Below are 121,896 nucleotides of genomic sequence, written 5' to 3' on the forward strand. Positions count from 1 at the left end.
CTCCGTAAACTGGACGAGTCTGCCCCAGATACCTATGACTTTAAAGATCTCCGCAGCGCTACTGATCTAGCCCTGCGTGCGACAAAGACCACAGCACAAGCGATCGGCCGAAGCATGGCAAGCCTCGCTGTTTTAGAGCGACACCTCTGGCTCACGCTCACGGAGATGAAGGACGCCGACAAATCCGCCTTTCTTGACTCTCCTATCTCGCCTTCCGGCCTCTTTGGCCAGTCGGTTAAGGGTTTCGCTGACCGCTTCACTGAGGCTCAGAAAACGTCACAGGCAATGAGACACTTCCTGCCGAAACGCTCTAGCTCTGCTGCGGGACGCCGTAGAAATGCGCCGCCCCCTCAGACCTCGAAGCCATCGCAGCCAGACTTACAGTCTCGCCCAGCGACCAAAACCCAGCACTGCTCTCGCTCTACGAGCCGCAAACCGCCAGAGAGACGGGGACCTCGGCCCAGGATTGTGCTGAACCCCGAGCCTCCGAAGCCCTCCTGAACTTCGGGCTGAAAAGACCGTGGTTAAGTCCCGCTGCGGCCGGACCACCACACAAGAAACCTCACATGCTTCCTCCAATCCCCTCACTAAAGGCGGTTGGAGATGTCTATACTGCAGTAAACGAGCCTGTTACAATGCACGCACGCCTGCACACAAACGCCGTTTTCACGGCGACCTCAATAAAGCACAAAAATAGCTTTTTCTATGTAGGCAGTGTGCCCACTACACAGTACGCACCCCTACATGTATACACACTCCCCCAAGTGTCACAAAGACTCACTCGGGTCTCCTTTCATGCCCACCTTCCCGCTCGCGCCGGAGGTGCTCTAAATGTAGCGCGCGTGCCCACTTCTCAGTGCACAACCCTACAAATAAGCGCTGTCACCACAGTGTCACAAGCACAGCATACTCGAGCTACTGGTCCCCTCATAACAGGCGGCCAGTGCCCGAAGCACATTCAACCCATAGCCGCACGAGCCGCTGCATGGCAGGCCATCCCCGGCATATCAAATTGGGTTTTGAATATAATAAAACGAGGTTACTCGCTCCAGTTCGCTCGCAGACCGCCGCGCTTTCGCGCCGTGGTCGAAACGAAAGTGAAAAGCGAAATGACACACGTCCTTCGCGCCAAACTGATAAACCTTCTTGCAAAAGGGGCGATAGAAACTGTCCCCTCTGCGCAGCGCGAGTCAGGCTTTTACAGCCGCTACTTCCTCGTACCAAAAAAGGATGGCGGTCTCAGACCCATCCTAGATCTCAGACGTTTGAACAAAGCGCTTATGACGCGATCGTTCAAAATGTTAACTACCAAACAAATACTCGCGCAAATTCGCCCGAGGGATTGGTTTTTCTCAGTGGATCTGAAAGACGCTTACTTTCACATTCAAATAGCACCCCATCACAGGCCATTCTTGAGATTCGCCTTCGAGGGGCAGACTTATCAGTACATGGTTCTTCCATTCGGCCTCTCCGTAGCGCCCCTTACGTTTACACGGTGCATGGATGCCGCTCTCGCACCCCTGAGAATGCGGGGAGTGCGAGTATTGAACTACCTCGACGACTGGCTAGTTTTAGCCCATTCTGAGGAACTACTGACGACACACAGATCCTGGATCCTCAGCCATTTAGAATGCCTGGGTCTCACGATCAACACTGTCAAGAGCGCTCTGTCTCCCAGCCAGAGGATTTCCTTTTTGGGGATAGACATAGACTCTGTGACATGTACAGCGCGTCTGACGTCACAGCGCGCTCTCACTATTCAGCATCTAGCCGTGTCGTTCAAAGCCGGGTCTCTTTACCCGCTCAAACGATTTCAGGAAATGCTAGGTCTGATGGCATCAGCCTCTGCAGTTCTCAAACTGGGCCTGCTGTGCATGCGCCCACTACAGCGCTGGCTGAGAGACCGTGTTCCAGCGCGCGCCTGGATTTCCGGCCGCGCGCGCATCAGGGTGACCCACGGCTGCATCACAGCTCTGGCCCCTTGGAAAATAGCCAACTGGTATCAGTTAGGCGTAAGCACGGGCGCTGTCTCGAAATGGAAAGTAGTCTCGACAGATGCATCCAACCTCGGTTGGGGCGCCCTGTACGAGGGCAGGTCTGCCTCCGGCCTCTGGTCGAGCCCGGAGCGACTGTTACACATAAACTGTCTGAGGATGATAGCGGTCGAACTATCCCTGAAAGCTTTCCTCCCATTTTTAAAGGGCCACCACGTTCTGGTCAGATCAGACAGCATGTCAGTGGTGGCCTACATAAATCGCCAGGGTGGTGTCAGGTCAGAAACCTTGCACACCCTGACCGAACGTCTTCTGACATGGGCACATTACAATCTGCGCTCGCTAAAAGCAGCGCATGTACCTGGCATCCTGAACCGGGGCCCGGACATGCTTTCCAGGGCGAATGTTCCCCCTGGGGAGTGGTCTCTTCACCCACAAACGGTTCAGTTGATGTGGAGCATCTTCGGCAGGGCAGAGGTCGACCTCTTCGCCTCAGAAGACAACGCTCATTGCCCAATATATTTTTCAAAGAGCAGGGACGCGCTGGCCCTCGATTGGCCCAGACGCCTGCTTTATGCCTTCCCACCGGTCGCGATGCTACCGCAGGTCATCGATCGGGACAGGAAGAGCAGATGTGTTATGCTGCTAGTAGCCCCACTCTGGACGACCCAACCTTGGTTCTCCGAGCTGATGCAGCTGTCCAGTACAGCCCCATGGCCAATACCGCTGCGGAAAGATCTCCTCACGCAGCTGAAGGGCGCGCTCTGGCATCCCCACCCCGAACTTTGGGCCCTTCATGTATGGCCCCTCAACGGGTACCCGGGAACCTCCCTGAGGGAGTGTTAAGGACCATTACGGAAGCCAGAGCGCCCTCAACCAGGCGCCTGTACGCGCAGAAATGGTCAGTGTTCTCCACCTGGTGCGGGACACGGAACCTAGACCCTCACTTATGTGACGTGACGGAGATACTCTCCTTCCTACAGGAGCGTTTAGATGCGGGCAGATCCCCGTCTACGCTCAAAGTGTATGTGGCAGCCATTGCAGCTTCTCATGCTCCGGTGGCCGGCCTATCACTGGGAAAAAACGAACTGGTCATTCGTTTCCTTAAGGGAGCTCGTCGGATGAACCCTCCCCGACCCCCTTCAATCCCTTCCTGGGACCTGTCTACGGTCCTAGAGGCCTTAAAAGGCCCCCCTTTTGAACCGCTTCAGTCTGTCGATATGAAGCTTCTTTCGTTCAAAACCGCTTTTCTACTGGCTCTGGCCTCAGTCAAGCGAGTGGGGGATTTACATGCGCTATCTGTAAGCGCTGACTGTCTCGAGTTTGGGCCTAATGACTCCAGAGTCATTCTCAGACCAAGACACGGCTATGTCCCCAAGGTGCTCTCAACACCGTTCAGAGCGCAGGTCATCTCGCTGTCAGCCCTTTCCTCGCAAAGCGACGAAAGCAACGCGAGCTTCATCTGCCCCGTCAGGGCTCTCAAAACCTATATTGCGCGCTCCGCCTTATTCAGGAGGTCGGACCAGCTCTTCATATGCTTTGGTGGGCGCACCCGAGGTCTCGCCACCACGAAGCAAAGCCTATCGCGATGGATAGTAGACACTATCTCGCTGGCTTACAAATCTAAAGGCCTGCACTGCCCATTCGGCATCAGAGCCCATTCCACCCGAGGTATGGCCTCATCATGGGCGTGGTCCTGCGGGATACCACTGGATGATATCTGTGCGGCGGCAGGCTGGGCCTCTCCGTCCACATTTATTAGATTCTATAATCTGCAAGTCCCTGCCCTGCAGGCCAGGGTACTTTCTATATAGACGTGCTAAGCCTTATCACGTCCCCCTTTTTTTGTTCCCTATATAAAGCTCACTAAGGTTAGCTGTTGGGACTGGGATTTCTCCTGCTATAAAGCCCCGGGCTCTCGCCTTGGGCTGTGACAGGTCGAAGTTCCCGAGCACGCACGGCGTTTTACATTGTGTTCCCATAGCGTAAGCTAGCTTACGCAGTACGAGAGTACTCTCGAAAGGGAACGTACTCGGTTACTAGCGTAACCTCGGTTCCCTGAGATGAGGGAACGAGTACTGCGTAACCTGCCGTGCTATGTGCTCGGACCGGGTGATCGCTTCAGTCGATTTAAAACCTGATCCCTATGGTGAAGCGGTGGCTTATATAGTTCCAGCCACGCCTATTTTGGCGCGCTCTGACGTCCAATGGGCGCAAAGCGCCCCCATTGGTTCGTTCCTCTCCGCCGCCTCACCATAGGTTGCTGCAGTTGCCGCAGCACAGCCAATAAGCGCGCGAGCCGCTTCGCTTGGGTCTGCTGTGCTGCAGCACTGCGTTTTACATTATTTAAAAATTAAGGATAATTTTTGGCTTCATATTCTCGAGAAAAGGGGACCTTTTCCCATAGCGTAAGCTAGCTTACGCAGTACTCGTTCCCTCATCTCAGGGAACCGAGGTTACGCTAGTAACCGAGTACGTTTTGTCAGTAGCAACAAAAGAAAAAGTACAACATGCAACTGTTGTTTTGACTTGTTGAGTGGTAGTGCATTTATGTGTATGTTATATTTTAATAAAACAAGGTTACACTTTCTTTTCAGAGTTCACTAGGCGTTCTAATAATACATTTGCAACAGCGTCAACTAACTCTCGTTAGAGTATTTGTAGACTGTTGTGGTTTTTGGTTATTATTAAGTGAATAAGTGGACATGCACTTGCAAGGCTGACCTCAGTAAAATTTCTGATAGGGGACTATCAAAATAAAGTGTGAGCAGATATTAAGCAGATAGTCTACTAATACTCTAATTACTGCTATTTGACATTTAGTTGCAAAAGCCTCTTTCATAAATAGATCATGTGTGAACAGGACCTTTTCTAAAATACCAGTAAATTCATTCTGGCAATTTACCAGGTTGAGAAGTTGTGACATTACCAGTAAATTACCTGAAATGTGCTCTGTGTGAATGAGATTACAGGCATGAGCACGTACAAATTCAGAATGTGCTGATGTAAGATAAACAGCACATTGTTGTTCCGCTAATTTTACAGCAAATTTACTGGTATTACTGTATGAAAGGGGCTAAAGTTCCCGGAAAATGGCCGGAACATTGCCGGGGTGTCATCTGTGTGAATACAAACACGTCCCAGGATTGATTCTGGGATCGATCCTGGGTTGGGGACCTAGAAACATTGCCAGGTTCAGTCCCGGAACGAACTCTAGTATAGTATAGTACAGTAGTAAAGCTACTTTTTGCTAATAGCTTGTATTGTTACTAAGCCCTTAGGATAGGTGGGGAACTTGCGGTAGTTTGACTATTATTCCTTGCATTTGTTGCAGGCCCCGCCTCCGGAGACCTAGCAGACAAATTACTGAAAATACAGGAAAGAAAGAAGAGAGTCGGGAATCGCGTCTGTTCTCTGCCAGCTCCTCTGTATCGTGTCTTTATTGACAACAAATCAATCTTCAACATCCACCAGTTTCTTAAACCACAAAAATAAACTCATATAATCTCTTTTCATTGTTTGTCTTTTTCTCATTTAACCTGTTTGAACATATAACAATACTCTTTCCATACTTTCTCATGGGTCAACAGTCAAATCTAGCAAATTATTACTTTGATTATTCACCTAAGTGCATATTTTAAGTCTGTTTCAACTCTTAAAACATTTGTGACATTTGTTTCACCGTTAGTTTGTCAAAAATCAACATTTCAAAGCATTAACAGCTATTTAGGCTGCCGTTACACACTTCTGCATGAGCTGGTCACGTGACCATCAAGCGCGCCAAGCGCGAGTTCAGAGTGAGCTTTGCACATAACATATAACATAAACAATTAACTTTTACACATAACTCAATGGAACATTTAGATCTGAGACACTGAATAAACATGTTAGACTCAAATATTGCATTACACAGGAGTATTTACAGTAGTTTTACCTCAGTATGAACACTATTAGAAATCACAGATGTAAGTTATCAAACTCTCACAACCAGCCCTCACTGTACATTGTAATTAAATGGATGTTACCCTATTTAGTCAAGTTTTCCCCGAACATTTGTACTATATACCTGAAAATACAGGAAAGAAAGAAGAGAGTCGGGAATCGCGTCTGTTCTCTGCCAGCTCCTCTGTATCGTGTGAGCGGAAGCTGCAGAGATAGCCCGAAAGCGCGATCCCGTGTCAAAATAAAAGTCTCTGTTTCAAGTGTCCGTGCAAAGTAAAAAAAAATAAAGTACTTCATGAATGTCCATATGAAAGGCATAGAAGGAAGATATTATTATTCACACAACCATATTGTGTACTCATTTTTCATGGGTACCACACTCTCCCTGACAAAAGGAAATGCAAAATCCCATAACCAACCACTCTTAATAAACAGCAGTAGCAACCCCATAAGGTGTGTGTACTGGAGGTAAGTATAAGTGAGGGTAAGTGATAGGTGTGGTGTAAGTAGGTGAACCCCAAACAGGCATGTGTGGAATGGGGTAGGCAGTAACTGAGTTCAGTGTGGGATAGGGGTGGATTGCAGGTTGACCCAACATGTCATATGTATAAATCTGCTTTGGCCTCTGCTCCCTGGCTGACTTTCTCACACTGGTTTCCCCTTCCATCCTCAGATCCACAGCCCCATCTATGTCCTCAGACTCACTTTCGGGGTTCGCACAGTTTCCTTCATCAGCATTGTCTGGACATGTAGCGTCATCAAGGTAGGTATCTGTAGCTACTAACTGAATGTTTTCCCTTACAGGTGCTCGTTCTGGGAGTTGGTTGTTCCCCACTATTGGCCAGCTGACTGGAGCTCTCAACCAGTATCCTCCTACTCCACTCTCGGCATCAGTCTCGGAGTCAGTCAGATCACCATCTCCGACGTTCTCTTGGTTGACTGTTCGTCTAACTGTCTTTCTCTGTCTTTCAGGCCGCATGGATCTAGGTGTCATTGCTGGAGCTTCCACCGGTAAGTCATTCACCAGTAACAACAGGTTTCGATGCAGCGTCCTGGTTTTTCTGCTATCACCATTCTCAGGGTATATCACGTATATGGGGTTGTCAGTCAATTGTTCCTTTACCACATATACTGCTTTCTCCCAGTAGGACCGCAACTTTCCTGGGCCTCCACGCTCCCTGAGGTTCCTGACCAGTACTCGATCCCCTGCCTTCAGCACAACTCCTCTCACTTTCCGGTCATACTGCTCTTTCCCTCTGGTGCTTGCCTGACGGCTGTGACTTTCTGCGATTTTGTATGCTTCAGTCATTCTGTGTGCCCACTGCTCCGCATACCCGTTTGGTGTTGTTTCTTCCCCTTGCTCCACCAGGCCAAAGATCAGATCCACTGGAAGGTGAGGATGCCGTCCATACAACAGATAAAAGGGAGAATACCCTGTGGACTCGTGTCGTGTGCAGTTGTAAGCGTGCACCACTTGAGGTAAGTGGTCCTTCCATCTCTCCTTTTCCCTGTCTGTTAGTGTCCTCAGCATCTGCAAAAGGGTCCGGTTGAGCCTTTCCACTGGGTTCCCTTGGGGGTGGTACGGAGTAGTGCGGGAGTGACCGATGCCAGCAAGTTGTCTGAGGTTCCGGAACAGTTCATTTTCGAACTCACGGCCTTGACCGTGATGTAATTTGGCCGGGTATCCAAACCGTGGGATGTAGTCCTGGAACAAGCGTTCTGCTGCAGTCTGCCCTGACTTGTTTTTTGTTGGATAGGCTTGGGCGAACCTGGTGAAATGGTCCATGACCACTAAGATATACTCATATCCTCCTCGGCTCGGCTCCAAGTGGAGGTAGTCTATACACACCAGCTCCAGAGGTGAGTGCGTTGTGATACTGCCCATAGGTGCTCGGACGTGTGCGGTGGGTTTCTTCTGCTTTATGCATGGGCACCTCCTAGTCACGTACCCCTCTATCTCCTTCTTCATGTACGGCCAGTAGAATCGATCCCTTGCCAAATTGAGTACTCTCTCCGTACCCACATGTCCCATCCGGTCGTGGAGGTGCTCGAGAGCCAACTTCTTATACATGTTTGGTAGGACTAGTTGTGTTCTTTCCCTTGCCCTTCGGTAGAGGAGTCCCCTTCCCAGATACAGATTTTTCCATTCGTACATGAGCTTTCTGCTGGTCCCTGTCATGCTTCGTCTCATTTCCTCCGTTGGTATGACCCCATCGACTTTCCACTGTCTTACTTGTGAAATCACTGGGTCCTCTTTTTGGGCGGTAACCAGCTCTTCCAGTCCAATTGTCGGCAACCAAGTGGTAAATGGCTGTAGTTCGCCTCCCCCCGTAGACAGGTACAATGCTGCGATCCAGGCCACATCTTTATCTTCTGATACGCGACTACCCTCCCAGGCTGCTTGTATTACACTGGTAGGCAACTGTTTTGTGCACTCTGACTCAAATGCTTCAATATCCAGGGGGAGACGGGACAGAGTGTCTGCATCGATGTTAACCCTGCCTGGCCGGTATTTGATGTCAAACCGGAAGTCGGATAGCTCCCCGACCCAGCAATAGCCCACTGCATTTAGCTTCGCTGTGCCCATCACGTATGTCAGTGGGTTGTTGTCGGTATACACTGTGAAGTGTGAGGCGTAGAATAGGTAGTCCCGGAATTTCTCACATACCGCCCACTTCAACGCCAGGAACTCGAGTTTTCCGCTGTGTAATCGATAGTTTTTCTCAGCTATCGTCAGTGTCCTGGACCCATACCCGATGACCCTCAACTTTCCCTCCTGTCGCTGGTAAAGGATAGCCCCCAAACCCTCTTCCGATGCGTCGGTATGGAGTGTAAAGGGTTGATTGAAGTCTGGATATGCCAGAACTGGTGGTTTCTCAAGCTTATTAATTAGTCTCTCTAGAGTCTGCTGGTGGTCTCGGTTCCATTCCACTGGAGTCTTTGAAGGAACTTGTGGCCCTTTAGTTTTTCTTCGGCTGTGTACATCCTGCTCAGTCCCTGGCTTCCTCTGCAGCAATTCATACAGGGGTCTTGCGACTCTGGAGAAGTCCTGGATGAATGTTCGATAGTAGCTGAGAAACCCCAATAACCTTCGTATATCCCCCACCGTCTGAGGAATCCTGCGTGTGAGAGACCGGACAGCTTCCAGGTCCTTTGGATCTACCCGCACCCCTTCAGCCGACACCAGACGCCCCACGTACCTGACCTCTTGACGGAACAGCTCACATTTTCCAGGTTTTAACTTAACTCCGTGGTGCTGAAGGGCTTTTAATACTCTCCTTAGGCTCTCTACATGTTCATCAAAGGACTCTGCGTAACATAGGACATCATCTAGGTATGGTATGCAGCACTCATCCCTTAATGAGTCAAGCATCTCCTCCATGCTACGTTGGAAGGCAGCAGGTGCGTTTGACAGGCCGAAAGGTATACGGACCCACTCATACAGCCCCCATGGTGTAGTGAATGCTGTCATATGTCTGCAACCCTCAGCGATAAAGCCCTGGTGGTATGCCTTACCCTGGTCTAAGATGCTGAACCAGGAATATCCCCCCAGTGTGTCAATTAGCTCCTGTATCCTGGGCAACGGGTGTCGATCAGGTATAGTCTTCTTATTTAGGAGACGATAGTCCACGCAAAGCCGGAGGTTGCCCTCCTTTTCCCTAACACAAACCACTGGAGCGGCGTATGGCGACTTGGACTTGACAATCCATCCTTTTGCCAGGAGATCTTGTATATAGCTCTTTACTTCACTGAACAGGGGTTTTGGAACTGCCGAATACGCCCTCTGAACAGGAATGTCATCCTGAAGGATTATTGACATCTGCAGACTGGGGATACTTCCGATGTCGTCGTCGCCCTTACTGAAGGCGCCAGACTCCTCATATAACATCTTCTGTACGACTTCACGTTGGCTCTCACTCAGATGTTCTAAGTCAACAGGAGGATACCACCCGGCTGTGTTCATTCCTCCCTCTTGTGTCGCTGCAGTCTGGACCCTTGCCATCTGCCTTGCTCCACTTGTTCGTCCAGAATCAACTATTTCCTCTACCCGCTGCAGTGTTCCGAGGAGCGTACCCTGCTCTAGAGCTACGTCACATCCTGTGTTATTCCCAATGGGTATGGAGATGCATGGATTACGTTGTTTTGGTATCTCCAAGAGTCCCTCCCCAATATCCAAATGTCTTAAGCGGGCATTATCCTCTTGTGGTTCAAACAAGACTACAGCGTCCATCTGTGCTAACTTTGGTGAAACTCGACATTGAACCCAGGCGACCTGTCCTGCTGGAATGATGACTCCTCTTTGGCCGACCTTTAAACTGCCACCTTCCTCATCTTCATCTGCTGTCCGTATCACCTCGACTAGGGTCTGTGCCTTCTCGTTAGGAACATTAATGGCTCCAGCTAGTAGCATGGTAAGTGTTGGCATGAGTCGTTCAGGCTGTCCCTGAATCAGTTCCTCTACTACATTGAAGCCCAGAAGTGGTCTCTCAATCGGCATCTTGCTCACTAAGAATGGGACATTAATGGACAGGTTGGGATCCTCATTTCCTAGCAAGTTAACTGTAATGATTGTCCATCCGTCAAATGGAATTGGATTCCCATTCACAGCATAGACCTCCAGGTCATTTTCACATCCCAGTAAGTCTCGCAGTGGCCTCACCTCAATATTGGGTAGGTATTTATCCTTCCACATTCGATCCACTATGCTGACCTGTGCACCTGTATCAAGTAGTGCTCTCACAGTGAGTCCATTTAAGTTGCACTGGGTTAAAGCTTTGCTTCCAATTAGCTTAATTATTGTGTCATTCTTTTTCTGCCAGGGATCCAGATCATTGGCTCCTGGGCTCCTATGCACCACTTTTGTGTCTGTTGATTTGTTTTTTTGTCTCTGATTGTTGTGTCCGGGCCTGCCCAGCTCTGAGCAGGTTGCATAAGTGTGGGACATTCGCTCTGCGGTCACTGGTTGCCCCTCTACAGTGGCCGGTTCTCGTTTCCCTGCCGCTGAGGTCGTCTCAAACACCCAGCTGCCCGGTGCCCTTCCTCACCACAAATGAAGCAATGGGGACAGTCCTGTCGCCCTTCTCTTGTACACTGTGAACAGCAACGTGACCGGTTTATTCTGTGGGAGACTGGATGACTGGTGCAGCAGTGACAGCCCCGCTCGACCTGTGCTGCCATCGAGTGTTGTAGTGTATCGACCATGTTGGTTAGAGCGTCGATCCTTGCAGTCAGTTGTTTGATTGGGTCGTCCTGGCTTTTCTTTACAGCAGCCTCTGTCCTTCCTCCCACATCACTGCCCGGTTCACTATGGACTTGGGCACTACTCGCTGTGGGCTGTTTTGTTCTGGTTGGTGGCCCTAACCGTCGCAGCCTCTCATTTTCGTCGCTTGTGACTTTCATTACATGTCGGAGGATGGCATCATCAGTCACATTACTGTCCGCAAGCAGCGGCTTCAGTTCGCTGCGAATGTCTTTACATCGGTGACTCAAGCCCTGGTACACTGTATGTAAAAACACGTCCTGCACGGTGACTGCATTATACTTTCTCTCTGAATCAGCTTGTCTTGCTGCGAAAAGTATCTTCTGTTTCAGCCCCATTACTCTGTACAGGAATTGCTGAGGGGTTTCATGCTCACTCTGTTTGGTGCACATTAGTTCTTGGAACAGCTCAGTGCTATTTCGGTCCCCCAAGTGCGATTGTAAGAAACCTTTTAACTCAGCTACAGTCATATCATCCTTGTTCATTAGCATATCTTTAAAAATGCCCGGCTTGATAATTCGCAGCACCCCTCTGACAATGTCGGCATTGCTGAAGTTCTCTTTCAGACCACTGTCTATTTGCCTGCATACGTTGTTATACGTGATGTCTGACGAGTGGTCCCCAATCTGACCTCCGTGTATCTTAAACTCACAGGGCTGAATATACTGTAACCCCGTAGGAAAAGCAAAATCATGAGCTACATGTTTAGATCGCTCAGTGTGATTTACGTGTGCTGTAGTGGTGTTTCCCTGCGCTACAGTGTGAGTCGAGTCCGTGTGCTGGGTAAGTGTCATGTACTGGTGGATTTTTCTACTTATCTCTTCATATTCTGCAAGCATTTTCTGTATGTTTGTGTTTGTTTCAGATTCAGTCCCCTTAACACCCCCTGAGTCAGATGCCACATGAGGTGGAGTCATGTAAGTGTCACCAGTGGTGGATGGGTGTAACACATGTGCAAAGTGCGTGTTTATATCAACATCAGGTGTAGATACAGCAGCGCCACTCTGTTTTGCTGATTTTACAGTATCTTGTAATGTCAACAGTTCGCCCATCCCTTGGTCCTCAGCCTCAAGCAAATGTTCACTGGACATGTAATCGTCAATGTACTTGAAACAAACCTCACTATCCTCCAGATCCAGTTCACTTGTGTGGTGTCCAGGTACTGGCCCGATGCCCTTGGCAATGCGGAACAGTTCGTCAGCAGGTAAATTGATTAAAGCTCTCTTTACGTCCCACACCAGCTGTTTCCTTGCACGACCCGCCATTATGTCGCTTTTTCAGTACTCCGGTTGTAGCCTCAACCTCAGGATGAAAAGACAGCCACCAGCAGATCACCTGGTACACGCCTTGTTGCCTCGTTGTCCGTGGATGTAGCAGCCGCCGGCCTCTAGCCCCAACGCTGCCTGGTCCCACGTCCTGGAAATCTTTGGATCCGCCTCCTAGCGTTACATGGAGTGGATCCCGGACGAGCCCCCAAGAATCTGTTGCAGGCCCCGCCTCCGGAGACCTAGCAGACAAATTACTGAAAATACAGGAAAGAAAGAAGAGAGTCGGGAATCGCGTCTGTTCTCTGCCAGCTCCTCTGTATCGTGTGAGCGGAAGCTGCAGAGATAGCCCGAAAGCGCGATCCCATGTCAAAATAAAAGTCTCTGTTTCAAGTGTCCGTGCAAAGTAAAAAAAAATAAAGTACTTCATGAATGTCCATATGAAAGGCATAGAAGGAAGATATTATTATTCACACAACCATATTGTGTACTCATTTTTCATGGGTACCACACATTGCACATTTTTTCCAGGTCTGTTTGTTTCCTCATCTGAACAGAAACTGATCTGGGCCAACAGGAAAGTGCAGGTTACAGTTGTTGCCTTCTGGTGTTATTGTTTTGTTCTTTCAAAATTCTTTCCATTTGTAATGTTTCCAAGAAACTAAGACTGCAGAATGCATTAAAATGAGTATATATATATATATATATATATATATATATATATGCATATTGTTAAATGTAAGCAATTTTTATGTGTTTTAAGTCAATTGGAGAATCACATTGTTAGCATACCAACATGCTAACGTCAAACTCTATTGATATGTCTATTAAGCTGAGTCTTGCAATTTGCGTAAGGAGTGCTTTTTGTGTTACTCTTTGCATAACGTCACGGATCAGTCACTTATTTGTTTAATTTCCTGTTAAGATGTTGCCTGTGAAGGCTGTAGCCTTTGTAGGCAGTAGACAACAAATTGGCTCACTTAATTTCAATTTGAGATGTCACTCAAAATAAGGTAGGTCATTAATTAAGGGGAGGAGCTAATAAGAACGTTCTGAAATATAATGCCTGTGTTTCAAAGAGGAAAAGAGATTTGAGAAGATCTGAGCTCGCAACTCGCTTACATCCATTAACGGTGACAGATGTTCATTATGAAGGTTCAATCAGTAACCAGGCTCTTTGTAAGGTAGTTGACAGGTGTGTGTGTGTGTGTGTGTGTGTGTGTGTGTGTGTGTGTGTGTGTGTGTGTGTGTGTGTGTGTGTGTTTGTAAATGTGTATACCAGGAAAGGAGAACAGACAGAGAAAGAGACAAAGGGAAAAAAGGAGAAGTAAATCAAAAAACAGACAAAGCAGGAATCCAAAAATAAATGTCTCATCTAACACCCGCACACAGGAACTCAGAAACTGCACCCAATAACCCACTTAACATGGACCCGCTTTTCAGTTTTCTCTTCCTATTGGCCTTGCTACCCTATGAGACGAGAGATTCATCAATCATGCCGAGACAAAACGGTGTGTTTACCGCCACTAGCAGACCCTGTGTATCAGACCTGTTGAATGGGAAGGTTGTTGATACTTTGCATCCGCTGGAAATCAAAAACAGAGACTGATGAGGGGATCAGATGAGTGTTGTTGTAGTTTTCTCACACACGTAGTCTGTCTGTGCCGCCCGGCGGACTTTTGTTCCCGTCATTCCTGTCTCCATATCTGTGCCACCTGCTGGGCTCGTCGGCACCTCTCTGCTGCTGGTGCCCGCATCTCGTGCCACGCTGGCCACGGCCATCTGGTGAATGTCAGCATGACTCCTACAGCCCTGGCACAGAGTGGATGGCCAGGTGGTGCATGTGCCGCCCCTCCCCCAACATCCTCTCTTTCTGATTATGAGAATGCAGATATGGTTAAGGACTTCTCACAAAAGTCACCTTAAACTTGTTTATATGCCTACTTCTTTTAAGCATCTATAACTAAAGTAGGTTAAAGTCATCACAAAATCAAAATTTACCCTTTTAACTTTCTCAATGCATATTCCTGGTCTTATTCCAACACAATATTTGCCACTGCAAACTTTCATCAATATGTAATAACTTTCTCAACCTCTGAAATGACTTTTCTTTTCAGATGACATCACCAAGGGCACTTAAGTTCCAGCCAATGGGTGCTGCTGATGTTTCAGGAAGAGAGTAGTCTGTGAATGTACATTAAGTACTGGCAACAATACCACAATCCAATCATTTCCTAATGGATAAATGCAGAGATCTCGCTCTACATTTGTCTGGTTGAATATTCTGTTTCACATGGAAATGAGACACATTATGGATGTAAAATGGGTTGTAAACACCTGACTTGAATTTAAAATAGCATTGCTTGAATCTAGATGAGTTTGAATGTAGAAGCTAAAAACTCTGTCCTCCAGAGTTTAGCTCCAATCCTAATTAATTGGACCTGAACCAGCTAATCAAGGTCTTCAGAGTCACTAAAAGCTGTGTTTTAGCTGGTTGGAACGAAACTCTGCTGCTCAGTGGCCCTTCAGGAGCAGGGCTGGACACACATGGGTTAGGGTTTATCATATATGCTCACTATTATGACCAGTCTGGTTTATTTGTTTGATTAGCTGTACGGTTAGCTAGAAATCATGGTGGTGGCTGGTAGACTACATTGGACAAAACAAAAAAATAGCAACCATGATCCAAAACCAGCTTCACCTCCTTAAATGTTTGGTTTACCAAATATGTGTTCCACAAAAGAAAGAAACTATAGTACGGGTTTGGAACAAAAGTAATAAATGACCACATTTTCATTAATTTGGTTAACCAGTTCTTTAAAATGTGTTTTCCAATGGGGTACGGTGTATGAACATCAGATATGTTGATGAAGCAAAACTTCCCCCAACCTCTCAATTTTTAAATGGCCACCTGTCATTTAGGTCAGGATGCAGCAGGGGCCTGCAACCCAGCTTGTCACTCTTACCCATTTCCCCGTCTCTCTCTCTCTCTCTCTCTCTATTTATCTTCTCCTGTGAAGGTCTAACATCACCAGTACTTTCAGGCCATGAGGAGCCAGTCATCTGGAATGCCCCTGACACTGAACTGGAAAATTGGCCAGGTTGGCTAGATCTTTGACTGAACTGAAGAAGGCCCTTATGTGGAAACCCTCTTAGTGCATTTACTTGAACTGGTCTCAGCAGGCAGGCAGGAAGTGCACTAGCACTAGCTTTCAAATCCTAACCTCCTCAAGAAGGACAGATAAAAGCTAACTCCTGAGGGCGGTGTTGAATGTCAGGCTTGTTGTGATACGATTGAAGAGGGAAGCGGTCATATTGAGAGAGAGAGAGAGAGGTTGGGAAGGGGGAGGTAGGTGGATGGAGAGAGTGCTGGCCATCTGTGCTGCTTTTGTCCTGCTGTGTTCAGGTAGGGGTGAGAGAAGGATTGTATGTTCTGGGTTTGGCAGGTCAGGATGGAAGCCCCATGGGGACAGACAACCCAATTTTCAGTCTTGGGCGTCCAGACATGAAGCTGTGGAGGAGAGACAAGCGCTGCCAGATCAAATATGGATTTTGAAACACTCACACACAACCACATGACTTCCAAAATAACCATGTAAATTTTTCTTTTTTGGAAGCTTTCTTGCAGGCAGGTTGAAGCTTTCTTGAAGACGGTTGTAAGCCCAAGTATTTTAGCGCCAATTCGGACCCGACTCCTCCACACACAATTGAGCCTACAGGCTGATAGAGTCAACCGTGGTGGACAGTCGAGGTGCCATTCTTTTTTTTACATCATGGTTGGCTCATACATGTACAAATGAAAACTCTATCTTAAAGATTTTTTTTAAGTAAAAACCTCCACATAGCTCCTTTAACGTTCTCTCTGTAAACGGTTTATAAAGGTGTTCATAAATTACTAAAATCATTAACAAATGCATTATGAATCGTTGATTAACAGATATAACTGCATTAATAAAAAGGGTGATTTTAAAACTATTTTTAACTCCATTTTTAACTCATGTTATAAATGCTTAATAAACATATTTATCTATACTTATTTCACTCCAAACCAGATTCCTGATTTATTTAATGATGCAGCAAAAATAGACTATTATAGCAAGCCTAAAGGGTGTTTTATTTGTGGTTTTATCTTTTAAATATCATGAATGATTTCACTTTCTGACTATGTTGCTTAAAAGCTACTCTGCATCTTATCTATCATACTATGCAAAAATTTATGATCCCTATACACAACTTGATGAGATATTAATAATGAACATTTTAATTTCAATATTAGTTACCTGCAAACCTTAATGTAATGTGGACACCTGTGAACCATGCATTTGTGAGTTATAAACATTACTAACCTGTGAACCCAAACCTTATAGGCAGTTAAAACTGCTTATATTTGATAATGCAGTTCTAAATGAATTATTGGCCATTTATTAACACCTTTATAAATCCCAAAGGGAACCTTAATGTAAAGTGTTACCAGATCATATGCATTACGTCATACAAAAAAAGAGCAAGTAAACAAGGTCATTGTTGTACAGGGGAGTTAGTACAGTTATTAGTACCTTTCAGTTCTAATTTTAGAATGTTTTATTTATGTTTTTATGCTCTTAAGCATATTTATTTTGTTGAATGGCAAATTATTTTGCTCGGCAAAGTCCTGGGAATATTCCTTATTATCATTTTATCATTCCAATTTTGTGGACGCATAGTAGTAGCTATAATTTGGGTTCTCGTTGTCTCCATTTTATCACATACATTATGATGTTGAGATTAGAAACAGTTTTGGCACTGCAGAGGGAGGATTTAGTGTAATCAAATTATAATATTGCAGGTTGAAGCTCACTAATTTATGCGTTTATGCAAAAACATGCTTATTGGATTATGTCACCTCTTATATAGATGACTGGGGGCATTATGCTGTTCTAGAGGGGAGAGGGTTATTAGGGGTTCAAGCACGCAGTGCTGAAGTCTTATTGTAATATTATGTTTATTTTAATGTTATATTTGATGAAATCCCTCTGTGTTTGTCTGTACGTACATTTAGAGAAGTGTTTGTCTTTATAGGACAATATTCTTTTTTGTTCTTGTGCGTAAGCAGAGACTCTTAGTATCACACAAACACACCCTCTAAATGAACAGGAATTTAAACAGTGTAACCTGTGCGCATGTGTGTGTAGAGACGGTGTCATTGGTATGTTGCTCTTCAGGAGAGACCAGCCTAATGTGTTCACCCTTGCTTTGAAACAGCCAAAGAGATATTTTTTTTTTTTTTTGGAAAGACTCCTACTGGAGATACTGGAACTCTGAGAACCGGACTACTCTGCATTCTTTCTGGCCTTCTATACTAGAACAACCACAGTACTGATTTATTCTCAATGCACTCATACCTGATTTCATACCCTTGACTGGATTATGCAGTTGAACTCCGGATGGAACGGATTCATACGCTTGCCTGCTATTTGACAAGATGTGCTACATGGTCCACAATGCAACTAAAAGAACAGTGAATCTGAGACTTCTTGTCCAGGCCGAGCAGGCTGCATGAAGATGAAAGTGTCTTAGCATTAAATTATACAATTTTATAACATTATACATTTTTGTTTTTAAAGTTCAGTCATTTCATACATTGTGAATTGTGTGTATTCTATCTAGAGTCATATTGTATTCTATCTATCTATCTATCTATCTATCTATCTATCTATCTATCTATCTATCTATCTATCTATCTATCTATCTATCTATCTATCTATCTATCTATCTATCTATCTATCTATCTATCTATCTGTTTACGTATGCATTCATTGAGTACACAACCTCTATTATATCTATAATGTTCTAATAGTCACATATTTCGATAATTTCCAGAGCGTAAAGCATGGATAAACTTTGCCTTAAGGCATGCTAAGTCGAAAGATAGCAATTTAAGACATAGATGTTACACCAGGTGAAACACTGTAACACTGTATCAGTTGTTGCAGAGCAGCAGCCCTCCAATTAGAGCACGCGCATTTCATGACGTGAACGCGCCCGTGGTCCAAATACTTGAGACAGTTGGAAAGCAGATAGAGAGACAAGCGGAGAGAGAAACACTTGACTGGAGGTATATCGGTCCAGCGAGGGAGTGCGGCCATCCAAACCACGGTAATTCATCCCGTTCGGGACACTTTAAGATCCTGCGGTGCTGAAAGCGCCACACAGATGGGTTTGAAGCGAATCGCGTTGTTGTGATGACTGTTTCATGTGCATCTGTGTCAATCCGCATATGTGCTGCTGTTATTGGGTGATGTAGCCTACAGTATCTGCGGATCCGAGCACATCTATCAGCTACATCGATTCATAGTTTAGCGTAGCTTTCTTTGATGCTTTCAGGCAATGCAATGCAGTCGCTCCTCGGACGATGGGTTTTGTATCGGCTTTTAAATGGAGGAATTACATGCACGCGCATGCATTTAACTTCACCTCGCGCTTTCAGATGCTGCATTTGGGTATACTGGGGTTGTGCTGGTGCATCTGCTGTAGTTGAATAATTTATTAGGCTGTGTCTGGGGCTGAAGGAGAGAAACAAACACCGAACTGTTACGTGAGACTGTTTTAGAGGCGAAGGAACGCTTAGCCATGCAGCATAAACTTTGGCCGTGTTCATTTGTGTAATTTTGTTGTGATATACCAAGAGTGCCATTTGTTTGCATTAGCCCTCCCTATTGTCCTGTAGCATCTGCACCCACATGTGATCCTTGGGGCAAAGTTGACCTATAGCCTATTGAGGAGTTATTAAAATTCCTGATTCAAGATTAATCTACGTCTAGTCTAAAAACCCTTTTTGTGTTTTTATATTAATCTTAATTTTAATGGATCTTAATTAATTTAAAGGAGCAGGCTAACACAAGTTGAGTAGGCTACTTTGGGACAAAACTAAAAGTGTCAAGTTTTCTATTTAATTCAGTTATGTTTGGCAATAAAGCAAATCTCACATTTTTATAACATCTGCATTATTCTGTTTTCACGTAATGAACACGGTACATCATGCTGCATTTGTGTATTTCACAAATAAATCTGACAGGAATAATCAATATGGAAACAACATCCAGTTCCAACTTAGAAATGTGAATAGATGTGTTTAGGGAAAATATATAGTGGTTTTTATAATGTAATATTTTAAATATACGCCAGGGACATTTCGTTCTATTTAAAAGAACAGTAGGCCTATGTGTGAAGCTGTAGAATAGCTATTATTAATTTATAAGACATTTAGACATTAACAGTGTTCATTTTTTAATAATAGCAATAATAGCAAGTCAGTCTCTACTAAAATGATCCCGTAAATATTGCACATAAAACAGGCACTGAGGTGAAACCACAGAAGATCGATGTTGGGAAACTTGGGTAGGACAGTCCACTGTCCTCCGTGTGAATAATGAATTGAGCTCGTGCACGCCTCTGCGCGCTCCTCATTCATCTCAGTGCGCGTGATTGAGAGGCAGCAGGCGGCGTGTGAGTCCGGCTGACACCACAACACTGGTCTGAACTTCGACTCGTACACATTGGGGATACGTTTGGATTATTAAGCATTTCTTCTTTCACCAGTAAGTAGCGCTTTTGAGTCTTTCAGAGCTCGTGTTTGCGGCTCTTTCCTGCGCTAGCCCGGAAGATTCGCGCACAAACGCGCTCGAGACTCGTTTGGCTCAGCGCGTGCGATACATTCCATTTAAAAAGTTAGTTTCTCTTTCTCCCGCGCTAAAAAGTAGCTTCTCTCACCCCTCATTTAGACGTGTTGCACGTGGCTTTATCAACTGCATGTTTACTAACGGTTCTTCTTGTTTTGAAAAGTTAGAAAGAGAACCACATTGTTGTTTTATTGACCACATTGTTTATCGTCTCAGTGTGTCAGTGGCGAATGTGTGTGTGTTAATTATAGTTCGTGCTGTGGGTTTGTTTCGTTATCTTTTTCTAACATACACAGATATGTAGAGTCAGTTAGTCGGGGTTGATGATCATCTTGCAGCAGGTGTCTTGTGGAGAGACTTCCGCAGTTTCACACCCCGTCTGCACTGTACTGGCGATGAGAACCAATTGTGGTTGTGAGTCGGATCTTGCCAGTGAATCCTAACCGTTTGGAAGAACGACACTCCCGCGAATCGAACTGAATCGGAGACTGGAGACTGGTTCTGGAGACTCATTTTTACAAATATAAAATGTATATAGCTTAATATATACATAATATACATTTAATTAATTACAGCTGTAAATATTGGTGACAACATGCCTCTAAGATTCTTCTTCTTTATTATTGTATTACATATTGTTAAATTATATATAAATTAATATATAATAGTAATATAAAATAAATAATAATAAAAAATAAGTAAATAAATAATATAATGATAAAAAAATAATTAATTATTATATTAATATTCTTTATAGCACAAATACATCATGGAGATGTCTATTTGACATTAATTTACATTTGAAGGGCATATTGTTTGTTCATCTGCAATGGATATGATAGGACGTTTCATTTCAATTACATTGCATCAAAGCAACTGAACAACATTCATTAGGAAAACAGTGGGTCAATAATGCAAAATGATAGTTAAAGGCAGTTCATCATTGAATTCAGTGATGTCATCTCTGTACAGCGGCAAGGAACCGAAACTCCATCGGTGACAGAATGGAGAAAAAAACCTTGGGAGAAACCAGGCTCAGTTGGGGGGCCAGTTCTCCTCTGACCAGACGAAACCAGTAGTTCAATTCCAGACTGCAGCAAAGTCAGATTGTGCAGAAGAATCATCTGTTTCCTGTGGTCTTGTCCTGGTGCTCCTCTGAGACAAGGTCTTTACAGGGGATCTGTATCTGGGGCTCTAGTTGTCCTGGTCTCCGCTGTCTTTCAGGGATGTAGAGGTCCTTTCTAGGTGCTGATCCACCATCTGGTCTGGATACGTACTGGATCCGGGTGACTGCAGTGACCCTCTGATCTGGACACAGACTGGATCTGGTGGCCACGGTGACCTCGGAACAAGAGAGAAACAGACAAATATTAGCGTAGATGCCATTCTTCTAATGATGTAGCAAGTACATAGGTTGTTATGGGAAGTGTTTCCGGTACCGGTTTACCTAATTAATGCAGCCTAAAAATCCTTTAACGGATTTGGATATTAGAAGCATATTAGTATGTTATGTGTATGCCAGGTTAAAGAGATGGGTCTTTAATCTAGATTTAAACTGCAAGAGTGTGTCTGCCTCCCGAACAATGTTAGGTAGGTTATTCCAGAGTTTAGGCGCCAAATAGGAAAAGGATCTGCCGCCCGCAGTTGATTTTGATATTCTAGGTATTATTATTGAGAACGTAGCGGACGTAGAGGATTATAATGTAAAAGGAGCTCATTCAAATACTGAGGTGCTAAACCATTCAGGGCTTTATAAGTAATAAGCAATATTTAAAATATGGTCATACGTCCTGCTTCCTGGCATTTTGTACTAGCTGTAGTTTGTTTACTAAGCGTGCAGAACAACCACCCAATAAAGCATTACAATAATCTAACCTTGAGGTCATAAATGCATGGATTAACATTTCATTAAAGATGTCAATCAGATGTTCTATGATCTCTAACAGACATCTTGCAGATATTTATCTGGGCTATTATATATAATATATTATAAATAGACATTCCTAGCAAACTCCCTAACCAGACAAAATACTATTACTACTGTAAAACCGTAATAAACTAATTCTATCGTCTATCACTATATCATAACATGGAGTAACTAATATTTTAGCGGAATTTATGATTGCATGGTTAATTTTTGTAAAGGTATTCATACATAAGTTTTTGCCTCCTTCTAAAGTTAACTTGTTACACAGGTGTGATGAAGTGAGGTTATGTTTTTGACTTCCATACTCACGTTCATGTGATCTGTGTGATTACAAGAACAAAGAGCATAACTGTATTGCATGTTTCCTCATGCGATCAGCTCATGTGTCGCTTCCGTCTCTCAAACACACACACACACGTTTGTTTTGTGAAAAGTGGGGACATCCCATAGGCGTAATGGTTTTTATACTGTACAAACTGTATATTCTATGGCCCTACACCAACCCTACACCTAACCCTAACCCTCACAGGAAACTTTGTGCATTTTTACTTTCTCAAAAAAAAACCTCATTCTGTATGATTTATAAGCGTTTTGAAAAATGGGGACATGGGTTATGTCCTCATAAGTCACCCTCTCCTTGTAATACATGTGTCATACCCATGTTATTATACAGAGTTGTGTCCTGATATGTCACAAAAACACGCCCACACACACACACACACACACACACGCTGTTCATATCAGAGACAAACACGCTGCTGTGAGTCCAGCATCTGAAACGCTTTAGAAATTGCTTGGCACGTTGGCTGAAAATAGCTTGTGGCTATCACATATTGCCTCAGGTTGAAATGCGAAAGATTGCACTTGTTTGTAAGGACCGAATTCCCTTGAGAGAGAGAGACAAGTTGAAACTTATTTATTTCTTATTTCTGTGCTGGTCCAAGCTGTTTGTGCCAAAACTCAAATATGAAAACACAGATATAAACTGCAATGTGTGTTACCTAGTGATGTTCATTGTATTGATCGTACAGTGTTGGTTATAGAGTCTAAAGATGTTTATTGTACAGTGTGACATGCAAGACCGATGTTGCTTAGTCTGCCTTTGCCTTTCCCTTCAAGAAGAGTGTGTGAAACTGAGCTTTGATCGTTCTGAAGGTATGTTCAGCTCAGAGGAGAGAGGACAGATGCTCTGGGGGTCAAAGGGTGGATGTGTCTTGTCTCTGGTCACTCTTTGTCTTTGTTTCACCCAGGCTTCGTCTCTCTATATGTCCCATAGAGCTCCCAGAAGGCCTAAATTTGACACTCACAGGCTGTTGCAGGGGTTTAGTTCTTGAATAACCAGTAAAGTTATGCTTCGTGTCCTGAGGCCAGAGGGAGTCGACAGTGGCAGATGAAGCTGACTTTTCAGCATCGTTAGGTCACACTGGGCGTCTGCGGGGATTTAGAGAGGCAAAATAAACATGATTACGAATTGGAAGATTGGAATCTTCTTTTGATGATTTACTAACATTCCTCCTCATTCAATCTTGGGTTAATCTTAAAATCAACATCAAATCAAAACTGACCTTGTTTAACTTTTTAACTTCATTGTGCACACAAGTCATTGGTGCATGTTAAGGCAAATAAAAATAAATTGTTTGTCTTTGCAGTCTTAAATCGCTCTGCCTTGTCCTTCCTTTTTGGCTGATATTACAGAATCAAGGTGCATTCAAACACACTTTCTCTGATTTAATAATAAATCTAATTTGATGTGGGTACATTAATTTATTAGTGTTTACTTCACTTTACCAGCTGGAGGTTTAGTGATTATTTCTTGATGTTTAGATTGTATGTTTGGGAGTATGTCATTTTTTTTATTTTATTTTTTTTCTCCAGTTTAGTGCATGTCTATGTTTTTTAGTGCAGTTTTTTTTTCATTCACAAAGTCTGTGGTCAGATTAATATAATTAAAGAAGTCTCTTATGCTCAGCAAGGTGCTTATTATTTGAGCAAAAGTACAGTCAAATTGTGAAATATTATTATATTTCAAAATGACTGTTTTCTGTGTGACTATATTTTATTTTTGTAATGCAAAGCTGTATTTTCAGCATCATTACTCCGGTCATCAGTCACATTATCCTTCAGAAATCATTCTAATATGCGGATTTGCTTCTCAAAAACATTTCTGATTATTATCAATGTTGGAAACAGTTATGCTGCTTCATATTTTTGTGTAAAGTATGAGACACTTTTTTTCAGAATTCTTTGATGAATTGAAAGTTCAAAAGAACAGCATTTATTTGAAATAGAAAATTTTTTGAAAAATTATACTGTAAATGTCTTTACTGTCACTTTGGATAAAAAAATAACACAAAAAAAACCCTGACCCTGAACCTTTGAACATAATGGATGTTTTTCTTCTCTCTCTCTGCTAGAATAGCTGAGCATATGAAATGACTTAAATTCACATTTAGAAAATCAGGGGTGTGATTCTTCCGGAAAAATCCGGAAATCCGGCTTTTCCGACCTGAAATAATGATGCTCTCGTAAATCCTGAAAAAAAAAAGTACGGGGGGGGGGGGGCTCACCGCTGTCAACGTTTTTTGTGCCTTTGAATCATGTCGTCATGTCACTCCGCAAGTAGTCCATTCATTTGTCACGATTGAAGTTCAAAGTGTACGCGCACCGTTCTGAATGCCACACATCCAACCATCTACTCACGTGAACTGCTTCAGTTGACTGACGAAGACCGTGAACACGGGTGATTCATGTAAGCAAATCCAATATATTGTCTTTCATTTTTATATGCAGGTCTAGTAAAATTTAACCAATCAATTGATCACTTTTGTCATGATTCCATAACATTAATGTTAAACGATTCTGGGCTAACTTAGCAAAGTAACACCATGTTGGTTATTGCTTACTTCTAGCTAGAAAGTTTAGCAGCTTCTACAAGGCTCGAAATTGCCAACATTTTTGTCGCATATGCTCCTGCAATTTAATCCGTGCGACCTAAAAATATATTTGGGAGTAACGTTATATGCGCGGAGCATATGAGCATATCTGTCCACTAATGACTCGTCCGATTTGTGAACTAAAAACTCCTTTGAACCGATTCACTTTAATGAATGCTTAAATCTGATCTGGGTTGAGTTTCCCGATAACGATGTATCTTAGCTCTGAAGAGCGCGCTCAACGTGCAAGGTTATAAATGCTCTCCGCAATTCCACGCGCTTTTCCCGAAAACTTTACTTGACATGAACGCGTTCTACGTGCTACTTAAGAGTCGCTGTCCATTCGCGAAATTCGTGCTGAAATATAACCTATGGAATCGTATTCTGAACGTTCAACCTAATAATCGTCTTCTGTTGTGAATTAGCAATCCTAGAAGTCTATAAATAAATAATAAAGAACTGACAAAATGGCTGAACAAATAAAAAATATAGAGGCAAATAAAGATGTTATTTTTAATAGATGTAAAGGACACCATAGAAATAAGGAAAAACAAAACATCTGGGAGGACAAGAAATGCCCAATAAATGGCTAGTTTTCGTGCACGTCAGCAGCAAGTTATTGACAGATTTTTTGGATTTCATCCCTATTTTGCCCAGTCTTTGAAGCAAAGTTCCCACATTACTCCTCTTATGATTTTTTTTGTTTAAATTAGATGTGTATTAACATTTTTCTTCCCTTTTTTAATTATTTAAGTTATAAATTCATTTAAACAAAAAACAAGTACAATATTTTTTATTAATTTATTATTATTTTACTATATAAATTATGTCACTGTGTGCGTGTGGTGGTGGGGGGGTAAGTGCACTGTATAGTTTCCTGCTTTTTTGTCCTTTTGTCGATCACACCTATGAAAATGTTGGGAACTCTGGGAAATTGAAAAGTGTGGGAACTCTATAACCTGCCAAAATACTGCAGTTATGGCCACAGAACCATAATAAATGAATATGTGTTCCTTTTAGCTGTGAAAAGAGTTGTCAGAATCTGAAAGAAATTGTTTGTTATTTATAAAACTAATTATTTCCAGTGTTAAACATAGCTTATTAAATTTATTAAACAGTTTTTACTTGTCAAATTATAGAGAACATTTAATTATATTAGTTTTTTCCCCCCAGATCAGTATTGCATGTATATCACGCAGAATGCAAATAGTGCACAATATAGATTTGCAGGATATTGACAGAATGGTATCCACCTGATGAAGTGTTTCTTCATCTGTCTCTTTTGTTCTCTCACTCTTCCACCTTTTTGTCTCTCCATGGCTCTCTTACCATTTGGAGCAACTCTTGGCCCGTTCTCGGAGCTGATGGGAAAAGCTGACATTGCTAACAGAGGGGGAATTTTAGCTCGACTCAAGCCAAAGCCCACTTCCTCCTCCTGAGCCCTTGCATCACACCATCCTCCCTTCTGCCGTCTGCCATCTGATTTACTGTCTGCTGTTTGCATGACAAAGAAAGCCTTTCTGGTGAGAGTGTTTAAGAAAGGGAGAACCGAACAGAAAGGAAGAAACTCATCTCTTTTTTTCCAAAATGAGAAGCATTTTAAGCAAGGTTCCCTCTACTTATGGTCTTCTGTGAGTACGTTGTACATTGTTTGTCACAGGTTTGGCAATAACTGAACAACAACCAGGTATGGGCATTGCGTCCCACTGTGCCAACTGAATTTGGCACATGACTTGGTTGCATCTTGGCTGCTGAATTTAACTCCGTCTGACTAATGAGGAAGGGTGAACAATCCCATAAAAGAACTGGCATGTAGCACAAATTTAAAATCTAGCAAAGAGCAAAGTAACTACAAAGAAACCTCCAGATTTATTATTTTATTTATTTACTGGATTTTGTGCAGTTTATTGGACAGCATATTGGAGAATTGACAGAAAAGTATAGAGAAAGGAAATTGGGTGGCAAAAAAAAAACAAGAACAAGATCCAGGCTGAGCTTGAACCCAGTTCCCCATGAACACAACAGACCTTTTTATATTTGTGCAACGGATTCAGTTTAAACCTCATACTAAACAATTCTAAACAAAATGATTTAGCTAAACATAAATTACTAATGCTAATAATGCTTTACTATTCATGTAACATTTCAAAGAGGTCATATGATACAATCAAAAATTTTCCTTTCTTAGGGCCCTATGAAATCCGTTTTATTTTTTTCCAAATTCCGTTTTTTCCGTTTTAATTTTTCTGGATTCTGTTTTTTCTGTTTAAATTTTTGCTCAAATCATTTTTAATGGTTAAATTAAATTTTATAAATCAAAAAGCATGTCCAATTAATTAAAATCATAAAACTTATACATTTTATACAAGTTTAACAAAAATTACATGTTCAGGGACCTATTAAAATTATTTTTTTCTTCACCATATGTTTTAATGTTACCTAATTCTTTGTTTTAGCATGTGTGATTATTTAAATGCATAAAAACAACTTAATTTGTTAATTTTATTTTTCTTAAAATAGCCTTATGAAATGTTTTTTTCCCCTCGAAAAATTCTGTTTACATCAAATTAAGGAATAAAACATTCATTTAATTTATCTTTTAATTTTTGAAAATTAAGCAAACTTTATTTTTTGGTAAACAAAGGGGATTTACTATTAAAAATAAAACATGGAAGAAATCCATTTTGATTATTCCTTAAAAAATGGTTTGTTTCATTTTAGCACTGTAGTAGTAGGCTATGTACATTCTGCTGAACAATAGTAATAGTACAAATAGCAAATACTTGTCATTAAATTAAACCGGACCTTTATTTTGATGGGTTACCGTACCTTTACAGTTCTGTGTATGTGATACTGCAGTCTATGATGTGATATGATGCTATTTTACTGAAATCAAATGGTCCGATGCTCACGAAGTGACTTTCACGTCCGCGTTTTCTGCATCGTGGAAATCATAGGGCCGTACTTTCTCTTTGGAGTGTTACAAGCTCTTGGTGCATAAAAAAGATCTGTAAATTTGCAAAGACTAAAGTCTCAAATCCAAAGAGATGTTCTTTATCAAAGTTAAGACTAAAATGGCTCATTCAAACACCCACATGTCTACATCACTATGTGAAAATATTTGCGTAATGAAAGAAGGAGTGGCTTCAGTGACCACAGTTAGTGTTTAAGCAGTCATGTCAGGGAGATGTGTGTGTATCTAGACGAAAGCAAAAGTACTTTATTTGTCCTTCTGAAAGTAGATGCATTTAGGAATCTTTAAAGGGTTAGTTCACACAAAAATGAAAATTATGTCATTAATAACTCACCCTCATGTCGTTCCAAACCAGTAAGACCTCAGTTCATCTTCAAGACACAGTTTAAGATATTTTAGATTTAGTCCGAGAGCTCTCAGTCCCTCCATTGAAGCTGTGTGTACGGTATACTGTCCATGTCCAGAAAGGTAAGAAACACATCATCAAAGTAGTCCATGTGACATCAGAGGGTCAGTTAGAATTTTTTGAAGCATCGAAAATACATTTTGGTCCAAAAATAGCAAAAACAACGACTTTATTCAGCATTTACTTCTCTTCTGGGTCTGTTATGAGCGTGTTCACGACGCTGCTGACGTATGACGCTGCTGATGTGGTTCTCTTTGTTATTGCGCACACCAGAAAACATGTCAGCAGCGTCATACATCAACAGTCACAGCAGTCGGACTCACAACAGACCCAGAAGAGAAGACAATGCTGAATAAAGTCGTAGTTTTTGTTATTTTTGGACTAAAATGTATTTTCGATGCTTCAAAATATTCTAACTGACCCTCTGATGTCACATGGACTACTTTGAAGATGTTTTTCTTACCTTTCTGGACATGGACAGTATACCGTACACACAGCTTCAATGGAGGGACTAAGAGCTCTCGGACTAAATCTAAAATATCTTAAACTGTGTCTCGAAGATAAATGGAGGTCTTACGGGTTTGGAATGACATGAGGGTGAGATATAAATGACATCATTTTCATTTTTGGGTGAACTAACCCTTATTAAATTACATTCAAACTGCAAGCTTGCAAATTACAATAATTGAATGTAAATAGGGGTTGGAAACACTGTTCCAAGCTAAACTTGCTAGGTACCTATAATTGATAGTTTCCAATCTGCTAAGCTGCACTGCTGGTTAAATGATTGTCTGTTTTGGGATCAAAGAGAGCAAGTGGAGAGCAGGGTACATGTGTACACTTGGTCATGAGTGCATACTAAAGAAGGGCACAATGGGACTGGAGCTCCTTGAGGAGGTGTGCAATGGAAAAGTGCCTTGCACTGTGTCAACAGGCAGTCTGTGTATTCCTGCATGCGTGTGTGGTTCTAAGGCAGCTGATGTGCCGACAGGAGCAACGGAAATGGATCCAGGGATGAGCAGAAACCAGATCTAACACAGGCATAGGGAAGGAATGGCCTTGTAAGGCATCTGAGAGTCAGAGAGCGAGAGAGACACAGTGGGTCGCCATTCCCTGAAGACAGACACACACACATGCATTCAATGAAACGGCAGCACTTCGAAACACTCTGAGATAAACAAATCATTATCTGCACCACACAGGCTATAAAACAATAAAAGTTGCATTATAAAGCTATTAAGGTATTTAAAACCATAGATGATTGGTGTTTATAGGAAGCCATGTGCTGTTGCTTTTGATTTATTTAATTTGGCAAACACCGTAAATAAACTTTGACCTGGGAGCAGTGTTTCCTGTATTTGATTGTACCAAAACTAATCTTTTATGGAAAATATTGTCTCACATTAAATCTCTCTTATATGGTTAGAAATCTCTTTTATGCTCTTGTTATTATTTGAATCTTGGAAGTGTACTGTGCAGATCATACATTTATTTGGAACAAAAGACTGTGAATAATATATATATATATATATTTGGGAGCTATTTTTAAGAGATTTAAACAAGATTTTGCTTGCTCATTCTAAACTTGCTGCCTATGTAAAACTTTTTGTGGTTTTATCACACATAATTTGAAAAGTTTCATAGCTGTACAGGAAAGCGGTGGAATTTAAGATATCATTCATGCCCATAGCAGGATGGATTGCCGCAAAGCATAACACGTAGGATTACACATTTGTTTAAATTACAGTAGCAATAATGAGGTACTGTAAATGAATTGAAATGTGAAGTGATGAATGCGGCTGAACTTGGATTCAAAGACAATGTCTGTCTCTGCAGGACTGTCACAAATACACACAAATTCTTTGTGGATTTAGTCTAAAAGTATTCAGCGAAAGCAGAGCATTTCAGGATGCACATTTGTTTCTAGCAGTAAGACAAACTAACTGCTGCTCTCGAAACACCTGTGTTTTTATTGACCCAAGAAGATTTTGCTGATTGTAAGATTCGGATGGTGTGATGGTATCTCTTCCAAAACCCATCCTCTCTAATATCTATGTGCTTGTGTTAGAAATGACTACAGAGCACAATGCACTGCATTCAAAAAGCTTCTAATGTACACAGAATCCTGTAATGTACTCAACTATTTTAAACTTTGCAATAGAGTTTGATTTTTAGCATGTTGCAGTTCTTTCTGGGGTTGCATTATGATAAAGGATACATACTACGCTCACTCTGCCTTTTTTTCAGGTTTTATTTTTTATTTTTAACAAAGCTCTGGTCAATTAATTATTGCATGTAGCAATTAAAACTCATTTGAACTTGTTAAAAAATCAGTCATGGCTGATACAGATATTCAATTAAAGGCTGGAAGGCAGAGTGCTTCCCCATCTGATAGTGTGCGTAATTTAATAATGGAGGTTTCCAGCACGGTGGCATCACTAGGCCAATTTTTATGAGCGATAGAGAGATAGAAAGAGAAGGGTAGATGAAGAGGAAGAAGGGGGGGGGGATACTTTGATTTGTTCTGCCTCGATGGTCGTGAACCCTTTGCCTCCTTGGAGAATTAACCAATTATACTGCGCCTGGTGCGTTTGCCGGCCACGCTATTAGACAGATGAAAGGAGCCCTCTGTTTAGCCTATAAACGAGTGAGCAGAATATTGATAAAGACAAGTTATTGCGTTCGCCCCGCCACGTTTGTTCCTTTGTGCCGTTATGCAGTTCTGCCTAGTTCTTTTTACCCCACAGTGCCGTGTGTGAGTTATTGTTGTGAGAATTAAGCTGCCAGACTTAATTGTAGGAAGTGATTCACTCTGAATTGTACTTTTGTGACAGAACTGCACTTATCTGACAGTGATCTTATTCACTGTTCTCAGAACAGCCATGGCTGTTGAAACCCTATTATGACTGTCGGTCTGTTCATTAAGGGTAATTGGTAATGTTGCTCGGTTCTGGATTTGTGTGGCATGTGGGTGTGTTGAAGTCATAAGTGGATGAGTTATAAAAAGACCAGGCTTTTAGTGGTGTATTTGTGATATAAATACCCATTACAAAAATTCCAGTATAAAACAAATGTGTGTGTGTGTACTGTAAGGTGACCGAATTAAATAATACTGTATTAGTAATATCTTAATGTCTTGCAGTGTTTTCAATAAACCAGTTAATCATTTGGTAGTCTGGTGCAGTTTTACCAAAAATCTATCAGTTTTTTAATTTATTTTTTTGTTTCAGGATTCTGTCGGTTTTGTAGCGTATCACTATCCAAAGAAACAAGTTACAGTACTGTAGCATGATCAGTTTTTAATGTAAATTAGATTTGTATAATTTACATTTAAAGCAAAAACAGAATGGTCTGACTCCATCTTTGTGAAATTATGCCATATAAAGCATTTGCATGAAACAAAACCAGCTATGGGATGAATGAGAATGTAAATTCATTCTCTGACAGCAGGAGGCGCTTATGGAATAGATACAGTGTTTCAGATGCAGAGGAAAGTTGAAAAGAAAATCCCATTTAAACTTTAATGAAGACAGTCAGTTCCCCTCAGAGATTTCAGATGTTCATATAAACCCTCAATTCAGAATTTAGGATTTTCATACATTATTTTGTGCGTCGTGAACAGTGAGCTTGCTCTGTCTGCTACAGTATTTTCTCCTCTTTGCGTTGCGACCTCTGCCAGGAATGAAACATAATCTACATTATTTTTGTTTTTATTAAGCCATTATTCTGGAATTACATGGCTTACCCATTCACATCGCTTTGATTCCAGTATACAGTCGTGGCCAAAAGTTTTGAGAATTACATGAATATTGGAAATTGGAAAAGTTGCTGCTTAAGTTTTTATAATAGCAATTTGCATATACAGTACTCCAGAATGTTATGAAGAGTGATCAGATGAATTGCATAGCCCTTCTTTGCCATGAAAATTAACTTAAGGCCATCCTTAAAAATATTTTGGTTTGCAGTAACAGTAATAAAAAAAAAAAAAAAGGGTCGGTAGGTCGGTCTATATTTTTTTTTTCAAGTTTCAATGTAAAAAAAAAAAGTTAATTTTTGTGATGGTGATGACGTCTGTATGAATTTAAACAAATTAGCATATCGTGACGTCACTGACTGGGTCTTCAACCCGTGCCTTCGGGCGCATCATTGCAAACCTCATTTTGATGCAGGCTATATAGACCACAAACAAATTAAAATCTTTGTCAAAAACATGTTTATTGCATGAATTTCAGGTGAGAAAAAAAATGAGGTACTGTTATACTTGCATCCACCGCTACGTATCAATGCAACCTACAAATGAGAGACCGTTTACTTCTCTTTCTTGGGTTGTCACTTTTGTGAAAAAAATCCTGTTTGATTTGAGTGACGAGTGTTCATTGAATCGATTGTAAAATCGATTTTGCATGTCTAAAGTTTTATACGGCAAATAACACCAAATATAGGTAAATCCACGGACAACAGGCAGGACGAATGTAAAGATTCAATATATTGGTAAAGACCCATATTTCTGATGATTTATTGGCGTGAAGTTACGTGCAAAATGACAAACAGGAGTGCAACATTTTCGAAAAACAATAAGCAGAGTGGACTGCCATAATGCAAAACATTTACTGCAGGCTTCAACATGGCTGTGTTTACGATTAAATTTCAACAACAACAAAAAAATCGCATAGGCGATTTTCTTAGGCTATCAAAAAAAATATTTTTTCGAATATTCGTCGAATTTAAAATAAAAATCCACATTCGAATGCGCATATGAATTTTAGGTGTTTAGGTGAAGCTGCCTTATGAGCCCCGGTACGTGTTCCATTCCATCTCGCCGCGCGCGCAGCTGTGTCTACACAACTTTCAAAGGCGGACGAGCTCGACACACAGTATCTGCTTTCTCATCTTTCACCTCGTGTACACGGACCAGATGCGATGACAATATATGTGTCATTGCATTATAAGGTTATGTTAACCTATCCAGTTGAAGCCACTTAAAAAAAAAAAAAATCAATGTGGAGAAGATGTTGTTTACAATTAAAACTGAAACCAAGCCGTTCACACAGAACGCATATTTCGCGCATCTCATGTTTTTAAATGAAAAAAATTAGGGCTGGGATAAACGATTTTTTTCTGTGCATCGATTAATCTAACGATTAATTTTTCCAGGCCGATTCGATTACGATTATCTCCCCATTAATTGACTACTAACAATTTATACATGTTGATTTACATATCTGAATGAAAAAAACATGAATTCCTTAACATTGCAATATATGTTTATTGCTCTTAAAATTACAAAATAAAAGACTGACTGAGAATGCATTACTTTGCACTTGTATAGAGACAGCATTCAATAAAACCTTGAAGCCTTGAAAACACATAGCTTACTGAAACAAGCTTACTGAACACATAGGGCCTAGCTTACTGAAAAAAGTTCTTCTTTCAGATGAAAATAACAACAACTTGATGTCTAGCATTCAATAAAAAAGGTCACCCAAAATACTTGTTTAGAGCTATTGAAAGAATACAGTAACCAATGTAAACTTGAGGGCTTTAAGCTAATACAGAGAGTGCTTTTCCAAAAAAAAAAATTAACAGTGGGAGCCAGCAGCCTGTCATGGAGAAAAAAAATCTCTGAATGCTCCACGTGAAACTTTGGCTCTCCGCCCTTTTTCTATCGTGTCTAATGATTTTAGTTAATATGCACGAGGGAGAGAGAGGGAGAGAGAGAGAGAGAGGGAGAGAGCAAGACAGCGCTCGTGTAGTTTTGAAGACTGTGAGTGCGCGAGCGCTCGTGAAACTTTGGTGTTTTTCTATCGTGTTTAATGATTTTGATTAATATGCACGAGGGAGAGAGAGAGCAAGAAGCGCTCGTGTTGTTTGAAGACTGCGCGCGCGCAGCCGGGGCTCTCTCTCGTACGCGCCCTGTCACTATCACTCACCGATCAAATAAGGCTTTGACAGCCACCAAAAAAAAAGATCAATGCAGAAAAACCCCTGGTTTGTTATACAACGTTGGACAGAATGTTGATCCGGCCATCGCGTATATTCAGTGCACATAAGGTAAACGTTTTGCAAACGTTTTTTAGAGAAATAAAAACAGGTCGACGAATCGATGTGCATATTTTGCATCAACGTATTTTTTGCGTCAACGTCATCGATGACCTCGACGCGTTGTCCCAGCCCTAGAAAAAATTTATCCTGTGTGACTGGTTTTCCGCCCTTTTTATTTATTTAACAGTGCATGCATACATGATGCTGTTTTGTTTATAGTTCTTTAAGCAACTTAATTAATAATAATTGGTTCATAAACATTATTTTAAATATTATGTTTTTTTCACAGTCATGTATTCTAATGCTTTGAATAAACATGCAGTAATATTTTGCTCGATCTTGAGCCTCAGAAGAGAAGCAAAAGCTTTTCTTCACCCTAACTGAAATTATGCATTTAAAATTCGAATACAATTCGAATTTTGATCATATTTAAGTAAAAAATTTGAATTTAGTTTTTTCAGCTATTTTGACAGCCCTAGGCGATTCAAGCCCGAAACTGTATGAGACTGAATACCGGCTGAATTCACATTTCTGTTGTAAAAAGAGAAACATTGTGCAGAAGTATTATTTGCTGGTATGCGTGTGTGTCCGAAGCTGCAGTTGCTGTGTGACGCCTGTTCACAAAAAAAAAAAAAAAAAAAAACCTGGACGCGCTCCGAGAAAAGGTCGTTAAAAGAATTTTCTTATTTTCGTTTTCGAAACTTGTGTTGGTTGATACGTGCTTGATTCGTGCAATAGATTTTCGAACATAAAGTGACAGTCGACATGGTCACGGTTTTAGACTAGAGAGGAGAAGGGATGGGAAAAGATCTGGGCACAGTTTTTCCAGAACTTTGTGCCAAGTTAAAGCGGTGTCGAGCTGTTTTAATTATTTTTTTTAGATGTATTATGGTGCCCGAACCCGTATGACTTTGAACAGTGACCGCGAACATTTAGTTTACTGCAGCCGCAGCCATCATTACCAAGCGCGAACCGTTGACTCTGACAGTGAATGAGAGTCTGAGACGAAGCGAACGCACAGGCCACAGTGTAAACACAGATGACGTCAAGGGTTTTTTTTTAATTAAAGAAGATAGCCTTCATTTGTATGTAGGCCAAGGCAATTTATATATTTACAATATGTACTTAAATATAATTAATAGTATTTTATTGCGTTTGTATTAGTTGTTTGAAGAGTAAAAAAATAATTGGTCGGTCTTAACGCAAATTTACAATTGGCAAGTCGGTCGGACTAAACCCAAAAAAAAAAAAAATTTGAGTCGGTGCTAAATTGACAGGGTTGGTCGGGTTATGGCAAACAAGATTATTTTTAAGGATGGCCTAATCCCAAAAAAACCTTTCCACTGCATTTCATTGCTGTCATTAAAGGACCTGCTGAGATCATTTCAGTAATCGTCTTGTTAACTCAGGTGAGAATGTTGACGAGCACAAGGCTGGAGATCATTATGTCAGGCTGATTGGGTTAGAAGACTTGACATGTTAAAAGGAGGGTGATGCTTGAAATCATTGTTCTTCCATTGTTAACCATGGTGACCTGCAAAGAAACGCATGCAGCCATCATTGCATTACATAAAAATGGCTTCACAGGCAAGGATATTGTGGCTACTAAGATTGCACCTAAATCAACAATTTATAGGATCATCAAGAACTTCAAGGAAAGAGGTTCAATTCTTGTAAAGAAGGCTCCAGGGCATCCAAGAAAGTCCAGCAAGCGCCAGGATCGTCTCCTAAAGAGGATTCAGCTGCGGGATCGGAGTGCCACCGGTGCAGAGCTTGCTCAGGAATGGCAGCAGGCAGGTGTGAGCGCATCTGCACACACAGTGAGGCGAAGACTTTTGGAAGATGGCCTGGTGTCAAGAAGGGCAGCAAAGAAGCCACTTCTCTCCAAAAAAAACATCAGGGACAGATTGATCTTCTGCAGAAAGTATAGTGAATGGACTGCTGAGGACTGGGGCAAAGTCATATTCTCTGATGAAGCCCCTTTCCGATTGTTTGGGGCATCTGGAAAAAGGCTTGTCCGGAGAAGAAAAGGTGAGCGCTACCATCAGTCCTGTGTCATGCCAACAGTAAAGCATCCTGACACCATTCATGTGTGGGGTTGCTTCTCTTCCAAGGGAGTGGGCTCACTCACAATTCTGCCCAAAAACACAGCCATGAATAAAGAATGGTACCAAAACACCCTCCAACAGCAACTTCTTCCAACAATCCAACAACAGTTTGGTGAAGAACAATGCATTTTCCAGCACGATGGAGCACCGTGCCATAAGGCAAAAGTGATAACTAAGTGGGTCGGGGACCAGAATGTTGAAATTTTGGGTCCATGGCCTGGAAACTCCCCAGATCTTAATCCCATTGAGAACTTGTGGTCAATCCTCAAGAGGCGGGTGGACAAAAACCCACTAATTCTGACAAACTCCAAGAAGTGATTATGAAAGAATGGGTTGCTATCAGTCAGGATTTGGCCCAGAAGTTGATTGAGAGCATGCCCAGTCGAATTGCAGAGGTCCTGAAAAAGAAGGGCCAACACTGCAAATACTGACTCTTTGCATAAATGTCATGTAATTGTCGATAAAAGCCTTTGAAACGTATGAAGTGCTTGTAATTATATTTCAGTACATCACAGAAACAACTGAAACAAAGATCTAAAAGCAGTTTAGCAGCAAACTTTTTGAAAACTAATATTTATGTAATTCTCAAAACTTTTGGCCACGACTGTACATTTACACACCTAGTGGTAATTTGTCATTGGAGGAGACAGGGCGAGTTATGAACGTGTAATATGAGTGACAAATAAACACCAAATGAGCTTCCTCTGAGTCAGAACTGCGACTGCAGAGGAGCAAACATGCTGAGACATCACTTGAAGCAGCTAATGCTCATTATATCATCTAAATCAGTGGAAAAAGAATAGAAATGATGATTCTGGAGATATGAAGTAAACTTCTTAGTGAGGCCAGGTTGGATTTGTTTGGTTTTGTCAACTCTAAACCTACTCTGAAACTCAAGTTTGTTCAGCCAGCTTCATGCAACGGGCCACTGACCGAGTTTTATAATAATGGTGGTCAAAAATCAAGGCTGGAGTCTTAAATGAATTTAATGAGACTGTCTGTCAAGATCAAGTAAGCATGTGATGTTTTTACATGCTGTGAATGTTGTACAACAGTAATCTGGACCAAGTTAATCACTGTAAAAAAAAATAATCATACTTCTCCATCTCAAATTTTTCTATTGACTGATCACATCTAAATGTTTAAATTGGCCAAGTTGAATTAGTGTGAATTTAATTGTACAAATTCAGCTAGGCCGATTGAAACATTTAGATGTAACCAGTCACTAAAAATGTTTGAGTTGGAGAGGTTTTTATTTTATACTGTATAGTATGGTTTTTTCTCAATTCATGACAAAATTCATACCTCGTGTGCGATCGAAACAGGTTTGCCTCGGTTGCCTTTCACTACAGTACTCCTGTGATTGTCATCTTCCTGTATCCCTGCAAAACCAAACCACCACTTTTTGCTTCTCATCACTTCAAACACTACACCAAAACATCTTTGCTTACTTTTCAATGTATGTTAACCTCTCACTTGAAATCATTTTTTTCTATTGATTCTGGTGGTGGAAGATGAACAGAAAGTTACTGGACTCACAGGTCAAAACCATTTGGAGAAAGGTGAAGGCAAATAGTGAAGTCATTTTAGATTAGTCATAAAGCTATTATTTTCTAACTGCTTTCTTGAAACCACAGCATTTAGATGTGTCCATGAAAGATAAAGTGACAAAAGGGTCAGTTTTACTGAGAATGCATAAAATGATTCTTCTTTAATGACATCCCGAACCTTTCCACAGTGCTCATAAACACAAGCCTGTGTGTCCACCGAACACCGATTCACCTGCTGCTCTACATTATGATAATGATTTCTACCTTTCATCTCTCAGCTGGACTACTTTTTTGGCTCTTGAATATACAATTTTCCAAAAAGAGCATTTTCTGTCCTTAAGAATGTCATTCTTAGGTACTGAATTTCTTAACTTTTCTCATGGCTCTTCATAGCTGTGGCCACCTGCTAAGCTCTCAGGAGCAGTGAGTAATTGGAAATCTCCCTTGTGCCAAGGGACACCCTGTGCTGCATATATTTCCTTCATTGCTTGGGTTTGACAAATCCCAGGGTTTTCTCACTGGCTTCCTCTCACACATATGTAGGCGTACACCGGTTTTCGGCTAAGAGACTGGATCCTCTGTGCAGGGATGTTTTCAGGCCAAGGTGAACTGTCATTTTGGAGGACAGTGCAAGAGCCAAAAGCTGCCTAAGGGTCTTGAGTGATGGAAATTGATGGCACTGCTAGAGATATGCAATGTCAAGGTGACCACAAGTCATTTATTTTCAATGGGAGTTGGCGATTTTACTACCGCATGAGTGACAACAGTGACTGTTTTTAGGATAAGCCTCAAAAGACTATTTAAATCTAAATCCTGCATGTTCTGCGTGTCTCTGTGTGAATGAATGGGACAGATGTGTCTCGTTTACTACACACATACTGAAGCACATGTGACGCAGTGTTTTCAGCCTCTGCCGCCTCAATATACGAGAACAAGAACACATAAACAATCTCCAGAACTTCTCTGAGAGCCATTCATGAGCATTTTACCATTTCATTTGAGAAATATCATCATATATACAAAATTAAAGGTCTTCACCGAAACCCATTGAAAATAAAAGTTTGGTTTAACTTGAAATAGTGAAAGAAATATATTACTCAATATAATAATAGCACTACTGATAACCAAATTATTATTAAAACAAGGAATAATCGTTTTTTTTTCTTTTCATGTTTTAATGTTGTGCAGCACTTTGTTGCATATTCAACCATTTTGGTTGCAGTCTAGAGCCCTAGAACTCTCTCTAGTGCCCTTCTTTCTATGTCCTATGTATTGATACAGCTGTGTCTCTTCCTCAGCAGTACTGCAGTTGTTACACTGTAAATAGGCTGAATTGGCAAGTCTCGCCCTTCCTCTCTCTCAGGAGACCAGAATGTCTCTCTCCCATAAGACTCTGGGGTGCTCCCTAACAGCAGTGATCTAATGGTTGTATCTGAGGTAGATTACTTCTATACACAGAGAAACACCATTTGCTGGTTTTCTTTTTTCCATAAGTCCTATTTGCACACTCCTATATGCATAGGACACTCTGCACCTGACTGACCCCAGAGGGATCATTTAATCTTTGCGATGGATGTATTATATCCTGGCTGGATTAATTTTAAGTCTCTTCTGATTAGTATTCACTGATCAGGCTTTACGTGGGTGGCAGTAGCCGGGTTAGCTTTGTTAGCATGTTAAATCATCTAGGCCTAGTGTCTTACTGTATGTAGAGCAGTAAACCTGGTAGCTGCCCCTGATTGCGTCACAGTGGAGAGCTTTGTCAGCTGCTGCTAATTTTGATCCGCTCCTAGTCTCTTGTCTATTTATGGACCAGAGCGGAGTCTTCAAGAGCCTGTCACTCTCAGGGAAATAAACAAACATGCTGGATGTGAAAGGCAATGCCAAGATAAATAGCAGCTCTATTCTTTCACCTGTAATTGATTTAAGAGGGTAAATGCGCATGTTAGCCATTCTTTTGGGCTTGTGGATGAGCAGAGGATTTAACATTGTGACGGCAAGGTATTAATACAAATTAATGTGGATACCCAGATCTGTAGGCACCACAAACATGCATCCTTTTTTTGAATGGCTGAATCTTAAATTAGTTAAGCTAAAACTGAGTTAAGGTTAATAAAAGTAGATGTCAAATTAACTGAAATAAATATTTGTTTAATACTAAATACAAGAGCAATAAAAGAGCAACACAAACATGCTAAATGTGTTGTGCTGGGGTTTGAACAGTAATTGCTTATTGATTTAAGCAACATACAGTGTAATATTTATATTGTCATCTTTAACCTAAGTACAATCTTCACTCTTCAGCACAAAAGAAAACCTCAAAATGCCAATATAATAGAAACTTTTTTGAAACCCAACAGAGCATTAAATGAGCTTTTTTCACTGAATTTCAATGTTTAGTCTCGCTATCCAGTCCTATGCAAAGCATAATGGGAACTAGAAAGCCCCCGCCCTGAAGGTTCAGTTGATGCCAGCAAAAATTATTAATTTAGGTACAACACAAATGGATAAATAGACTATCTGAATGTGGATTGCAAAGTTTAAATGGGTTCATAAGTTTCACATTCTGCATTTTTTAATTGAAATCCAGTACAGTTCTTTTTTGTCTAGTACTTTGACTTGTGTAACAGACCTCTAATGGTTATCTATCCTTCATGTACCAAAATTATTCACCTTGGTTATCAGGATGGATAGTTGGTATTAGGTATTTATTTATTTATTGCAGTTCTTAGTGGATGACCGATATATCGGCCGATATTTGGCATTTTACAAATATCGGCATTGTCCGATACATTTTTCTGCTTGGCTGATGTGTTTGAGGTGGGGTTGAGGTTTTTATTTAGATGGCGCACCTGACTTTTATTTTGATGGCGCTGAAAGCAGACACACCTCAGCACACAGTGCTCACACTCTCCCTCTTGTTACCTGTCGTTGTTAATAGTTCTGTCTAATACGGATGGAAGTCTGTCTAATAATCCGATCCTATATGAATGTATCTACTATTATAGATTAATGTATACAGAAAGTATTTTAACGATTGCTTTTATATTATTAGTAATAGAAAGGCAAACATTCTAATACTTTCTCGTTTGCCGTCAGCATTAAGCAAATACACATTTATATCATTTGAACAAATCTTTGAATGGCTAGTAAATGTTTAATTTCACAACATTTGTAAACTTAGTCAAATCCATCTGAGATCTTGTGAAGTGTGTTTGTGTATCCATCATGATCGTGTGTTCTCTGTGTGACGGTCGGTCTGTGTGAATAGAATGCTTTAAACTTTAAACTCATGATTTCAAATCATGCTCAGCTTTATGCATTTGTCCACTGTCATATTAATGTCATATTCACTGTGTGCTGTATGCAAAATGAGTGTTACCCTTTCTTTATTTGAAAAATATGATTCTCAATGAACACAAACTTCCCAGAGTACTGAGTGCCCTGTTGGTTACAGTGTTTACTTCCTTTTTAATAATATTTTTATTGAATATTTATTTGTGAAAAATTTGTCATCTAAATTATGTGTATTTTACACATTTTTATCATTGTCAAATGCTTAAAAATTTCTTAAATATTAATAAAAAATATAAAAAAATAACATAATATTGGCTTTATATTGGCTATCAGCCCTCTGCTTTCCAAGATATCGGCATCGGCTGTCAAATAACCAATATCGGTCGACCACTAGTTCTTATACCCTAATTTCTATAAATGGCCTTGATTGACTGATTCAAGTTGAGTGTTTCACATAGACCAACAACGGTTCAACAGAAGTTCATCAGAATGAAACCTTTAGGAATGGCTGGCAGGACCAGTGTTTAATGTGTTTCTGTGCTAATTTGGCTGTCCAGGTCTCTGAGCAGTTGGGTTGAGCTGAGCTCTGTTTCTGCCGTGATACGACGAGCTGCCTCTCTGTGCTACTTTGGGAATTCTCTGACCTACTTTGGCTTACGGTTGGAGTTATTTTTACATATTAAAATAATAAAACAATGGCAGTCCTTACAATGTCTTTGCTTTTACTTTTTTTCTCTTTTCATTCTTCTGTCACATTTATTACTTGATTGAGGAGGTGGTGGTGCATGGAGAGTGGGTCAAGGAGTAGTTATTTGCCTATTAGAAAAAACTCCCCACCTCAGCTCTGAGGAGGATGGGAATCAAAGTGTTGGTTTTATGTCAGCTATGATAAACATTGCTCCATGTGATGATTCAAGATAGCAGTGTAACTGATCAGATGCACTGACAATAAGCACACATGCGTACATTCGTGTGTGCACAAAAATGATTTTTGTCAGCGGATGCTCTCTTAGTTTTATTCATAGAAGATGGTGCAGTCTCTGGAGATCTGAGTCTGAACTGATGTAAACCGCGATCGTTATTACTAACCTCCTCTTTTACCAAGAGGTCACAGGGGCTGCATTTACACTGGAAGGCCTAATGCACACATTCAATATTTTGACACACATTAGTTATTTTTATCTTTTTTCCTGGCTGTTTACATTTACATAAGATATAACTGTTAACTTGAATACGCTGCCAGTCAGTGCAGTGCTGATTGCTTAAATTGATTGGTCAGATCTACTATGCACCGCAGGAATCAGAATTGTCTGACCGTGTGTGTGTGGCCTGAGATGTCTCCAGTCATGTACAGAGGAATCTCAGCAGCAGCAGCTTAGGACACAGAGACCTCACTGATAAGCCTTTAATGTCAAGCTGATTACAGGCTTTAGGTATCTCTTGCTTTCTGCTGGTTACTCCCATGTCAAGTACCAGGATCGTTAGAGAGATCGTTGCTCTCACATTTTCATCTTATAGCCTTATACATAGCTTTTAGACTATAAGTAGTGATGCTACCAACTTAACTATCTGTAGTGTGACTGTAGCTGATTAGTTTTCAGAAAAGTGTTTTTCCAGTAATGAATCTTCCCAATAAAAATGGCGGTGTAATGTTACTCCTATGTTAGAGAGTTCTGGTTTTAGTTATTTTAGTGAAACTATTTCAAACATTCATGCAGTTTTCAAAAAACAAATCACTAATTATTATATATTTTTTAATCTAAATCAAATATAAATAGAATGCATTTCTAATTATTATTATTTTATTAATTTTCAAGTCTAATAATGTCACCATTATTAAGATCTTGTACATTTTTGTATTTGTGCCAAATAAATATAAACTTTGTTGTAAACAATACTTATTTCCAAAATAACAGAAGTATTTACTTGGGACAAAAAAAATATGAATGTCAACACATACATTTATAAAAATATGCCCTGTATGTCATGGTGTTACAGATTATGGTAGTGCTAAACGTAAAACAAAGGGAGAGAAGAGGGTCTTGAACAAATAAGGAGTTTACTGATGACAAAGAGGGTACAGACTATATAAACAAGATTACATTAACAACGATATCAACATTCAGAAAACGTGACAGTTCGCCCCCTCCCGGAATGGTGCGTCCTCGCACGGCAAGAGGAATACCAGCGGAGGGAGGGTGGGGGTTCTGGAGGCGGGCGAGGAGTAGGCCAGGAGCAGGTGACGAGGGAGCATGGAGGTAGGGACCAGGGCGGAGTGGATGGAGGGAAGAGCCAGGGAGGAGCCCGGAGCAGGAGGAGCCAGATGGTCCACCAGAGACCAGCCAGGACGGAGATCCACGGTGGAGTCGACGGCGGGAGGAGCCACGGTGGAGAAGCGGCCGACGACACCAGGGGGCCGACGGGAGGAGACTGCACCGGTGGGTGAGGAGCCCAAGATGGAGCAGCACAGCTGCAGAGCCAGGGTGACGTCGAGGATCCGGAGGGCCTAGGTGGAGCAGAAGGCTCTGGCGACCAAGGCGGAGGTGGGGGCCTGGAAGACCGCTGTGGAGCCAGAGTGACGGAGGATGACGGTGGAACCAGAGGGAAGGAGGAGCCTGACAGAGCCGGAGGGATGGAGTGACGAGGTGGAACCAGAGAAGTGGAGTCCCGAGGCGGCGGATGGTCGACGACTGACCAAGGTGGAGCCGGAGGGACGAGGGAGCCCGGTGGAGCAGGTGGGATGACAGGCCACGGTGGAGACGAGGGAGCTAAGAGCCAAGGCGGAGCCGCTGGGTCGAAGGACCGAGTAGGAGTCCAGGGCTCGGAGGCTGGAGGCGGAGACAGGGCCTTAACATGCCAAGGCGGAGCTGGAGACTGGCAGTCCAGCGGCGAACCATCGCGCCCAGATGGCGCGGACTGAGGGTGAGCTGCGGGACTGACTGGCACCAGCAGGGATGACGAGGAACTGGCTGGTCTAGGAGGAGGAGAGAGAGGAAGGATGGGAGGAAACACAGGAGGATCAGGGCTGGACGGAACCAGCGGTAGTGGAGCAGAGGGACTGGCAGGTTTAGGAGGAGGTGGGAGAGGGAGGCTGGGAGGGAGTACAGGAGACACAGAAAATCCAGAGCTGGGCGGAACCAGCAGAGACATAGGAAATTCAGAGCTGGGCGGAACCAGCGGAGACACAGAAGATTCAGAGCTGGGCGGAACAAGCTGAGACATAGGAAATTCAGAGCTGGGCGGAACCAGCGGAGAGACAGAAAATTCAGAGCTGGGCGGAACCAGCGGAGACACAGGAAATTCAGAGCTGGGCGGAACCAGCGGAGAGACAGAAAATTCAGAGCTGGGCGGAACCAGCGGAGACACAGGAAATTCAGAGCTGGGCGGAACCAGCGGAGAAACAGAAAATTCAGGGTTGGGCGGAACCAGCAGAGAGACAGAAAATTCAGGGCTGGGCGGAACCAGCGGAGAAACAGAAAATTCATAGCTGGGTGGAACCAGCGGGGAAACAGAAAATTCATAGCTGGGTGGAACCAGCGGAGAGACAGGAAATTCAGAGCCGGGCGTAACCAGCAGAGAAACAGAAAATTCATAGTTGGGCGGAACCAGCGGAGAAACAGAAAATTCAGGGCTGGGCGGAACCAGCGGAGACACAGAAAATTCAGTGCTGGGCAGAACCAGCGGAAATAGAGCATAGGAACTGACTGGAGGAGGTAGGAGTGGGAGACTGAGAGGGTATAGAGGGGGATCAGGGCTGGACGGAACCAGCGGAGAAACAGGAAGATTAGGGATTACCTCCATAGACCAGTCCATTAAATCCATAAGTTGCTCCATATTTCCCGAGACCGAAAAGCTCACCCTCAATCGCAGGAGTGTGGGCAGGGCTTTCCTCCACGCCCTCGATCTCCACGAGGACTCCCACGATGCACGGTGTTGCCGGCTCACACACCTGGTCAATCGTGCTCTCGAGGTCCTGCTTTGGCTCGGGCTCTGCGGCTGCGGTGGGCTCTGGCTCCGTGTGGCTTGATGGTGGCTGGCTGGTCTCTGGGTCGGGAGTGGGGCTGGAGATATCCTCTTCGGCGGTGCTGATGGTCCACGAAGATCCATTTTTGTCCAGCACCCACTCCACAAAAGCGGCGAAATCCTCTCGGGGACCGTTCGCTGGTAGGCATGCCTTACTCCGCTCGCTCAGGCCGATATAGAAAAAGTTAGAGAGCGAGCGGTCGGGGAAGTGAGTAAGGCACGCCAGATCTAAAAAGTCCCTGGTGTGGTCCTCCAGCGAACGGTCCAGTTGCTCCAGGCATAGGAGACGGACTGCTGGGATGGCCATTCCGGGAGAGGAGAAAAACAAAGCAAAAAATAAATGAAAGAAAAAACACCGCTAAATTAACTACACTATTGTGGGTCCGTGATTCTGTTACAGATTATGGTAGTGCTAAATGTAAAACAAAGGGAGAGAAGAGGGTCTGGAACAAATAAGGAGTTTACTGATGACAAAGAGGGTACAGACTATATTAACAAGATTACATTAACAATGATATCAACATTCAGGTTAGCACTCACATACAGCTTTGACAACGATAAACACATCAACACATCAATAATGCTAAACAATCACGGACGAGGAGGAACTGAACAGAACGGGTAATTATACACACAGAAGGTAATGAGGGCACTGGAAACAGGTGGGGATCAATCACTTAACTAAAACACGAAAATGAAGGTGACCAAATAAGGAAACAAAGTTCAGAAAATGTGACACATGGCAACATGCTTTTCCATTACTCATTAATCCATTAAAATAATAAAAATAATTTCACCAATTTTAAGTTCATTTTTTAAGTTGAATGATATTCAACCTTTGTTTTAAGTGACTTGACTTCAATGACTAATCAGATTCAGTTAATTTTATTATATTATATTTTTTTGTAATTATTCCTTTTGTAAAGTCTTGAATTAGTTTGTGTGCTGTACTAGAATGATTTCATGCTTGATTCTTCCAAAACATATTATTTTTCACATATTTTACATTTTTGCATCTCCTTTCCTGCTAGTCTTTCTCAAATGACCTGTTTAGTTGGTTAGATGACCAAGTGCCTTTTGATTGGTGAACCGCTTAGAGCATGTTTCGGAAATGACACGCCCCTCACCATAACTGCGTGTATATCTGCTCAGCTGTAAATATAAAAAAGGGCAGCAATTTTGCCACCTGAAAAGGCATTTAAGAAAGCAACTGAACTCAAGTTTTTATGTTGAAGCAGGTGGAATTTTTTTTTACCGTGGCAATTACATTAATTACCTAGTGTTCTTAACTTCTGTTGTGTAGTTTTATTCGGTTTTACTTTTTAAAATTGTAGCTTTCAAAGTTACAAGGGTTGGTACAAAGATACAGTGTGTCTGTTCATTCCAGATTTCTTAATTTCCTCAACACCGTCGGTCACACTCCATACACTTCGAGATGAGCTCAGCTACTCATGAATTTCTGATTCAACCTTTTGAGTTTGCAGCTGTTTCCTGTTGTGGTTGTAAAGCAGAGAGTGACAACACAGACCGCACCGCATGCAAGGCTTGGCCTCCAGTGTCTCTTAACACCCAGGAGTGGGAGGGAGCCAGTCTCCATGGTAACTGCAGGAGTAAAATAATTGGGCATGGCCCAGATTGTGTAAAGAGTGATGTACGGAAGAGGGACTTTTCTCCTGCTTTGTTCCTTAACTCTAGCTACCTTTGAGCAATGCACTTCTTGATGTGTGGTGTTTTTTAACAGGTGAAAAACTCTTTATTAACTGCTGTAATCGGGGTGGCCTTAACCCTCAGTAGTGATAATTGCATCACTTTTTAATTTAGTAATTCATCTTTATTTCAGAAATCGAGTCACAGTTTTCTGCCTGACTTACATTGGTGTGCTAAACCAGTGTATGATTTCTTTGGCGTGCAATGCTGAATGAGAACATGCAAAGGTAAATATTTTGGCTCTTGGGCAAATGAGCCCCAGACATTGAGTGTTGGTTTATTTTATGGAAGGTTGAAGCTGGAATGGCCCTCGTTTGATTCCTGTATTGAGCAGGGGGGACGTGTTTTTAAATGATGAACAGAGAACTCTTTGTGAGGGCGAAGCTTGACCTATTGAGTTTCTATCAATTTTAGGTCCACTGTTCCTGTTCAGGCCAGATTTGAGTAGCTTGTGTTTCTCCCACTCTCACACTAACAAGAAGTTGATGTTACTGAACTAGCTGAATGAAGTTCTTCATCTGTAGGACAATACAAAGCTTAAAGGGATAGTTCATCAAAAAATGGAAATGGAAAAGTGGAAAAGGATTTTATACTTTTATATGAATTAAATTCACAATTTGGAATTATTATTAAAACTATTCAGTGATTTTACAAAAACATTGTTCACCATAAAAAAAAAAATGTAAAAAAAAAAAAAAAATTCTCGACTCTAGGGATGTCACTAACAATAATTTTGGTAGTTGAGTAATTGGTTGATTATTCTGATGATTAATCGAGTAATCAGATTAATCAGCCAAAACTATTAATCAAATGGTTTTATCGAACAAAACAGTTAAAATACATAATGTAATAAAACAATATAATCAATATAATCCAAGCAGAGGGCGCCAATGGCCTGGGGCCTCATTTATAAAGCGTGCGTACGCACAAAACGGGGCTGGAAACGTACGTACGCCAGTTCCCACGCAAAGGTTGTGATCTATAAAAAACAAACTTGACGGGAGAATGTGCGCACCTTTAAGCAAACTTTGAGCCGTGCGTACGCACATTCTGGAGACAAAGGGAATTGGCGACACCGATGGTGAGGTCGTGAACTGAAGTTAGATTGTAGAAAATAAATGTGAGAAGAACGATTATAAGAATGAATGACATTTAATTTTCACTCCATTTCATACGTTATATCCACATTATCATGAAGATTAAATCCAACAGTGTTATTTGTGCCGATTGTTTTAGGCTATATACATCTAGTAAAATCCAAACGTAATTCAAAATGTATTAAAAGTAAAATAAAATAATAATCAGCGCTGCCTTACAGTCACATTGTCCACAACGGGAGCACAGGAGGACATGGCGCGATACATGTGATAGCCTACAGAATAGCATGAAATACCCTTTTATTAGAGAACTGCAGAACACAGTGTAAAAAGGAAATATTTTCCTTAATGTACATAGCCTATATCATAAAATGTCAAAGTCTGCAAATACAGTCATGAAGCACAATCGCTACTCATCATCGGTCCTAACTATTACGGTGTTCATTACAAAACCGTCAAGAAGCATGTGTTCACTATAACATTTTCGTCTTAAATTTTCGCCCACAAATTAATTAAGTGATTTTGTCAAGGTGTTAACGATCAGTCTATTTGCTAGAAACATATAAATTCTCCGGTGACCCGGGTATGTAATGCTTCATGATGGCACTCCTGGCACTGTTGGAGGATTACGCTAATGGCAGAATAAGGAGAGAACGAGTTGTGGAGCGTGCCATCGGCATCCTGAAATGCAGATGGCGTGCTCTGGATGCCTCGGGTGGCAGACTTTTATACCATCCAGCAAAAGTGTGCAAGATTGTCAGGGCGTGTGGTGTTTTGCACAATATAGCACTGAGAAACGGTATTCCTCTCCCTCCTGATCTCCCTCTACCCCAGCATTACGACCCCGAGCCACAGCCCCCTGGCCGACAAGAGGGATATCAACGAGGTGCAAGAATCCGTGAGGATGTCATGCGGCGTTTGTAAAGAAAGACAAAACTCAAGGTTCATGTTTTAACTGCATCTTTTAATGATTGTGCAATTTCTTGCATCACTTCTCTCATCTGCCGTAGCTCATCTGCAACCCTGTTGACAGCGTTTATTGTCTCTCGCTGTAACTGCAGGACTGCGTCAGTGAGTACCCGACCACTTTTGGACGTGCCAGACGCAGAAGGGGCACTGCTTTGAGCCGGACGCTGTGCATCTGCATCTGAGAACCCCTCACCCTGAACCTCCTGTTCATTTACAGCTTCAGACTCCGGAAGGACTGGAGGACAAACAATTGGCAACATTTATCCATTTATCACCCCACACACTCAAATGTACAGCGTTAATGATTAAAAATCGGTTTAACCTTGCTCCTCTGTGGTTTCAGTCACGTCAGTGTCTCCCTCCTTTTCCGACACAATACCACACACGCTGACCTCCCCAATTATAGCCGCGATTTTGCTGTCCACTGATGTGAGATCAGCTGTACATGGGCCCCCACCAGTTGCAGCCACGCTCTGGCGGTGGGAGGACAGTTTTCTCTTTGCCTCCACCTTGAATGAATGAGAATCTTTATTTCACATATTTTGCATACTGTAAGCACATGTAAATAAAACTTTTTGAAAATCAATATTGCTATTTATATAGGTATATAGCCTAATAAAACACAAATGTAATATGTTGGTAAAAAAAAATTTGTATACCTTCAGGTCGGACCATTTTTTCTTTAATTCTGCAACTGTCCGTTCTGTCCCACTGACACAATTGACGGCAGAAGCAATACTTTGCCACTCGCACTGCTTCTTTTTATTAGTGACCCCACTGCTGTGGCCACCAAATAACACAGTTTTCCGAGCCTCCACCTCCCCTACAAGTGTTTCAATCTCAGTATCTGAGAAATTACGTTTTTTTTCCTCTTTTCTCACCTGTCGCCATTATTAAAATTAGGCTAACAGAAATGCACGTTTTCACTTTCTTGGATTAATTAATTGGCGGGTCGCATGCCAGTTTTCCAGGTATATATGGGATTCCACTCTCATTTACATGCTGATCAGCAATCATGAGGTGATTTGCATTGACTATTTATGGTTAAAAATGGGCGTGTACAGGGCGGGATATGAGGCTGGTTCACGTACGCACATCTGCGGGTGATCTGTGATTTATAAAGGGAACATTGCTTACAGGTGTGCGTACGCACGGTTTTATAAATCGGAATATTTTTTGGCGTACGCCATTTTTGGCTTTTGGGCGCACGTAAACTTTTAGTAAAGATCCTACGCATAGTTTTATAAATGAGACCCCAGATGATTGTTCTGACACTTTACAGCAAGATCTAATACTTATTGACTAAACAACATTGAATTCAAACGTCCACTTAATCTTTAATATTTGGCTACTTCTTTATAATAGAAATGCTAGAGCCACTGTCATTTCCTGAACAAGAACATGTGGACATCAAACCATGTAAACTCTGTGTGAGGAAGAACAGTGAACATATTTAGGGCTGGGCGATATATCTCACGATATGATCATGCGCATCTAATCAGTAAATCTGGTTCCGTGATTAGCACTAAATCGCCATCACCTGCTTTTAAATGGAGCTGCACTTAATAGACAGAGCTGTAGATCACTGACAAGCTACGTAATATCACATTTATTATCGCAGATGAATCGCCTTCGATAATGTACGCGATATTGTCCAGACACTGTGACAGATATTGAGTAGCTTGTCAGTGATCTACGGCTGGTAATTGTTTCTCATCGGGATGTCTGTAAAAAATAATATAGCCTATATATTGTGATTTTTATATACCATGAAAAGTCTGTACATTCATGAGACTTTAATAATATTGGTCACCCCCACTTCTCATTTTCTTAGGAAAACCATGAATAAATACATGCCTGCCACACTAAAAGTCAAAGGCACTTAAATCGTTCAGCAAGATCAGACGTTCTGTTAGAGTCGACTAATCTCTGGGCTATCTTCATGTGAAAACTGTCTCCAGAGCAGTTACTGTTAAAGACTTCAAACCTTTTGGTGCACTTCACCGAATTGATGCCTTCAGTAACCAGCGTTACTATACTACTCAAACGGTGTTGTGACTGAGCTAGGTTCAAAAGTCACCATCTGTCAGATAAAACATACTGTTGAGGATTATTTTCCTCTCAGGCAGGGAGAGAACTGGGCCTTCGCTATAATAGCTTTGCTAAGCCATTGTCTGCAGGAGTCAGGGTTAACAATCCTGCTTTGGCAGAGGAGAGAACCGCCTTATTGCTCAAACAGGGCTGGAACGCTCTGTGCGAGATCTCTGCTGGACACGTCTGGTCTCATGGAAGGCGATTGGAACCTGGAGAGAAGCTGTATGTGTTGAATGGCTTCATCATTCACAAGTTACAAGGTTTTCACAGTAGAGGCATGACTCTGACCTTTCGTAGGCGAACTACAATAAGTTCGCAGGTGCATGTGTGACGACACCCGTCTGAATCCTCGCCTCGTCACGGCTGAAACTCCCTGCTATTTAAGCACAAGAAATGTAGTTTTAAAAAATACACTGCTTTTAATGATTGATGTTTATAAAGAAGATGCACTGTAAAAATAATCTGTGAATTTTATCGTAAAAACAGGGTAGCTGTGGTTGCCAGAACATTACCATAAATAAATTTGGAAACATTTTATTTAGGTTGTACAGATGCTTCTTACTCAAGAAGTATTAAGGATCACTCAGTACAATTTTAGGTTCTGTTTCTTAAAAAAATATTTAGGTTTGTTCATTAACACCCCCAATGTTAATGTCTAGAGATTTAGGGATCTCAGTGTGGCTCCATGTCCAAATTTTATCCGTAAGGTTGAAAACTAAATGTGGTTTCTGACACTAGTAGAACCAAAATCTAAAAGGATATTAAGATCTTTAATACTTCTTGAGTTACAGGCATGCAAACTTAGGAGGAAAAAGAACAAGAAGTGCTTTTCTCATTTTTGAACTGTTACCATTGACATATAACTCAACAAAAATGCTAAAGTCAACAGATTTTACTTACAGAGCAACCAATCTCTGTGTAAAAATAACATGATTCTCCCATCTTTAAGTCATTTTTACCCCCCTGCAATTTGGCTCCAAAACTCAGGTGAAAGTTGACCCCCCCTTTACAAAATAGTGCACTACTGAGTAAATATGCATCCATGACATTTAATTACTTTAGGCTGTCATCTTTTGACCTGAAAAAATATCAATATCAAAATCAAGAGGGACCTCTGGTAAGTTGACAGCATGACCCGTCTGACCTAAAAAACTATTTTCCCCAAAAATTCCCAGAAAATTCATTTTAATTTGCCTTTTCGGTCAAATATTTTCAATTGTTGAAATGTTATTGCATCACTACGGAAATGTTGTTGCCTGACACACTGAAACTCAAAACTGAGCTTATGAAGTGAGAAGTGATTTTGTTCATATGTTGGCACTCATGTGAGTATTTTTAGGCCTTACTTTTTTTTTTATTCTTTATCCTCGTGCTTATCCCTCTGTCTGTGTTCAGATGCAGTCGTTCACTCTCTGAGGAGAACATCTGGATGTCTAAGCCTGGCACTGTTAATTAGGACTCCCTCACACTCGTTCACACTGGAGACTTTATGGCTTTTCACAGTCATTTGAATTGACACTGAAAAGAAGCTGTTCAGTCAAATTCATGAACACATTAGAAACACATTCTGAAAAGGCAGAAGTAAAACAAATCTTGGCCAAAAATGAATATGTGATTGTGTTCTTTGCAACACTGTTGTAGGGTGTCCAACATTTTGTTGCCGTTAATGTTTACTAGTCCTTGTTTTTGAATCCAAGCATCACATATTTTGTGTTAATGGAGGAATCGCATGAAACCCATCAAGAACACGACCAGGTCATATTTCCTAATCCAAAGAAAGAAACCCATTTTATTTTGATTAAAGGAGATCAGTCTTATTTTTTAGGAAACTTGTTTTCCACTTAGACACGCAAGCAGATTTCACTGCAATTCTTATAACCATTCTCCAAAAGGCTTACTGTTTCTAATTTATACACATCAGTAGCTATGCTTCTCCTTCTGCTTTAACTGTAAGAATTCAGGCATTAAGGACAATTAACTTAATTTTTTTATTTCAACATTTTATAGCAAGTCCTTTTAAGTTCCTCTATAAAACATGTTAAATAATGCTGAAGGTACAGTACAGTATAAGGCCACTGGTACTTCATAATAATGGCATCCCTGACCTTTATAGCTGCTGACAAGAGAAAATTAGGGTTTGGCCTGCAGATTTTTCTTGATATCCTTCTAAGTGAGAAGCAGTCAGACTGGTTTGTCAGTTGCCATTCTGATGGTGAAAACTTAATTTTTTATCTTTCTTACAAAGCTTTGACACAACATGTTCAGAAGGGCGTTGGCCTTTTTTCAGGAAGAGCTTTATCTAAAAAGGAACGAGTTTGTCTTGAAAAAGCTGTCATGAGTAAGAAAACAATCAGGGGACTGCCATTAAAATTTCCTGTATGTGCCGTTTTATAATTCAGGGCTTTATGGCTCATGGCAGAATATGCCGTTTATTTGATATCCGATCTCCACGCTCAAGTATAGGCGTCTGTAGATTACTTCAGCCTTCACCAATTAAAATTGATAGCACAGACACTGTCTGCTTGACATGTATCCCACAGTGGAGCTATTCTCATCTGGAAAGCGACCTTTTCTCCAGCTTTGAGAGCGAAGAGCTGTGTGGGAGACGTTGTCTGAGAGCGCTAATTGAATTTCACTTTCCATCATCACCACACGATCCTCTTTACTGACGATCCCGCTTGGCTCATCCCATATGTGTGGAGTTGGACGGATTTAGATGCAGGAATAACACTCCTCATTGTGACAAATATATAGACCTCACTTTGAGTGCCGGAGATAGTGGCATTGCTTTCATACCTTCAGAGCTTATTTATTATCAAAACATTATTGGATTTTATAATCAGTTCTGCATCCAGGGCAGGGTGCTTGACTAGATTTCCAAAAAAGGACATTTTTTAAAAATAATTTTAAAAATAACACTTATTTTCTTCCCCTAATATTCTCTGTATATACAGTGTACACCCCCCCCCCCCACACACACAGATGTATGTGTGTTTATATATATAATAATATATATATATATTTAGCAAATGTATGATAATTCAATTAAATGTAAGTTGCAGTTACTTAGTATTTTTATTTGTTGCTTTATAACAACCCAAAGACTTGTTGATTTTGTTGTTTTTTATTTTTTGGTCTTTTATGCTTCATTTTCTTAGCTTTTTTCCTTTTCTTTATCTTTCATGCATCTTCCTGTCTTCTTAATTTTACTTATTTTAAAAACAATGTTTTTAGGGTTTTATTTTTCTACAACCCGAATTCCGGAAAAGTTGGGACGTTTTTTAAATTTTAATAAAATGAAAACTAAAGGAATTTCAAATCACATGAGCCAATATTTTATTCACAATCGAACATAGATAACGTAGCAAATGTTTAAACTGAGAAATTTTACACTTTTATCCACTTAATTAGCTCATTTAAAATTTAATGCCTGCTACAGGTCTCAAAAAAGTTGGCACGGGGGCAACAAATGGCTAAAAAAAGCAAGCAGTTTTGAAAAGATTCAGCTGGGAGAACATCTAGTGATTAATTAAGTTAATTGATATCAGGTCTGTAACATGATTAGCTATAAAAGCTTTGTCTTAGAGAAGCAGAGTCTCTCAGAAGTAAAGATGGGCAGAGGCTCTCCAATCTGTGAAAGACTGCGTAAAAAAATTGTGGAAAACTTTAAAAACAATGTTCCTCAACGTCAAATTGCAAAGGCTTTGCAAATCTCATCATCTACAGTGCATAACATCATCAAAAGATTCAGAGAAACTGGAGAAATCTCTGTGCGTAAGGGACAAGGCCGGAGACCTTTATTGGATGCCCGTGGTCTTCGGGCTCTCAGATGACACTGCATCACTCATCGGCATGATTGTGTCAATGACATTACTAAATGGGCCCAGGAATACTTTCAGAAACCACTGTCGGTAAACACAATCCGCCGTGCCATCAGCAGATGCCAACTAAAGCTCTATCATGCAAAAAGGAAGCCATATGCGAACATGGTCCAGAAGCGCCGTCATGTCCTGTGGGCCAAGGCTCATTTAAAATGGACTATTTCAAAGTGGAATAGTGTTTTATGGTCAGACGAGTCCAAATTTGACATTCTTGTTGGAAATCACGGACGCCGTGTCCTCCGGGCTAAAGAGGAGGGAGACCTTCCAGCATGTTATCAGCGTTCAGTTCAAAAGCCAGCATCTCTGATGGTATGGGGGTGCATAAGTGCATACGGTATGGGCAGCTTGCATGTTTTGGAAGGCTCTGTGAATGCTGAAAGGTATATAAAGGTTTTAGAGCAACATATGCTTCCCTTCAAACAACGTCTATTTCAGGGAAGGCCTTGTTTATTTCAGCAGGACAATGCAAAACCACATACTGCAGCTATAACAACAGCATGGCTTCGTCGTAGAAGAGTCCGGGTGCTAACCTGGCCTGCCTGCAGTCCAGATCTTTCACCTATAGAGAACATTTGGTGCATCATTAAACGAAAAATACGTCAAAGATGACCACGAACTCTTCAGCAGCTGGAAATCTATATAAGGCAAGAATGGGACCAAATTCCAACAGCAAAACTCCAGCAACTCATAGCCTCAATGCCCAGACGTCTTCAAACTGTTTTGAAAAGAAAAGGAGATGCTACACCATGGTAAACATGCCCCGTCCCAACTATTTTGAGACCTGTAGCAGAAATCAAAATTGAAATGAGCTCATTTTGTGCATAAAATTGTAAACTTTCTCAGTTTAAACATTTGCTATGTTATCTATGTTCTATTGTGAATAAAATATTGGCTCATGTGATTTAAAAGTCTTTTAGTTTTCATTTTTTTCAAATTTAAAAAACGTCCCAACTTTTCCGGAATTCGGGTTGTAATAATCTATATATATTTTAAGATTTCTTTAGAAGTTTTTAACTAATTTAGAAAGAGATCTGCGCTGACAGCATGTTAGGATGATTTTATGCAATAAATGTTATAATTATGTAGTGTTTTTATTTGTTGGTAACCCAAATACTAGTTTATTTAGTAGTTTTGCATGTAATTATTCATAAAACATGGCAAGCAAAAATTTGCTTAAAGTTTCGTCTTAATTTCTTTTTCGGTCTCTTAAGCTTCCTTTTTCTTCCTTTCTTGCTTCCTTTTTTGTTGCTTTTTTTGTTCTTTACCTCTTTCCTCAACTTTTAACTTTTTGATTTTTACATGCTTTGATTGAACCGATCACAATCGGCCGATAATTGCTTTGGAATGATTGATCAGTGGTCTCTAAAAAGGCCAAAATCTTAAAACCGATCTCAAGCTGATGAACCTGCCGTGAAAGGTTTGGCATAAGATGCAGTGGCACCGTTTCAGTCTCTGTCTGGCATGGGTGAAATAATCATAATCCTTTAGGTGAGATACAATTCATATTTCTTAACTAAATAACTGATAATATAATTTGAAAACGTTTCTGTGAGACATAATTTCACAAACAGCATGAATGAATCACTGCGTAATGTAACGCGTTATAATTTTCAAAATAGTAATTAGAGTATAGTTACAAGCCGAGGTCTCTGTACGTTAATGCTGCGCTGCACTGCTGAGAGAATGTTTTATCATCTAGATATTGTAAAAAGGATGTAGCACACGCACTGACGAGTCAAGTGCATTCAGTGGATTAAAGACCTTCTCCAGCAAGACCCGACACGAGAGAGTGCAGCGCGTGGGACAAGACTTGATAGACAAGTGCAGAGACCCATGTGTGTATGGGATTCGGGAGAATAAAATGATTCACAGGACTCCAGTAAAATAGAAATATCTAAACATGAAATATCTAAAACAAATAAATTGTTATTCATCTATTGCACAAAAGCAACATGAACTAATATAAAATATAAATGATTAGCATTTGCATGCTCACGTTTCCTCTCATTATAACACAGGAATTTTACACATTATGAAATATGAATTATGCATATATTTATTATATTTGTTATAGTGCTATAACAAAGATTTGTGAGATTGCGTGAACGGAGATCATAGGCGGAGGGTGAACCAACTCCAATGTAAGAAACTTTGAGCATAGTCTACATACCTCGTTCTGTCGTCAGCTAAGTCAAGAATTTATATATATATAAATCTAAAAGAAAATGCAAAAGTAAAAAGCATTGAATAATTGCTGAAAAATTGTATTACTGTACTATGTAAAAAAAGAAACACAATGTTGAAAAAGCATTTTAAGTAACAATGTATTTCAAATCAAAATAATGGATAAATGTTGTGTTTGTGGTAAACAGCCATGGATCAGGAGCAGACTCCTGTGTGAAAGCACAGTCTGTGCTGCTTCTGTACCACACATGGACTACATACACACCGCAAACAGAGTGTGTGTGTGTATACAGCTCACTAAATCAGGCTTGCACTGTGCAAGCTATTGTGGAACAATTACATGAAATTACATGAAAAAGTCACCTAAGAGAGCAATTAATTTTCAAAAATGAAATTCAGGCCCTGAATAAATGTCTAAAAATCGTGATTAGATCATCACTATAAATAATTCTACATGATAAAAAGAAGGCTTTAAAAAGATAGGTATCAGTGATCTGATCGTCAGATACGTCTTTCTGTGATCGGTGAAACAATTCTGATCGGAGCCCCCTACTGACAAGGAAGTTGTTTTTGTTTTTCATTTCTTATTTTGTGTGTGTGTGTGTGTTTTTTTTAAAGCTTGCAAAAAGCAATCATTATTAATTGGCGTGGCCTTTATCTTCATAAGGATCCATTATTCACTGACTTCACATTTGCTTTGCTGGATAATTGAGTGTGCAGCACTTTGTATGATAGCAGCTCATGGAAGTATGATTATGGATGTTTGAATTACGGCTCTGTGTATTGATCACACTTGTGCTAATGCCTCTGTTTTAGTGCAGTTTGATCAATGTGGCACTAGGACTTGTTGTTGAAACACATCAATACAGTCTTCCAAAACAACTGCTGTGCTTCCATTTGTCTTCACAGTATTTAGTCAGAATTCATTCTATTTCTTGTCTCATTAGGTCTTCTGTGGCTCACTGTAATATTGATGATATTGAAGTCTGACTTACAGCTGTAAAATGCACAAATGTTTCATTTCTTATTGTTCTGTCTATTATGGTTCCTTCCTTCCATCCTGTTCATAATGTTTCTCTTTTTTCTTTATTTCCTTTTCTTTCTCTTTTATGCATTTTCTCATTTTTGCTTTCTTTATGTTGCTTCTTTTGTCTGTTTGCTGTTATTCTTCCATTTTTTTATTCATAAATTTTTTGTTTCTTTCTTTCTTGAGTTCATTTCTGTCTCTTCTGTTTTTTTCCTTTTCATTTTTTGTTATTCCTTCAATTCAATTCCATTCCTTGTTTTGTTTTCTCTTATCCATGCTTTCTGGTTTCCTTTGCTTTCCTCTTAGCCTTTTTTATTCCTGCATTTAACCTTGTGACTTACTGTAAATAATCCTCCTTTTCTGTCCATGGATAAAAAGTCACTGTATGGCTCATGAATGCAGTTACTGCCAGATTAATTTTTCAATCGGAAAGATTAGAGATGGCCCATTGTGACACGTTTTCTGTGCCTTATTTGTCATCAAACAATCAGGTGCTGCTCGGCCGGTCTCTGCAGTGATATTGAAGTGCATTCAGAGACCCGTGCCACTACCAGCTCAGTCTTGGCAAGATGCCCATCGACAGAGGTGGAGCATGAAACACACGGTCGGTCAGTTTGAAGAGTGCTCAGACGCAGCGGTTGAGTGCCCACTAGAGACTGAATTATAATTTAGGAATTGGAGGGGGAGAGCTTGTTTAACGGTGATTGTTTTCATCCATTGTGCTTCCAAGACTAATAAATGGTAGATCTGCATGACCTAGAGCTGCTTTTACTGTCATGTTCCTCACTTGATCCTTGACTCATGCATTATCAGGAGCTGCTCACTGACCGCTTCCATCAGACCCGTTGAAACTGACATAATTGCCTTATCTCGGCTCTTTGACTGTGATAACTGTGCACTTTAAATTCCACTCACATGTTGCTATTTAAGATAAGGGATTTTAAATGAGTGTCTGTTTACTTTTTTGAATAATATTTATCATTTGCCCGCTGGAATATTTTTTCAAAGCCTTAAAGAAAACCATTAATTTCATTTCTTTTAAATTCTGCATGAATCAAGATTCTTTAGCACATCTGTCAGGCTTGCATAAATGACATGAACAGCAACATACTGCAGTATAGACTTCAAAAGTTTTAGATCAGATATAAATAAATACAGGGATTTTCAGGAGTTGATTGAATAGTAATAGTAAATAATTAATCTTAGAATGATTGGAGATATTTTGTAAGCCATTGCATAGAAAAATAAATAAATAAGGAAAAATGTTTTTTACTCTGAAGACATCAGTGCAAACAATCCTTTTAGGGCTGAATGATTTGGTAAAAAATTGTGTTGATAATCATATTCATAACAACCCATTCGAAGTTTAAAATAAATCTTCATTTGAGTTTTTAGACCATGAAAAAACCCCTTCAATAAATCTATACAATAGTTATCATTATGACCTAATGCATTTTTCCCTTTCCAAACTAGTGAGATTCGATGACTTCCTTTTAGAGATTGTTAATAAAAGCAGTAAAGGTGCTGGATTCACATTGCAAGTGTTGTTTTATTATTATGCCAGAGGCCGTATGTTGTTGTGTGGTCTCTGTTGATATCCAGTTACACACTCTCCGCATCTTCTCTTTCAACAGGTCCAGATACAACAGCGTCTGTCCGTTGGAAGGTGCTGGACAGGAGCAGGACGTAAGCGCTGACGGTACGTGACCTCTCTCTGTGCTCTTGACCTCTCAAGAAAAGGCCGTCCTGAGTGGGTCAGGCTGGGGTCAGGCACATAAATCAGCAGTCCTCCAGACCTCTGGGTTTATTTTGAGTACATGCTTTATGGGTGTGGAGCGCACAGGAACTCTTCCCCCACTGCTTATTTTGGGAATAATTAGTACAGGGTGGTCTGGACGCAGTTCAAATGTTGAGTCTTAGTTCGTTAGAATGTATTTGCCCTCACAGCCGCCGGTGTTTGTTGATGAAACTGAACTGTGTTAGTGGGAAATGCTATGTTTTATACCATTTACAATCAATATGGCCATTGGGATGCGTTCCCATTGGACAATGAGGAGGATTGTAGATTTACATGCTTGTTTCCATGAACCTCTTTGGAGATAGTTTAGTTAAACGTGAACTGTTTACTTCTGAGAGCCTGAGCCTGAGCTTTGCTTAAAAGGATAGCTCCATGAAGAATATGAATGAAAAAGAAAAACATCTCACTGTTTTTTGTCCATACAATGAAAGTCAGTTGAGACCAATGCTATGGATCTCATTGATGTTCAGTATATGGACCAAGAAGAAGAAACCATTCTTCAAAAGATCATCTTTTATGTTCCACAGAAGCAAAAGCCATACAGGTTTAGAGCTAGCTGCATCTTTCAGAGTGAAGTGTGGCACTGTTTCTTACACATGAGCAGCTCGTGATCATGATGAGTTTGTGGCGCTTTAATGTGCATTTTGGAAATGCAGCATATGTCTTTCCAAACATCTAATGAGTAGTGCTTATCAACCAAAAAGAAGCTTTCAGGTCTCTCTATGATTTTTTTTTACCCCGCCAAAAAAGTTTAGTGGTGTAATGAAAATAAAGTTAAGAAATAATTAAGACATATAATTATAATTAGACATGACAATAACAATTTAGACAATAATTAGACAAATATTATTAGTTTCTTTTCACATTATAATTGTAAATTATAATTTTTTTAGCATTATTATTTTATACTATATAAATATTTATTTTTATTTTACAGTGAAATATTAAAATAGTAATATTTATTTTGTTTGTAGTCATTTAATATTTGTATTTAGTAGTAGAGCATTGCATTAGCAAGCGCAAGGTTGGGGGTTCGAATCCCAGGAAACACATGTTAGGAGAAAATTGTTAGCCTGTTAAAAGTCGCTTTGGATAAAAGGGTCTGCTAAATGAATTTTATTTTATTTTATTTTATTTTATTATTTAATTTAGTAGTAATAATAATAAAAATGATGATATTAACAATAACAACCTCAGATTGTTCTGTTCTGATGGGTTACAGATGCGAGTCCTCAGCACAACTCTTGATCCTACATCCTGTAAGAGAGCAAACATAGACTACTGACGTCGTAATCACACACCTTTATTTCTGTACAGGGATGGCTATTTCTTGAGCATCCATTGACACAGGAAAGCCCAATTTATCACACCTACTAAGTTGTAATCATGAAGTGAGGTGCCTGGAGCAAAAAATAACCAAGTAATGGTTGTGGGTGGCATTGATCGTGTCTTGGCCTGGGCAGAAATGTACCAGTCATTGTCTGAAGTCTGTTGGTTTTGGCTGGCTCTAGCTCTTTGTGCAGTGGAGTGTAGTGGACTCGCTTCAGGTAATGGAGTGTCACTGTTCAGACAGACCAACACGCTCAGACTTCCTGTTCAAATGGTGGCTAATCAGTCTCTGCTGGATTGAACTACAAGCGTGAGCAAGTTGTGAAGACTAACAACTTGTTTCCGCTTGAAACTCTGCCGTCATCACTCTACTTTCCCCAGGATGCCGAGCCACACACTCACACACACACATGCTCACAGTTCGGCCAGTCCATGTGAGTGTATTCCCAGGCTGCCTCTCATATTCCTGCACGCTCGTCTCTCTCCATCAAACACACACACACACACACTCCTCCGCCGCAGTGTCCTTGAGAATCCAATGACTTTGGCAGCCCACGCCTCTATCTCTGCGGTTCATCTGATATTTCAGCGTTAATTGTTAGTCCTGCATGTAGTAACAGACTAATGTTGCTTTATTCTCCTCACACTTTTTGTCCTTGAATTCCTTGAAGATCAGTCATTCTGATACAGATGCATTAGTTTATTCTATGTATTACTAGCACATATAATAGTAGTAGTAATAATAATAATATAACAAAACAGTAATATTATTTGTATTACTATGTTAAAATTAAAATCATTAAAAAATAAACTAATACATAACAAAAGTGTTAATACAAACACATTTGTATTTATTATTAGTAGTAGTATTATTTAAAATTAAGTCAGTGCGGTAGTAGTAGTAGTAATATAAAACACTAATGTATTATTTATTACTATATTAAAATTAAAATAATTAAAGTGAAATATTAAATTAACAAAAGTGTTCATATAAAGATGTTTGTATTTCATATTATTATATTTAAAATGTAATCAGTGTAGTAGTAATAGTGCAACAAAACAGTAATACCATATTTTTTATTGCTATATTAAATTTAAAGAAATACTGAAATAGTTGAATTACATAAGTGTTAATAAAAATATGCTTGTATTTGTTTGTTTTTGAAATAGCAATAAAAATTATACTTTACTGTTTTATAATAATAATAGTTTATTATTATACATAACAATAATAACACCAGTAACAACAACAACAACAACAAATAATGTTATATAAATGGTCATACTATACTAAGGGACTCTTTGATATTTTCAGTGGTGTTCATGTGCTGAAGTATGAGCATTGGTATACTGCAGTTTATTTTCCTGTTTCACAGTATCCTTATATCTGTGAAGTTTTTCCAAATCTGTAATCAGAAATCAACATCTGATGTTTGAGATCAATTCCTCAGTTCTCTCTTTCTTTGTCATTTCCCGTGCGCTACTGTACTCTCTGCCAGGCTTTGTTATTCCCATCTCATATCAGTTTTTCATCCTTTTCAGATGTGTTGTGGACGGGCTGAATAGGTATGTCTTGAAAGGACTGTTCAGTGGGAGAGAGAGGAAGAGAGAGAGAGAGAGAGAGAGAGAGAGAGAGAGAGGAAGAGAGAGAGAGAGAGAGAAGAGAGAGAGAGAGAGACTGCTCTGTCTGAAGCTGCTTGAATTTCTGATTAAAAGTGTCTGCCGCTGGGACTCATGGATGAATTCAGATAAACACTCATACACCAGAGATACACGTTTCTTTAGATGAATAAAAAGCATGTGCACTACTGTATATATTTAAAATTGGATAGAATTGAACTATTTTTACTTGATACAGCTGTTAATCATAACTGAACTATACAGCTTGACCAAGTGCATGGCATTAAGGAAGTTAAGTGTGATGCAAAGCCCTTTCATGCAGTCTTTAATCTGACTGTGAGTTGGTGTGTTGGATTGAGTTTTGTTGTGTCAGTGATCAGACGATGTCTCTCACTGCAATAAGAGCCACTCCATCTGTCTCTCTCTCTCTCTCCTTCTGTCTTGTACTCGTCGCTCTCTGGGAATCAGGGAGCTGCTGCTGGAAGGATGTATCCATGACGACAATTCCCGAGGGATGAGCCGGCACAGAGCCTCACTTTTGCCCATCTTGCCGTGCAATCTCTCTTTTTTTCACTTTCTTTTTCTTTCTGTCTTTTTTTCCCCCAGTATTTGTCTTATAACTAATGTCCAAATTGGTGCTTTTCAGGGTTACACACATTCACCTTCTTTTGTCAGGCCAGCAAGAACAGTGCCAATAATAATAATAATAATAATAATGATTATAAAAGAATGTTAATGTTAATTAAATTGCTGATAAATTATTATAAATGGAAAAAAGAATTGAACCAAACAAAACTAATAAAATAAATGATTCTTACATGATGAGCCAGCCTCGCTTTGTTTTGCCCATTTTACCTTCTCTAGCAATCTCTAGCTCTCTTTTTTTCTCTCTTTCCCAGTATTTGTCTTATTGGTGCATTTGTGTTACCCCAAAAAGAACTAACTCAGCCAGTAGTTGAAAGAATGAATCAATGAAAGAATGAAAGAAAGAAAAAAGAATGAATAAAAGAAAAAGAATGAATGAAAGAAAAAGAATGAACGAAAGGAAGAATATAAATAAGAAAATAACCATTAAATAATTGACTAATTAAATGAGAAAAAAATAAACAACATAATTAAAAAATTAATTATCAATAAATAATTATAATTAGAAATAAATAAAGAACAATGCCAAACTATGTAAACAAGCAATAATGAAATGAAAAACTTTTTTGGAATAAATAAATAAAATAGACATAAAATAGGGGGACAAAATCAAAATAAGATAATGACTTTTGACTAATGTCTAATGACTTAAGTGACATACATTGATCATGAAATTGAACATTGCATCAAACCAAAATAGCAGAGAAAACTGGAACAAGTTGTACAGCAAACACATGGACTGAGAACTAAACAATCTGCTCAACACAGCCACTCACATTCATCTCGAACACACTGATGCTCCTGCGTGCTGGTTCATCACATCACTGAATCGATGTGGTTATAATGCACGATCAGAAATGCAGGATGCGAGGTGATGAATATGTAAAGAGGAGAGTGGTGTGCAAGGGAATGGGGTCAGGGGTCAAAACTGCAGCTTACACACAGAGATGAACACATCCTCCTGTCTCTGCGCTGCTGCATCTGAGGGCCCTGGGGTCACTCAACTCTGCTAGGAATTCAGCACTTTGCTGAGACAAGCCGATTTTCACTTCCTCACACACACACACACACACACACACACGGCTCTTAAGCCCCATATCTGTTTTCCATTCACACTGTCATTGAAACTCCCAGGAGCTGCACTTCTCCATAGCTAAGAATGAGCTGATGTTTGTAAAGGTGACAAATTGACACACACAATGACAAATTGTGTGGTTAACATGCCTGAAGCCGGGTATTTATAGTTAACTAAAACGGAAAAATTTAAATCATAATTTTTTTTTTAATAAAATAAAACCATTAAAAATAAAATAAAAAGCTAACCAAAAAAAAAACCTTTATCAAAATGAAAAGGCAACATTTCTCAATTTAATTATTTAAACTGAAATAAATATTAAACACTATATACCTAGACATGTAAAAAAAAAAAAATTCCTAAAAATGATTGTCACGCGCGCACACAAAAACTAAAACTTTATCTAAAATTTAAATGATAATGTAAAATAAAGATTTAAAATATTTCTTAAAACTATAATAGTATCTCAATGAAAGTGTTCTTTTAATCTGATTGACTGCACATTGTTTTGGTCAAAAATATGTTTCCCTGTTCAAAGAAATAATCTTTATTCCACTTTTGAAAAAATTCTTAAATATCAAGATGGATATTGGATATCATCTAAAGGCTGAAAAAAAAGTTAAATTTACAGTTCGAACTGATTCACATAAATTAATTAAATGAGATTCAGCGACAAGATCATATACAGTAAGTCTTATAAGTGCTTTAAAGTTATTGCTTTGTGAATAAATCATAATAACACTTTCACATACTATTAAAAAAGAAGGAAAGGGGTGTCAGTATTCAGTGTATACTGTGCTGTAATCTTGTATTTTATTATGAAAATGGAAGCAGACAGGAAGTGCAAGCTTTCAGAATTTACAGACGTGACCTCAATGACCTTTACTTTCTACTCTTTCACTCCCCTTCAAGGTCCATTCACAAGTGCAGACGGCTCTGTAAAACGAAGGGGGAAAAAATCTGAAAATGATGTTTAGCTCTTAATCTGGCATCAGATTGCTCCCGCTTCCTGTGTACTCAAATAAACCCAACACAGGCGAGAGGAACGGCGAGCTCTTTACATCCATTCAGCCTCAAGACCCGGCACAAATTCCCCACGTCTAATTAGGCCCCTTTATTGGGAGCGTATGAGCGGCGCACCCGAGGTCACGGCCGCCTGTGAAAGCACACGTGTGGGCGTCTGAAAAAAAACACTTCCCTCGTTTGATAACCAAACGCTCTTTTCATTCCTTTCTTTCTAACACCATCCAACTTCAGAGGGCCTCTGAAAACCAGGCTGTTCTGACTGCTGAATTAGTGAAAAATTCAGTTTCAGATTGCAAAGTGACACAAGAAGTAAACAGATATTTGAGAGCGAGAGAAGGAGAGAGACGGCCACTGAAATATTTACAACATCGCTCAATCTGATTGACTGTAGACTGCTTGTCCCAGTCTATTGTGGGTCGTGGTTACCTCTGGATACTGTAGGGGGTGGGTTATTCTGAGAGAAATGGTGAGGGACTGTGCTAATGAATTGATGTTGTCGAGTAACATGTCCAAAATGACCCCGGAATGAATGGATTCACTGATCCGCTCTCCCTCGGCTCTGAGGTGCTGCGGCTCCTGTGCACACACACACGCTCTGTTTTTCCTCTTTCAGATTACCCACACTTGTTCTAAATTCCTCATTCTGCATAAACACAGAGTTTCTTCTGCTGTTCCGCCTCACTGCTTTCAGTTCCTCAGGTCGCACGTGCTGGAGAGGTGCAGTATGGAGTGGAGGGCCCGGCGTGCAGGCCGCAGTGGGTTGATTGCAGTATGAACAGATGGCGTCCATGATACTGAGAAACGCTAGCCTAAGGTTGGATGCGATTCGCTCTGCGTTCCAGCATATGAAGCTGAAGCGGAGAGAGGAGAGAGAGCGACGTGACCCGTGTGCTGTTATATAAGGGTCCTTTCAAAGACTCAAATGATGGGAAACTGAATTTTTCTTGCTCTTTAAAAAGACTGACTAGTATAGTACTTTAATGCAGTGATTCTCAGTGCTTTAGAAACACAGGATATCAATTTGAAGGAATAATGGAATAAAGGTTTACATTCTTTTAATGAAACATGAAATGTATTAGTAAATATTACCATGAACTGCATAGGTTCAACAATATACAAAACTGAGTATCACATTATTTGATGGTGTCCTTGTTTCATGTACTTTCTTTTTTTTAATTACATTCGTTTTCAAATGAAAAATGATTCCTTGATTAAAGCATTTGTTTATTTATTAATATTGGAAAATTGTTGAAGTGCTTAAAAGTGCCTCATAAAATTGGAATATGTTAAATGCACTTGGGATGTCTGAGGAATAAATTGGAAATTATAATATTTATTTATTATGTTATATTATATTTGTGTTTTAGATAACATTTATTTATTATTATAATTACATTTTTTTTAAAGGTGCTTAAAAGTACCTCATATAATTAGAATATGTTATTGCACTTGGGGGTCCACGTTAATTTGTTTTTAGAAATTAAAAGTATTGAAATGTGACATGATATGAAGGAAACAGGAAGATGATGATTTTGAGGTTGACCGCTGTGCTTGTTTAACTGTTTTCTTGGCTCAGTTTTACTCGAGCCTTTTTGATTTATTGGTGGGATACAACGTGTTGTACACTCTCGCTGCATTTCTTTCTTGTTCAGGAGTGTTTCCAATCATTTTCTCCATCTCTTTCCTGCATCTGTTCACTTCATTGTCATTGAGTTTCCCTCTGCCCTGCTCTCTGATTCCTCTTAATCTTTTTGTATGTTCTTGCATGTTCTTGCGTTTGTATTAGTTTTCATCAATAGTATATCTTAACTCTTATGTGCTAAACAAGTCTTGTATGCGTTTCCTCTCTCTGTCCATTAACACTTCTCCAGAGATCTAATCCACTCTAAATGGCTTTCACTTTAAGCTCTTGTTTTTTTTTAAATGGGCAGCTGTAGTTTTAGCACTTTTACAGTGTTACCGAAGCTACTGGAGGCTTGAAGCATCCGGGGAAGTCTGTAGAAGACTTTTGTGTCACCGTAACCCCAGACATCACAAACAAGTCCAGTCTATGAGAAATTCTTCAGTGTTTTTGTGCTTGTGAACTGTCCAAATTATTTTGACAAGTGATTGTCTTTTTTTGTTCACATAATTATTATTATTATTATTATTATTTTAAATCAATACACATAGTCCCTAAATAAAACATTTTCACACAGAAATTAGAAACAAAAAAAATATGATTTTTCTTTAAAGGGGTCATGAACTGGCTTTTTAAAATTATTTTATACTGTTGTCTGAGGTTCACTTATATACATTCAGAAACATAAAAATAAATAAGTAATAGGCTATTTTCTACCCAGCTTTGCAAATCCAGCGTCGACCTGTGTCTTGTTACAAAGGAATCCGCGGTGAAATGAAGCAAACAAACGCTCAAAGTTTTATTCACATGAGGTGAAACTTCATTAAAAACGCATTCCTAATTTTAATTAAAATGTAAATTTTAATCCGAAGGAAGGTTATGCAGTGACTGTGTCTTCCACAACCAGGCACTGCAGAATATTTTGCGATCTTTAACAACATGTTTATCGCTTGGTTGCTCGATCCAGTTTAGCACCACTTATGTTATTTCCCTACTACTGTATGTCTTGCATGAATCAGTGGGCGGGGCTATAGAATTAGGTGTTGATATTTTTCAGTGGAGGCGGTGTTTAAACTATTTACATGTATTAGTAGCCACATTCCAGGATCTGGTGTTTGCTGGGCCTGGTGTCAATAAATACTTTAATTTCGGTAACAAGGCCGTTTTCAGTTTTGAAGCTTGCAGGATATTCTTTTTGCATGATGATCTCTTATGTCAAAAGGTCAAGTAAAAGTTGATTTCTCAATTCATGACCTTGTTAAGACTTTCAAGAAGGTAGAAAGACACAAAGGTTTTGTTATTTTTCTTTTTTTAAATTTTGTTTGCAAAATATAATAATAATAATATAAAATAAAAATTTTCTTAAAATCGGAGAGCATTTTCCTGTGGTGCGATATTCTAGTGATTACATCACTCCAACCGTTTCAACGTTTGTATCACTCTGCTTGTGGTATTTCTTACAGCGAGTGTCATGGCGGACACCCAAATCCACTATAATTAAAAAAATAATACTGTTTGTGTCATGGAATGTAATTTAAGAGTTTTTTAGGCGAGAATGTAGTTGTTTAGACTTTAAATTTGGGGTTTGTTAATGAAGATAACGTCTATTTGAAAATGTCCTTAAATGTTTTCAGAGATGTGAGCTCCAGAGCGTCTGCGGCCGTTCAGCGCTCATGAACCTGGCGGGAGCAGCCTCACTTCGGCAGATCTTCTGGAATTTGCCATTGGCTCTGATAGTCGAAAAAGTTGTTGTGACATGGTAGCCCATACTCTGATTTGGTGCTCTGCATTTAACCCATCCAAGTGCACACACAAAGCAGTGAGAAGTGAACACCGTGAACACACACCTGGAGCAGTGGGCAGCTATAGATCCTGCACCTGGGGAGCAACTGGGGGTTCAGTGCCTTGCTCAAGGGCACTTCAGCCATGGGTATTGAGGGTGGAAGTTGTTCATTCACTCCCTCCCACCTACAACACCTGCCAGCACAGAGACTCGAACCCGCAACCTACTGGTAACTAGTCCGGCTCTCTAACCATCAGGCCACAGCTGCCCCTGATGTCTATATAGTGGTTAAACATGAAATATCATTTGTTTTGAGTAAATCTAACAGGGCAGTCTTTGGTCTCTTTTATTTGTTCCAGAGCAAATAGTGTTGACTGAGGCAAAATGTCATCACTTTATATTTTATGTAACTTCAATGCTGTATATCAGAGTGCTGCCTTTGTACTTTTGACTGAATTGCCTAGCAGCTTTTATGATGACTGATGTTGTTTATTAAATATTATTTAAAAAATCATATTATAATAGTAGTATTTAATAATAGTATTTAGTATTGAGAAATTTGAGAAGTTTGCTGGTGATGTTGATTTTAGTTACAAAGTTTAGTTACGTGTTTTTATGAGTGAGTCAGCAGTAAAGACTTTTGTATTGAAAGAGATTGAACAGGGTTGTAAACAAGGAAGTTATTTTTACTTTCAACAACACCTCTTAAGATGCAGCCAACAAATGCATTGAGTAGTGCTGTTAATGGAAATCACTCTTATCTGATGAAAGGATAGTACGACAAAGATAATGCTTTCCTCAGCGGACATTCAAGCTAATGTTTTACTGTGAATGTGAGATTTAGCTGAAGAATGAATGCTCTATCAGATGCAGGTTATCACAGTTCATCTCTCTCTCATAATAATACAGCGAGCTTTTAATACAGTGATAAAATACGTTTTCAGTGAAGCAACTCAACATTTCTTCCATATTAGTTCTACAGTGACGTTTTTGAATTAGTAACGGATCTTGAGCTCAGATGTTAAAGGTACAATTTGTAAGATATTTGCAGTAAAATATCCAAAAACCACTAGGCTAGTGTTATATTTTTTTTCCAGCTGATTACTAACAATATCTCTAATTTTTTCAACTACTTGTAAATCAGGAGGAAAATTCCCATTCTAAACCATGACACGGGGCAGTGCAGTCGCCCGTCGATGACGTTAGTTACCCTTTGTTACCCCCTTTACTGACGTAGAAACCACATGACAACAGTGTCATTGACAAATGCGGAAGTAGTGTCTAGCGTCCAGCAAATCACTAGCTTGCTTCAAGCAGTTCCTTATTTACTTCTTCTTACACGTTTTATGGTGGATTGTGTTACTTATTTATGGAACATAATTACTGTTTACCGTCTGCTGTTTACTGTTGCTGCTGCTTCTGTCGACAAGGACAGCTCCCGTAAACGTAAGCGTACGTGCCAATTAAACAACCCAAGAAGGGTTTGGGACAAGAGGAGAGAAAGAGCAAAGATCAATATCGGTATTGCATTTTCTAGATGGAGAGAGCTTCGCAGCAAACTTCAACTAGAAAAAGATGCAGATCGCGCTTGTTTTACTCGACATGTGAGTTGTTTTGATTCGTATCTTTACAGAAAACGTATGCTATTATAACGATCAACAAGATTAGTATTATGGGGCATACACGCCAAATGCGTGGCATCGCGCCTTTAGACCTGCGCGAGGACGCGTCTGATCCATAGTCTGATCATGTCTTTGCATTGATTTTGTATGTAACGTTAATCTACTTGTGCAAATCGTTGAACCCGCATTTGTTATGTATTTAGTTGTAAACCTTCCATTACTCAGGTCTAATTCAATATAATAAAGTTATGACATCAAAAACAACATTTATAAAACTTTACCTTATCCGTTAAATCCATGATTTATCTTTCTGTCTGATTAATGGCTGTCAGCAGTTGGGTAGAAGACAACAAATCCCATCATTCCATGCTCCTCCTTAGCGTCATCAAACCACGCGATTGTTATTGTTTAGGTAGTGCGCCCTCTAGTGGCAGATCCTACAACCTGTACCTTTAAACTGTCAAACTGAGATTTGAATCCAGCGGAAAGAAGTAGTTCTGCACAGAAGAGGGTTTTTGAGAACTCTCCGTTGGGTTTTTTCATTTTTATTTATACATTTCTGCTGTCAAACTATTGTACAGTACACTGCTGTCACACTTGCAGAATTGAGATATAGCTGTAAAGAATATCAGTACACTGTGATTAACAGCTGTGCTGATATACAGCCATATTGCTCTGCTACGAGTGTGATATTGTTAATGTATATACTTTGTGTGTGTGTGTGTGTGTGTGTATAAAATATAAGAGCATGTAAAAGTAGCCATAATCTCTTGAGTACAAATATATTCTCTGTCTGGGTTTATTTCAGAGCAACTGCCATTAAATTAATACATGCTCAGACTGACTGTAGTTTTAATACCACAACAATTGTTCACTTGCATTTGTAATGTGTGTGTTTTTGTGCAGTGTATGCTTTTAGAATAAAACGCTATTAGGCAAAGAGTGTGAATGGGGACTTGAACGCTGATGTGTGTGAGTCCTCAGGCGACATCAAAGAGGAGATCAGTTTGATGCATCTCATAATAAATCCAGGCCATTTTGCCGTTCCTCGTTTAAAATGTCTTAGCAGAAGAAGACAAACGAGTCAGCCAATACTGTAGATCAGGTTTATGCCCACACTAATGTCTAAACCTTTAACCCAAGCCAATGTAGTGAAATTTAAAGCTTTTATTAAAAAGTTAAACTGTTTAATTGGAACATAATATTGATCGTTATGTTTTAAAGATAAAGTGTGTAATTTCTGTGCCATTAGTGGCATAAACATGTTAAAGATTAAGACAAACATGTTAGATGCTGGGAAAAACGGACTAATAATGACTAAAAAATATTGGAAAAATGAACCGGAAGAATACTTGAAAGCTATATTAAACTGGTATAATTTATACAGTAAATATTTATTGTAATATTTAACATTTTAATTGCTTCCTATATTTCAAAAGTTAAATATTAACATAAAATTAAACAAATATAATGTGTTTGTTAGCATATTAGTATTTGCTATGCTATTGAAATGGGTATCAAATCATGTTAATTTAACTGGTAGTGATATATTTTTTTTAAATTTATTTGACTTTGATTACTCTTCAGGAAAAACTGAGATAGGAAGAACTTTTCCAGAGAAAATGACACATAGCAGCCTATTCCTGTCAGTGTAATATTGAGATTTGTTAGGGAAGCGTTTGCTCTGATGGATCTTTGTGTCTGATGTGCATCTGTTAGTGTCACATTAGGCCGTCAGAAGTTGATTGAGGAAGTGGAAGTAGAAAGCTGTTTAAAGTGAGACAAATGAGAATTGTGTGAGGAAAAGGAAGTCTAAGAAAGAGATTGTGATGTATTGGTGGGAAGAGTAGTTGCTGGTCTGTAGTTATACTTTGTAATCTCTCTATTCTTGTTATCCTCCTCTCTCTTATTTGTGTCCCTACAGGGTTGACCTAAAGTCAGCAGGAAGCACTTCTCCATCTTAAATATTGACAATGCAGTTATTTGTTTATTGATGGCATCCATTCTCCCTATAGCGTATTCAGCGTTTTTCTTCGCTGCCAGATCAACAAATGCGTGAAGCTGCACTTTCTCTCGCATTTCCACTTCAACATAAGCCTTTTTTTTTTTAATCAACACACCTCTCCAGATTCCAGGAAGACAAGTCAGCATTAAAGATGATGTTGTCAGTAAATGGACATCACTTTTGGAAGATGATGCGTGTTTGTATTGTGCTTATCGTAAACAATTAGCGTTGTACTGGCTCCTTTAGTGATAGTGCTTGCTTTGAAGCTTTGATCAGAGCGGGTTGTCATGAGATTTAAGTTTTTTTTTTTTTTTTTTTGAGAATGAGAAGAAGAGGTGAAAGGTTTTAAGGATGCACTTTATGCAGAAATTATTTTAAGTGTCCTGTTGCTTTGTTGTTGTATTTAGAAGAGTTGGAAGGAAATGTGACATATATTTATATATATTAAAAAAAAAATTTAAAATCTGAAGACTTATGTCCACCAAAGCAATACCTTGAAAATTAAGATAATGACAAAAAAACTTTTTTTTAATAAATGTTGTATATTATAGAGAGGGTTCTTTCCCTCAAATGTTTAATAATTCATGACATTGTAAAAAAAAAAAAAAATAGTAATTAATTTTGACCTTTTTTTTTACCAATATATTTAAAAACATTTTTGAAAATATGTGTGTGTACTCTCATGAATTCATGGTTTAAATTTTTTTTTATATTATATAATTTTAATATTAAAAAAAAAAATTCTAAACCGTTTACTTGGTTGCACTAACACCAAATTTTTGTAAACCATATGTAACATGAAAACAAATATTAGATTTTTAAGAACTAAAAGGCACGTACATTTTAAACAAAATTAAAATATATATATATTTTCTTTATCCCAGACCCTATCTTCATGTCACTCTGAATTATTCCTTGATAGCTCTTTTGAATGAATGTTTATTCCAGGTTAAAATGAGTAAAAAACCAAAGACTTTTCTCTTTCATCTGTCTGTTTTATCCTTTCAGAACGTCTCATTGTTGAGCATAAGAATTGGAAACCTTGATGGCCTTTCTCACTGCTGTCATTCAGCTCAACAATGTCGGATGATTTGCTTTCATGTGTTTAGGGTAGAACCTTGACTTGACTACTGCAGAAATATAAATTAGATGCATCTAGAAACCTCAAAATCTAGATCGAGTTCAGCAAGCTTCATGTGTGCTTCTGTCTGGGTGTAAAACAGCACTCGACCAGCATGTCAGTCTGCTGATTCTCTAGAACATACTAGTGAGGAATACACAAGTACTGTATGTGTGAGCAAGTTTTGAGTGGCTTATTCAAAACTTCTGTATTCCCTTCTCTAAACACACACTCTCAATATAGATGTGCGCTGGGGTCATTATTAAAGGCAGGGTAGGTAAAAAAATGTATAAAAAACTTTTTTTCCAAATTTGTTTAAACTTTATTTATATATCAATACATAATTAAAATGTAAGTACTCTGAAAAAGAAAGTATAAAAATCGAGTGTCTGTAGACCTCTCACGACTGTTTTAAAGACAGCTCATTATTTGCATTCACTCCACCCCCTCCCTTCTGGGCTCCTATAGATTATTTATCGTCTCTACTACGGCTCGCTAAGTAATGTTATGTTAGCTATATTACGCAGCTACGTGTGCTAATGACACATGCTTCATGAAAAAAATATGTATGATCAAAATACAAAAACAAAGATTTACCTGTCCAGCAGAAATAAAGCCATCAAGGAGTCACTTTTCAGCCCCTTGAATTCCCTCAGTTCTCGCCATCGCTGGAAAGCCACGCCGATATAAACTCGCATTTTATTTCTTTGTTTATCCAAAGACTTTTTGTTCATTGCCTTTTCTTGTACTGTTACTGTCTTCCTTTTTTTGCCTGGTTTGCCTTCACTAACTGCATAGGCTGGTACTGTGAAATTTGCTTGCTGTTTCTCTGCCATTGTTTTGGTATTCCTAGGATCCGTGCCTGTTGAATTCCTCAAATCAAACGTGCGCGCGCAAGTGGGTAGGTCATGTGTGGCAAAAGGGTGGTTGCCATGGTTGCGAGAGAGTGACAGTCGCCTAAGCCAATCCTATGTTTCGTCCCGAAATGGAAATAATGAGCTGTGTTTAATACAGATTAAACGGTCTAGAGTCACTCGATTTTTATACTCTTTTTATCAGAGTACTTACATTTTAATTATGCATTGATATATATAGAAAGTTTAAACAAATTTGGAAGAAAGTTGTTTATACATGTATTACCTACCCTGCCTTTAATAGACTTATTCGAAGAGGTTAAAATGGCTCTGAAGTAAACATTTGGATGGGCAATGGTGTTTAAACTCATACAAGTATCAACACACAGCTCCATATTTAGCTTGTAACCCACCACTAACCTAAACATAACACTTCCTAGAGTTGCAGTTCCCAGACTGATGGTTTGTATGTTTCGAGCAACAAAATAACATCTGTTTATGGCATAGACCCTAAGCAGCACCCGAGTCTTTCCGTGGGAGCAGGTGCGATTCACCATGCGCAAGATTCATTAAATGGGCGTCCAATAATCAGTGTGCAGAGAAGTGTGGCGCTGATCTGGCAACCTCATTCTAACGAGATGCAATGCCAGTGCCTTTTGCCTGCAGGCCAGAAAGCTTTTCCTTAGGAATCATGGGATGTTTGTAATGAGGGAGCAAAAATGCGTACACAAGCTCATTTTGAGATTTAGGAGTTTCGTGATGGTAAATAAATGCCAAACTTGTAGAAAACAGCTAGGCTCCGAATGGAAGACGCTTTCGTTTAATGCCAGCTTCTGTTGATTTCCCTAGAGAGGAAATTAACAGTGTTCCTTAAAACACTGAGAAGAATGAAAGAAAAAGAAAATGAATGCATGTAATTAGTAACACTGGGGAGAAGATGTGATGCTAACCTACTCCCCTGTCGAAATCTCTTTCTGTCTTCAGTTAACTAGATGAAAACAATGTTTTTCTTTACTCTGGTGGATTGATGGTTTTTAATGAGTTCTGCCACTACTTCATTTAAATAGATAGAAGAGCTGCAAGTTTTGAATGAATTATAATAAGAGATTCTGTTTTAAGGGTCATATTTTTTAACATCTGATTAACACCTTAATTGATCGTGAACTCCTTTGTCTTGCTAAGGCTAATATCATAGTATTCTAAGTACTTACTGCAAACAATTAAAATATATTTAAGAAAATGCACATAATTAAAAACAAATGGAAATATTAGCTTGATTTATTTTTCTAGAAACATCCAGTTGTTTTTTCTAGTAGCAGTTAAAAAAAGCTTAACTTCTCTGTCAAACTCAAAACAGTTAACCATAAATATAAATGTTTTAACAAACTTTAACAAAATTACAAACAAAATCTTCTTAAGCAGCATTTCTCATTTGCATTTAATGTATTTTTATGTACTAAAATAATTAGTAAAAACAATAGATAAGTTTAAACAAAAACACAAAAGGACAAAATCACTAAAACTTTAGCTAAAATTAACACAAAAGCATGTTAAAAATATAAAATAATTCAAATTATTAACAATGATAAAATAACACAGAATTATTTAAAATGCATCACAAAAACTCAAAACACATCTTTTCTCAAATTCATGTATTTGTAAGACTCAAATTTGTGAAATTAAGCTCTGTATAACTGCTTGATATGCTATAGCCAGTGGTACCTTAATGTTTTGCAAAAGAATATAGATGTGTATGAATCAGGGATATTCTAGGGTTTTTTTTTAATCTGGGGGCACAAGAGGGGCCACAGTTAATACAGACAGGCCAATCTCTGTGTGTCTGTGTCTCTGTGTCTGTCTGTGTCTGTTTGTGTGTCTGTGTGTCTGTCTGTGTCTGTTTGTCTGTGTCTGTCTGTCTGTGTGTGTGTGTGTGTGTGTGTGTCTCTGTGTCTGTCTGTGTCTGTTTGTGTGTCTGTGTGTCTGTCTGTGTCTGTTTGTCTGTGTCTGTCTGTCTGTGTGTGTGTGTGTGTGTGTGTGTGTGTGTGTCTCTGTGTCTGTCTGTGTCTATGTGTGTGTCTCTGTGTCTGTCTGTGTCTGTTTGTGTGTCTGTGTGTCTGTCTATGTCTGTGTGTCTGTGTGTCTGTGTCTGTCTGTGTGTCTGTCTGTGTCTGTGTGTCTGTGTCTGTCTGTGTGTCTGTCTGTGTGTGTGTGTGTGTGTGTGTGTGTGTGTCTGTGTCTCTGTGTCTGTGTGTGTGTGTGTCTGTCTGTATCTGTGTCTCTGTGTCTGTGTGTGTCTGTGTCTCTGTGTCTGTCTGTGTGTGTGTGTGTGTGTGTCTGTCTGTGTCTCTGTGTCTGTCTGTGTCTGTGTGTCTGTCTCTGTGTCTGTGTCTGTGTGTCTGTGTCTGTATAACTGCTTGATATGCTATAGCCAGTGATACCTTAATGTTTTGTAAAAGAATATAGATGTCTATGAATATATGAATCAGGGATATTCTAGTTTTTGTTTTTAATCTGGGGGCACAAGAGGGGCCACAATTAATACAGACAGGCCAATCTTATGTTGTACTGTAGATATCCAGACACAGACACTGCTTGTAGTTCAGCAAGCAAGCTTTAAAAATGGCATTTATTCACTACTGTAAATCAGAACAGTCAAATACAATTTGTATTAACCTTTCACTTTTTAGAAGTGAAAAACTGTAATAAAGAATCCAATTTGTGAATAGAGTACTCACAAAAACTAAAAAAAAAAAAATAAAGCGTATCATTAATGCCTTAATGTAGAGTTGATTGATGAGCTGAAGAGTGGCAGTTGATGGTCATCAGAAGGCTTGTGTGAGAGAGAGAGAGAGAGTGTGTGTGTGTGTGTGTGTGTGTGTGTGTGTGTGTGTGTGTGTGTGTGTCTGTGTCTGTGTCTCTGTGTCTGTGTCTGTCTGTGTCTCTGTGTCTCTCTGTGTGTGTGTGTGTGTGTGTGTGTGTGTGTCTGTTTGTGTCTGTCTGTGTCTGTGTCTGTTTGTGTCTGTTTGTGCCTTTGTCTGTGTGTTTGTGAGTGAGTGTGTGTGTATGTGTGTGTCTGTGTCTGTGTGTCTGTGTCTGTGTCTGTGTCTGTGTCTGGGTGTCTGTGTCTGTCTGGGTGTGTGTGTGTGTGACGGGAGAGCCTGATGAATCATGACACACGTTGTTCCAAATCTGTGTGACTTTCTTTCTTCCATGCTACAAAAGAAATTGTGAAGAATGTTGTTGACCATATGTAATGAGTATCAATGGTGATCAAAATAGATTTGTTTTCTTTTGTCCTTCATTAAAGTGGATAAAGAAATTTTATTTTCTTTTTTTCATGGAAGAAAGAAAATCATAAAGGTGGGGGAGAGTAAATGACGACAGAATTAGCATTTTTGGGTGAAATACCTCAATTAATTTATCTGACTGCCTTGAAACATTAGTTTTCCTGGATCAAAAAAAATGGTCTTTGGTATAGTGAAGATCTTTTCCCTCTGATTATAAGCTGAGGAGAGAGAAATGCCTGTTCAGATGGTTCTCCAGTGAGATGTGGGACATTCAGATGAAGCATATCCAGCTGTTCAGATCAGAAACATATTTAGCAGAGTACAGTAAATTTATAAAATTAAAATTTTATGCATTTAGCAGACGCTTTTATCCAAAGCGACTTACAGTGCATTCAGGCTATCAATTTGTACCTCTCATGTGTTCCCGGGGAATCGAACCCCCAACCTTACGCTTGGTAGCGCAATGCTCTACCAATTGAGCTACAGGAACACAGTAGAGTACAGTAGAGGTTATATTTACAACAACTATACAATTATTTATCCTTCAGAGATGATTACATTTCTTAAATATACAATTTTTTATAGTAATAATATACAACTTATTGTAATACTTAATATTACTACAATTCTAAATGATTGTGAGAAAAAATTAATAAATTATAACAGTTTAACAGTATAAGGATAATAACCATTCTTACCAATAATAATAACAACAGAGAAAACAACCTTTCAAACATAATATGATGACAGATTTTATTTACATCAGTCACCCTTTGTGTGTATGTTAACTATAAGGTTTACTCTATTCTTCTCCTAGTTATCGATCAACAGGTTCATTATAAATATAGTGTTTATATCCCAAATATTTTTTTGTAGATTCTCCTCTACCCTTGTATTGTTCTGTGCTTGTTAGAACTTATTTGTTAGAACTAATAAACATTATTAAAGGTACATAAGAGCTCCCACTCCCCCCTGTTCGCCACTGAGGTGAAGAAGTACAGTATGATTGGAAATACCATGAGCTGTTCAGTTTCTTGGTTTTGCTGTTGAGATGTGAAATCTGAAATCATATTTGTGAAAAATATTAACAATACATTTAATCCATACAGTTTTGTTTGAGAAAGCTGCAAAGACACGATGTCAAACTTACATTCAGTGGGAAATGTGATGCGATTTAAATGAGCAATCTTTCAGATTAAAACACATTCATTGAATTGACATCTCAGCATTGTTTGTTTATTCTCCAAAATGTTAATGCTAGCAAATATACAATTGTAAGTACTTTATTAAAAAAGTTTGGCAAATGAGGTACAGTATGGCTCGTTATTTTCATTTAAAGCCTGGCAGTGATTTGGAGGGTTTGAATCTCTTTAGATTTTCCCTGTTCCCTGTTAGTGGTAGTGTAATTGGTTGCAGGGCAGCAATGCTGTCTTCTGTCTTCAGGATGGCCAGACTGTCCTCACGACAGAATCCAGTTAAAACCACCTCTCGCTCATGCTCTTCTAATACCTCTATTATCTGAACTGCTAGAGGGAACCAGAAAAATGATTAAAGGATTGACATCAGGCAGAAAGAAGGTGAAAGTGAAGGTCGGTCAGGGGGCAGTGTTGAGAAATGCTGATCTCATTTGTTTTTTACAAGCTGGAGGATGTGTTTACTTATTCATGCTGAAATATTGAGGTTAAATGTCTGACCACTGCATGGTAATCAATGATCTCATGCTTTCTTTAACCTCAGCTTGATGTGTAAACATTTTCAGGATGCATTTACTGTATACTTATGGGTCACTTCATGATATTTGGGGAAATCTCTGCATTTAAAACGTTTCCAAAAATGATCATTAAAATATGTTCACATTTATTCAATACATGTAAAGACAAGTTTTGGGGCCAGTTCTTAATATTAACTAACTATTAATCATGGCTTTTACCTCAAACTCCTAATTGGCTTCTTATTAATTATAATAATATAACTTAGTAAGGTTAAGTTTACTGTATAGTGTAGGAGTAAGGATCTGAAAGGCATTATTATTATGTGTTTTAGAAGTACTAATAAACAGCCAGTATTTAGTAATATGTGCTGTAAATAGTAAAAGATAGTAATATGCATGCTGATAAGCAACTAGTTAAGTTAGTGAGTTAATAGTGAGACCGTAAATTGTTACAGATATATATATATATTTTTTTTTAACTGATAGCTTTTTGTAAATGTATTTGGCATGTTTAAAACTTCATCTTTTAAATGTTTCCATTTTATTTTTGGAGTTTTTTGGGGGGGAATAAATGATTAAAACATTTAATTGCATTACATAATATGGTCATTCATTAATCCCATTATCAATATTTACTCAGAAAATTTGCTTTATTGTCCCATTTCTGGGAAATTCATCTTGAACAATCATGACATAGACAGGACACAACATAAGACTCACATAGCACAGTACATACTGGAACATACGATAAATTACTCATAGGCAAAATATATTTAAAAAACTACAGTTTATCAGTATGGCATCGCATTTTTGCAATTCTCTATTGAATCACTTAACTGCAGGTGGCACAAAATAATTTTTGTAGGGATTTGATTTGCATGAGAAAATTCTCTTGTAAAATATGTCATCAGCAAGAGTTTTCTTATCTCGTCTTAAAACAGATACCTCATACATCTCCTGTTTACAGTACATCGTTTTCCTTCCCAGTCTACAATTTTAAAGCAGTATGTACAAGTCGAGCCAGTTTCGATGTTGATTGGACAGTCAAGTGTCCACACCATGCTGTAAGACAATATCTTATCAAACCAAAAAAATCTTCTGATTTACCCCAAATACTTTTAACCTTCGCAAAAAGTATAACCTCTGCTGCAATCTAGAACACAGACTGTTGATGTGAGAAGACCAACATAACAAATTGTCCATATAAACACCCAAGTATTTATACGATGAATCCTGGACAATGATCCCCCACATATCTAGGGTCAAAGATCATTTCAACACTCTTGGTTTCACTTAGAATCAAGGAATTATCATTATCAAGTACTGTGAAGGAGTAGTGTTCCTGTTCAGTTAACTCAGTATTGCTTTATTGTCTGAAAATGTAATAAATAAATTATTATCCTGACATGAAACACACTCATTAGTATATAACGTAAAGAAAATGACTAGTCTAGTGCAGTGATCGTCATCTACATGTTTAAATGTTGGTCAGTTGGGGGCTAATGATCTCTCTGAAAGGTCTGGTTTGGTGTGCGGTGTGAGTGTGATGCTGATAAGGAGGCAGTGACAGCAGGGCCGTCCGCGAGCAGACTGTGAATGTCTCTGTGTGGACACACTCCACTGAACATTATAACAGAAGATCTGCAGGGCTGCATTGAGCGTAATTGTGCTGTTGGCAGCGCTGTGGGGTCTCTCACGAGATACACTTGTTCATCTCTTAAAAGGATGTCAAACTAGAGGTTTGGTGCATAAAAGGACTCGAGATAAGCAGTGCCTTATTGAGTACCCAATGGATTATTGGGTAATGTGTACATCAGGTGTACATTAGGTGAGAACATTTTATATTACATGCTATAACCAGAGTATGCAAATTATCTTGGTTTGTGGCCCTGTCCCACACTTGATACAGTATTTGTTTGTCCAGTCTTCAGTGTCACGTGATCCTTCAGAAATCATTCTATTTGCTGATTTATTATCAGTGTGGAAGTTGTGCTGCTTACTATTTTTGCGGAACCGTGATTTATTAATTTTTTGTTTTGAAGAATAGAAAGTCTAAAAGAACAATAGATTTTGTTGTTATTATTATTTTAGTTTTTACGGTCACTTTTGATCAGTTTAACGCATTTCTGCTTAATAAAGTATTATTTTTTTATACAAAATTAAAAAATCAGACTGGCCTTTGCAACACCATTCAGAACACCTGAGCAATTGCAAAATCCATGGTGCATATCATAACATTGATCAACTCTCTGAACACTTTAGCAACCACCAAATCCTTTAGCAGCAATATAGCATCTATCCAAAACACTACAGCACTTTACCATTGGAATACGATTGGGATCGTCTCTCTCCCCTTACAGTTTCTGGATATTTAAAAAAAATATATTTTTTGGCTTGAACTCTTTTTATTTTTTTTTATTTTTATTTTTTTTATAGAGTACATCTGTTCAGTTTCAAAAGCTGTAATCCAGAGAATGAAATTATATTCCAGGGAAATTGCATTAATACAGAGAAGAGATTTGGCCAGATAAGAAGGGATTAAGTGGAGGAAAAGTTTGCAGTTCAATGTTTGATCCACAAATTATGGTTATTGCCACCACTCGAAACAATTCCGGTGTGTGTGTGTTCTGCGTTGAGAAGACTTTCACATACAGCCATGTTTATTTTGAGCAGTGGAAGCACTTTGCGAGATAAGCCTGATAAACAGGCCTATATAAGTGCTCTATAAAACTAGTATACATGCAAACACTTCCCTGTGTCAGGAAATAAAGCAGCAGAACAACAGACCGCATCTCAGTTGTGTGGCAGCACCCAAAGCAATAAATATGTATAACATACATGTACTGCATTGCTCATTTCCAAACAAAGAATCACCGATACCTTCTTGTGTGAGGGTTTGTGATGCTACTCGTTTAGTCCCCTTGATTTCAGTGCTGTTTATCCATCTTTTGCACTAACAGTGTGTGTTGCTTATAATAAAAATGCACAGGATACATGTAATTAACGTTGTTCTCTGTCTGTCTTGCAGGATTGGTGCAGAAGGGCTCAGCGGGGGGGCAGAGAGGTGAGCGCATGAGGAGAGGGTGTCCCAAGACCCCCGTCTCCACACTTCGCGCTCGCACACACACGTTCACGGACACAGCGTGCCTAGCAACCCTCCAGCCGCCATGGTAAAAAACCCTTTTCCTCTGTTTGTGTGGCTGGTTAAGCATCATAGTTTTGTTTGCATGAAGTTAATGTCTAAATTGTGAAAACTCCCTTACATGTGTTTCTGTCCAAACCGCTCTAATCTAAAACCAGCTAAGATGTGATTGGGAAAATGTGATGGGAGCTTGCAAGAAAGAGAGAAAGGGGAGATCAGTGTTTGATTAATGGCCCTCACCTCCGGCTTGTGGGAGCAGGGTCTCATGGGAGTGTAGGGCTGTGCTGTTTGAATTATTAAAGTCTGAGAGTTCGGGGAGGTTCATAAATAACCCAACATAATGATCGCCCTGCTAGAGTGAGCTCTTATGCTAACCCAGCTTTGCTACTGCAGCCAGGGGTGACCTTGGAAATACACAAGCAAGCGTATGCACGCATGTACACTCAAGCGCTTCCCACTTCGCTCACTCTAGTGGCTCTCTGTGTCTTCTGCTGCTGTATCTGTATATTGATTTATTGTCCACATAACGAGGTGACCTTCCTGGTTTCACTCGACTTCCTATCAAATTGTGGCCAAAGTGGCAGAGCCCACAGATACACACACAAACACACACACACAGTGCACTAACACACACTCTGGCTGTGTTGTCAGCATGACCCTGCACTGTTCCAAGGAAATAGACTTTCAGGAGAAAAAATGCACATAGTGCTCTTATGCAACGAATGGCAGTCTGAAAATGAACGCAGAATTCTGAGTATTGTGTTTTGGCTTAAAGGAAGGTTCTGTGTTTTGTAGCTGAGCTCTCTGAAGAGCAAACCTTGTGTAATTTTTAATATCACAGAAAATTACAAACCCGATTCCAAAAAAAGTAAAAAAGGAATAGAATAATTTACAAATCTCATAAACTTATATATTTTATTCACAATAGAATATAAATAAAATATTAAATGTTGAAAGTGAGACATTTTGAAATGTCATGCCAAATATTGGCTCATTTTGGATTTCATGAGAGCTACACAATCCAAAAAAGTTAGGACAGGTAGCAATAAGAGGCTGGAAAAGTTAAATGTACATATAAGGAACAGCTGGAGGACCAATTTGCAACTTATAAGGTCAATTGGCAACATGATTGGGTATAAAAAGAGCCTCTGAGAGTGGCAATGTCTCTCAGAAGTCAAGATGGGCAGAGGATCACCAATTCCCCCAATGCTGCGGTGAACAATAGTGGAGCAATATCAGAAAGGAGTTTCTCAGAGAAAAATTGCAAAGAGTTTGAAGTTATCATCATCTACAGTGCATAATATCAACCAAAGATTCAGAGAATCTGGAACAATCTCTGTGCTTAAGGGGTCAAGGCTGGAAAACCACACTAGATGCCTGTGATCTTCGGGTCCTTAGACAGCACTGCATCACATACAGGAATGATACTGTAATGGAAATCACAACATGGGCTCAGGAATACTTCCAGAGGCTCATTTAAAATGGACTGTGGCAAAGAGGAAAACTGTTCTGTGGTCAGACGAATAAAAATTTGAAGTTCTTTTTGGAAAACTGGGACTCCATGTCATCCGGACTAAAGAGGACAAGGACAACCCAAGTTGTTATCAGCGCTCAGTTCAGAAGCCTGCATCTCTGATGGTATGGGGTTGCATGAGTGCGTGTGGCATGGGCAGCTTACACATCTGGAAAGGCAACATCAATGCTGAAAGGTATATCCAAGTTCTAGAACAACATATACACCCATCTAGACGTCATCTCTTTCAGGGAAGACCTTGCATTTTCCCACATGACAATGCCAGACACATACTGCATCAATTACAACATCATGGCTGTGTAGAAGAAGGATCCGGGTACTGAAATGACCAGCCTGCAGTCCAGATCTTTCACCCATAGAAAACATTTGGCGCATCATAAAGAGGAAGATGCGACAAAGAAGACCTAAGACAGTTGAGCAACTAAAAGCTGGATTAGACAAGAATGGGACAACATTCCTATTCCTAAACTTGAGCGACTTGTCTCCTCAGTCCCCAGACGTTTGCAGACTGTTATAAAAAGAAGAGGGGATGCCACACAGTGGTAAACATGGCCTTGTCCCAACTTCTTTGAGGTGTGTTGATGCCATGAAATTTAAAATCAACTTATTTTCTTCCTTAAAATGATACATTTTCTCAGTTTAAACATTTGATATGTCATCTATGTTGTATTCTGAATAAAATATTGAAATTTGAAACTTCCACATCATTGCATTCTGTTTTTATTCACAATTTGTACAGTGTCCCAACTTTTTTAAAATCGGGTTTGTATTTCAACTCATACTTTAATTTAGAAAGACAAGCAAACAATGGGCATATACTCCAGTGAAGGAGGTATCAAAATACATGTTAAAATACACACTTTTGGATATTTATACAAAAGTTAAACTTTATATTATGTAGGATGAAGTTTTTCTGTGCAAAATTAACTATATAAAGTCAGTAAACCTTTGAAAGAAATTTGTACAAATAAGAAAATATCCTTTTACCTTTTAAAAGCTGTTGCACATGCTGCTTTTTCAGATGAATGTTTTAAGCGACTCAAACTTAGTGTGCTTGCAGAGATTAGCAGCATTTACTATTGACGCAGTGCATATATTTATTTAATTTAAAAAAAATACAGCTCTTGTTATTCAGTTTAACTATGCCAATTCGTCATTTTGGTTTGATTTTGATTAATCGTTCAGCCCTAGTGTATATGCATTTTTAAAGTGGTGTTCCCCAGGTCTGTGTTCTGGGGCCACTTCAGATTTACAAACTTCACGCATCAGAGAGCTGCTCATGCACACTGTCACAGTTTGTTTATGTCAATCTCATCACACATACATATGCATGCACTCATCAAGAAGACCTGCATCATTCAACAGCTGTTTGTGGTCAGCTCATGTCTATGCCTATGAGTCTATAATAAGTAGCCACAGAGCTTTGCAGATCATTGCCTGCCTGGAAGACATTTTAATTAGTTGTGTGTAATTAATTTAATACTGAAGACTGACCTCAAATATACACGCAGAGACAACACAACATACCAGGACCCCTCATGTGGTTATTTAATCCATTTGATAAGCAAAGCAGGAGCCTTAAATACACATTACTAAGTACAAACTGCGCTACAAAAATATTATTATTGTTGTTGTATAATATAATTATTCCAAATCCTCATGCCCCCTCGATTTTAATAGTCTTGATCCATCTGTGTGTGTGTGTGCCTATCTTACTCCATTCGATTGAGATCTGTTTGTCTGAATATGTCCCCAGTGTACCATTCGTTAATCTAGTGGTTTGATGAAACCCTCCGTTGCTTGATTGTACTTGATCTCTTTCTCTCTCACATATACATATGCATGCTCGCTTTTTCTCTTTTTCAATCTGCCTCCAAGTTCCACTAAACCATCCTTAAATCAGTGTGTTCAGGATTGCTTTTGAAATTTGGAATGGAATACCTCCTGAAGGATCCTATTAGAATATGCTTAGAATCAACTAATATCCTACTCAGTGGGTATCCAATTTTTCTGTAAACCTCTGATTAGTTCTTATTAAGATGCTTTGAAACTGGTACCAAATTACAATAGAAAGTCCACTAACAAGTCTTTACTTTCCTGAGCAGGCAAAATGCCATTCAAAATTTCTATAGCCTTAGCGCAATAAAGCTTTAGCGGTATTGTATCAATTTTTCACAACAAACCAACATTGAGCTCCAGAGCTCTGGTGTTGATGATGGTATTTGCTACATGCAGTTTGTGTGTGCGTTTTAAGTTAACATTTAAGCATAAAATACTGTACTATTTTCCCACAATTCTAAAGGGATATCAATCAATCAGAGAAGTTTGTGTTACCATTTGAAAGCTTTAACAGGATAGCTAATATTAGATTAGAAGTAGCAACACAAAGAATTACAAAGAAAGGGCAAGTAAAACGTTGAATTAAATGTGAAAAATGTGAACTAAAATAGATTTTTCTTGTAAAACATTTCTTTATGTAAATGTAATTAGGTGAATTACATTTACAACTTTTAAAAACTGAAAAGTCTCTTTCAGTTTAAATTGACTTCCATATGGATTATGCTGCCATTTCATTGTCCTTTTATTCAAAGGACAAAAATAAAAGTTCTGTCATCAGTTATTCACCCTCAATTTGCTGGCAGCCATTGGCTTTTCTTTTACCAACTATGGAAGTCAATGGCTGGCATCAACTGTTTGTTTACCCAGACTCTTCAAAATATGTTATTTTGGGTTCAACAGAAGAAAGAAACTCATACAGGTTTTAAACAACTTGAGGATGAGTAAATTATGACAGAATTTTCCTTTTTGGTTGAATCCCTTAAAATAGTAACATTATTACAAAATTTGTTTCAGTCATTAAAAATAATGATTCCGTTATGATATCGCAATTTGTTTATCATAGCTGCGCAGTGGGTTTTATGAGGTAGCTGGAAAATTCCCAACATCATTTTCTGTGTGTACCTCACACATACTAAGTGTTTCAATCCCTATCCATCCTTTCCCTTTTTGGTGTGATTAAGATGCAGTCTCTCTGCTCCTCCTTGGCTATTTTACACTCTTTTACACTTCACAGTATGTTTTACGGCTGCTCGCGGGCGGCCATTAGAAGCGCCTCATAAACCCTGCGCACTGCCTGTTAAATACTGGCCCCATGCCATCGAAAGGCCACTGTCACTGCTGCTAACACACACACACACACAGATATTCATCTTTATATCACAGACACTCGCTGCTGCAGATGCCGAAAGAGCCCCACACCTTTATCCACGATCGCCCAGGCTTCCTTTAATGTTCTCAAACTTGCGTAGTTTGTCTCACTCTGCAATCACACTAATTGATCAGCTCTGCTAAAGGTTGCAGCCTTCAAACATCAGTGCTTCGCACTCAACAAACAAGCCCAGCAGTCTGGTAGAAGTCACCAGTGTAAAAATGTCACTGGGTGAACTCCCATTGAATCTTGTTTTTCCTTTCTTGCTAGTTAAATATCAGCTGCCGTTCAGAAGATGGATGCACTGTGTGGTTTTTATGTCTATATTACGTGAAAGGTCACAACCCCCGGGGACTGCAGCGCTGCTGATGTAGCTTTGATACGCCATTGAGCATGTCTACTGTCGAATAGAGAAATGCTACAGGAAGAGCAATGGAATGAAAATGACAGCATTAGGGAATGGATCTGGTATTGAAAAGAGCTGATATCTAGGAGATTCAGGGCTGTGATGGATGATGAATGAACTGATAGGAAGTTTTGATTTGCAGTACACGCCTACCGTTTTTAATCAGTCATGGTTTTCTGTATTTTGCTGCATGCATGCAGGAAAGAGACTAGAGACTAGCTCCCAATGCACAGAAATCTGAACAAGTTTCTTTATTTGGTTTTACAGTTACTTTTGGTAGCTGACAGCTCAAAAAAAAAAGAAAGAATAACTATAACTGTAAACTCTTTTTTACTGTAATTGTCTTTAAATTGATTGTTGAAGACAAGTGTCCACATGCTGCAATCCTCTGCATCTCTAAAGTCATCCTCTTTACACGACATTAATTTCATTCGTTTAAAATTTATGAAACTATCCGGTTTGCATTATCACTGTAATTACCATTCACATGCAGTGTAATTAGGAGCAAATCATGTCAAGAAAGCGTAATCACAGTAAAGTGATGCTGATGAATTGTAGGAGACAGCAGAAGCAGCTGTTTGAGAGCTGTTCTCTGGTGTACCAGTGTTTGGTTGAGTCCGTGACCTCTGATGTCAACAGAAAATATATAGAAAATGTCCTGTTTCAAAAGTTAACTAAAACAAATTCCATTATTTGAAATACAATTTAATCGGTAATATAAAAGTTAATAAAAGCTACATAAAGAAACTACTTGCCAAGGCAACATTTCTCATTTTTGTTTAAGACTGAAGTACTAAAAGAACTAAAACTAAATATGGTAAAACATAACAAAGCTATATTCACATTTTAAAAAACAAAAAAAAATCTGTAGGGGGCGAGAACGAGTCTTTAAACCTGTGTGTATGCCTACTGTGAAATAAATTACCACATCAAACGTGATGTGCTAACATGGATGCAGCTGAAGCCGCCGGGTTTGCTTCAGGGACATTTTTTTTAAGAAGCTGGAATCCTCAACAAGGCGCACGCCTGTTTCACACATACTCCGTCTGCAGTGCGTATGCAGTCCGTGTGCGTTACGTATGTGGTGCAGAAGCAGCACAGGCTCATACTCATTGTGCTTTCACACAGGACGCGTTTGCAGTCGGAATCCATAAACATGACTGCGTAAAAAACTACAAAACGCATACGCACTGCAGACGGAGTATGTGAGAAACAGGCGTAAGGTTGTTTGCACCTTGTACAATGTGGAATAAGTTTACAGCTTTCTCAAGCAGTTTGTGATGCATTTTGGAAACAGGAGATGAGCCCCTGGTCTAATGCACCACCTGTCTTGAGAAACCCATTCTCAAAGACTTACTTTTAGTCATTATTTTATTTGGGTAGCACACATATTCTGAATGCCTTCGGCAGAATTCAATCGAGCCATTTTAATCTAGATTAATTCCAAGATTACAGTGAGATTAATCTAGATTTAAAAAATGTATCTATGCCCACCACTAATATATATATATATATATATATATATATATATATATATATATATATATATATATATATATATATATATATTACTAAAACTAAAACTGAATAAAATCTAAATGAAAGGATAAGCAAAAATTATAAAATTATAATAGTGTACCAGTGTATTGAGATATTGTTACTATAGTTACTATTTTGAATTTTATTTTACATGTTTTCATGTAAATAAAGTAGAGGGTGACACGGGAGTGGATTTTCAAATCTGTCCCGTCCCACTCCCGCAAAAAAAAAAAATATATATATATATATATATATATTTTTTCCATTTGAATGTAGACATTTCACTCTACATTTATTTTTTATTTTTCATTTATTTTCATTTATTTTTTAGATTTATTTTTCATACACAGAGTTTTGAAGTTTCTCGCTTAAGTTCACATGACCCAGACGGCAGAAACTGCCTCTTGTTTGCTTTAATTATTTTACAGAAGTACAGCATTTCGTTATTATTCTGAGTGCACACAAATAAACGTATACGGATTCAAAAATGTATTACTTTTATCTGTATGACCAAAAATGATGGAATATTTAAACAACAATTTCTCCTCTGCACTCCGGGCATTTAATAATCACTCCGCTCCGCGTTCACTGATACCAGAAACACCGCTCCACCTTCACTCCGTGGCTAAAGTACTTCGGTATGTTTGTATTTCAATGTTATGTTCATAACGTAGCCTATATTAAAATAAAAAAATAAAATAAAATAAAAATAACAGGAGAGTTTAAAGTGGCTTAGGCTATTGTGTGCAAACTTTTTTTCCTACCAAATGGCAAACTAATAACATTGTCAGCATTAAAAGGTATAATTGCTGCTTTCTGCTGTGCAAATTTTGTTTGTGATGAAAATAAAAGTACATTTTCATCAGTTATTTTATCTACAGATCGATGCATTTCTTACAGATTTCTGCTCATTCAAAATCAGTTACAGATGAAGTAGCACTTTACAGAAAATATTCCGTAAAAGGAACAGACAAACTCCTTGAGAAGTAGCCTTTAACTTCCCACTCGGTTTTACCATCATTATAACCTTCTGATCGGAGAGACCCAATTATATTCGTGATGGAGCGGTGGTGGAGCGCTTGGAGCAAGTGAGAACCACGAGACATTATCGTCCACGATCAAAAATCGTCATATCGCACACCCCTAGTTTATAGTTTATATTTATATAAAAGGTAGGCTATATTTGTGTATAAAGTTGGGGATCAAACTGTATTCCCAGTCCCGTCCACTCCTGCTGACATTTTTTCCTGTCCCGTCCCAATCCCGTGATTAATAGTGATTTTGTTCCCAATCCGGCAAGATTTTTTTTTGATTGTTTTGTTGTTTTCTCAATATCTGGCAACAACGGCATTTAAACTGACAGTAATCAAAAACGACCATGTTAAAAACAGCGCAGGCAGGTTATTCCTGACAGAATGCAATTTGGTAACATAAACGTAGTGAACATCATGAAAAATTATCTTTAAGACAGATTCGCTGAAGACGGACACAGCAGAGAAAATACTGTACCAGACAATGACAGAAAAGTTTCGATGCCATTTTCTTTTTGCTCTTACTGTCATTAAATACATATTAAAGGAGTGTTAATTAGCACAGCGCTGCATACAACAACAACCCAGGAAACGCTGCTCGTGTTCTATAAGCGCCACCTGCTGTCAGAGATTGAATTAGCATTTTCATCAGAATCAGAAAGAGCTTTATTGCCAAGTGTGTTCAATTGGTCCTGGTGTCAGGAGCCTCCAGTACAGAAAGTACAGACATACATACAGTTAAGGTAATAAAACACTAATAATAATAAAGAGTCATAATAAAATATTAATTCAGCCCATCTGATGTTTTTGTTTTGTGCAGTTGCTTCATGTTGCATATATTTTTGTTTGTTTGTTTGTTCAAGGTTAGTTTGGCCAGTAACAGAGCAAAATAAACATTTAATAATTGTAAAAAAAAAAAAAAACCGATCAAAATCAGTATCATAACACTTGTACATAGGGCTGGGCGATATATCGAATATTAGCGATAATATCGGAATAATTTTGACGACGATGTACAATTTGAATATATCGGGAATATCGAATATTTCAAATTCAAGCATACTTTCCCAAAAGAACGCGTCGAATGTCCAAAAAAGGAACCTGTAACTGCTGACTGCTCTACGCCCCTCTACTACGAGAGCTTTAATGATAGCGGTTGCCAGATAACAAGAGTTTAAATCTCCCAACCAGAGCTCCACTGTTACAAGGATACATTTTCTGCCCGGTGTTTGCTTATTTTAAGCAATCTGGCAACCATGCGCACGTGCTCACTCCTCATTGCGGAAGAGCCGCCGCCGATAATCTGAAAACACTAACAAGCTGGAATTGAGCGATCTAATGAAAGCGTCGTTCAGCCGGTCTGTGTTCTGTCATGAGATCTCAACTGTATTGTTTGCGTTTGTGATCGCAAAATAAATGCACTTAATCGACTGCTGATGTTTGAATAGAGAAACATAGGCTATGGCCATTTGGAATTACTATTGGGGAATTTCACTGATATATTTTTACCAGTTTCCATAATATAGACAGAGAGAATGCAAAAGTCTTTGGTATTCATTTATATATATTTATATATAAGAAATAGCTATGTGCTTCAGCAACTAGCTCCCCATCTAAGAGGGTTTTTAGTGTTAGTAGGAACATAGTTTCATGCCACAGAGCTTCTCTTAAAACCACAGACAGTTGACAGACTTGTGTTCTTAAAAACTTGTTAAAAAATTAATATATAATACTTATCCCACTTGCATAGTTTAAATTGTGAATTGCATGCACTAAAAAGTTGACAGAATGCACTTTCTGTAACTGTTACTTAATTTGCACTGCTTCAGTTACATATAGGCCTTTTAATTAAATAATAATAATTTTTATTATTTAAATGCAAACATATCGAGATATATATCGAATATCGTAAAAATTTTGACTATCGAGATATAATTTTTTTTTATATATCGCCCAGCCCTACTTGTACACACATCTGTAGAACACGTAGGTTACAAAATGATATGTTAAAGTTAAAAACTTAAAATATATACTTGAAAAAGATCAGGATGACTTTGAATAGCATCATTGTAAAATTGTGAGGAAGAGCTGAGCAAGTCTTGCACATGTATTTCCTGGTCTGAGAGTGACTTCCTGCTTAAAAAAAGGTATGTATGTGAAAGGAGAATGTAAGTGTGTGAGAGTGCCAGAATAAATTATGGCTTGTATGGCCCCTCATAAAATAACACTATAACATTTTGTTGTTAGTTGCATTTTATTATTTTAATTTAGCATTATTTATCAGTACAGACCTATGACTCATTTTTAGGTCCCGTCCCATCAGTTGAGAATGCTAATGCAGGAAGTGAGGATTTGGTGGTTATTAGATCTAGTCGTCGAGTGGGGGTTGTTACATGAGAGATTGACGGTGGCTGATGAAAGACTGACGACTGAAGGATTGTGGGAGTGAGAAGGGCTTCATGTCTGATTAGAAGAGGTTGTCGGGTGACTGTCACCGAGCTCAAATTGATTTCCACCCGTGAGGATGATGTAGAACACGCTGTCGCTCACAGACACAGGTTTTATACAGCACGTCTCGGTCTGATGGTGTGTACCCGGAGGGTCAGGTACAGGGTACAGTACGTGAACCTGTTGCTGTGAACTCTGTAGATGTTACTTCTATAGACGTTTGTTTTGCCATCGAGGCAAGCAGAGGTGAGTTTGATTGATTAAGGTTTAATTTGCCGCTGAATGCTTCGCTCTAACCTTGCACGTCTGTCTCACACGCACACTTCACTTTAGGAGACAAATTGAAGATGTCAGCAAAGGTGATCTTCAGAAGTTGTTAACAGAGTGTGTCTCACTCACCTTTATCAGTGTTTCTGGTGTGTTATTGCTGGCAATTTGTCCTGTGGAAATGGTGTGTGTATATATATATATATATACACTAAAACCAGTAATATTGAGAGATATCATTACAATTTAAAATAACTGATTTGAATAACTGAAATGATCCTTCGGAAATCATTCTAATATGATGATTTGCTAATCAAGAAACATTTATCATATTATCAATTTTGAAAACGGTTGTGTTGCTACATACTTTTGTGGAATTCTATGATGAATTAAAAATTTCAAAAGAACAGCCCTTATTTTGAAAAAATAAAATAAGAAACATAAATGTCTTTGCTGTTACTTTTGGTTGTGGTAATAATAAAATACTGACCTCAACATTTGAACCATATTTTAACATTAATTTATTATTATTATTATTATTATTATTATTCTGACAGTAATTTCCTCCAAATTTCAAATGAAATTTTATTTTCTATGTGTAAATGACATTTTGAACATTTTGGGAATGGAATTGCCAACTCATTTTTTTTTTTTTTTTTTTTTTGTGTTAAAGATCATTTCACAGCTAATATTTGATGTATCCTTAATACAAACAATCAATACTCACTTTTTGAGATCTTTGACAAAATTGCAGCTTGATAACAATTAATTTGCCATATATTTAGTTTCAAACATTCATAGAGACGTTTGTCGTTATTCATTTGTTTGTTTCTTTGTATTATTTTTTATTGTTTTGGTAGAAATAATTACATAACTGTGCAACAGCTGTAAATTTTAATTGTGTAAAATTTGATACAAATATTCAGAAATAAATAGTGAAATGCTTTGGTTTGTTTAAACTCTTAGATTGTTATAATTAAAAAATTAAAATTAATTTAACCGATTTGAATCGTTATATATTTGAATCGATTTTCTCTAGTTAACGATTCGGCTCTAGTTAATCGTTACATCCATACACACTACCAGACTAAAGTTGTTCTGATCACAACAAACTCATGCAGAAATATGCACACCGTTACTAGATGATGCAAGACCAATGAAAACAGTATGTGTTCTGAATTCGGCTGAAAATATCAAACATGCTTTTATACCCACGACTGGATGGAATCAAAATCTGAAGCTAAAAATTCTGAGTCAGTGACCATGATACACTACTCGATTTTCTATGATATCTGTCAACTCAAATCTGCAGACTGGCTCAGGCTTTCAGCAAAAAGCATAGACGTCTCTAGACGTCTCTGTAAATTGGTGCAAAAATCTTGTTGTGTATTCCAGCCATAATGTATCTTTTCTCTCTGTCAGAGGTCCATTCGGTCATTCGGGAACGATGACCGTCATGTCATGGCCAAGCACTCCACCATCTACCCTTCCTCTGAGGCCCTGGAGGCGGTGCAGGGCCTCGTCTCCACTGTAGAGCGCGCCCTGAAACACGTGTCTGATTGGATGGACCAAACTCAAGCCAGCCAATCAAATCAATCAAATTCAGCCAGCACACAGGAGGAGGAGAAGGAGGCCAGCGTGGCTGAACTGCCAGAAGGCAGCACAAAGTGAGTGCATGCTGAGAAAGTAGACAGATTTCTGCAAATAAGTTGTTTGTTCTTGATTTATTGGATCTGCATATTGCTCGTAATAAATTCAGATCATATTTATATTTTGTGTTGTCTCAGCGAGGACAGCAGCTGTAGTAGCACTCCCAGTGAAGGACGGGTGTTGTGTGGAGTGATTAGGATCGGTCTTGTGGCCAAAGGCCTCCTGATTAAAGATGACATGGATCTGGAGCTGGTGCTCATGTGCCGAGAGAAACCCACCGAGACTCTGCTGTGCACCGTCTGTGACAACCTCCCGCAGCAGATCGAGGTGACGGCACACACTCAAAGCACACAACCTCCTGTACCGCTGGAGATTTGATCTGCAGTGGCTAAATATACAGCCAAAAGACACCTTCTTTTTACTGTTTGCGTTTCTAATCTGTTGAAAGACTGCACTGCGGTACACAAGAACAAGAGACGCTCATGTTTGTTGAAGTACTAAAAATACTAAAACTGAAATAAAAATAAATAAAATAGAAATAGAAATAAATATATGAAAAAATGACAAGCACATAAAATTACTAAAATGTAAGTAATAAACGCAATAATATAAGAAATTAATATGTATATATATATATAATAAATAAAGGTTATAAATAATAAATATTATTATAGTATGTAAATAATACTAGAGCAACGCTGATTTATTTTCACTTATGTACCAGTTCATGCAAATTTCTATTGGACAAGATATTCTAGAGCGTTTAAAAGCAAAAATTTGTAATTCTGACATCAAAAAATATTATTTGAGCTATTATAAAGCTTGATTCTACTAGTTCATGCTGGTAAACTTTCAATTTTGATACGAATGTAATTTCTGTGAAAGGAATTTTCACCATTGCAACATCTGTTACTGATTTCTTGCCCCGTTCATGTGGAAAAATATAGTTTTTACCTATATTACATGATCGGAACAAGAATACTTTGATGTAACCTTTACAAGGTCATAAGTGAGTCTATCACACAAGTCTCAAAGTTTTACATTTATAAAGTGTTGTGAATGAATTGTATGTGATACTGAATATCTGAATGTATTTTACCCTGCTATAGTTATGAACTCAATGGTGGTGCAGTGTTTTGAGGGAAATTAAACATTGCAGATTTCTATACAGATAAATTGCAACATCCAAAACAGACCTGGTCTGTTTATATTCATCCTGTGTAATTAACATAAACCTGCCAGCAACCAGCTTCCCTAATTAGACACTTAGGACAGGCCAGGGGAACGAGGTGATCAGCGGCGACCCCAGTCTGAGCCTTCCAACCACACACACACACACACACACACACAACAGACACAAATCCCATTAAAGTAGACTGTACTGCCAGCAGGTCAAGTCTCCGTATAATGGATCTGTTCTTAATGGAAACAGCAGTTGACTACTTTCCCTTTCTCCACCTGCTTCCTCTTTCTCTCCCTATCAGTCAGAGCCGTTACCTGAGAGATTGAGTGATAGATATGCACATTTCCTCTCTGTGCTCAAGCATGTGAGTGTATGGAAGAAATGTGCTCTATATAGCGGCCTGACTACACACACACACACACACACACACACACACGGGTCACTGCAGTGGGAAATGCCATTAATCTCTGATTTACATGAAAAGAGCAGGCGGATTGAGAATGTGTGGCTAGAATTAACTGAATGGATTAGAGACCGAAGTACAGTAAACATTAAAGCAAGCATCTAGACTGTCTAGGTCCCACCTCGGATTGTAAACGCATTGTGACCAGCTGTGTACATGTGATGCCAATCGCTTAACTTTTCAATTCTTGTCCAGTTTGCTTTAAAGTAAAAAGTGTGTTCTGCATTTCTAACTCTATAAACTCTACTGTGTGATATTTGATGTGCAAATTTCTAAGGGCCCCTAAATAATCAACATGATCAATCTCCTACATGCTTTCTATCATGTGACTGATAATTTGGTTCAAATATCATTGTTATGTCTACATAGCTCATCAAATAATTTCCAAATGAACCAGCAAGAAATTTCATTTTTCCATGATACAATCCAGTTAAATAGGTCACAACTATACACTACTATAGAACCAAGTATCCTCATTGTATGTTTTTTTGACATTTTGACCTTTGACCTCTGAACCCTACAGAAGTTGACAGAGGAGAAGTATGAGGTCCAGAGCTCTATTCCCGAGGCAGCCATCGTGATCTGCACTAAGACAGAACCCAAACTCACACTGAAGGTGACGCTCACCTCGCCGCAGATGAGAGACGACTGTGAGACAGAGGAGCAAGGTTTGTGCCTGCATATGGCCAACGTTCATTTGGTAAACGGGAGGGGATGGATGAATGTGTTTGTGTATGTGTGTGTTAGTGATGGTCCATTAGAACAAATAGCTTTCATCTCATCCTTGCTCTGCATCCAGAACACTCTCTCAGGGCCGCACACAGCGCTGGACTCATCTCATAGTCAAGACACGCACGCACACACACACACACACACACACACACACACACACACACACACAGATTCAGAAGCAGGTTGAGTGGTCTTCGTGCTGCCAGACTCTTGACCCGCGGGAGGAGTGTAAGAAAGATAAAAGACATTATAGCGTGAAACCAAATGTTCTGTCAAAAACAATTTAAGTTAGGATGTTTATTTACTACTTAGGGCAGTAAGAGCAGCCCAGTTCATTTTGGATACAATTCTGTCAGGGACGCCAGGTGCACATGCTGTTTTCATGCCTTTAATCTGTCAGTTAAAAGGATAGTTTGCTGATAAATGAAAATTCTGTCTTTATTTACTCACCCTTATGTTGTTTCAAACCTGCATGGCTTTCTTCTACAGAACAAGAGGCACATTTTAATTCATATAATGAAGCTCAGTGGAGTCAAAAAGCACAACGAACACCACTGACTTTTATTGTATGGACTAAAATACACAGACATTTTTCAAAATATCATCTTTTGTGTCTTCAGAAGAAAGTAAGTCATACAGGTTTGGAATGACATGAGGGTGAATAAATCATCGATTCGGCTTCCTGTCAGTTATTGCTGATGCAGAGGCACTGAGCATGTGAGTGAAGTCATGATGGAAGTGTGTTATTGGAGTTTTTGGTGCCGTGAATGACTGCTTTGACAGCTGAGGAGGTTGTATCCTTAACAGATGGTGTTTAGTTTTTAACAATTAGATGTGAAACGTGCTGATTCTTTCCCTCACATACATGTATACACTCTCAAGCACATTTGGATAGGGTGTTACCCTGCGGGGCATGCTTGAGTGCTCATCATTTACAGAGACAGTAGCAAAACTCAGTACTAAAGAGGATGATAGACTTACCTAGATGTCTTATTACTGGAATTCCATAAAGTCACAAACTCCACTATTTTGAACCATGTTTAAATCTATTACTTGGATTCACTCTGTAAATTTTAACCTAAAACCAGCACAGTAAATCATTCCATCTGGATTTAACATATGGTCACATTTAGCATTGTACGTACCATTGGTGAAATCCAGTCATTTTAACAAGAATTCACACAAAAAGGAATTTCACATGAAGGCGAAAGATTTCCCCACACAGATTTAGTTTCTGGTGTTAAATTGGTCAAGTGGATTGGCCATGTTGACCATCAGAAAGCTGCTTGGTTTGAAAGTGACTTTTATGTAAGCTTTGCTTCGTACATCACTACACACTACTGACAATAGACATTGGACCTTTTATATGGTCGCACCTTTAGTTATGGAGTAAGCTAGCTATACGTTTTTTACATTTTAAACCTTAATCAGTTTACTCAGCAAGAACTGTTGCTTTAAATAATTAAACTGACTGTAATAGATGTTATTATAGCAACATTTGTATTTGCGCTTAGTGATACAGGCCAATATTTGGCCAAATTCATTGTCTCACCTACTGAGCTAATGAAAGAAAAACAGATCAAAAATCTGCATTGTTAATGAATAAATTATCCATTTTAAAATATTTCAATTAATTTCATGTAAATACTGTGTAAAAAAAGAAAAGATTTTCAGCATTACGTCGGCCACCTTGCTCTCTATTTATTGATATCAGTCTTGGGGAAAAAAGAGTTTCAGTTGACTACTAATCATTTTTGTTTATGATTTTTCAAAATCAGTGCTTTAGAAATATTTGCATTGCATTAAAGGGATATTCCGCCCCCCCCCAAAAAAAAGTTAATTAATCATTTGATTTCTATGCCTTATATCATTACTTGCATTATATGGATTACATGGTTGGATTATTTTTCTATGAATCTTTCTTTGTGTTCATCAGAAGAAAGGGTGGAGTATTCTTATAGTCCCCCCCCCCCCCCCAACGCCAAAAAAAGTTGTTCCAAACTGTATGAATTTGTTTCTTTTGTTGAACACATAAGAAGATATTTTGAAGATTGTGGGTAACCAAACAGTTCCTAGTCCCCATTGACATCCATAGTATTTTTTTCCATACCATGGAAGTCAATGCCATCCTCTTTGATGTAGATTGTTAGAAGCAGGGGGAGAAAAATGAAAGAATGTATCCGGGTTGAGGAATCAATACCTGTCAGCACACACCTCATCCATCTAGCAGACGTATCAGATGTGGACACTGCCCCTGGAGTGAGGGATGACAGATGACAGGAGGGAGGGAGAGATGGAGCGATGGGTTGTAGATCACGACAGGAGCACCTCGTATTTTCCCGACTGGGTCTTGGGCCCTGTCCCATTGAGTTACAGCTCAATCTCAGGACCGGCCCGAATGGGCAGTACTCATCAGCTCGCGCACAGGCACACACATGCATAAATGACACAGACATACACACACATAACAATGTAATATTAGAACATGCCTGGGTTGTATTTCACCCCATAAATTTAAAGAAAGAAAGAACATGAAGCTTGTTTTAGAATCATAAATATTTAACATTGTGGTATTCATGACATTTAAGCACATTTTCCTCCCAGTTCTTATGACTATAATGCAAAAGAAACATATTCTCATTAGTATAAACCAAAATAATAATAATAATAATGATAGAAATAGTAATGCACAAGTGTCACAATGAAAAACGGATGGTCCTAAAATTTTATATTTTATTTTATTTTATTTTATTTTGAAATTCAGTGGGTTCCAAATGTCATCAATTAAGCAAATCTGGGATTCATAAATTTTTCAGTTGGATTTTATGTTTTGCTTATAACTTGCTTAATAAATAAAATATGTATTAAATAACAAAAACTGTTTAAAAAAATGAATTATAAAAATATTAAATTAACTGAAGGTCTCAGACTTTTGGATCCCACTGTGTGGTGCAGACATGTTTTTACACCTGTGTTTGTGCTGTAGATTTGTATGATTCTAGTAAGAGTGCACTGTAGTCATTTTGAGTGTGTGTGAGTTTGTGTGGTGATAAATGATGGATTGATGTTGATTTTTGCGGTATGTGTGTGTGTCATTGATTAAAGGGAAGGCTAAACCTTTATCACTCTGACAGATCTTCCTCTTTAACCATCCTCAGCTGGGCTGCTCTGATTGAAATCCAGAGAGGAATTATGAAAGAGTAACGCTATAGTTATTGTCATATAATCTCTAAATAACCCCTCATGGTTAATACCCCGTACACCTGCACACCTTGTCCTGGACTTACACTGCGGCAGCCTTTTCTGTGTTTTATCTGTTTGTTTATCTGCAGAGGAACACAGTGTTATGGGCTCACTGTTACATAGACACTCACCTACCAAGCCAATGAAAAAAAAATTAAGAAGTTAAAGAATGAACCTGATGTATTGTTTGGGCGGGAGAGATAAAGAAAAAATTTCTGACAACTCAGAATGTGAGTTTGTGTTGTGTGCGTACGATCTCTTCTCTTGTTGTGACTGGTCTATAACAACACCCACTGCATGTCTTCATTATTCCAGTGTCAATCCAAGCACAAACTGGCACTGATTCGCTGAAGTTGTTAGCATGTGTCACTGCTTTTGACATTAGTGCCTAACTAGACATGCCACAGGAAATTAGAAAAATCTGTCTCTGCCCGTACTGAAATGCTGTGTGAAGACTTTCCGAAAACATACTTGTCACACTCTCATTAGTTTCTTTTTTCTATTAACAATGTCTAACACAGGAAATACAAATACAAAAGAAAATTCAAAAGTTTGGAGTCAGTAAGTGTAAGTATAAAATATACTGTATATATACTTGGATATGGTTTTGACATTTATTACATTGCAAAATAGTTTTGTTTCAGTTGACTGTTCTGTTTAACTTCCTGTTTATAAAATAATCCTGAAAAAAAATGTATGATTGTGTTTCAACAAAAATATGAATCAGCACAACTGTTTGCAACATTCATAATAAAAAGAAATGTTTCAAAAAATATATTTATAAAAATAAAAAAAAAGATTTAAATTGTAATAATATTTCGCAATATTACAATTTTTTTATGTGTTTTTGATCAAATAAATTCCATCTCGGTGAGCATAAGAGATGTCTTTCGAATGAATATTCAAAAATCTTACGACCCCAGATTTCTATATGGAGTGTGTGTTTATAGGTTTTTTGATTAATTAATTTTTTTTTCACATTAGTTTTCTGAACCAACAAATGCCATTTTCTCCACATCTCAAATTATGGATTGTCATTACCAACTTAAAAAAAAAAAGTACAAATAAATCGATAACCATTTTTTAATTAAATCTTATAAATAAAAACCTTAATCTTGCCAATTTCATAACAAGCAGTATCTTAAATAATAATATTAATAATAATAATTTCACACTTTTGTATAGTATAAAAATAAAAAATAATACAGTGTACTATAAATTACAAACAAACATTTCCAGGAGCTTTATTGCAACCATCATTCATCATAATAGTTAGTTTTCATAAAAAATTTTTTAAATTTTGGACCAATCAGAGTATGCTGTGGGCGGAGCTATCCAGCATCTCACAAAAAATAGAACAAAGTAACCAAAAATGTATTGTTGCTTGTAAATTTTGTGGCTAGTTAGGCCAAAACATTCACACATGAACTGACATGAAATACCGAGGATGCTGTATTAAGGCATGTCTGGGTAGGATAGTATGTAACGCCAATCGAACAGCTTTGTTCAGCCTTTTTTTGTAAGCTGTGTTTACTCTTGACACATGCTAACACCTTCTGCGAATCCTTCCTCCAGTTTCCAGCCAGCCAAGGAGATGCACTGAGCTCTCATCTCTTTTGGATGCACTGGACCACCTGAGCCGATTGGCTTCCCCCTTTCTCCTTCCTGCTGTGCCTTAACAGCCCCCTCCCTCATCACGTGTACGTATGTGTGTGAGCGTGCGTGTCTACGCGTGTGTGATTTGATTTCCTGTCCCGTTCTTCTCACCGATAGAGAGCGTTGAGTCGAGCGAGCCGGCGGACCTGTTGGATAGACAGAGGTGCCTGGTGGCGTTGGCCTCTCTGCGACATGCCAAATGGTTCCAGGTTGGCGCTCACTTCTTCTCATTGTTATTGTAGCCTTATGACCCAAAACTACATGCCATTGTCCTCGATTTCCTCCAGCTCTCCAAATGCTCGACACCTCATCACTAACATTTATGTATCGTAAGGCTACAAAAGCAATTGTTACACTTTTAATTTCCTTTTGCCTGTTTTTGTTTGTCCATAACCTGCTTGTCATCATGAAGGATTTGTCTAGTGCTTTCTTGCACCATATCTTTCCTTCTCCCACCCCACTGACATAAGCCCCGCCCCCTCCTCCATCATCCACACAACACAGGCCAGAACCGAAGCACAACACACACTTCCACACTCATACACACACAGTCAAGATCTAGAGATTTAGGGGTTAAAGGTTGGGTTTGATTGCTGCTCTCAGTTCATTGGCTGATTCCCTCTGGTTTCCTCAGGCTAGAGTTAACGGGCTAAAGTCATGCGTGATTGTCTTACGGATACTAAGAGACATGTGCAATAGAGTCCCGGCGTGGGAACCTCTGAAAGGATGGGTGAGTATCAGACTTCTGCTCCCTTCTGATATCATTGCAAATATTACAGTGATGATACAGTAACACTTTAGAGAATTCATAGATGAAGGAATTCAGTGACGGCAGACTCCTGCTCTGTGTAGAAATGCAGCTTTGTCATAGATGAAATATATCGTTTAAAAAAAACTCAATCTGCTATTTATTAGTTTGTAAAAAGTGATATTGAACTGTTAAGACAATCAAGATTCAAACACATGATCCTTCAGAAATCAGTCTAATAAGCTGATTTACTGCTCAAAAAACAGTTATTTTTATTTAAAACATTAATAACTGTTGTTATAGTTGTTATGCTGTATGCTAATAATGTCTAAATGATGTATGGACCATTCAGCCTTAAGTTAAATACCTTGTATTTGAGGGATTAAACTGAATCGTTTTACCATAACCACAGACGTAATCTCTCATTTCTGTGTCACATACTGTAGTTCTTTATGTAATAAATAAAAAAAAGCGATTTGCTCTTTTTTTGTCCTAAGCCTTTGGAGTTAATATGTGAGAAGGCCATTGCCACGTGTAACAGACCTCTGGGAGCTGGAGAGGCTCTGCGGAGGGTCATGGAGTGCCTCGCCTCCGGGATACTGCTTCCAGGTACCAGCACTTCCACAGAGAAGATTTTGATAACTGATTTGATTAAGAAGGCTGTTTTTAATAAGTAAAAAGAGTAAATAAAAACGTATCCATTGTATATTAATAGATCTCTAAACTTAATTGGCTTTAAATAAGCCTTCCAACCTGAATATGCAAGATAAATGTGAATCTGTACAGTGTGATGACAGCAGTGATGTCACTATCAGATCTGGCAGAGCTCTAGTTCCTGTCTGAGGCCCAGAGGAATAATGGAGCCTCATTTATCTGCTCTTGACATAACTAGTCCATCCCTCGCTACACTTATACTCTTTTCTCATTTATATATTAATAATGAGATGCAGGCATTAATATTTGATTGGCTTGCATGGGAAATAAGCCTAAATGATATATACTTATGTGAACATAAAATATATATATATTTGTATTGTACCTTCAGGACGTAATTTAAACGATAAAGGTTGACTTTGGGGTTTAATTAACTCCTCACCTGCGGTGATGGAGAGTAACTCACTTAATAATGAAACACTACAGTTTCCAGTAACTCCACAGCTCTTGACTGTGTCCTTGTCATCTATGTAAATTCTGTATGATGTTAATTGTATTTCCTCATTTTTGGTTTCCTCTCAGGTGGACCAGGCCTGCATGATCCCTGTGAGAAGGAGCTGACGAACACCCTGTCGGACATGACGGATGAGCAGGCAGAGGCCATCACGTACAGTGCACAGGTACAAGCAGTGTGTGTCGGGATGTGTGTGAGATGCAGGTGTGTGACATTGAGAAGAGGAGAGTGGTGCTGCTATCAACAGCGCTTATCTCATCTGTGCCGTCTCTCTCTCTCACACACACACACACACACACACACTCATCCCGATAGAGCACCTTGATGATTGGTTCTCTAATGAGCGTGGGAAAATAATACGGCGCCGGCCCGTGACTCATACTCTTTGCCCCGGGGACTGTGTGTGTGTGTGTGTGTGTGTGCTGAATCTCTGAGTAGATTTCTGTAGCACTTTTCCTTTGAACACTCGTGCAGTCGAGATCAGAATAACAGTGTTTTGCAGCAGATCGATAGCAGATTGGTACAAACACACACCCTTCCTGACTCCAAACACACCACTGAAGCTAAGAACATGTTTGATTGCTTAACGTATTTATCAAATTTTATAATTAACTTAAAGAAGAAATAAAACTAAACAGCGGTATATTAAGTTTTGGGGAAAGTAATAATTTATTGCATATATGCATTTTATTCCTCTTCTGCTTTAGTGAATGTGATGTGTTATTTATTTATTCTTGGAGATAATGCGGGTGTAAATGATGATTTGTTTTTACTGCGGTTTGCCGTAGTCATAAATGAGATGCATCTGGTGATATGGCATAGTACTTTGCACAGATTCTGCATTCAAGAACGAGTTTATGTCAGCACACAGGAGACTGAAAGATACTTATCGATGCCATTTACTCAGTGATGAAGAGTTCATGAGTTCAAGATGAGCTGTTTGTGTAATCACGGATTTGAAGCAAGGAAAATGTAAATCGAAATGAAATTTTAGATTATTAAATAATTTTTCTTAATGCTTATTAACCTTAAATATCACTTCAAACTTTAGTTTAGGAACAATATGTAATCACCAGTGCCAAGCTTGTGAAACAGAGGGAATTATTATGCATTCAACTTGGTTCTAAGAATTTTGGGGTTAGTAAGGTTGTGATTTTTTAAAGGAATTAAGCAAAGATGCATTGTATTGATCAGATTTAACATTTATAATGTCACAAAAGAGTTTTATTTCAAAGAAGTGCTGTTATATGACATTTCTATTCATTCACTGAGGACTGGACTCAATGACTGCTCAACATTCAGCTTTGCATCAAAGGAATAAATGACATTTTAAAATATATTCAAATAGAAAACTGTTCTTTGAAATGGCAGTAATATTTCACAATATTACTGTCTTTACTGTATGTCAAATAAATGCAGCCTTGGTGAGCATAAGAGACTTATGTAGAAAGCATTACAGACATTTGAACGGTAACATATAAAACAATTATGTAAAAATAATCATTATTATTAATATATAATGTAAAAAAAAAAAAAAGAAAAACTATGGAAACTCGTGTGTATTCCTTTGAATTTTTAATAATTTAAGCATGGACCTTTAAAAACATCAAAAGTGAAGTGAAGTGAAGTGAAGTGAAGTGAAGTGAAGTGAAGTGAAGTGAAGGCTCCTCCAGTGTGAACAGATTTGCTGATTATCATGGAAGTGATCTAGTTTTATCAGGTGATGAACAGTACCATCTAAACATCCTGAAACAATTCCATTGTTTCATCTAGAGTCACATGCTTGCCTTTTGGAAATGTTTGTGTATGGGACGATATTAAATGGTCGGTTCACAGATTAAGCTGTTCAGTGGTGATATTCACACAGGGCTGATTACTGTAATTAAAGCTGTTTCTGAAACTGGGCTCAGAAATAATTTCTAGAGATACTCTGGAACCACACCTTATGTGGTCTCGTAATGGGCTATAACTAAAGTAAACAGCTTTGTCAATATCTGTTGAGATGAGTTAATGTGAGTTAGTTGTAGCATGAATTATTTGTGAGGCAGTCTGTCTCCCATAATTCCTCTGAACGTGGTGATTCAGTGCCGATGTTCCACATCTACAGGCGGTCTGTGAGTTATTGCGTTATTATAAAAAAAAAAAGAAGCAGCGTGTGGGTGTTTCTTCAGGGTACGTTTTGAGACTTTATTTTTTTTTCAGGAGCAGATAATTTAGGTTTGCTCTGTGATAACTTTGATACTTTGTTTCAGCATGCTCTGCGTCTCATGGCCTTTGGGCAGATCTATAAGGTCTTAGAAATGAACGCTCTCCCCTCAAGTAAACCTTCACAGAAATTCCCCTGGTCAGATAAAGAAGGTGAGCACACACAGCGAATTCATTACTTCAGGTCTAGTTTAATATGTAGACACAGCTAAATGTTGTTCTCGTTCTCTGAAAAGTGTCAGTTTTAACATTTGTTTATAAGAACATCCTAATCTGCCTGACAACAGCAGCTTTGACTCAGTCATTGGTTTGAGTTTTGGGGTGGGGCTAACTGATTGTCCAATCGAAATAAGTTTTTGTCATTGTTTTTGCTAATACATTTAGTGCTGCTGAAATGACTACTTAACATTAAAAAAAAAATTCTGAAATTGTACACACTGACATACAGTTCTAAGAGTGTGTTTTTAATGTGTTTTAGTAATTCATTGTAGCTTGTTTTTTTTCCTTCCGCACATTACCTCTGCTCTTTTGTATCAGGTCTAGGGCTCAAGAGACCTTATGAAGATGGTCTACTGGATGACAAAGACCTCATCAAGAAGATGAAACGCAACCTGAGAAAAGGTCAGTCTGAGTAAAGAGAGACAGGTATATTGGTTAAACCAGTTAATCTGTAATTATATAATGTGTAATAGAGATACCTGTGGGCATCTGTCAATAGTAGTGTTTGATTAGTTGATTAATGGTATTTTGATTAAATACTGTGTAAAGTAATTGTCATTTGTTATTACTGAATTGCATTATGTGTTTTACATCATTATATTGTTGATCAGCCTATAATGATAACTGCAGATGACAGTATCAGCATTGGACATTGAAAATTTCATATTAGTCAACCTATAGTACTGTGATTTATTTAGGTTTATTTTATACAATTTTTATGATAAATATAATATTTTCATTTTAAATGAGATGTACATTTCTTTTAAAAGTTCTAGAAGTAATATGCCTCACCAAACCAAAGCTTTCTCAGTGCTTCATGACAAATATGTCCCTGTAATATCCTCTCCTGTTTTAAACCAGCAAGGAAATGCTGAAACAGTGAACAGTCGTTCCTTCTTCATTATGGCCCTGTTTGGCCTTAAACGGTGTATGTCCTCTTTCTAAAAGGATTAAAGAACAACATGTTTCATTTCTCCTCATCTCGGCTCTGCTCTTGTTGTTTTTTTGCTAATCTCTGTCCTTCTTTCTCTTCGGTAAGCTGTTCAGATCTCTCTCTACTCTTTTATTTCATGCCGTCTCTTCTCTCTCGCTCCTCATCCTGCTGTGCTTCCATCTCTTGCTCTCTCATACAGGAAGCAGACAACTGTTGGGAAATCAATGGCATTGATTCTTAATTTCTTTTGGAGCCGTGCTGCTGTCCCCAGCCTCAGACTCAAATACATCACTTTCAAAGCAGGACAATTTAACAATTAGCCAGCTGATGGAACTAAAGGATCATAGAACGTTATTAGATGAGCTGTGTGTTTAAAGACCACTCCCTTTGGGCTTTAATCGTTAACGTTTATTTCTGTTCTCTTTCCCTTCCAGCAGTTCTTGACAGTAAAGCAATAGACTCGAATCAACCCATGAACGCTCTGATGCGCTTGAACCAGATCCGGCCGGGGCTGCAGTATAAACTGCTGTCTCAGTCAGGTCCGGTTCACGCCCCCGTCTTCACCATGTCTGTAGACGTCGACGGCGCTGTTTACGAAGCCTCCGGCTCCTCTAAGAAGACTGCCAAGCTGCACGTGGCTGTGAAGGTACACCTGGACGTCAGTTGTCTTTGCATCATGTGATTGGAGTGGTGACCATTATGTAATGTCTTAAAGGATTACTTCACCCATAAATTTTTATTTTGTCATCATTTACTCTCTTTATTGTCTAGCAGTATAAGGAGAAATCAGACAAAATGTCTGAGCTGCTCGCTTCTATGAAATAAAAGTTAATGTTGATAAGGGGCTGTCAAGCATTAAAAAAGCACCATAAATGTAGTCCATATGACCTGTGTGGTGTATTTTAAGTGTTTTGAAGCCTTTTGATACTGGAACTTTACACACTTGTATGGAAGAGAACAGCTTGGACATTTTGCCTAATATCTTCTTTTGTGTATACGGAACAAATTAAGACATGCGAGTTTCAAAAAACTCGGTGAGTAAATAATGACAGAGTGTTTATGTTGGGATGAAATTTACCTTTAAAGATATGCACTTGAAGCCACAGTTTTGATGTGGGTGACTGACTTGCATAATTTCCAGATCATGTTGACCCCCCCCCTCTTTTTTATTTTATTTTCGCTGTAATCTCTTTGAATAAAAGTGGCCCAAAAGTTGCTATTATTCCTATAATAATGATGAATTATTATTATGGCTGCTGAATAAAAATATTCAAATATCAAATATTTCTAAAGTAATATTGCACTGTAAACTAAAAAAAAAAGTGTTTAAGTAAAATATTATTATTATTTATCACATTTTGGTTTTATTTCATTTAATGGTTCCTCCCTAGATTGTGAAATTTTAAATTGCAAAAACAAACTTTTTTTGACAAATTGTGCACATTTAGACCATGTGTTAAAATAAATTAAAAGTGATCCATTTTGACTTCATGATGACTTTACAATAAATAAAACCCTACAATAGTCACTATAGTGTTATTTTCCAGTGTGATCAGGCCTCTAACATACACAAACCTAGTTGACGTGCTTGTGCTAAGCTCTTGTTAGCTGTATACTCGACCCTTTGACCCTTTTTAAATCTGTCTTTTAATGTTATAGATGCCCCTTCTTGAACCAGAGTTGTGGATTTGACCCTGTTCTAACTGTAGCTGGACAGTAAAGCAGGGCGTCATTCAGGAAGACTGGTTAATCTTGTTCCCCCACACACACACCAGTGATTCCCAGGAAACAAAAAGAGCTGAAATCTATGTAATCTCAGAGTGCTGATGAACAAAGGCTCTGGAACATAGGACCGCTCTAATCCTCTTTTTGTGAGAGTGCAGCCGTTACAGGCGATGACAGCCCCCATTTGGGTCAGACTGACAAATGAACACTGGGTCTCTTATGATATCCTTTACCCCTGTGTAAACTCACACTTAAAGCATGCATTTATCCTGACTCTGAGATACTCAGAGAAATGAAGCATCGATCCCAGAGCAGTTATGGCTAGATCTTACAAATTTGATTTTGTATATAATTGGGATGTATTAGTATAAAAATTCTATCCTAAACCAACTGATCTGATATGTTATGTCCGGTAACTGATAAATTGCTGATAAATTAATTAAATCATTAAATTAATTTAAATGAATAATATCAATAAAACACTCAAAACTAAAGTTAATTTTAAATGTTGTGATCTATTTCAGTGGAATTTATACAGGAATACATTTTACAATGTTACAATAAAAAAAAAACAGTGTTATAAAATTGCAATATTATTTTGAAATATTACTTTTTACTTGTTTTAACTTTTGATTTTGATTAAATGCACCTTTGGTGAGATTTAAAATCGTTGTAATGAACCAAAACTTGTGAATGGTATTCTATATGTATAATTTTTTTTTATCAGTATATATCAATACTGATCAATAAAATAAAATCTCCATTGGTTGATAACTGATATAGTATTAAATAATAAACCGTATACCCCAAATTACATTTTATGTGTAATATATTTTGTTTATCGTTCTTCATCTATTCAGGATTTAGTTTGGTTAAAGATCAAACTTGATTTTGAGATCTGTATGTCCGCTGTGGATCTGTGGTGTGGGCATATTTCTGTGAACTTACATATAAGCAAGTCCTTTGATGATTTCATTCTCAATAATGACCTCGGGATCCGAGGAACTGTGCACTTTTGATTCCGCCTGCTCACTGATGGCCACAAAAATGGACCAAACTGTCTCAGCATGCATCATCACTTTCTGAATCTTTCATGCCAAAACTTGAAGTCTCTTGTTTAAAGATATATACTTTCACTTTACTTTTCAGCTCATGGTGTCATTTTCGAAAACAAAAGTAAGGTCCTTATTAAAATGAGGGCTGATGTGGCAGAGTTTTTAATAGGGAAAGTTACAGTATGTCACCATTTATTCATACTCGCGTTGCTCCAGAACTATTGGAGTTATTTCTTACATAAAAGTCTTGCATTGTAGTCATCTGAAGCCATAGGTGTGTACTAAATGACTGCTGGCTTACTAAAGTGTAATCATTTTCTGTGTGATGTCCATGCAGGATTAGTTGTGATGCTGTTTTTGTGGTGTAGGTGCTACAGGCGATGGGTTACCCCACAGGCTTCGACACAGACCTGGACTCCATGAGTGCAGACGAGAAGTCGGACGGGGAGGGCAAGAACGAAATGTCCACACACTCAAGCAATAACACACCACATGCTTTAGACAGCTCCAACACGTTGGAGGTACACACACACACACTCACTAAAGTGTTTAGTAGATCTTTATACTCTGTGCCTGTCAAGTCACATTTATTTATATACAATACAGATTGTTACAAAGCATTACTTACTCATTACTCAGGATTGCATTGGTCACTGGTATTGGTATTTATGCCATTTATTTAAAAAAGCATGTCTTTACCCATTTCATGCTTGACATGGCAACAATAGTCGTTCATTTGCACTGCTCTTGGTAGATTGCATTGCTCATTATGGAAATTTTCAGCATCTGTGTTCTTCATTTGTCAGTAGATCAACTGCAGAACTCTACACTTTGTATCTGTGCTTTTATTGGATTGTGCTCTCATGCTAATTTTCTCTGTTTAGTAAATCTGTTCCTAAATGTTTCAATTTCAGCCATAAAGCAGCTCTATAAAAAGATAATAGTGTCATTATTTAGCTTAATTTAGTTCTGTGTTGATTGAATGACACTGTTCAGTAGTTATGAAGCAAAGCCTGTTGAACTATAAAGTAGCTCTACAGAAAATAATAGTATCATTATTCAGCTCAATTCAGTTCAGTGTTGATTCAGTTTAGTTCAATAATAAAGACAAATTAATCAATATATAAAACCAGCTGTAATCATCTGTATGCAAGACAATAGTTTGGTTATTTGGCTCCGGTCAGTGTTGGTTCAGTTCTGTTGAATGACATGTTTTGCATCTAGGTGCGAACTCAGGGTCCTATTTTGACGGCCAGCGGGAAGAACCCGGTCATGGAGCTGAATGAGAAACGCCGTGGGCTGAAGTACGAGCTCATCTCAGAGAGCGGAGGAAGTCACGACAAACGCTTCGTCATGGAGGTACGCCTCGCCAGACACACATATACCACTTTATCACTGTTCACCAATAAAAGACTGATTATTAGAGACGGTTTCTAAGGCAGGCATCACTGTTATTGTTATTACTCACACTGGGGGTGAGGGATTTGAACAGACATCTAATCCAAATATTAATCTTCGTTGTGTAACATGTCCCTCGCTGTTTGTGCTGCAGACATGAATGACTTCAATGAATGAATCCTCCTGAATTTAGATAAGGAGAGAGTTGTTCTTTTCATTTATGCAGTCAAACATAGGTTTTTCACTTGATGGATACAAAAATGCACAATAAATCCTTTTATTTAAAGAGAAACCCAAGACATTTTTAGGGAATCCATAATATTGTGGTGCTGGTAATATTGTGGTAATATTGTGGTGATGGTACTCCAGTCTTTAGTGTCAGCACCATAGGAATATATAATTATCAAACAGAAAACAGTTATTTTAAATTATAATAGTTGACAGCATTACTTTTGATGCAGCCTTGGTGAAAAATTCTCATTATTCCAAACGTAAAAAAAAGCACCTTATCATACAGTACGTCATTGCACATTTCAGTCATTAATCTCATTTCCTGTTCAAAATCCTCTCGTGGACAGGTGGAAGTGGACGGGCAGAAGTTTCGTGGTGCGGGGCCCAATAAGAAAGTAGCCAAAGCCAGCGCAGCCCTCGCAGCTCTAGAAAAACTCTTCTCCGGGCCTAATGCTGCTGGCAACAAGAAGAAGAAAATAATCCCTCAGGTAGGTCATCAGCTGCTTCGATTAGTGACCGATAACATCCAGATGCTGTTTTTCAGTATTCAGTGTGTCCATCAGATAACCGCGGTCAGTGCTTGACAATCCATGACTGCTCGAGATACACTGTGACCTGCAGACTAATTCATCTCTTTTCTCCAGAAATCAATCTGTGGCAACCCTTTAACTGTAGATTCTTGTTGCTGATTAAAGCCTGTGGGGTTATTAACTGTGTGTGTGTGTGTGTTGTAGAGTAAAGGGGCATTAGCTGCCGCTGCTGCTGTGTCTGCGGTGGCGGTTCAGGCAGCACGAGGGCGAGGAAGACCCACCCTCACACGAGGAGCCTTCATCAGCGCTGCGGCAGCACCTGGATACGTCACACCAGGTGTGTGTGTGATGCCAGACAGTGTTTCTAGAGTGACTACAGGCCTCTAATTGATTTTTTATCTTGGCACGTTAAACTACATGCACCAATGCATGTCTATTACAACTGCATTACTTTACCTACAGCTTACACTTAGGGCTGGATGGTAAGTCAAGTACGACATACTGATATAGTAATACATGGAATGATGAGGGAATACCGTTGATATGCATATAGGTCTACAGTAGTTTGAAACCAGCGCGTCTGAAAAACAGCGGAGGATGTTGAGAGTGAGCTGCTGTGGGGAAAGTGCATAATCCAGTTTGTTCTAAACATGACTCATGCTTTATATCAAAGAATCATGAAAGTAAAGCAGATGACAGTTTTATTGTATTAAGCAGCACAACTGTTTTCAGCATTAATGAAAATAAGGAAATGTTTCTTGAGCAGCAAATTTAGCATATTATTGAGTGATTTCTGAAGATCGTGTGACACTGAAGACTGGAGAAATGATGCTGAAAATACAGCTTTGATCACAGAAATAAATTAAAACTTAAAATATATTAAAATATGAAATAGTTAATTTTAATTGTAATTAATATTTCAATTTGTTACAATTTATTATGTCTTTTTTTCTTATCAAATCAATGCAGCCTTGGCGAGCGTAAGAGCCTTTTCAGAAGCACTATAAACTTTTGAACAGTAGTGTATAAATAGACTACTAAAATTGAAATCTAATTTGTCTAGAGTAAAAAAAAAAGAAATTCACACACAAAAAAATATTTTTAGATTCTAAAATATATATAGATTTTCATATTTCATTTTTATATAATTCATTTTATTTTTTTATGAATCCTTTAGATTTTTAAATAGATTTTCCTAAGAGTCATGTTATATTAGTATGCCTTACTTTTGAAGGGAAACACTTACTCTTGTTGTTTTTAGTATAGTATTGTGTCTGTTTTTGTTTGTTTATGAGGTGTATTTAGATTTAATTCATGTGTAGTTTGTTTTTAGAAAGACTCTGTCACATGACTCATGACAGTGAGTTCAAAGGTCACAGGGAGAGTCGAGGCCCTGACACGACTCATGTGAAGGAGTCTTAACACTTAACACTTATATTTCACCATTTATATCATGATTACCGTGTTCTCGCAGGATTCGGAGCCCCGTACGGGTACAGCACAGCGGCCGCCACTCCTGCATACGGTACGTACCCCTTCCTTCCCGTCCTCTCTTCCTCCTGTCAGGGTCTAGGGTCCAAATCTGCCCCCACTTACTTCCCCATTCAGCTCTCAAATTGGGCTTTCAAACCCCAAAATCACTCCCTGGACGATGGAAACGAACCATAACCTTTTGGTTCTTAACTGTGGTTGGAGCAAGACTTGCTGCACCTGGCCTGAGTGTGACTTTGCTCGTCTAGTCTGCCTGCTCGACGCTTGACTCTGGGCGGCTCTCTAAGCGCCAGCGTAGTGCTGCTGTCTACAGCACACAGTTACACCATTCAAAGCAGCCGCTGGGCATGATGGGTGAGAGGAAGATCACGCTAAACACAGTCTGAAGACTAGTGCTACGACTAGCTAGCATAGAGCGTGAACATTTTAAAGGGATAGATCAACTAAATCTCAAAATTCTGTCCTCTTTTACTCACCATCCTGTCCTTTCCAAACCTGCATGACTTTTCCTTTCTACTGTGGAACACAAGCAACATTTTTTGTTCAGTGGGATCCAAACAACAACACTGGAACCCACTGACTTTCACTATACTGACAAAAGAACATTTTCATAGATTATAGCTGAACTTTGGTATTAAGGGTGAGTCAAAGATGACAGATTTAGTATTTAGTTTTTAACCATTTAATAGCCTGCTCATCTTAAGGCCCGTTCGCACCAAGAACAATAACTGTATTGATAACTCTATTAGCATCCAAGGTCCTCAGAGTCTCTGGATTCTGATTGGCTGTCAGTGTTTTTATCATTCATTAGCTGCAAAAAAAAAAAAAAAATTCAAATGAAAGTGAATTATAAAGATATCATTATTCTGTGTTGATATTGTTTACAGCTGTGATGTGGACTTGGCTATTTTCATAGAATTGGGCTGATTATTAAAACATTATACTTATCAGACTTTGTGTTAAAAACTTAAATTGCTCGGTTAGTAGGAAAATCCCTTTTTTATGGTTTATGGGATAATTAATCACACTGAATCAAACTGAAAGCTCTAGTTAATATGCCAGGAAACACACAGTGTAAAATTTGCCTTTATACTAGAGAAAGCTCTGACAAAGCGTTTGACCCATGGCCTTATGGGATAGTAACCTGCCCATCAGATCTCAGCAGTATATTTCACCTACTGATTCATATAGTATTATTCCAGACATATTGCTCATACTGCTTTTTCCACATTCAGAACAGTATTAATGATATGCTATTGAAGTATTAATATGAAATATAAATGTTTAAAAGAGTTCAGAGTTTGACCCCCCTGCGGGACCACCTGCATTCGAGGTTGTGAGCTATTCGTTTGTAAATATTAGCTTCAGGTATGTGATTTATGTTTCAAATTCATCATGCGCTGGTATTGCGGCCGTCTGAAATATCTGAAACTCCATGTTAGGGATGTTTTTATAGTTTATTTCATTATGCTTCACCACTGGCCCACTGTTCTAGGACACTCATCCACACTGCAACTCATAAACACTTGATCACACAAATGACGCACACAGTCGGTCACGTTTATAAACAGAAGTGTGTCGTTTTAGGAGCACCTCTCCGGTCAGGCCCAGATGAAGATGCTTTGAATGAGCCTTATGTGCGGGGGGGGGGACTAGGCGAGGTGGGCTCAGCGGGAACCAGGCTGAATTTGGAGGGTGTTTGCTGTGTTAATTTCTCGAAGGATAAGGGGGGCGGGTGGGGGGTGGATATGGGGTTGCTCCCAGCGCCCTGGTCTCTGCCTGCCACATAAAGACTGTTCCTTTAAGTGGAAGGTGAAACCCGGTATTGTCCTCTCATTGACGTCTCTCTGGTTTGGTGCCTGAGAGCTGTGTGCATGCAGTAATTCTCACCAGTCATCTTACGCTGTTCAGTCCTCTTCCTCCTGTTGCTGCTTTGGGATTTCTAAATGGGAACGACTGTGAGACTACGACTACTATTCACACACACACACGGCACAGAATGAACACTCCACATAAGAGCGCCAGCCGGCAGATCACTCCTGTAACCCTTCATGTGCCCCTACCCACAATTCACCTGTATGCTTCAGACACTAGGTTTAACTTTATTACTCTCAATTAGATAGTTCTGTCTAGTAGTTAAAACTAGGGCTGGGCAATATATTGAATATTAATGTATGTTATATGAATATAAGGTTGATTTAGCATTAGCCAAATGAATATCACAATGTTATTATGCTTCTTTTTTATTATTTTGTATTTCCTTAATAAATGTTGCAATGTAATGAAAATTTTAGTGACTCTAAGTTAAACTCATTTAAAGAAAAACAGTTTAACATTTTAACAAATGTTAACATTGAAAAAAAATCGAAATAATTTGATGTGAAACTGAAAAATCGGCCTCGACTTTAAATTAAAATTTTACTGTTATTGTTCGATTTGCACATTGTGAAAAAAATCCTTTAATTTAGTGTAAATTTTATAAAAAACTAGAAAACTATTTTAAACTAGATTTGAACTGTATATTATTAATGAACTAGATGAACTGTATAATATCATTTGGTTTTTTATAGATTGTAATTAAAATTTATAAAATTATAATTTCTTTCATTTAGTGTTAATTTTGCAATTGTGTGAAAAGCTGAAAATCATAATATGATACATTTTGATCATTTTAACTTGAGTTTTTCTGTATTTTATTCGATTTTATTTATGCATTATTAATAAAATAAGTTGTTATTGCTTTAATTTCTTAATTTCATGAAAATTTGTGGAAAACATACTGTATTTTAACTATAATTTTACTGCATTTTATGGTTTGATTTATACATTGCTGAAATTATTGATGATTTGGTATAAAAAATGTTGGGTGCTTCATGAAAATATTTCTGGACAATATTTTAAAGAAATATACATTAATTTATCACAGTATACTGAAATTCAGCAACACACTCTTGTAGTGTAGACCAATCCATTTAAAGGACCAAAGCTACAGTAACTCCTACATTTTATTTAATGTACAGTATATCACTCAGCCCTACTCAAGAGTCATTATTCATAAGATGACTGAGTATAGGTCAACTGTATGTGTATATCATGTCATGTGACATTAGGCAGCAGGTACATGTGTGAATTCATCTTAATTAATGCTTGATTTATGCCCTCTCTTTTCACCTGACCTCACTCTTCCTGCTCTCCCACTCTCCTCCGCTCTCTTGGGTTCATGTCCCCATGCTAGAATGAGACTGAATTGGCATTAGCTTTATTTTAAACAAAACACCCACAGGTCTTTTATTTTGTCCTGGACTTATGTGGAGTGCTCTTTTCATTTTCTCTCTAGGTTTGCCCAAGAGAATGCTTCTGTTGCCCATCATGAAAGTGCCCGCCTACCCCATCCCTCACTACTCTTTCTTTTAGCTCAGGAGCCTACTTTATACACACACTCATGTACACACACAGCATAGATGTACGTGAGAAGGGAAGGTCAGATAGCACAGCCCTATCACATGTAGGGACAGCTATAAGGGTAATTTAAAGTGCTTTTTATTTGATCAGCATCACTTTTTTTCTTACTGTCTTCTGGTTTTAAGCAAATACAGGTTTTATGTTCTTCAGAAAGAAAACTTGAAGGATTTGTACTGTGAATTGTTACCTCATTCTTGGGAATTTAAATTATATCAGCCTCTTTTGTTATGGTGGTTGTGTTTTTCTTAGAGAAGGGAATAGGCTGTCACGACAGGCTTAATATATGTACGGTTATCAGGAGCTGTGTTTAAGATGTATAGATCGAATTCATACTACTGCTAACAAATAAACCTTTATCTTCATGAACTGACTGGTGTATATTTGAAACTCTTTAGTTACTCATTTAGCATATATACTTATACATGTATATATTCTGCTGTAGCTGTAAGAGCTCAAAGTTTACATATCCTTTAGCTTTCAGATACTTTCAGAAGTTTTAAGGCATGTTTCAGGTTCAATACAATGTTTTCTCAACGGACAGCATCTTCGCATCTGTTGATGACTACAAAAAAAAACTGTTCTGATATGGCCTTCAGTTTGTAAAAAAATAGGCAAAAATCGCTGTAATGCTCTTTATGTGTGGGTGTATGGGGTTAGTCTTTCTGTAGTTGTTTTTGTTTCTCAAAGCAACTGTGATAACATTATATATATATATATATATATATATATATATGCTAAAGCTATACTTTCAAAAACATTTGTTTTTATTTTAATGTTAAAATTTCAATAAACAAATGTATATTTTAATGTAAAAAAAATCCTGTGCGCATATATAAATATATATATATTCTAGCTGCGAGGCAAATAATTTCTCTTCTGTGATGATCAAAAATATTTATTGAACCCGGAACATTCCTTTTTATTTCCTTCAAACAAATTGTGTTTCCAGACAGAGCTTGTTTAAGGCAGTTAACTCAGGGTTGGTTAGTCAGGCTTTAGATGTCTATTCTTCCACTGAGCAGCTAGTAGTAGAGTTGAATCATACAAAGGCACTCCTCCACAGTTAACTCAAACACGGCCCTCGCATGGACACACACCGGAAGCTCCAGTCACAGCCTTACAGCGGAGAATCGAAAGCAGCAACAAGGGATCCATGGAGACATGCTACTGAAATGTCTTTTTGTCCTTTTTTGTTTTTACTTATTGGTGAGTGTCTTATTGTGTGTGAGATGTAATTTCATACTCCTCCAAACGCCAGCACAAGCCGATTCACATTGAGGTATGCTGCACTTTGCTCGGGGTCTTTCCTGAACAGTGTTATTTTAGTATCATTGAGATACTATTTTGAGTTTGTTTTTATTAGTATTCTGGATTTATTTATTTTTTATATAAAAGTATGTTTTTTTTTCAGTTTTACTGTTTAATCAGGTTAAACAATGTTTTTTATGTTTCATTATATTTTTGTTAACGCTATTTCATGTAACATACTTTTTTAAATTAACTATAATAACCCTGTTTCTGACCCTTTGAGCTACAGACCTTCCAAAGATGCCGCACTCCTCTTTGAATTAAATATAATGTACATTGAGGGCAAAGAATCAAGAACCCTTTCCTGTTTTTACGAACAGTCTAAAGTTCACGTTCATAAAACACTGAAGATGATTTGGACGATGCTTGTGCTGACTTATGGCTGGGTCATGATTGTCGCTTACCAAAGAGGAACTCCATCTCCATGGTTAGACGAGTGCTCACGATATTGCCATCCATTGTTAATGGATCCCTCACATTTGTCATAGTCATCCCTCAAGTGTCCACTCCAAACCAATGGCCCTTCCTCTTTGGTAGTGATAGCTTTCATTGTACTATACTCTCTCCAAAATCACGACAGATCTGATTTGTCAGAGTTATGTACTAACTACATCTGTATGGAAACCTCAGAGTTGCCACATACGTTTCACATTTCTTCTGCCTTCTCTTAAACGAATGAGCTCTTTTTCCATTTTGTTTGAAAGTTAAACATGCAGCTTAAGTTGTTGATGTCTTTTTTATTAACCTGAGACGCTCCCGGTGCAATGAAAACCCCACGTACAGCCCGAAAGAGCAGAGACCCTAGTATCCACCCCTGTGGCACACCCTAACCCCATTTTCCCCCTGCCATCAGAATGTGTATAACGCTGCCTCCTCCTGGGCCGCACCATTAATCACAGCTCTCTCTGCTCTTGTCCTCACTGTAGGTGGTCTTTTCATTGACAATCCCTTTTACCAGCCGCGGACCATCGCTCCTTTTTTTATTCACTTGGGTCCTCAAGATCTCTTCTCTGACTTCTAGAACCATCAGGTTGTGTGGCTCTAAACTGTCGTACTACTCCAGGCTTGACCAGGCTGTCTCCATCACACAGAAACGGCCCAAACGTCATACGCTCTCAACCCAAACCCATCCATACCCAATCTAAGGATCCAAAAATGCACCAATCTTACAAAAGCAATACTCTATTTGACTTGCTCATCCCGAAAACTGGCCGGGGACTTCGGTTCCTTCTTATATAGCAATACACTTGAACTCTTTTGGGCTTTAAGCTTACTTGAGATGTGAATGTTCAGTTGAGTTTTACTCGAACTTGGCATTGCAATATAGTCATTTTCACTGTATATTCACCACGTGTGTATGTGTGGCTATATTATAAATACATGCATATATATGTATGGTCTATGGCACTATAAATATATATGTGTAGATATACGATGTACTTATGTATATTTATATACAGTATATATATATATATATATATATATATATATATATATATATATATATATATATATATATATACATATTCTTGGTATTAATTATTTTAGAATTGGAACGTTATCTGTAACCATTATACTAAGATGTAACTTTCTTCCAGTTTTATATATACAGTATATGTATACGCTATACATGTATATGCTAAGAAATTTAATCTCGTAATTATTCTTGTGAACATGCAATATGAAAGCCCTTTTCTTAATATACCTGTAGTAGATTAGTAATGCTTCCTTCTCTCTGACTCAAGCAGCTTCGTCGTGTCTCTTCGTCAGATCTACGCGACTGCGCACTTGTGTTTTTGCTCAGTCGACCAAAGTCTGGCGTTCTGGTTGGGTTAGGAGGTTTTCTTTCAAACACCTGCCACCTACATCGACACCTCACAGACATACACACAGGTCTTTAAAAGCACATAACACGGCAGATTTGTTTACACCTCCTGGCCATTGGCCGAGGTGCAGACTCGTACAAGTAATCACGGTATGAGGGGCAGCTAGTGTGACCCGGTCACTCCTCACTTTCCCCTGCAAAAGCACAGGTGGCTCGGTTTAATGCGGCATAGGCGGCCCTTCATTTGCCTTCATTTGTCATTCTTCTCAGGCCTGTTTCACATGCACATGAAAGTTTTTCACAATTGAAAATATTTATATTATTGCACATGTTGCAGCATTTACATTCAGCATGAGTTTGCGTTACAGAAGCATTGCTGCTAGTTTCTGTGCTGTGCCTATTCTTGCCGAAAATATGTTGAACCTATTTATCAGCACAGTAGTTTGCATTAAAGTCTCAAACACACAAACAGGAGTTTCTATTCAGTAAATCTGTCTTGATTTTTGAAGCAGTTTATAACAGCACTTTAGGTTTGGGCTCAGTTCAGTGTAGATTAGTTTATATTTGGATGCAAGTGTGATGTGATCCTTGTGATGTAAATTTTCATTTTCATGATGATCAGGTTCATAGTAATTCTCAGTGGCTTAGCTGCCAGTCACTAATTCATAGTTGTTATTAAAAGAGATGGTCAATGTAGTAATCCAGAAATCACTCTTGTGAAAGTGTAACGTTTTACTGCCGTGCACACGTGTGTTGTGAAACAGGACTTCTGATGCAGCAACGTGTGGTCGCTTTTTACTTTTGCGTTTTTCTTCAGCTGGTCTGTTGTAGCGCAACTTTAGGCTATCTAATTACTAACAGCATAAAAAAACCTCCCAGATATTAACCACAGAGCACAGTCATGGGAATAAGCGTGATAATTGTTTTAGCTGTGCTATATTCGGACTTAAGGCTATATGAAGAAGCATCCTACCATCAGGATTGTATTACTGTATTAGTCTAAATGCATATCGTTAAGTAATTTTTATATCAAAATTTCCTACACTTGTTACCTTCACGTGTATAAGAATAGATAATTCAATCAATATCACTAGTAATGTATTGATGTTTGTATACGTCAAAATACTTTTGATAATTTACTGAGCGTTCAGTAACCAATAGAATGTAACAACTTCTCACCGAAACCCAAATGTATATGGCCCAAAACGTTTGCAAAAACAGCACAGGACTGACATACACCCAGCTCACATATACACTGAAC

General features: G+C 38.9%; 1 protein-coding gene across 5 annotated transcripts; it reads left to right on the forward strand.

The window, feature by feature from the left end:
* Positions 1-18,506: 18,506 nt before the first annotated feature.
* On the forward strand, positions 18,507-120,244 carry LOC132132990 (spermatid perinuclear RNA-binding protein-like). Of its 5 annotated transcripts, none has more exons than XM_059545642.1 (19): positions 18,507-18,596; positions 59,973-60,037; positions 82,863-83,004; positions 94,832-95,076; positions 95,197-95,386; positions 97,229-97,373; positions 102,454-102,545; positions 102,971-103,066; positions 103,582-103,693; positions 104,321-104,418; positions 106,505-106,610; positions 106,995-107,078; positions 108,045-108,256; positions 110,759-110,911; positions 111,615-111,749; positions 112,367-112,507; positions 112,754-112,886; positions 114,024-114,074; positions 119,737-120,244. In XM_059545642.1, exons 3-19 carry the CDS (start codon positions 83,002-83,004, stop codon positions 119,829-119,831), a joined length of 2,091 nt encoding a protein of 696 aa, XP_059401625.1. In that variant the 5' UTR covers positions 18,507-18,596; positions 59,973-60,037; positions 82,863-83,001; the 3' UTR covers positions 119,832-120,244. The 5 variants fall into 5 exon arrangements, with proteins under 5 accessions (XP_059401625.1, XP_059401627.1, XP_059401630.1 ...); XM_059545644.1 differs by having other exon boundaries at positions 108,048-108,256; XM_059545647.1 differs by lacking the exon at positions 119,737-120,244 and adding an exon at positions 117,378-117,868 and having other exon boundaries at positions 108,048-108,256.
* The last annotated feature ends 1,652 nt before the right edge of the window (positions 120,245-121,896 follow it).

The sequence above is a fragment of the Carassius carassius genome, chromosome 49, assembly GCF_963082965.1.
Source record: "Carassius carassius chromosome 49, fCarCar2.1, whole genome shotgun sequence".
In the NCBI taxonomy this organism is placed as follows: Eukaryota; Metazoa; Chordata; class Actinopteri; order Cypriniformes; family Cyprinidae; genus Carassius; species Carassius carassius.

Coding starts and splice junctions, on each gene's coding strand:
- LOC132132990 (XM_059545642.1), top strand. Junction 107,079..108,044: donor GAAACGCAACCTGAGAAAAG/GTCAGTCTGAGT, acceptor TTTCCCTTCCAG/CAGTTCTTGACAGTAAAGCA. Junction 110,912..111,614: donor ACAGCTCCAACACGTTGGAG/GTACACACACAC, acceptor TTTTGCATCTAG/GTGCGAACTCAGGGTCCTAT.